Source organism: Notothenia rossii (assembly GCF_949606895.1).
Source record: "Notothenia rossii genome assembly, chromosome: 10".
NCBI classification, from domain to species: domain Eukaryota; kingdom Metazoa; phylum Chordata; class Actinopteri; order Perciformes; family Nototheniidae; genus Notothenia; species Notothenia rossii.
The window spans coordinates 27,366,770-27,510,948 of NC_136908.1; the positions used below are offsets into that span (position 1 = coordinate 27,366,770).

General features: G+C 40.5%; 2 protein-coding genes across 5 annotated transcripts; both read left to right on the forward strand.

The window, feature by feature from the left end:
* The first annotated feature begins 41,020 nt into the window (after positions 1–41,020).
* On the forward strand, positions 41,021–44,867 carry rbm43 (RNA binding motif protein 43). Of its 4 annotated transcripts, none has more exons than XM_079653550.1 (3): positions 41,024–41,089; positions 42,613–42,704; positions 42,784–44,867. In XM_079653550.1, exon 3 carries the CDS (start codon positions 42,784–42,786, stop codon positions 43,945–43,947), a length of 1,164 nt encoding a protein of 387 aa, XP_079509676.1. In that variant the 5' UTR covers positions 41,024–41,089; positions 42,613–42,704; the 3' UTR covers positions 43,948–44,867. The 4 variants fall into 4 exon arrangements, with proteins under 4 accessions (XP_079509674.1, XP_079509676.1, XP_079509677.1 ...); XM_079653551.1 differs by lacking the exon at positions 41,024–41,089 and adding an exon at positions 41,097–42,227; XM_079653548.1 differs by having other exon boundaries at positions 41,021–41,089; positions 42,613–44,867.
* Positions 44,868–45,330: 463 nt separating this feature from the next.
* myo1g (myosin IG) lies at positions 45,331–116,365 on the forward strand. Its single transcript, XM_079656007.1, is given in 26 exon segments — positions 45,331–45,349; positions 48,564–48,660; positions 50,556–50,764; positions 61,951–62,044; positions 62,254–62,419; positions 65,945–65,998; positions 66,110–66,205; positions 67,221–67,337; positions 67,518–67,724; positions 68,503–68,648; positions 68,998–69,112; positions 69,373–69,543; positions 70,092–70,162; positions 76,221–76,295; positions 76,440–76,572; positions 80,929–81,095; positions 81,531–81,636; positions 81,642–81,737; positions 82,848–82,991; positions 82,993–83,073; positions 85,046–85,151; positions 85,154–85,188; positions 89,842–89,946; positions 90,544–90,657; positions 92,004–92,161; positions 115,793–116,365. Coding segments are annotated over 26 exon segments (3,036 nt in total). The 5' UTR covers positions 45,331–45,339; the 3' UTR covers positions 115,956–116,365.
* The last annotated feature ends 27,814 nt before the right edge of the window (positions 116,366–144,179 follow it).

The following is a 144,179-nucleotide window of genomic DNA, read 5'->3' on the forward strand; positions in this document are numbered from 1 at the left end:
TACCCCCAGAGACACAGCTGTCCCATGTAACCAAGAGATATGTAAACTACAGATTAATAATGATGTAACGTGAAGCGTCTGCACAACAAACAGCTGTGGAAAAAGAGAACGGCTGATTACTTTTTTAAGTCATTGGCGGGTCATAGGGCTGTGAGGTTATGTGGTGAATCTGGAAAGTCTGTATCGGAACTATTTCCTTCCTCCAAGTGGTTAGGCAATATCTTTTGACTCATCATTCCGGTTCACATTTTAATAAATAACTCATGTTAAGTTTGATGGCATGCATACTCAGCTCTGCGTTTTCCATTAACTCCGCTGACTGGAGCCGGACAGCAGAAGCCGCTGGCTCAGTGAAGAAATGTTGCTGCTGAGCTCAGGAACATTCAGATACTGTCACTGAGGAGCTTATAACTCTGAGAAACTGCTCTGTCCAAGACCTTACCATATGTGCAAAAAACTTAACTTGCTGATGCTATGAACAGCACGAGATTTCCGTCATTGAATTATGTAAAAATGTCACCTACAACAGTTATACTTATGTAAGAAAATAGTTTAAATAATAGTTAAAATAGGTATACTTTTGTAAGATATTTTTTATATAATCGGAATTGGAAATAAAAACAAAATCAGCTATAATTTAACTCTTCTTTTCATTTTTATTATTAACCCCATTAAAATGATGTATTATTATTATTTTTTAATTATTATTTCCTTTTTATTAGTATTGACATTTATATATATTTACCATATCTGTTCTGCTCACATATCCTTACCGCACCGGACTATTGCTTGACTCCCGTTATTTGTTAATTTACAAAGTCGCACCCAAACTCCGAATGACCTGAAATGTTGCACACATATCCAGGTGGACCTGCTCTACAAATAATCCTCTTGGAACCCTAAGCTCCGCCTACATTTAAAAAAATTATAATTTACATAAACAGTTAAATATTCACTTAAATTTCAATTTTCAGTTTTTCAACATCAAACTTCATATACAGCATCAGTTGAGAGTCAGACACATTACCAAAGAAAATGAGCATGTTAGGACGATAAATATTAACGCCGTCAATCAAGAAATGCTCATAACTCATCAACAATGTATCCAAACATCACAGATTTTGGTAAATAGGTTCAGTCTGTCTTGGGGAATCGGCACACCAAAGCATTTTCATTTTGAACTATAGGGGGCGCCAAAAACACCGCCAATTTATAACTCAAGAGCGGATGGACTAATCTCTTTTTTTTTTTACACATACACTCGGGGTGAATACGAACTCAGATTTAAAGTGTCGCAATAAATTCAGAATGTGGGCGTGGCCTATACATTTTTTTAAAATTGCGATAGCATAAAATGAGCTTCGACGCAAAACTTGGGACACACGTCAGAGCCCACGACCTTTTCAAGAATGTAAAAAAACCAACTAATTTTTCAAAAAAACTGCTCACTAGCGCCCCCTATTGTGTGGTAGTCACATATAGTTTCACAGAACTTCACGTATTTTGGCAAAAACATTCCTCATGGAGTTACGGACATATTTGTAAATAGATTCCATTAGCCCCGCCCCCCAGGAAGTCGGCCATTTTGAAGAATGTGTGTTTTTCATGCATTTCAAGCACATTCTTGCAAACTACTCCTAGGGGAATGATCGGAAAAAATCCAATCCAGGACAAGTTCAGCCCCTATCCAATATGATGCCAAATTGAGAAGAACATTTTTGATAGCTCAATCGTGGAGGTCTTAAGCTAACAGCGAATACACCATTTTTGACGATTTACATGTCGCAAATGACTCCAAACTACTCCAAATTACTCAAATATTGTTTTTCCGATATTCACGAAACACTGTATACACATTACTATTATGATTGCACACATATTTAAAATTGCCTTCCATTAGCCCCGCCCCCCAGGAAGTCGGCCATTTTGAAAAATTTGCGTTTTCATGTTTTTTAAGCACATTCTTGCCAACTCCTCCTAGGGGAATGATCGGAAAAAATTCCAATTCAGGACAAGTTCAGCCTCTATCCAATATGATACTTAATTGCGGAGCACATTTTTGAAAAATCACTCGTGGAGGTCGTAAGCTAAAAGCGAATACACCCTTTTTGACGATTTACATGTCGCAAATTGCTCCAAACTGCTCGCATATAGTTTTTCCGATATTCACGAAACCCCTGTATACACATTGCTATAACATTTGAACTTTAACATTGCGCAGCTCGTTAAGGCAGAGTGCGTGATGTCAGAGTTAGAGTGGAGGACAGTTTGAAATTTGTCTACATATATTTTTTTAAAACTGCCATAATTCCCAAACCCTACATTCCTGAGACATAATTTTTCATGACGAGCGTAGGAAAACATCCCGTAGCTTGAAAAATGACAAATAATTAAGCAAAAAATAATGAAACAAAGTGCCTCTTGAGGGCATCAAGTGACAAAAACGTTCAACATTCCTCCATTAAACCCCATTGTAATTTCAGGCAGATATTTCCTCACGGCAGCAGGCGCACACCTTTAGTTAAACTGCCAAAAAGGCCACATTATTAACACGAAACTACACAAAAATTACACTTCAGATACTCATCTTCCTTGACATGCTTCACGTTTTGAAATTTCACAGATATCTGTTACGGTTCTTCCACAAAACGTTCACATGTAAGAGGTTTATCTCTCATTCAGAACAATGAAGCCTTTGATCTCTACAGAGCTCGTTAGCTCAACTATAAGCACCTGTGTAATGGAACACGATGATGTCATTACTCCAACTGACATGCTCAGAGCAGCAGACTTCAGATAGCAGTGTGCTAACAGTCCAGCCGTGAAGACATCTACAGGACAGTTTTGAGATTTCTTCAAATGCCGTTGCCAAGGCAACACAATGCTCGCCTTGAAACACGGTTTTCTCATAACTTCAGTGAAAATACTCATAACAGCCTAGAACTTCACAGGTTTGGTAAGGATGCAGCCATCAACGCATCTAAGCGTAGTATGGGGTGTCATCAAATGCCGTTGCCATGGCGACGGACCACTCGCCATGAAACACGATGTGGCTGTAAATCCAATCGACACGGTCCAATCGTGCCCCAATCTTCACTTGTATATCACCGGTCCATGCCTCAATAGCTCTACGCCAAATCTGAGAGCTCACCATAAGCCGTTTCCATGGAAACGCATCACTCGCCATAAAACATGATGTCGTTATAACTCCTATGAAAATGTTTAAAAAGTGCTCAAACTTCACATGTGTACTAACAGTCCAGCCATGAAGACATCTACGGGACAGTTTTGAGATTTCTTCAAATGCTGTTGCCATGGCAACACAATGCTCGCCTTGAAAAACGGTTTTCAAAAAACTTTAGTGAAAATACTCCAAACAGCCCAAAACTTCACAGGTTTGGTAACGATGCAGCTATCAACGCATCTAAGCGTATTAAGGGGTGTCGTCAAATGTCGTTGCCATGGCGACAGATCATTCGACATCAAGTTAGTTCACAAGTTTGCAGTTCAAATATTCTGCGGCTTTTCCAAGCCTTTTTACTTTCTTTTCTTCTCTCATCACACATTCAAGCCCCCACTGTTCATGTATCATTTTAATCTAAATTCTTCACTTTCTTCTTACACATTACATTTCAGCATAGCAGTTTAGCATCACATTTTCAGCATAAAGTATTCCCACTAGCAATTTATTCAGAAATTGCATTCTCTAGTTTATATTAATACTGTTAATACATATTTATTATTATTTGACTTTGACTCTTATTACCTTATATATTCCATGTGTAATATCTGTGTTTCTTCTTGTTCTGTTGCTACCAAGACACGTGAATTACCTTACAGGGATAAATAAAGGCCTATCCTATCTCAATATGATTTTTTTATTTATTTTATTTTTTACTTGAGGCAAAACATTTGGAAATATTGGGTTTAAGGCATACAATAAGGCATGTTTCTTTCTCCCTTGTTTTATACATATATAACATAACAGGGCGGCTTTTGCTCAGTGGGATAGTACGCTGATCGTCTAAAAAAAGTTATTTGATGAAACAGACTGATGCTGTAATCATGGGAACATTAATCGGGACTGTCTCCTGATTACTTTTTGTTCTTCAGTTTACCCCTCAGTCTTCTGTTAAGTCACCCCTCATCTGCCAAACAGCACTGACGTCACTCGGCTTGATTGCCGCTCTTTCTCTTACATAAAGCACAAAATCCTCAGAAAACAAAAGCCCCCAAGCTTTATTCGGTGGAGTGGATGCAGTCTGGCCTGAGGAGTCACAGTCAATGAATGAGAAGGCTCTTACTTCTGTGTAACCCCCAGTGTCTCCTTTACATCTCTGCGTCTGCTCCTTCTTTCCATCCCGTCATGGCTGCAGAGGAAGGATCAGAAGGATAAGAAGCAATTTTTTTTCCTCTAAACCCAACTACCCCGCTCTGTAACTGGGTTAATGCTGCTGCAGCTCCACTGCAGGAACAGTACAAAGTCAAACAGCTGATAAAAGAGAGCGAGCAGCACATCACAAAATCTGATCTCAGAACAGCAAGTTGTCCTCTACAGCAGTATGTGACATTAAAGAACATAATGCCTTTGAGAAGTCCATTATTTGAATAGCTGAACGACAGAAAATTAACAGATTTGAAAATCTTTTAATCGTTATTTATTTAGTAAAAATTCCAACTTCTCAAATGTGAATAATTTATATTTTTTTCCATCTTTTATAGCTTGGGATGCTTTGCAGTCTGTAACCTGACTGTTAAACAAGAAATCTCTGTCCGTATGTGTGTGTGTACTTGTTTGCCTAACTTGTGAACTGTTAATCTGATCTACTTCAAACTTTCCTCGTGTATTGCTAGGGACCCAAGGGAGTGCTTTATCGAAAATTGTGAAATTTGGAGAGAATACATTTATGTGTTATCCCTTTCCTGTAGTGTTTTATAAGGTTAAGGTTATTCAAAATGTTCTGAAAGCCTTTTTCTGCCTGAACGCCTTCATTGGACTCCTTTGTTTACTTCTGTGACATAGTGAGATCACTAGGTAACACTCACGCTACTATTGGCTAGCACTCCAACACATAGTACACGTCACAGTAGAGGCACAACATACTAATATGAAACTTGAAAATTAGCTATATATGGCCCCTTTAATAATATCAGCCCTAGACATGGTGCATGAATCTATGTTACGAACTTGGAAACACAAGGTATAGGACTCAAATGCACGTCCCGGGAGACAGAGGTAGAGTATGAGAAAAATACTTTATTCCAAAATAGGTTTACATAAAAGGATCGACACTCTTGACGAGGTGAAAAAAGGTTAAAAAGGCACAAAAGGAAATCACTCACTAAGTGAGGAACAAAACTTACAAAATAACTCAGGAGGATGAATCAGGCTTGAGACATGAAAAGTAATCGCTGGTACGCAGACTACTGGCATGGAGACAGGACAAGAGGAACTGACACAAGACAAGGGAAGGCTGGGGAATTTAAACAAGAGGTGGAAACAATCAGGGGCGGGGCTGAAGCTGATGAGAGCAGGCAGACATACACAGGGATAGGGAGTCAAGGGACCTGGAATGAAACACAAAAGGTGAGTACCAAAATAAAACAGGGAGTGGGAGACAAGAAAAAAAATGACAAAACAAAAACATGACGGGACACAACAATCTAAATGTAAACCATTTGTGTTTTCCCACCCACTGGTGAGATGTTCATCAGCTCACATAGTGTAAGAACATTTGCAGTCAAACTGGCCCCTATGGCATCCTGAACTTGATGAAACCACTCAAAACTTTTAGGCAAATGTCCACATTTGTTTGTTTTCAAAAAATGTGGGGATTATCAAAGTTGATTTAGTAAAAAAAACTGATCTGATCTGTAGCACCACCGAGGTTACAACCAGCACTGGTTGGTCAGACCAAAAATATATTTTTGAAGACAAGGCATGCTATGGCAGCTGGTCGAGACCATTTTTCACTCAGTTTCAAAGATGAAAGAGAATTCACATTTATCAACTGTACAGTAAGTTAATAAAAGTCACAACCTTTCCAAAATATAACTCCGGTCAGATGGTGTCCTGGAATGGTCTGTTCCTCCCAGAGCACATCAACCATGACGATGCTGGGCTGGTGATCCAGCCACATGAGGCCAGGAGGTGTGAGCAGCGCCTGTCATTCACCATCAGTCTGAAGACCCGTGAGACCCGTGAGATGTTATTCACTTCCTCCGGACAAATAAGTTCTGAACATTTCCTAATATTCTCTGATGTGTGACGGTGACACATCTGGGCAGTTTGGCGTGACAGCATACAATGGTTTCAATCATGCTCCCAATTTACCCATGACGTTAAAAGATAAACTTGCTTAAAATCATTTTACTCTGCTTTAAAACCTATGACTCTTCGTAAACTATGGTTACGATTTATAGCATTTGGAAGCAGTTATTATAGCAACAAATGATGACGTTTTAATTGGCCATGCAAGCAGATCATCGACTGTTGTCCTCAAACTGCTGTCTAACAATCTCAAATTAGAAATGTTTTCCTACAAATATCTTTTATATATCTGATAATGAATATGGATTGGATTGGATTAATATGAGTGGTCAGATCAGGTGACAGGTTAGGTGTCAATAGTTTCCCCTCTCTTTGGCAGCCATATTTTTTGCCGTAGGAGGCTGGAATTTGGCATGGAGATCAACTCTGCGAGTGTATATGTTCATGCCAATTGGCCAAAAGGGGTTGTGACAGTGGATGTGGCCTATAACAAGTGCATTACTTCTGAACCCTTTGTCATAGACTTGTGAGATATCTTTACACTCATCAGAGAGTGTTTGAGAGGTTGTTTGTATAAATGCATGAGCATAAATATTCCTAGCCATTGGAAATGTGCACTCGTTAGTAGATTGTGTGATCTATGTATGCAGACTAGTTAGTGTTGTTTTTTTAATCTGCTATTGCTTGACACTATAGAGAGGTGCAGTGACGCGTCCTAAAACCCGGAAGTAAGCTGCGCATGGGTTCCCTCAACAAAAAAGCAATGGGATTTCTCCGTAGGATTTTGGAAAATATCTCATGAGCCTTAAGGGCATCACCTTAAGGGCTATAATGTATGAGGCCCTCAAGCAACTGCTCCATTATCTGTATCAAATGCACACATTGATGCCACCAAATTACACAATACAATAGAAAGTACTACAAATAAATTGGAATTAATTTACATCTTAAATTATTAACGTACACACAACATTTTTTTACAAATATCCATCCTTCAAATAGCAATTTTGAATCAAAATTGCTCTGCACACTTGCCAAAGAACATTTGTGTGGAAATCTCAGTTCATTTCTAGAGCTGTGAGATTATGGCCAAAAGTATGCTGTACATTTCACTGTAAACGATTGAATCATCACCAAGGGGCAGAGACACACGTTCACTAAGCCGAAAAACCATATCCGGTCACAGAGATCTGCTATTTTAAAGTAAAGTCAACACATATTGACCCTAAATATAGTCTATATTAAGAACGAAAAAAGTTTTAACATAGAGTTTTTTGTATATGACAAATTTGCGAGGGTGATAACTTCAAAGCATCGTCCTATGTGCCGGGGTTTGGCCCCGGACAGCCCCGGACCAATTTAACCCCTGGTTGTGGGCCCCAAAACAACGTTTGTTTAAGGTCCCATGTCATGCTTTTCCGGTTATTACCCGTTCCCTTGTGTGTTATGAAGGTTTTTATGCATGTAAACGGTCTGCAGAGTCAAAAACCCTCAAAGTACACCCTGTAGCGAGCAAAACTCTAACACAGAAAATACCTGTCTATGCTGCCCCATAACGCCTCGTTGGAGATTTCTCTTTTTCCATTTTTTTCTTCCTGGGTACAGTGACGTGCCCATACACAAATGGACCAATCCGCGGAGCCGTTACGTTACACACACTCTTTTCTCAGCTGCAGCTCTGCCGATTTCTCCTCCCTGACACGGCGGTACGCGGCGAGGCTGTGAGTCTGTGTCTGAGCACACACACAAACTCCCAGCCAGGCTTCGGGTGTGTGTGTGTGTGCTCGGGCTGGTTTCGGGCTGGGATTGCTGTGTCTCGCTGTCTCGCAGACCGTCACTGGGCTCACAGGGAGGGGGGGGCAGGAGCTCCAACAAGCCGTTTAGGACAGAGAGTGAATACACATACTTTACAGAGATGCTGTATGAGAAACCAATGTGAGTTTGGAAAATTGAACAATATAAATCTATTCTAGTAGACCTCAACAATGGAATTATGATCAGTAGAAATGGCCATGACATGGAATCTTTAACATCAAAACATTATAAATATTGTGACCCTTTTGTTAAGTTCAATGACAGGAGTTTCTGATACAGCTTGGAGTGGCAACTAACATTACATAGTGTTTCCTGTTTGTAATAATTAGTAAAGCATGTTGAAGTGTTTGTATACTAACTGCTTACACAGTATGATAATATGTTTTGTAGTACCGATATGGGACACAGATCATCTGTTTGATAATTATGTTGTTGTTGTTTATGCTAAATGGCACTGTGGAAACTAAGAAAAGAAGACATTAAACCATGGTGGCTTTTGTTTTTTAGCCGGCAGTGTCATGGTGGACCCAGAAACAGAGTGAGAGGCCGTGATAGGTAGGGAAGACTTGGCTACAGGGATTTACTGATAAGAGTTAAGAACATGCAAATGTTATAAAAGAGGGAACATCATCCTAAGGCAACTGAAGCTATGTCATTGTGTGTCAGATACAATCTCACGTCTCTGCTACACAACCAAACCCTGTTTCTACTGAGATCACACATCAGCAAACAGCATGCCAGTGTAAGGAATTAGGCAATTTAAGAAGCAGAACTTTAATCAAGCAATACCATGGTGTAAAAATACTGTAAATAAAAGCACTTATTAGCAAGAAAATTCACTTACCAATACTTGTTTTTAATAATGGCCCGTTTCGGCTAATGTTTTTGGCTAAGAATAATTTGTGCATAATGTGTTTATCATTTTAATGTTGGAAAAGAGCAAAAAAGGGAAATTAAAATGACGTAGAAGTATTTCATAGTTGTACTCAAGCATTTTTCTTTGAAGATTGAAGATTCAACTTATTGTCATTACATAGTAGAGGTAGGTACTATGTAACAAAACGGTTTCTCTGCATTTGACCCATCCTAGTAGGAGCAGTGGGCTGCCATTATGTACGGCGGCCAGGGAGCAGTGTAGGGAACGGTGCCTTGCTGAGGGACACCTTGGTAGCACTTCTTTCCGGGACTTGAACTGGTGACCTTCCAGTTGCCAAGCCAAGTCCCTATGGACTTCGCCACCACCGCCTGTTACTGACATTTTATTGACATTTTAGCACTGCAGAAAATATATACGACACTAATTTTCAATATAAATTCATCTTCGGTTGGACATTCTACTGCAAATCAGTTGCAGAAAGGTAATAGGCGTTTTTTTTTAGTTCATGCAAATGGTTTAATCTTGTTCAACGCCATGCTCCTCTGTCTCTTTGTGGCCCAGCCAGAGCAGATTTGACACACTCCAGATGTAGAGTATCAAAGATCCCACGTGTTGCAGAATTATTTGATCAAATGTTCTTGTGGTTTCATTGTCCAGAGAGTCACTCTGGACAAGGACTGCTTAGCATCACACTGTCTCCTCTCGGCTGCTCATGTTCCTTCTTATGTAACACAGTAATTGGATCATCTGTGTACTGTAGGATATCACAAGCCAAAAAGTTCTGACATGATTTTGACTGCTAAGTGCCTGCCAACTGTTGGGTCATCTTTCCGTAACGGCTGTCCCCTATTGATGTACGCCTGATTATTCTGTGCTGTGCATAAACAACTGATACAACCACGCAGTTAGTTTATGTCGGGAATTTGCCAGGTTACAGGAAAGGTTAATTTAAAGAAGAGCTGTTGACCTGACACGGATCGTTTAACAGTAGACAGTACTGGATAGGAACAATTGTGATTTTGTGTGATTATATAAATAAAACTGACAGTACTAAAATCAAAACTTTGTGGGAAAATGTATCGGTGAAACTTTGCAGTACACTGTAAGAAACGTACCGTGAAATTCACAGTATTTAACTGGCAGCAATTGACAAGTTACTTCTGCCAGTTAAATACTGATTATCTACAGCACATTGTTGGTTACTGTGATTATCTACAGAACATTGTTGGTTACTGTGATTATCTACAGTACATTGTTGGTTACTGTGATTATCTACAGAACATTGATGGTTAGTGTGAATATCTACAGAACATTGTTGGTTACTGTGAATCAGGGTTTCCACTAGGATTTTTTGTTGCCGGTCAAATGTCCGGAAAGAATTTATTTTACCGGACAAATTTGAAACTTACCGTTCATGTTTCAATAATAATAATAATAATTGTGTAGCAGAGTTTCCGTTAGCAGGTAATTACCGGACTATGACCGAATATGCTGATGTTTAAAACTCAGTTAATGGGAGTCATTTTTATATTGGTTCAGTTTATAATCGTAACAGATCGAAAGTTCAGATTCATTTTCCAGTAAATTATGCGCTTCCACAAAAAACAAACAACATAATTATTACATTCAAACAAAAATACTTATAGGAGCCTAGATAAAGTACATTATTCAGAAGTTTACATAAACTTTGGATAATAACACGCAGGGCCGTCCCTGGCCAACATGAGGCTCTGTTTCTCGAGCGTCGTCGTCGTCGTCGACGGGGGGGGGGGGTCGGATAGTGGAAACCGTGCCGCGCCACACTAATTGCGCCGCATAAGCGCATTTTCGGCTCAGTTGAGGCACCCTCCTCAAGATGAGGCCCCCTCCGCAAGGTGAGGCCCCACACAGTCTGCATGATCGGCCTGTAGGGAGGGACGGCCCTGATAACACGGGAGAAACGGATCCTCTCTTTCCCTCTCTCCCTCCCTCTCTCCTGACAGCCCGTCAGTTTCTCATGCAGCTCGCTAAACAGTGGGCGGGGCTTCAGGTGATCATGCAGAGCTGCGTGTCTCCGTCAGACTCAGCAGCTGATCTCTGCTCTCTCTCGCTCATGTCCGGTTATACTTCACTCGCGTTTATGTCCATATCGATCAGATCCAGCTCTCCTGATCGGCCTTTTTATAGAGAGCACCGATCAAACTATTAAGAGTGAATATCGGCCGATAATGATCAGCGGCCAATTGATCGGAGCATCCCTAATTATTACCAGACATTTTGACTGGCAGGTTTTGAATTTAGCGGTTTTTAATAAATTTTACCAGCTAAAAACTGGTAATTACTGGCTAACAGAAACCCTACTGTGATTGTCTACAGTACATTGTTGGTTACTGTGAATATCTACAGTACATTGTTGGTTACTGTGATTATCTACAATACATTGTTGGTTACTGTGAATATATACAATACATTGTTGGTTACTGTGAATATCTACAGTACATTGTTGGTTACTGTGAATATCTACAGTACATTGTTGGTTACTGTGATTATCTACAGTACATTGATGGTTACTGTGAATATCATCAGTACATTGTTGGTTACTGTGAATATATAGAGTACATTGTTGGTTACTGTGAATATCTACAGTACATTGTTGGTTACTGTGAATATCTACAGTACATTGATGGTTACTGTGATTATCTACAGTACATTGTTGGTTACTGTGATTATCTACAGTACATTGATGGTTACTGTGAATATCTACAGTACATTGTTGGTTACTGTGATTTTATACAGTACATTGATGGTTACTGTGATTATTTACAGTACATTGATGGTTACTGTGATCTTCTACAGTACATTGTTGGTTACTGTGAATATCTACAGTACATTGTTGGTTACTGTGAATATATAGAGTACATTGTTGGTTACTGTGAATATCTACAGTACATTGTTGGTTACTGTGAATATATACAGTACATTGATGGTTACTGTGATTATCTACAGTACATTGTTGGTTACTGTGAATATCTACAGTACATTGTTGGTTACTGTGATTTTATACAGTTGGGACGTTACTACTGATATTTTTAAAGTAACTCCAGAGGTACTGTAATTTTTGGTTGGAAACACGGTATTATACTCTAAAATATACAGTAATTTACTGTGCACAAACACTGTAAATAACTGTGGATTTCACAGCCATTTTTTACAATGTACAGACCAATCTAAAATCACCAACATTCAAGTTTTTAGTTTTTAAATTTCAATATTTCAGAGTTTAAAAAGTATGATATGGACAATAGCATTATTTACTATACAAAGATTGTATAGACCCTAACCCCTTACCCTCACAATCTTGATACAATCTTTTATTTGATTGTTTTACCGTTCATCATTATACATAATCAAATACATTATTTGAAGTGTTTTTTTTCGCTTAATAAAACATTTATCTTAATGTTTTTTTAACAACACATGCTTCAAACTCTGAGGGTTAAGATAGAATATTTAAAATCCGAGGCAGGTAAAGCCACTTTAAACAACACACTGAGGCCTGAAATATAGAAGTTAGAAACTTTGGGATTGACCTTCAGATTGTTTCCAAAACGGGGTGAAATCCTGTGGATCATGTGGATCATGTGGAGATTCATTTACAAAGTCAAAGGTGAAGAGGAATAAAAGTGGCTTTGTGCAAAGACAAGAGTTCGAGAGGTTAATCGTATACAAACAGTATTATGCAACGGCTTCACGTTTCATCCTTCACAACGTTCGGAAGGAACTGAGTCATATGAGCCTGTAGGAAAGACTATTGGGATAAAAACATTTTTTTTATTGATCATTCGGACACCTTGTCGCAAAGAACCTTCTCTTTTCTCTGAGGAATGCCCTTGTTTTTAAACTGTGATGCTGCTGCAACTCCCTCTGCTTCCCAAGACAATCACTCTTCTGAACAATGCCAAGTGTGTCTTCCCCGTGCTGTTTGTTTGACCACTGAAGGAGGAATCTTCCACTTCGTGCCTTCCCCGGAGAGAGCAGCTTTCTTCTTCTCTTGTTTCATAGACACAGGTGGAAGTAGGTCACTGCAGTTCGTGTGAAGGTGTTTTTATCAGGAAAATATTGATGCATCTGCAAGAGGATGTTAATCTGCACTCAGTTGGTTTGTTTTCTCGTGCAGCGCTTTATTGTGTAATGACTATTGCAAGTTGTTTTGTTTAGACCAATGTGCTGCTTGATTTAGCTGAGTGCTAATTCATGTCATTGCCTCCCGGTTCTCACGTGAAAGCACAGTTTTGCATAATCACAGAGACAATGCTCCTGTCAATAGTCCTAACCCAAACATCATTTGTTTCTGTGACCTCAAAACATTGTACGCCAATGCCATGCTGCGATTGACAAAAGCTGTGCTTAATTTAACCGCACATTCCTCCTCCCTCACATTTACAGTGATCACAGTCAATATCATTTAAAAATAGCACGAGTTTGACGCAGGAGGCGACAACCAAGTCAATCACCAGGGCTCGCCCCGCTGGCTGTGATGATGCAGTGTGGGTGAAAGTAGTGAGCATGTTGTTTCTGCTGTTAAAGTCCACCCTGTATGCACAAAAATAACTGGTTACTACATGCATTCCCACTATCTGTTATTCGACGCGCAAAGTTCTTTATTATTCCGCCGGGTTATTTTGCGCCTCTTCTTCTCCCACATTCCAGATCGCAGAAACTCCGTTCAAACATCAAAACGTTCAGCTCGGTCGGGAATTGATGGCTATTACTTTTCTCATTCATAACTTTCATAATTCCAGAGATACATCCCATAATTCATCAAATGTTTAACATTGAAGTCAATGGAGAAACTCTTCAGACTTGAAAAATCTTCATGCGACTTCAACTGCTAACTGTTCCTTCATACTTTCACTCAGAAACCTCACTCCAACTTTAAGATGTTACACATCTTTCTGAAATTATTCATGTTAAACAACTTTTAAATCTGATTCATACTTTTAGAGATATTAAACATTGTTCGGACCTTGGTAAAGAGGCCTTCTTCAGATTTTAACATTAGTGTGTATTGAGCAGCTCGTTAAGGCTAGAGTGTGTGATCTCAAAGCTAGAGTGGAGGACAGCTTGAAATTCACCTTCATTTTTTTTTTAAAACTGCCATAATTCCCAGACCCTACACAAAAAATAATTGAACAAAATGCCTCTTGAGGGCATGAAGTGACAACAACTTTCAACATGTCTCCATTAAAGCCAATTGTAAATTCAAGCTGATCTTTACTCACAGCAGCAGCCGCACACCTAGTGCTTTGTTAATCTGCCAAAAAGGCCACATTATCAGAATACCTTTATTAGTGACACAGAGGGGAAATTTGCAGCGAAAGAAAAACATTGTACTTGTTATTAACCCGAAAGTACACAAAAAGCACACTTCAGATGCTCAACTTCCTTCAGATGCTTCATGCGTTGAAATTTCACTGATATCTGTTACGGTTCTTCAACAAAACGTTCACATGTAAGAGATTTATCTCTCATTCAGAACAATGCAAATGCTCTCCTTTCACTGATTACTGCACATCGCCATGGAAACCTTTGATCTCCGGACACGTCGTTAGCTCAAATATAAACACCTGTGTCATTGAACACGATGATGTCATAACTCCAACTGACATGCTCAGAGCAGCAGACTTCAGATAATGGTTAATGGTCCAGCCTTCAACATGTCTATGTGCCATTAGTGAGTTTTCCTCAAAAGCTGTTGCCATCCCTCACTATGAAACACAGTTTTCTTACAACTCGAAATGGCCCCAAACTTCACAGGTTTGGAAACGATGCAGCCATCAAAAGCCTATTATGGGGTGTCATCAAATGCCGTTGCCATGGCGACAGATCATTCGCCATCAAGTTAGTTCAAAAGTTTGCAGCTCAAATATTCTGCTGCTTTTCCAAGCCTTTTTACTTTATTTTCTTCTCTCATCACACATTCAAGCCCCCAGTGTTCATGTATCATTTCAATCTAAATTCTTCACTTTCTTCTTAAACATTACATTTCAGCATAGCAATTCAGCGTCAGCTTTTCAGCATAAAGTATTCCCACTAGCAATTTTTCAGGAATTGCATTCTCTAGTTAAGAGGAATGTTGTAAAAGTGAATCACACCAGAATCACGCTACAGGCCTCAATCCTCTTAAACATTGCTCAGTCATTCTAAGTTTAACTGCAGGTCTGACCTCAATGACTCCATAATAATCTTTCTGCAGCTGGAACTAGACCTACGCACATTCTGCACAGACAAAGACTAAAGAGGTGATATAGAATGTCATGTTTGTAAGTGTAGAACACTTTTCCACACAAGCAGAACATCATCCCTTGAAAATGATACTCCAACAGGCCACTGTTTTGATATCAGCCTCACGTTGAACTATACAAGGGTTTTAAGTTACTCCTATGCAAAAATCTACAATGGCTTCACATTAAAAGCATTAAAGGCAAAACAGGCTGGCTTTTATTGTGAAGCAGTCACAGGAAATGCAATGTGTTTATCTCTGAGGTTTTCTCTGACTGTGTTTCCTTATTAAAAATGCTCCCTCAAATCAAGTCAGCACCACAATGTCATTGTATGTTGACAGCAGTATGTGACAACTAAAACTATTTGTGGCATGTGCGGTGACATTTGCTTGGCTGCGCTGTAAACAGAAACACTGTTTGCTACTCTTTCCTATTTCTGATAAACCAGCTGCTGAATCTTAATGATCATAACTTTTAAAAATTAATACATTTTACATCACTTTACCTTAATATTATGGAGTTAACTTTGATTGTACAATGTCACTGCTGTAACACTATATGCGTTTATGTTCCCTATAGGCCTCACTTTCTACGGCTGAATAGCTTTGTTGAAGGAAGCTAGCAAAGAAGGCAAAGAGGAAGAATGATAAAGAACATTATTTCTACTAAGCTAGCTTACTGAAGTATAAAAGTTAGCACTGGGCTTCAGTCTGCAATGTTCAAAACAACAGATAAAGCCAGAAATCTAGGTGTAGTCATGGACTCTGACCTGAGTTTCAACAGTCACATTGAAACAGTTACTAAATCAGTCTACTATCACCTAAAGAATATTTCTAGGATTAAAAGACTAACGTCACAGCAGGATTTGGAAAAACGCGTCCATGCTTTTATCTTCAGTAGACTCGACTACTGCAATGGTGTCTTTACAGGTCTCACTAAAAAATCTATTCGAAAGCTGCAGCTAATTCAGAATGCCGCTGCTCGAGTCCTCACTAACACTAAGAAAGTGGATCACATCGCTCCAGTTCTGAAGTCTTTACTCTGGCTTCCTGTGTGTCAAAGAATATATTTCAAAAATACTGCTGCTGGTTTATAAAGCACTGAATGGTTTAGGCCCAAAATGCATTTCTGACCTCCTGCTAAAGGATGAACCATCCAGATCTCTCCGGTCTTCAGGGACTGGTCAGCTTTCTGTCCCCAGAGTCAGAACTAAACATGGTAAAGCAGCGGTCAGTTATTATGCTCCAAATATCTGGAACAAACTCCCAGAAACCTGCAGGTTCGCTGCAACTCTGACTACTTTTAAATCCAGGCTGAAGACTTTTCTTTTTGCCGCTGCTTTTAATTTACATATTCATATCTTAAACTGCACTGTAACTTTTATTATCTTTGCTTTTTATCTTTGGTTTTAAATGAGTGTTTCTAGATATAATTTTATAATATGTTTCTTAATGCTCTTAATGTCTTTCATTTTTGTAAAGCATTTTGAATTGCCTTGTGTTGAAAGGTGCTATATAAATAAACTTGCCTTGCCTTGCCTTACTACTGTAAGTAACAACCCTGTCTACTTATTAACACAACTGAATGTTTTAATCTGCCTTTAAAAAAGCATAGAGATGTTAGTTTGTAGTTGTTTCTTGCTTTGGACAGTAGGCCTACAGTACTGTTAGCCAGGCTGCTAACAGTAAGTTGCTAACCATATACAGTATGTACACGTATCTTCTTGTTTATATGAAAAATAACAGACACAAAAATACGTTAGCGCAGTTCGCATTGCGCAGTTTGTTTGGAAACTGTGTCCTGTGTTGTTGGTCGGTCGGATAAAACAGAAAAGATGTCACGTTCTTAGTTTTTGTGTTTAGTTTCCTGTTTTTTTCCTGTTTTTATTTTGACATTTATTTGCTCCTGGTTTCTTCCTTCCTATCTTTAGTTTCCCACGTGTGTCTGATTGTCTCCTTGTGTTCACCTGCTGCCCCTGTGTTTACCCTCTCCTCCCCATATGTGTCTTGTCTTGTGATTTCCCTTGTGTGTATTTAGTCTTGTCTTCCCTTGTGCTCCTTGTTGGGTCGTTGCCGTTCCCATGGTTGTTCTAGTCGTTTTTATTGGTGATCCTACCCTGACAGAAAGAGATCATACAGCACCATTTTGAAGAGTTACGGGTCGAAGATGTTGTGTTTAGGTTTTAACATTTGAGTTTGCAACAAGGTGTTAAAGAGCATAGATGGGAATAAACAAGTTCTGAAGTTATGTGACTCGTAAAAAACCTCCAAACAACATGAACTCAGCTGATATAACCATTATTAACTCTTGTCTGGACTGAATACCAACTTTTCAAAGTTAGCGTCTTCCTGGTGTCCCTCCATGACCCTGAACATAGCTTTTCTAATTCAGCCATGTTGGATAGTGGAGATCCAAGTGCTTTTTCTTGTAGCTCAGTAGAAGGCAACTGGTTCATTTAACCAGATCAGAGATCAGAGGAGGCAGCTCTGATGCTCCACAGCATTTGAAGTGAGCTGAAGACTCAGTTTGGGATTAAAATAAATGTGTGCATCTTTTACAGGTACTTTGAAAATCACTGCTGCACCACTGCTGCTTCTTATACAACAGGCAGGAGTGTGTTTATGTAAAAGAGGAAGATGAGAGGCTCGTGTCCCATATCCACGGAGACTCCAAACATAGCTAAACTTCCACAGGCAACAAATTATCCAGGGATGTGAACCGTGTGAAATATCACAGCCCGGGCAGAGTCGCTAAAGGCAATGCACCAAAGCAAACTTCAAAGTGTCAACATATGAAATCACTGCTCAGTATGTGTGTACATGTGAAATATTTACTGGGACACTAATAGCTGGAAAAATTAGAGCAGATTCATGTCTGCCGGGAATTATGAATATTTTAGTGTGAGGCAGAGCTTTTATTTCCAGCCAACCTTTACAGATACATTTGAAAGAATAATAAAAATGACATTTATAGTTTATAACACATGCATATTGTATTCTGAAACTGAATGGTGATGAATTTAAGCTCTTTGCAGCACAGAAAAAAGAGCCACCCTGTATAGCTTGACTTTGAAAGCAGGGCTCTTTGAGGAGAGACTTCAGGGCCCGGGTGTGTTTTTAACAATGAGGGCCACCCCCGGCGAGTATTTTTATGTCCCAACCGTTCCCTGCGGGGACATGAAAGTGAGCCGAGCGCTCCCAGCAGCACTGTGGGTGATTTGGACTTCATCTCCTGCAGATACGCTCTTCACTTGGCCCTGACTCAAGTGTGTCTGGCTAATAATAGCAGCTCGCCCAGGAAGGCTTCACATATCGGCTGTTATGTGCATTAGTTACCAAAAAGTTCATTAAGAGACAATAACCTGTTTTTGTTTTTTAATCTGCGCTCTCTGCTTTTTTTATGATGTAATGTGCAGAAGGTCACAAGGCTTAGTCCCAATTTTTGGGTGGGAGATGAATAACTTTGTATCTGTAAGATGTAAATTGTGTGTTTTAATGCTGGAGTCAGTCAATTCATGATTTGTTAAGCAATAGACACATTCTTGATAATGGATTTGCTGGCTCCAACTTCTCGAATGTAAAGGTTTTTTGTTTTTTTGCTGATATATTTTATTGAACATTAAGTTAATTTCATCTTGCAATGATATTACATTTAAAATGTTACTCTAAATGCCATTTAAAATCATCACTTTCGGGCTCTACGACATTATGATGGGTATGATGATACGATACGATACAATATACTTTATTGTCCCCGTAAGAAAATGTGTTCTGGACTCCCTCCTGCAGTTCCGTATACATGTACATATACACACATAATAAACATTCAAATACATACACATATCATCATCACTCATACACCGTTTGCACAAACACAATACATAGACGCACATACTGATAATGGCGACCTATTGCACAACCCTTATGGCCACATTTAAAAGTAAAGTACATAACATGTGAGTGTTAAGAAGCTTTTCAATACTTAAACATGGATTAAGTGACATCATAGCAGTTCTGTGAGGCTCTACTTCACCACAGCAGTGCTTTGAGCTAAATGCTAACATCAGCATTATAGCATCCTCACAATGACAAAGCTAACATGTCAATAATGAGCAGGTATAATGGTTACCATGTTTAACATCTGATAAGACCTTTGACTTCAAAACAAAATTATCAAAATAATGCTTGCGCTAGACAAAAGGTCGATAAGAATGATTAAACAGCATTTCATGGCAACTCATTCAAATCAATAGTAGCTCAAATAATTCATTCTGAAACAAAGTGGTGGACCGACCTACTTTGCCATCCATCCAAAATCAGAAACTACCATTAGTTTTAATATCATTTGTAAAGGAATTAGTACTAACTGAGAAAACCTGGTTCCATCTGGAGTCATGAGTAGTTTCTAAAGTAAGTATGGAGTGTGTTTTCCATTTACACTTTAGCTCATTCTTTAAGATAATCTTGAGCCAACTAGAACAAATCAAACATTAGAATTATCTTACATTTACAGTTAACAAATGAATAAAACTGAGTATGAGTTTTTGTTGTAGCTAGAAGAGGATGTTGGTGTTGAGGGACAAAGGGGGGTTCATATGGGGCTAACAGAGGGATTCTGTTGGATCCGGGATAAAGATAATAGACTTGAAGACAGATCCCTGCAGTAATCACTGAGCCCGTGGTGTGGAAACCTACCAACAGGTCAGAGTTTATGATGCTCTCATTGATCCTCTGCTGTCAGCTGATCTGTCTGCGGTGGAAATTTCCACTGTGTTTCCATAGAGCAGTTTGTTGCTTGTTTAATTAGTGGCATGGGGTCAAACACTTAATATCACATGAAACACATAATCAAATGTACCTCATCAGGCCATTTTTCTACCACTATCCTAAATGTAATGCTTTCAATTAGGGCAATCAGGACTTAGATTTGGATAATAAACTGTGAATTAGTTCTGGCATGACCTGAAAACATTAGATTGTAATAGTGTGTTCAGTAGTGATATTTTCTCATAAACTCCCCGAAAGCATCAATAATGCAGCTAAAAATCCATATTTTTTCATTAAAATGTGTGTTTGTGTTGGTAGGCTGTTAGCCGTGATAGTACAGCAAGTCACAACATGGCTGCTAACCTCGGCATGGCCTCAGACTGCTTTTGCCCCTTTAACTCTCAGGCTAACAGGATTGAGTCCCTGACGTGACGAAGGGAGGAGGAAGAGTTCTCAGACGGTTACAGTTGAGGTTAGAGTTAGAGATCGCAATTACATTAAATTAAGTTACATTGTGGGCAAACAAATGACTACCATTCTGCTCTTTAACCACAGAGAATGATCTTCCCTTCCTGAAAATGTCACAACTTCAACAATTTGTTGCACCCAGTCTGAAGCATTGAGAAGTTAAATGGGCAGTTATTTGACTCTTTACAATCTGATAGTCAAGAGACCACAAACCTTTATTAGTGGTTGTGAAAAGAAAATGTGATACAAGGAGTTATTGATGGAGAGGGAGGGTCGGGGGTCATGTGTTATGATTAACGAAGTGAATGCATCATTAACTGGCTACTTCTGAATAAATAGGCACAGGACACACTGGGAAGCTTTTATGGACCGTTGCCAATTATATAGAAATACAAAATGTAAGAAGAAAAGGTGTTTGTGCTTCTGAACATTATACAAGAAATGTACCAACATTCATACTCTCTTCTCTCATGTTACATCACAAGACTTCCCTAAAAGGTTTCTTTTGACACTCAAGCAGATTTTGTCAGTTATTTGTTCGAAAGACACATTCTAGTCCTTTGTGTATGCTTTAACAGCAATAAAAAGGACGGAAATAATTCTAGGTATGTTCTTATTTTTCTGAGAGAGCATTATATGTTGAACTTTTATATTAAAATATTGTCAATAATAGAATAATGCAATGGAGTGGGCTGAAAGTGTATGTGGTCTGGTTGATGGAGTAAGGCAGAGCAGGCCTGTGGACATTTCTTGTAATTATTTAGAGACTGCATTATCGTGGCAACTAAACAGTGGTGCAGGATAAAGTCCTAAACCCAAAAATGTGTTAGCATTTTACCATGCAATTCTGCGTTCCCTCATCTCAAAGTTGAAGGTTATGTTGTGCTTAGGTTTCCAAAATAAGGTCTGTGCATACATACACAAGATTATGAGTCTTTAATGTTTTGTTCTATGAGAGAAAATAGGCCAGTAATATGTGAACATCCGAAGCGTTTACGTGTCATCAAAACAGCGGTTACTTACAAGTGGCTAAATAAGGCTACTACACGTCATCACGCCAATCATTAGCCGCCTTTAGCTTAGCGGTGGTTTTAGGAAGTCTTCTGATTGTGTTTGTTTAAAGCCTAACAAATGCATTTACGCTTAAACTATTCTAAAAAGGGAGATAATATGCTGAGATTATTCTTCTGAACAAAACGTGTAAGTATCATATATGCGCCACAGATCTTATTTTTTACAATAATCCAAAATCTGATTGAAAATCCCACTGCTCTTTGAGGCCTTGCGATGCTAACTTCTCTGTCAGCCAACAAAAATACTGCACCTCTCCGTTTTTTTGCAACATCCAGTTTTTGGCAACAGATGAAACTAGCCACAACCAATTATAGCCACTGGATAACCACGCGAGTAGTCACTTTGATAACAATTGCAAAAGGACATGATCTTTGCGGTGTCACTCTCTGGTGACCATGCACAGTAACCAGCAGTATCTCCAGGCACTCATTTACAGTAAGAAGGATTCATTTTTTTGTGAGGGTGCCAAACTGAGTAATATCATCTCGTAAAGTCACTGAAAAAATCCACCCTCCTTCCGCCCACAACAGTCCCTAAAACGTGAACAAGGATTAAATCCATCAGAGGAATAAACATTATGTTGCCATTAGCCACTGCTAATTGATTTCCTGAGTGGAGCCCCTGTGCAGATCAGAGAAATGTCCCAGCAGAGGGCCTTTGAACCGGGATAGCTTTACTTCTGACACTATGGTTTGAAGAACACCCACAGAAACAAAGCAACAATTAGGAGCAAATCAGCATGTTCTGTCCCGGCCTCCTCCCTCTAACCTGGCCTGCTGTCAAGCTGCTGGTGCTCTGCCCCCCGCCTCCGTCTGCCTCCTCACATCCACATCACAATTACCGTCGGTCTGATGGAGTCATAATCACTGCAGCGATCAAATCAGGCTTCAGATCTGCTGCTGTGTTCCAGGCTGCTGATGAGGGCATGGGATCAGAAGAGTGTTTCATCTCCCTCCTCCTCCCTCTGCTGCACCGTCACCCCGGATACAGGGGAGAAACACCACTCAGGTTCAAGCAGCGTCGAGCTGCATGCTAACATGCAGGGTGGCAGTTTTCAGTGCTGCAATGAGTAAAAAATGTTTTTTTTATTTTTTTTTATTAAATTAAAAATAAATGTATATACAGTATGTAAAAAAAAAAGACCACAATACAGAAATACTCAAAAAGAAGTAAGTAAGTAACTAAGCAAGTTTGTAAGTAAGTAGAGAATTGCATTCAAAATGTAACTTTGTTTTTTCAGATAATTTATTATGATGAGTATTTTAGAATTTGTTGATTTAGTTGTTTTCAAATTGGATTTGACCCTTTTATATTATTTAATGTAACATTTTTAAAATGTATTTTTTGTCTTTTTAATGTATTTTTTTGTGCTAATAGTTCTTCTTGTGTTTTTGACTGTTATATATGTGAATATGCAAAAGAAGCATGTCATAATTTGTTGCTATCTTTTTGTTGCCATAATTGGCTGGTGCATTACCATGTAAACAGTGCTTAAATGCTACAAGTGGTATTTATCTTTTCTGCAATTTTGGGTAGTTAAATCCATAAGGAAACATCCTATTTTATAAACTAATCATATATTTTGTTGGACAAATCTTGTGTGGAAAAGATCAGAAGACAAAAGCATAAGTAGTGCAAAATGCAATATTTGCACCTGCAACAAACTTAATAAACAACTGAGTAGGTATGTGGTATAAACAATATATTTGATGTCATATTTAACATGATTTAATGTGATGTCAAGAAGCCCTGAGGTAAGTTTCACATCAATTTGATCCAGTACAAAGATCTGTGTGAGTGTTTTTCCATCAGCTGAGATGCCGCTTTATTTGGAAATTTCTGGAAAGTATCCATCACTGAAACAAAACCCATCAAATATGATTGGTCCTGCAGTTGTCTAAAAGTGGAAAAACACAAACATGATAACATGTGTCGCTGGTGTTTTTATTGGTTAACATTTGCAATAAAATGTGTCAACAGAACAATCCTCAGAGGAAGAAAGCTGTTGCGAAATATGTTTGAATAGCCTACAATATAAGTTCTGTTGCTGATCATAAAAATGCTCTTATCGCTAATGCCACTGCTTTACCTTGTGAAATGTGTTCTTGCTTTGAAAGCATAAGAACAAAACATTTGATCCACTTGTGCTGTAAACACTCGGTGAGCAACACTTTTCCAGGCAATGTAGGTTGTGTAATCTAAACACAGCGTGAGTAATGTTGCTGTTTTTTAGTTATCATGAGTGACTGCTAGAGAGGACACTTGGTGCATGTTGCTACTTATGATGTGGACGTCCCTGAGAGAAACAGTGAGTTAGAGTTTTGGCAGAGTCATGAATCCGGGAAGCTGAGTCATGTGATGAAGCTTTCAGAGAAGGATCTGGACTCCCTAAATAAACTGGATGTAATCCTGCCATGGAGCCACGGTGTGTGAAGAGACATGGAAGGGTGGTCAGGGCTGTGGAAGATGACAGGTGGGGTCGATGTCCTGCAGCATTTAGATGCTGACTCAGTGTCCACGCTCGGAAAATCATGTACTGGAAAACTTGTTAGTGTATGATCCAACTTCTTTATTAACTGTACACTGTGTTCAAAGCTCCATACTGTATGTCCTCTATGTATGATTTAGAATGGAAGATCACCGTATCAGGACAATTGTTATCTTAGACTTTTATATCCGCACTTTTCCCGCTTGCTTTTGCAGCTGCTGCACAGCGTTTCCCTAAGGATAAATACAGTTTGGTCTTCTCCTTTCTCATTTTAAGTTTCACATGTAAAAGTACCTGATATATTATTATACTATTTTAGATTACATTATGTTATATTATAATATATATATTATGTTATTATAATATATTGTTATTATGTTATATGTTATATACTGTAGCCTTTCTAAGAACTTTTCAGTTTTTGATAGTTTGTAAATAACCAGACTCCTGCAAAACATCATATATCAGATGTTTTTTATATAATAAGTAACTAGAAACTTTACAGTAGGAGTCAGATAGATGTAGTGGAGTAAAAGGGTTTAATGCTGCCTCTGAGATGTGGTGAAGTAGAAAGTATCGAAACATGGACATTTTGAAGTGAATTGTACCAACAGTAAGTGCAGTGGGGGAGAGTGGGGTACGATGAAACAATGTTTGCTTATGTGGTCCTCTAGGGAAGGACAAATGAGATAGAAGTCAAATGACAACAACATTAACTTCAGGATGTCTTCTGTCAATCAAAATGTAAATAATGCATCTATAAGAAAGGGCCATGAATATATGACTTTTTTTCACGACATATGCTAATCTTTAGCTACATGATTCACAAGGTTCTATACATTGCAAAATAACCGATATGTTTGATACATATTTGTAGACAAGTATACATTTCCTATGATGACATAACAGTAATTATACCTGACATGTCGAATATGTACTTTGAAAAGCCAAACATGGCTTATTATGAAAAAAACACATTTGAAACGTTACCATTTGCTTCTCTCCATCACAGCCAACAAACAATGATGGGTGCTTCCTGGATTTATAATCACATGACGACAAATGTGCACAGTCCTCTAGAGCAGGGGTGTCAAACGTACGGCCCGCGGGCCGGATCAGGCCCGTGAACAAGTTTAATCCGGCCCGCGAGATGATTTTGGAAAGTATAAAAAATAAAAAGAGCTGCAATTTTTCAATGAAAGAAACTGCTGTTCTAAATGTGTCCACTGGGTGTCGCAATAGCAATTATGTGAAGCGAGCAAACTATGTATAACGGGGCTGAGGAAGTAATCCTGTGTTTACAGTCTATCGTGCTTGGCTTCCTCACTCCCCAAAATGTCGCTATCAAAAAAGAGAAAAGTGGACACAGAGTGCAGAGTTTTCCAAGAAAAATGGTCATCCTCCTATTTATTCACGGAAGTGAATGGGAAACCCGTGTGTTTGGTTTGTTCGCAGCACGTTTCAGTGCTGAAAGAATATAACCTTCGTCGCCACTATGAGACTCAACATGCCGACAAATATGATAACTTGAAAGGAAAACAGAGAAGCGAAAAGGTGAAGGAATTGCTGGCGGGTCTGAAAAAACAGCAGTCTGTGTTTACTCATAGCCGAGAAATCGGCGATGCTGCAGTGAAAGCCAGCTACCTTATTGCTAATGAAATTGCAGTGGCTTCAAAACCATTTAGCGAGGGTGAATTTGTGAAGACATGCATGCTGACAGCTGCAGAGATTGTGTGCCCTGAAAAGCGTCAAGCTTTTGAAAATATCAGCCTGACAAGAAACACAGTTGCACACAGGATTTCTGATCTTTCGGAGGATTTGGACAGCCAATTGAAGCGCAAAGTTAAGTCGTTTATTGCGTTTTCAGTTGCAATTGATGAAAGCACGGACATTACAGATGTTGCGCAACTGGCCATATTCATCCGCGGAGTTGATGATACTTTGACCGTAACCGAGGAGTTTGTGGAGTTGGTGCCGATGACGGATACCACGACAGCGGCTGATATTTTCAACACACTCGAGGGTGCCCTGGACAGAGTCGGAGTGGACTGGTCACGCGCTGTCAGCGTGGCTACAGACGGTGCGCCTTCAATGATCGGGAAAAAAGCAGGTGTTGTGACGAAATTCAGGGAAAAAGTGCAGACTGCAAATGGAGGACGTGATTTTTGGACTTTTCACTGTATTTTGCACCAGGAGGCATTGTGTTGCAAGTCATTAAAGATGGATAACGTCATGAAGGTGGCCGTCCAAACTGTTAATTTCATCCGATCAAGAGGCTTGAATCACCGTCAGTTTGACAACCTTCTCAGAGATAAAGACCACAACTACGGCCTGCCTTACCACACCGAGGTAAGATGGTTAAGCCGAGGCATTGTGCTGAGGCGTTTCTTTGATTTACGAGAGGAAATTGAACAATTCATGAAACAAAAAGGCAGACCAGTGTTAGAATTTAAGTCCAAAGAATGGATGCAGGATCTTGCGTTCATGGTGGATGTTACAGAGCACTTGAATAACTTGAACACAATGCTGCAGGGGCGCAACAAAGTTGTAACGCAGTATTATGACAGCGTATTGTGCGTTCAAGTTGAAGCTGTCATTGTGGGAGACGCAGCTCGCGGGAGGTGATGCAGCGCACTTTCCTTGTCTGAAAAATGTGTGCGATACCCAACATGTCGCAGACATGAAGCGGTTCAAAGATAAACTAATAGGACTATTGCGGGAGTTTGAGCAACGCTTTCAGATTTTTGGTGAACTGGAGAAAGACTTCAAAGTTTTCTGCTCGCCATTCACCGCGAATGCCTCTGATCTGCCCGTCAACATTCAACTTGAAATAATAGACTTGCAGTGTGACTCAGATTTGAAGGGGACATTTGCTGCAGCTGGCTTAGACACATTTTATCAGTATCTTTTGCCAGGTTACCCCAACTTGACAGCCCTTGCTGCAAAAGTGTTGTGCCTGTTTGGAACCACGTATATTTGTGAGCAAGTTTTCTCTGTAATGAGCATCAATAAAACAAAGCTGCGCTCAAGGCTCACGCACAAGCACTTAAATGACATCCTGAAATTGGCTGCCACTCAGGCTTTGACCCCTGATATTGATGCACTTGTGAAAGCTAAAAGATGCCAGGTTTCAGGAGCAAAAACAACAGTGGGTAACCCAACTTAAAATGCTGCATAAGACACTGCACCCTGATATAGTTATCTAAAAAATGATTGTCTTCTGTGCAGATTGAAAGAAAGTGAACAGTGTGTGATTTACTGTAATAATGACAGTAACTTCAGTTCATAAGTTAGGTTTGTTGAAATTGTTCATGCATTGCACAGCTTTTATTTATCAATAAGTAATGTAGCCTACAAGGCAGGAAGTAAGTAACTCAACCCTCTTGAAAAGTTTCTACCTCAATTTGTCTCAATCATTTGGTGAGTTAGTACAGGATTAATATGTTAAAATGACAAATTAGTTATTTGAGAAGAGTTTTTGTATTTTGTTCATTCCCAGTATATGACTTAATGTTGTTGTATGGCTTTTTGTTGATACGCCAAGTCTAAATGTGCTTGTACTGTTATTGCACTAAAGTTCACAAAACTTAAACAAAGAAAACAATCTGAAGTTGTCGTCATTTTTTTGTTATTATGCTATGATTTTACCGCTCCGGCCCACTTGGGAATAGATTTTCCTCCATGTGGCCCCTGAGCTAAAATGAGTTTGACACCCCTGCTCTAGAGATAAAGGGTCAACTTGGCTCATCTTACCCCACTCTCCCCGACTGCACCTGTGTTGGAAGAAGTGTGTCTAGATGTTTTGACTTAAAATCAAATGCAGGAACACAGTTTAAAAGACCATTCCGGCAATGAAACTTTACTTTATTATAAGTACAAATGTAATAGAATCAAAACAAACTGAACGTTTTCATGCTCACAGTGCACAAAGCTCCATTTGATATACTTCTTTATTATATTTAGAGAGGCATTCATGTGTTAATTGATGTTGAAGAAAAAGTTATGCTTATTTTTGAATACTTTATACACAGTACTGCTGGAGCTTGAACCACAATAATAATCACTTTTCACAGTTTATTAGTCGAAGTATAAAGTAGCATACATTGGAAGTACTTCAGTTACACTCATGAACAATGGACAGAACTGAAAATGATAAGAGGACCATAAGGACATTCCCTTCCTTTTCCTCCACCTCACGGGAATGAAGTATTTCTCCTGATTTGGGTGAGCAGGGATCAGGTGGAAGGGATTATGTGCTCATTAAACCCCTCAAGTATGATCAAACCTCAATTATCCTCAAACTGCAAAGTGAAAGCCTCTCAGACGGCAGCGTGCTTCCATAAAGAGGCCTTGTGGAGCTGCTCTGTGTTTCTGCCAGACTGAACCGTGGCTCCTCAGCACTCTGAGACAGAAGGGGCCCTGTCATTGAGCGTTACAGTCACAACAGAGCTTACACTTTGTTACATCAGTAGACAATGTTACAATGTGTTTTTGATTGGTTATGGGAACAGTAAAGCTTTTCTCAACAGATACCGGAACATATCCGCCTCATGAATTGATTAAAAACCCCAGATGAATACATGAGCTAAACAAAATACACTCAAATGTAGTGTACTGTATATTTGGTGGTTATATCATTTTATCAGGTGATTTATCAAGCACAAAGGTCAAATATGTTCAGGTTTTAGCTTTTTCAAATTGAGGATTTCATGCTTTTGTCTGTTTCTTTTGATGTACTTTTAATATATCTGCAATAATTGGTCAAAAACATCACAACGCTCACTTTTCCTGTTTTAAAGTAAACCATGATTTCACTACTTAAGACTGTAACACCACTGTTCTGAAATAAAACCGTACAGTGTTACAGTATTACTGCTGTTAATGTTTGACTTTATTATTTGCCCCTTTTGTTTGTTTGTTTGTTTGTTTGTTCACCATGTAAAGCGGCCTTGGGTCCCTTGAAAGGCACTATACAAATGTAATCTATTATTATTGTTATTATTATTATTATTATTACTGACTGCTATTTCCTCAACTTTTATATGTTAATTGACCTTATCATCCTGATACTATTTTGTTCCCCTCATGTGTACTTTCTTAAATGAATGTTTAGGAAGCCCTATTATGCTTTGGGTTGATCCTTTCCTGTATTGTGTTGTATAGCTGTGTGTGTAAGTGATCTGAATATGTAACACTCCCCCTTCTAATTGCTACCACAACACATTTTACATGATAGGCTAAGGGGCAGGACATCTCTTAGTGGTTGACCAATCACAACAGAGCTAACCAGCTAACCAATCAGAGCAGACATGGGCTCTGGTTTCAGACAGAGAGTGAAAAGAGGTGCTGCAGCACAGGCAGTATGAGAAAAATAAAGAGCTTTTTGAATAGAGCATGGAGACATGTCACAGCAGAGACACTACATACAAGTATGAACCTGACAATGTGCATAATATGTCCCTTTAACATAAAGTTGCCACGTTATTTTAAAAGTTAGTCCTCATATGTTGTTTTGCCTTGTATCTGCTCTGTCCCCTTTGGTGTAACATTGAGCATTTCCCCGCTGTGGGTCAAAAACACAGGATTCCTGATTCCAGAGACCTTTTGTTCCACACTGCATCTTCATTGTGCAGCAGTTCAACACATGGAGGATATAAACCCACTTAACAGATGGATTAAAGATCAATGACTGACGTTGAGAAGGCTCTCAGGATGGATTTGTTGTGTTGACTCTCAGCTGCAGGTGACTCTCAGAGCATCAACTTGATAAATCAGAGAGCGGTGACGACATTAGACGCAGCGGTGTATCTGCTGGCTGCATGCCTGCAGGCAGATTACGGATCAGGTTTGTTGATGTGGAGCGACGTCTGTCATCCTCTGACGTCTCACACAAGATTGATTCAGCAGTTTAACCTCTCTGTTGTCGTTACTAGCTTCATTCCAAGTCCAACACACTGTCGATAGCCACACGATAACGAAAAATATAGACCTATTGATTAGTAATGGTGTTAATCATGATATCATTTCATATCAGAAACAATATTTGCTTGTATTACAAAGTCTGTAATACCATTTTGAATCAAATAAATGTATTGGCCTGCGATATAACACAATATCATAAGCCTATTTTACACAATCCGTTACATATACTCACAAAAAGCAATGTATATACTGTACGTATGACTATTTCATTACTGGGTTCTTCAATACATTTAAATAAATAACAATCTATAAAAATAGATCTCCTCTTAACATAAGGGCTTTCTTCAAAAATAAGGGCGTATATTGAAAATGATGATTTGCATAGTTTTTTTATACTTTGCATCCATACATGGGATTGTTGATCATTGAATCGATTCATACAACCCTATTGATTAGTGCAGCTTTAATATTGTTGGTCTCAAAATGTTTCAATCGAAGTACTGATTTCAATGAAACACATTCTTTAAAGGCATCATAATTGCAACCCCAACCCCTTGTCTTGATCTCTAAGACCCATCATATTCTCCTCATAAGTCAGAGAACATGACCTAACCGGCCTGCGTAGTAGCTACCGCTCTGCCTTATTATAACAACTGAGATGAGTGTAAATACATCTTTGGATAAGCATTTTGGTCAGTGAGCTATTGTAAGATCATACCCAGAGGCTGACATGTGATTATCTGATCTGGATCTAACAAGTCTGGTAAATTATTTCAAGCTTGGCCTGATCTGTTGTTTCTCAGGCAGAGATTCTGCTATAATTAATCCAAGAGACATGGTGTAAATAGGATTATTCATAGAGATCAAACTGTGATAAATATAATATTGTTTAGTGGAGCGGTCGGAGGCAGTGCGTATAAGACAATGTGATATTTTCTTATTTCTAACTTCAACAAAGCTCAACTCTTTGAAGGCACCACTTTTTGTTTATATGAAATACACAAACTTTCTTTAAAAGCTCAGAGTCTCAGTCATGCAGAAACAAGAGGAGTGGCAGAAACAGATCATTTTTGTGTCCAAACACAGATTCAGATTGGGAGTTTTCTTTATCAGTATGTAGAGCCAGTCAGCTGGGCGAGTGGTCAGCATCAATGCGGGCTAACAAAGCTGAAATTCATCCGGGCGTCTGCTGATGGATCAGGCACAGAACACCCTGCTCCTCTATGAGGTTTATTGTTGTACGGTAATGCAGTCTGAGTCACTGACCACAAGCATCCTCCTGAGCTGCCCCCCCCACCCCAGCCTGAGCACTGGGCAAGCCCTCCTTCACAGAGATGGTCTGAGGTTGCTTCGAAGCCTATTCAAATCACTTTTTTAGACACAATGTCAAGAGTTTCATTCTTCTATGATGTGATGATTCCATAAAAAATGGTTGTAATGTTTTCAGTCGTCATGGGTAAATGTTTAAGCTATGGCATCATACGCATAACATAGGAAACTTCCATTCTCCATCTTATTTTGAACTAAAGGTGCACATTTGTTTTCTATTGATAAATATTGTGAAATGATCAGCAAGAGGAAGCCCTTTTTGTAGCCCTTTTTTGTTAAATAAAGATCCCCAAATTGCATGAAACTCGTTGGATTGTCACATATATTTTTATCATAAACTCACATGATTTCTTAGTTTTTTATTTTATTACTTCACATGTTATCTTCTTGTTTTGTTATTTTTGATTGGTCTGTTTCGTATGCCCTTTATTTTCTCCTCTTCCTCATCAAAGCTTAATTCTGCTTTAGGCTTTAACATGTTTTTTAAGTTAAGAAAATTGCTTAATTTAGTGGAAATTAAAAAAAGAGTTTAATTTGAAGAAAGGGCTCTAGAATGAAAGCCTGTCATAATAAAATGCATGATTTCATGCTTTAATGGCCGTGGAATCAATTGGGTTTTGTGTGGGTTTCAATGGAGACAACGTTATCTTTAAAGGTATTCTGGCTTCAGTTTATTGTCGCCTATTTATAGGCGGAGTTCTGACAACAATTGCTTCACACTCTTGGCAGAAAAAAGGATGGATCTAAATCTTAAAAAGACAACATTTCCCTACTGAAATCAAAGAAATGTAGACTATTTCAGGTTTAAACCATGGATGTTTAACACCCTACCGCAATATTTGGTACTATACTGCTCCCTGCTGGCTGGGATACACCTTGTATGGAGCTTATTATACATCCATGGAGAAGGAGAAGGAAACCCCGTGCCAAAATTTAAGGACGTCACATCCGGCACTGTATGTTTCAGTCTACTTCACGGCATGCCTGGGTCGAGTAAGGTACGCTTATTCTATCTGCTTCCATCTAACTTAAATGACAAAGTATGTAACGTTTCTGACTTCTTAAAATTGAATTTGAATATTTAAACTGTAATAGAAAGGTGGTTTTGTTGAGGAATGTTGTTTTTAAACTGTTTAAGTCAGTTAAGCGCGTGCGATGTCCTTTTGCTAACTGCATCACATTCTTGTTACTTTTTATAACACGTTTTTCATGTTTTTAATTTTCTGTGTTCACAGAATGAAGGCGTGGGTGACTGTCCAACTTAAATATGCTAAGGTAAAACGTCGTTTACTTTTGTTTTACACTTAAGAGGCAGTCATTTATCTACCAGCCCATGTGAACGCATTGAAGTGCGGTGTTCAGACCGGAAACGACAAGCATTTTAAAGAGACTTCTGTATTGCCTTGTGAACACTGCAGACCTTCCAGCGAGGCTCAGCCTGCAGTGGCTCTGATCTTTCCTATAGTGTCTGCTAGAGAGATGAGAGGCCGTTTGAGGCCCTGCTGTGACTCCTTACAGCAGGGTTATAGGTAAACCTCAAACAAACTACACTGCCACTTTTCGTTAAAGTAGATATTATTACTATAAGATTAAACCTAACCTTATTCTGTTTCCTGATTCCCACTGGGGCAAGAGGTATTCTGGTTGTATTCTTGAAAGTAGCAATATTTAACCTCAAAATTCTGTTCTTAAGTAAAAGTTAAAAAGTATTTTCTTCTAAATGAACAAAATTAAAGTAAAAGCACTGATTAAGTGAAATGTATGTCGGAATTATATTGGATAGTAACGGGAAATACCTTGAAGCTATAGGAGACCATGTGCTATGAAGAGATGATGGTGCAATGAACCATCTGATTATCATGTTCTGCTTGAACTTGCTCACGTAGGCAAAGACTTTAAGTGCACATAAAGCTTGATGTAACCTTATAGGGAAATGTTGTATAAAAAACACAGTACTTAATATGACTTTCTTTTACAGAACTAGAGATGAAGCCAGGCTCTGCCCTGCTCAGACCTTCTGACTGACCTCTGCTGCTCCAGCATGAGCTGAACACTAAGGTCAGTGTTTTCAAAGTAAAGCCAACATATGACCGTAGCCCAGTCCCTATCTTTAAACGTTGCTCGGGTGCAGACCTTCCAGCGAGGCTCAGCCTGCAGTGGCTCTGATCTTTCCTATAGTGTCTGCTAGAGAGATGAGAGGCCGTTTGAGGCCCTGCTGTGACTCCTTACAGCAGGGTTATAGGTAAACCTCCAACAAATCCCCAACAAAGAGGGATTTGTTCTTAAAAGTGAGTTTTTGTTACTAAGGAGTTTCATCCTGCCCATATTCTGTATATTGTTTTCTAATGTTGGTGAACCATAAAGGAATACTATTTCTACAAATGGTAGATCGTGTGCCATGAAGGGATTAGGGTCCAGGCTAAATATTATATCGGTACATTTCACTGCTTATTGGTTTATTATTTTAAAGTCGGACATCATGATGTTGAATTTGCTTTCCCCCCCCACGTTTGACACATCTGTTCAGTAAAAACCATGGCTTAATTGAATAATCGTTTAAAAGGAAAAATGATCGCTCACTATTGGGATATTCAATTAATCATTAAAGTAATTTTTCAAGCAGAATGCTGCTTAACTGGCTTTTTTTCACAAAACTGTGTCTCAGGGCTTCCTAAAATGTAATAAACTATGAATGTGTCCAGGGTGTCCGCGGGGTCTTAAAAAGTATTATAAGTTGATAAATCAATTTAGCCAAAATTAAGGTTATTTAAAAGTATTAAACGGCATTTTCAAGGAAGTAAGAAGGTCCACAGCAACGACAAAATGAAACGCCCTTTAATTTACTGAAACGACATGTCGGGAAACCCCCTCAAGGCGGCCTCATGCATAGTGCTCCGTAAAATGCTGCTTTGGGTAGACCGGCATACGCAACGCTCTGGGGGTCCAAAGGCTCCGTGTGTAAGCCCTATATGATCATTTTGTGATAAGGATTAAATAGCCCCGCCTCCCTCTCCCCACGTCTCCTGCTGCTGCTGGGCTGTCAGAAGAGGGGGAGGAAAAGAGAGGCAGTCACCGTTTATTAAATATTATTATATAGACTCGAATTTGTTTTAAAGCTCAATAAATAACGAAAGAAGACCTCTGACCGGCACTTTTCTAATTTTGTACGGAAGATTTAAACTTCAGTAACGGACATGTTGACCGGCGGACATTTTTTTAACGGAAACTCTGCCGCACGGTCCCCTCGTCCCTTGGAAGAGGCGGAGAGGTGGGTGTTTTTCATCTTCGCTGCTTTTGGTGTATTTTGTGGTGGCAGCAGCGCCACTTACAGGCCTGGCATATGTACTACAGCGTTTCCAGCGGTCTAGTGTGAACGCACACATTAAAATGAATGCGTGTGAAAATTTTACCGTATGCGTCCTCGTGGGGGCCGGGGTCTAAGCCAAACTATATCCGGTCACAGAGATCTGCTATTTTAAAGTAAAGTCAACAGATATCAACCCTAAATATAGTCTATATTAAGAACGAGAAAAGTCTTAACATATATATCGTTTTTTGGAAACATATGACAAATGTGTGAGGGTGATGACATCAGAGCATCGTCCTATGTGCCGGGCCAATTTAACCCCTGGGTATTTGTGAGGGAGCTACTATATGGCATTAGCCCGCTGAAGCTCCCCAAAGTTTAATATATTTCATAGTTCAAAGTTTTGTCAAGTGTTTTGTTTATTGGTCAAATACTGGTTTCTAATGGTTTCTGAGGAGTTTTACTGGAAAGAAAGAGTCTACAGAAGCAAAAAAGCAGCATACTGCATTAAACCTGACCTTCACAGAGAGGTTGAAGTTCATGTGGAGAGGAGGCTTCAGTAGTCTGTCTGCACTCTGTTTAGTTGTGCTATCTTACAATCAATATAGTAAATGTGAGGTAAAGTGTGTCGCCAATGTAACCCGTTAGAACTCGAAGTTGCGATGAGGTCTTAAAATGTATGGAAAGGGTCTTAAAAAAGGTCTTAAAAGGTATTAAATTTGACTTCACGATACCTGCATAAAAACCCTGGTGTCACTCGCTTAACGGGAAGAAACTCAGCTAACTGACCATATGAACAATTTTTACCGAAACAAAACACAAGTCTCACAAGAAGCGTCTAAGTGAGCCCTGAGCGAAAAAATGCTAACGCACTTGGCATAGAACTCTAGGTATAAATCGATCGATATACTTATCGGATCTGCACAAACGAGCTGAGCTAGCAAACTGAGATTCCACAGATACGATGCATATAAGTATCATCACTGAACGATCAAAACTCGCGACAGGGGAAGCAAACCCAGACAACACGCGACGTAGATTTAGGTAGCAAAAAACTGAGATATGCTCACCTTGTGCTGTTATTCTGATCATACGTTGTGTTCAATAACATTAAAACAAGAAACGCGGCTGAAGGTTAATCCATAGGTTAATCCAATGTGTCTGTCACTTTGAAAAAATTACTGATAATCCATAATTCAATTTTTCATATTAGCTGCCAATGGTAGCTTCCAGAGTGTATGACGGCTTCCTGTTTTGGGTATTATGGCTACGCGTCACTCTCACTCCTTATTTGGTAACGTGTATGTGGAACTTCCCCTCGATTCTATTGGCTCTAACGGTTAAAAAGAGATGTCAATCAGCAAAGTCGACCAAGGGGGGCCAGAGATAGTTCAAATGACCACAGAAGTGTTTTTTTTGCTAAAGCTCAAATTTCACTTGTTTTGCATCAATCTTGATACAGGGTACTTATTATGTGTTATAGTTTGGATCCCTAAGGCTTTTAGTCTCCGATCCCATCATTCGAGGGTAGTTTTCACTGCAAGTCATTTTTTTTTTTTTTTGGACGGACACTATAATTAACATGTTTTTACTATGTTCAATCTGAATTGACTTTAAAAAAAAAAAAAAAAATCAATATTGATTCTGACTCTTCTACATCCAACTGACAGGTTTATTATTGCTTTGAGGAAAATATATTAATTTAACCCCTTTCTAGAAGTGAAGTTATGGTCATTTGTTCTGGGAATGCCATTTTCGAGCCTGAGACCTGAAAAACAGGCTCGGGGCTTCACAGGTTAAATGACTTCCTCTTCATTTAGACCAGGGGTTCCCAAACTTTTTCAGCATGAGACCCAAAACAGAAATGTTGTGGCCCTAAGGGACCCAAGCTCAAAAAATGTCATGATTTTCCATAATATCTACAGTTATAAACAAAGAATGCAACACACCATGAATTTAAAATGTAAATGAAAATGTTTATTTAATTATAAAAGGGCATCACAGCAATTAGGTTTCTCACCATAACAACCTTCCCTTTGAGCTTGTCCAGAAAAAAATAGGGATCAAAGCAGAAAGACGAAACATGGGACGTGGAGTCAAGTATATACAGTACACATTTCAATTATACAATTATCAAAAGTGCAATATTAAGTTTGTCGCTAGCTCAAAAACTATGTACACACCATTTTAAACTATTTTAAATGAACAAAGAACAAACATGTTGTAAACAGAAAGGGACAAAACACTAACTGAAGTGCAGTACAGTACATCACAGGTGAAACCAAATTTAAATTATCAGAAGTGCCACATTAAGTTTGTCACGAGATCAAAAACTATGTACACACATTTTAAACAATTTTAAATGAACAGAGCTGTTTTAAAACACTCTGAGACAAAGAAACTCCAACACTTGGCAACTGATTAACTTTTTTTTGTGGAGGCTGACTTGATAGGATGCCCTCAGTGCCCCTCTGTTCCCTTTGAATGCCTGAAAATAACAGAAGATATTATCATTAACATTGCTGGGTTATTGGGTGATTTTTTTATACCAGCCGGCGTACGCTGTATACCCAATGTGGACCTGGCAACCGCATTTATGGCGCATTACATGTTACTTGTTAGACGCTTTTATCCAAAGCGACTACATACTCAATACTGTGGGGAATCCCCACAGAGGGATTTTGACAGGATTGTTGCACAAAAGACCCAAGCGCGCACAGAATGAATCTGAGGGCAGACATTTCACGAGCGCACAGAAACATCCTGAGTGCGAGGAGAAGGTTTTAAGCTGGAACACAGGAAACCTGTAAGCGTAGCAATATATCTGAGTGCAAGCGTACAGTTTGAGCAGAAGCAGAGCAAATCTAAGCGCAAGCAGGCACTATTTGAGTGTGAGGACAGGGTTTGAGGGAAAGAAATACATATTCTGAACGTGAAATCAATAAAGTATGCTCTCAAATTTAAAGACCACGCTCTTGAATAAAGATAGGGAATAACCCCCATATGTATTCCTATGTGCATCATCACACTGCAGCAGTCACGTCCGTGCGGCTGATACTTTCTCTCGCTTTCCTTCTCATACTGCCTGTCACTTTCCCTCTAATCTTCCTGTGGTTATTGTTTTGAAACACTGCTCTGTGCCGCTGCAGAATGTAGTAGACTCCACTACAGCTGGCGGTCCGCTCCGGGGCTCAGTCTGCATTTCATCTAACTTTGCATTAACAAAACAATTTCACAACAGACCCTGACAAACTCACAAAAACACAAAACAAATGATTCAAATTAGTGACTTACTTTTCTGCCGTCAAAACACTGCTTCTTGAAAGACTCTTCTTTGCGGATGAAAAAATCCTTCGATTTGTCCCGATGCAGAGGACGTTTTGTTTGGAGATGCCGGTCCAATTTATTAATTTTCAAGCTTTCATTACTGAGCACCTCTCCACATAAAACACAATGAGGCCGCTCCTCTCCATTTCTAACAGCTTTTGTGAAGCCAATGTTTAAAAACTCCTCTTTGTATCGTCTTTTTGCCATCATGTACGATCGGGATTAATAAACAGACAGCGCGAAAATTTTCGCGGGGGACGCGTCAGAGCTGATACAAATACAATCTTTTATTTTTAGTTTATCTGTATTTAGAAAATTAAATCATTCAATATACAATGCTATATTGCATAATTTCATTTTCAAAATAAAATACAAAAATTATAAAAATGCAGCCATTAGCTCTGACGCTGTGTGTGTGTGTGTGTAGCAATGCATTTAACTGGCGACCCAATCAAAACGGGTCCGCGATCCTGAGTTTGGGAAAGGCTGATTTAGACTGACAAAAGCCATTGAAGGACACCAACTGGGACTTGGAAAAATTAGGAGAGACATTTGACTATTTTCTGAATTTGTATAGATCAAATAATTTATCCTTTGAGAAATTAATCAGCAGATGAATTGATGACAAAAACTTTCAATTTTTACAGCCCTTTTGACAACCAGCAAATACTGCTTTATTCTGTCAAATCAATCTACAGATGTGTGTATGATCTGTTTAAAACTACCTTACATTAGCTGTTGTCATCCCTTCATTCGAGTTGTATTGCCTTTTTTTTGTTTTGTTTATATATTAAACATAAATACACAGTACTGTAGTTAAATGTTGTTGTGGTGTTTCTTTTACAGAACTAGAGATGAAGCCAGGCTCTGCCCTGCTCAGACCTCCTGACTGACCTCTGCTGCTCCAGCATGAGCTGAACACTAAGGTCAGTGTAAAGCCAACACATGACCGTAGCCCAGTCCCTATCTTTTAACATTGCTCGCGTGCAGACCTTCCAGCGAGGCTCAGCCTGCAGTGGCTCTGATCTTTCCTATAGTGTCTGCTAGAGAGATGAGAGGCCGTTTGAGGCCCTGCTGTGACTCCTTACAGCAGGGTTATAGGTAAACCTCCAACAAACTGCAGAGGGATTTGTTCTTAAAAGTGAGTTATTGTTACTATTAGTTTAAACCTAGCCTAAATCTGTGTAATGTTATCTTATGAATGCACATGGTAAAGGGGAACACCTTGAACCAATAGTGGACCATGTGCCATGAAGGGATGATGATGCAGGCAAAATACTCACTGCTCATCGGTTATGTTTAGAACTTATTAATTAGCAAGGCAAAAATAAATAAAACACAGCAGAGAAATTCTTTATTGTGACGTGCAGATAAATACATGCTGCCTCTTGTTTTTTAGTTCATCATTTCTTATTGCATGTCTGCTTGCCTATTCATTTAATAGGTTACTTACTTATGTTTGCCTTCATCTGCACTCTCCCTTTGCCTCTGTTAGGCTGCACGTTTCCCCATGGTGGGACCAATGAACCATTTGATTATCATGTTCTGCTTGAACTTGCTCACGTAGGCAAAGACTTTAAGTGCACATAAAGCTTGATGTAACCTTATAGGGAAATGTTGTATAAAAAACACAGTACTTAATATGACTTTCTTTTACAGAACTAGAGATGAAGCCAGGCTCTGCCCTGCTCAGACCTTCTGACTGACCTCTGCTGCTCCAGCATGAGCTGAACACTAAGGTCAGTGTTTTCAAAGTAAAGCCAACATATGACCGTAGCCCAGTCCCTATCTTTAAACGTTGCTCGGGTGCAGACCTTCCAGCGAGGCTCAGCCTGCAGTGGCTCTGATCTTTCCTATAGTGTCTGCTAGAGAGATGAGAGGCCGTTTGAGGCCCTGCTGTGACTCCTTACAGCAGGGTTATAGGTAAACCTCCAACATGTCACCTCAGGTTTAGAGATGGACCACATGTGTACTGATCCAAGTGTTGTTAATTGGCCTTTAACCGATTCTGAGGCCTGCAGTGAATAAGTCTCATGTCAAAGACCTGAGCTAGGCGACACTGGAATTCAAACCTTGATAAAATGCCTTAAATATATATTTTTTCTACATCAGAAGGAGAAATGTACACAACATTGAGGGTATACATTTTAGCTTTATATTAAAAGATGAATGTAACAAGGCTATAACATGAACAATGTTTCTCCTTTTGTAGCAGAGAACAGCAGCATGACAGCTATATACATTAAAAATTTAAATGGCATGTTTCATCACAATATTACATTTTCGATTCTTTAGACAATACCAATTTAGCTAATTGCACAAAGTGCCATTTTATGACAATGTAGGGCCTCCATTACCATATGGTTATTTATTCAAATCGGTGTGATGACAGCTTTCAATGTTCTTGCATAACAAATAATTAATTGAAATGTATTTTCCTGCAGATTTCCCCGAGGGTTGGAGAAACCGTTCATCTGCAGAAGAAAATAAATGGTCACATTTTTACATCTGCAGAATATTTCTTTGGTTTTCTTGTTTTCCACAGTGTTGAAATAAACTTTCTAAACTAATGACCTGTGTTTGTCAGTTGGAGAAATCCTGAAACTGTAAAAAGTGAAAATGCTTTTGGTTTCTAAAACTGTTGGTTCAAAATACTGGAAAATAACTACTTTCTAAATATTTCTACTTGTGAATACCCCACACATAATGGCATTACATTTGATCTTTGAAAGCCTGAATTTAATATCCTAGTTCTCTTCCCAAAATGGCTTTACATAATGTGTTAAGTATACTCTGTAACGCTGTCAATATCCATGTGGTGTTAATATTCCATCGTGTGAATAGTTGGTTTCATTTAGTTTTCACTGGTAACAAATGACTTCTGCTGCAAATTGATTGCATTACCTCTCTTGCCTTTAAAGTTCTTTGCTTAATAATAGTTACTGATATTTTCAGATTGAGACAGTTGGACAGATACTTTGACAGTAACTATTGTATTTACTTTACAATAGAAATATCCATAAACTTGTATTTACTTAACCTGCCTAGAAAAAAAAGTCGAGAAGGAAATGTATTTTACTGTCAAAATCATGAACTGTAAATCTGAACCGGAAGTGACGACATTGCTTTCGATTTCATCGCACTGGTGTCAAGTCATGGAGATAACAGGAGTGAGTTTTAAAGTAAGTGATATATCTATCAAAGCCTTTTTAGTGTTAAGCCATTTATTTAGCCTGCTTTGCTGTATGTTTGCCTGTACTGGAAATATTACAGAGTGAAGTGAAACACAGTTTTGGGGATGTTACTACGGTTCAATATACACGTTATTAAAGTTCGTATAAAATTCGTGCATTTTATCTGTAGCGGCTTGGCTCTGTTTTCAATCTGAATTAACTCAAGTTTCGTAAAGTTGCAGGAGCCCAAGAGACCCGATTTACCTGAAACGGAATTACTTTCACTTTCCATGAAACGGACTTTAAATGTCATGTTGCCTTGATGAAATATTAATATTTACCCTTAAGTTAGACAAATTATTAAGACTAAAAAACGTTTACTTTAGCTATCATAGTGTGAGGATGGAGAAAAGGGGAAGCACGATTGAGTATTGCAGTCTACATACTCAACTAATGTTTCTGCTTTCTACAGAATACATTTTGAAAATAATTATGAAAAGTATTATAATATAAATAACACTTTAAACAATAACATAAATAACCAAAAAAGAAACATCCAGGGTTGAATAAAATGTATATCTATTCTCCAGAGGAATCATTTATTTCTCTTTTTTCAGTTGGACAAAAAACAATATCAATAAGGAAATAGTGACAACTAGAGTGTAATTTATTACGATTTTACTTGTATGTTGTGGTTGATGCTTTTCTGCCTTTCAACCTAAACTAAAGCCATAATTTCTTCTTTTCATTCTTATTAACCACTTTGTGGCCTTTATCGCCATCTGCTGGCCATCTTTAGGAGCTGCAATAATAAGTTCATGGTGGAACATGATGTTACATGTGGCCCTAAGTTATTTCCAGTGTCATATTTCAGTAGTGGTGATCCGTCAGGGCCTTCAAGGTATTCAGAGAATACCCTGGAACACTCAGATAAAATCGATTTAATTATATAAATAAAATGTAAATAAAATTAATAAATGAGAATCGTATCTGTGTTGTTGATCTGTAATAATACAGTGTTATGTTGATTTGTTTGTCTTGTCTTTCTCGGTCCATGCACTACGCATCTGAGTGGTTTTGTGTTAGAAAGAAAAAGCAACCAATCAGATCTTGTTCTGGGTCTCTGGGTAGAATATCATCAACCAAGGTATTCCACATCCTTGATAGAATGCCCTGGCCGTTGCACTGAATGAGAGGATACGTTTGGATTGAAAGTTTTGCTGGGGATGTGTGTGTGTGTCTACAGATAGTCCAGTTGTGATGGGCACGGTTTGCTACTGTATTTCTGAAGCAGTTCAGTGCATTTTTTTATTATATAATTATAATTCCTATGGAATATTTAGTTCTACCTGTCAGTCTCTTGACATATATACTGTATTCTTAAGCTAATAATAGTAGTGTTATGGTCATTTTTGTTTTTCAATACATTATACACAACATAAAAAAATAGCTATATATACATATTAGAATGCTGGTTGAGGTCAGTCATTCTTTAAACCGATAATAATAATTCAAAAAATTATTTTTCACAGTTGCTGCTCCAGTCCTGCCTAAATGCTCCCATGTATTGGAGGTGAATTGGCAACAATATCATCTAACAGTCAAATCCTCTGAACATCCTCAGGTAACCGAACATTGATTACACATTATCCATGTTGTGTCAGCTCAGATTCAAAATTGCCTTTTTTTCCACCCTCTCTCAGATGGATTTACCAGTGGAGGCAACAGTACATTTGAACCTTTTCCCCAATGAGGCGGAGGTGATAGAACTACTCCAGTCACATGGCTTTAGTTTGACGTATCTGAGTCAAGACCAGGTGCGTGTGAAGGGGTCGTTTCTGAAACTCAAAGCTGTGAAGGCCTCTCTGGAGCAGATTGTTGAATCAGACAGTAAGACGGACATTGTTCCGGTCCCAAAAGCCTCCTATGCTTCCTCTGGAGCCATTTCTAAACACTACCCCCGAAACAGCTCACCGTCCAATGCTAACAGAAGCCGAGACAAGCCTCCGCACTCTTCTCCATCTTCACCCTCCTCCTCCTCGCCTCCGTCATCTCCAAACAAACATCCAAGCTCACCATACAAAGCGTCTCCTTCTTCAGAACCAGATCAGCGCGGCTCATTCAGTCCTCGAAGTGAGTCATTTATCGTCGATGAAGATGTGTTTAGGTACGCAGATCGGCTCAGGAAAAGAGACATTGATGGCATCGTGGAATGCCATGATGTCAGAATGGTGGTGGTAAAAGTAGGCGATAGCGCCAGCATCACTCTACATGGGAAGAGCGCGAGAACAGCGGTCGGTAAACTACAGAGCCTCCTGGATGATCTCAACCAATCGCTGCGCACACAGGAAGTCCTTCTGAAGGACATGGATCAAGAAGGCAGGGTGCTTTTAGAGAAGATCAAGAAAGACAGAAACATTTACAACTCAGTGCTCGTATGTCCCATGGGTGTCAAACTTCGCCTGATTGGACCGTCCCGTGAGAGCCACGATTTAAAGCACATACTCTTACGGAGGCAGAGGGAGCAGTCACGACATACAGAGAGGACGTCGGTCACAATAGAGAATAGGAGGAGCAGCTCTCTGCCACCGGTCAGTCACAAGAACGCCAGATATAGGGGGGGCGTCGGCACGTCATATCCTTACGCAGATGAGGCAGGTTACTCTCCTTCAAGGTACCAAGACGAGGAGCTGGGAGCTGCTGGTTGCTTTGGTGGAGCTTCAATGGATAGAAGACGCCCTGACTCCAGAAGATACGCCCTGAAAGAAAGGGTGCAAAAGGAGGAAGAGAAAAGTCCAAAATCACCTAAGAAAGCCTGGAACAGTTTAAAGAGAAAGTTTACATCTTTAAGGAAAAAGAAAAAATAAGGAGTGAAGTTTTGTGAATGAGGTAGAAAGACCATGCTACCTTATCGTACATTATTTTGACACTATTATGTGTCTTGAAAGCTGTTATTTGTCTTATGGAGTCTGCAGGTGCACTAAATGAGAACTGGATTTGTATGGGGATTCTTGAGGCCAATAGCATTGAGTACATATTTGTACCGCTGAGTTTACTTTCACAATAGAGATTGATTATAAGGCTATTGTAGCATAGCGCCATCTGCTGGTTTGTTCAGTTTCCGAGGTTCAATATCACGAGACTGACGTGTATTGATGCTGTCTCCTTTTATTGGTAGTGATACATTATAGCCTTGAAAATGAAATGATTTTCTAAAATTAGTATTTTTTAATCAGCATTGTTTCAGTTCAGTTTCCCAAAGCATATCATTTTTATTGACATTTTCACAGTTAATTTTCATTTTACTTTCAGTTTTATGATCACTGTTGTACACAGATACTCCAATATACCGGATTGTGATAAACAAAAAATAACCGTTAATATAAGACATGCAAATATGGGTTGGGATCTGTTGTCCTTTTAATTACCTCTTTAAAAGGATTGTTGTTGAAGTGTAACATTTAAATCAATAAGTCAGATTGATAAATATCATGCAATATACTGATTTAGACTCTGACACTATTATTATTAGATTTTTTAAAATACATTACATTCAAATAATCGATCAATATTGTATCTTCAAACTCTCCTGCACTGAAAACAGCTATTTAACTGACAGCTCTCGCACCATTTTGTTTAATTATTGCTTTTCTCTTGCACTATACATGTTTTTATTAAACAGAAGGGCTAAAATATAATGTATGTAAACAGGAAAACTGAAGAATCTATATGGGTTTTCAAAACACTGCCATGAAGAATAAAGTGTTTTCAGATTTTGATAATGAGATTTATGTGTTTTTGCAATGTTTTTTGATTATTTTTTCAGCCGTAAGGTAAACATATTTTAATGAATTGATGTGAAAGGGGAGTAGACCAAAGAAGAACAGATTCAGGGGCGGATAAACAACACATTGTTTACTTTTGTTAACATTGCACCATACAGCATTTGCCTCACCGGAGTGTTTGGGTTACAGTTTGCATTTTAAGCTCTTGTCACTGCCTTTCTGTTGTTGTTTCGGGAACACCTGAAGGCACCATCTATCTTCTAGATGGAGACAGAAACAGGCGTGAGAGGAAGTGAAACAGTGTCAGACTCTGGACTGAAGTCACACTGAGAGAGGAAGTTCCTCTGGCTGATGAGGATGTAACTGGGTGTTTAGAGGAAGGGTAACTGGAGATTTGACGGGATATTGTACCCTTTAAACAATGTTAAACTCACTTTAGAGTTACCAAAAAAGAACAGGCTTTCAAGATATCAGATGCTCTACGGTAGGTAGATATTTTAAATTATGTCTGAATGTTTCAGTTTGATGGTCTCTAGGACCCTTTAATGGTCTGGTCATATTTTCTAATGAATGCTGTTATGCATTAAAGAGTCCATTAAAACAGGGCTGCACCCGTGACAACAATTGTGAGTAATAACAAAACACAGATCAGACTGATACAAAAATGGCGCTCTGAAATTCCCCTGTGTGGTCTGTTGCCATGGTATCTGAAAGTACAGTACTGCTTTCCATCATAACAGCGTGAAACCAGGACTTCCTATTTGGAGGGTTTGCCTAACAATTAAAGGTTTAGTTTACAAAATGACTCCAAATATTTAGCGTCAAAGTTCAGTCTTGACTTGAAATTGTGGATGGATTGACATGCATATCATGGATGTCCTTATTGGATTGTGTTTGTTTAACAATCATGGAGATAGATCGTTTGACGTTCTAGCATCAAAGTACATTTTTAGTAGCTTTATATAAACTCAAAGTCTACAGAGTTTTCAACTGTGCCTGCTGTAAGCCTTGGTCAAATCTGGAGAGTGACATTGGGATTGCCCAGCAATACAAACCTTCAAGGGGCCCCATTTTGAGGTTCATATCAGTATGTAGTGTCTCTACTGGGACATGTCTCCATGCTCTAATGTTAAAACAGCAAATTGTTCTCATACTGCCTGTGCTGCAGCACCTCTTTTCACCCTCTATCTGAAACCAGAGCCCAGTCTGCTCTGATTGGTTAGCTGGCCGGCTCTGTTGTAATATAATACATGATACAAATATGTACCTTTAGTGGAAGCTCCCCAAAAAAAGGACGAAACCATTTAATTTCCAGACAGTGGTTCATGCTGCCGACTGCTTTCATAGGGACAAGTAATCAAGTTGAAAGTGTTGGTGTACAATTATTATTTATTCTGTGTTCCTTTGAGTGCCACAAATGATATTCAGTTAACTTTTCCTGATTTTAATGGAAGGAAAACCTGCACAAAGAAAATTCAAAATGGCTTAATACAATAAGAAGTAATTAATTAATAATTAAGAAGATATTTTTTTTAGACAAACCAAGCCTTGATATTTAAACTGAAAGGAGCGCCATAAACATGAAGGGTGATCATCTAACAGTGAGAGATTCTGACAGTGCCGTTTCGTAGCTTTAAAAAAAGAAGGTTATACCAATAGCTGCTCATCCTTAGCCCTCACAAACAGACACAACAGTCATAACAAGTGTGGCTAATGATGTCACAACCCTTCTGAGTCACGAGCTGAGTCATCCTGTGTTTGGAAATCTAAACACACTGCGTTCTTCAACACAAGTTCCAGAACGGCCAGCAGCTGACTAGAAGGGACACAAAGTGAAATTGACCTTAACACAATGCTGATAGGTATACGGTTTACAGGGGAAATCATAAATCAGTTTACTGATTTGAATAATGCTTTTCAGTTTAGTTCTAACATTCCCTTTATATACTGAACACCTCTTACTGATGCAGAGAAAACATGGTTTCTAGAGCACATGGTGCCAGGAAAGAAATGAGCTTGATGGTTGTAACAGAAAAAACGTTTTTAGCATTTGTTTTCATCACCTTAGCAACCAAGAAAGATAGGCAATTGAGATCATAATTAGTCCAAAAAGGAGGACATGATAGAAAATGCCACATAAAGGACCAATTTGTACTGGAACTATTGGCAGAAATGAAATGTAACTATGTTTTTATGAGTGTATAATCACCTGAGACTAAGAGTAGGTTGTGTTTTTATTATGGTGTAACGTCTTGTTTCTACAGTAGCTTAGAGTGGGAACTATCTGGCTTTAGAGAGGGCCTGTTTTGCTTTACCTGAACTGTATGTTGACATTACATTTAGTTGAGCAGTTTATCCAAAGCAACACACTTGAGTTACTGCACATTATGCTAAGGATGGCCTCTGAGCTAGGCGAAGGTCCTGGAAGACAACATGGCGTCACCACTGTTTTCACTCAGCCTCTTGTGCTCATGTCTTGTAAATTGAGGGGTAAGCAGAGAGGTGCTGTCCCTTTAAACCCTTGTTAATGCTATGTTTATTTTAAAGTGTGTGAGTACCAGTGAACCTAATATATATTTAAGGCTGAACACCTGTGTCCTTGTTTACCTTTTTCCTTTAATTGCTGGCCTCTGAACTGCAAGAGAGCCCTCATGCACTTGACAATTTTCCAGCTCGGCAGCGAAATTGCCAGTGTGCCCTGCGATTCGGGACAGTGCAACAGGGCCAACACATGAACAGTGTTCCTTACATGGAAATAAAGGTCCAGTATACCTTGAAAAGTTCTTGAAAGTGTTCTTGATTTAGAGGAAAAGGTTTTGAAATATAATTTTAGATATCAACTCTCTGTATCACTCAGCATTTCCGTACACTCTCTGTATTATATCACACACACTTAGATCTACATTTACAAGTCATGACAAGACCTTTTGGCTCCGGCAAAAAATGGATTTTCCAAATGCACTGAAAAAACTGAAATATTGACTTTAATTAAATGTATTATGTCATCAGATTTCACATAACTGTATTAGGTTAGTTCTAAGCAAAATGATTTAAGTTTACATAAAACGTAATACCTAATACAGTCATGTTACATTTGTTGACATAATACATCTATTTAAAGTCAATGTTTCAGTTTTCAGCGTGCATGGAGTTGGGAACCTCTTATTTGAGGGAAGTCCCTATGGGACACGTTGCACTGCCAATGCAAAGTTAAAAAAGGAAATGCCACGATCCTTCCCAGCAGATAAAGGCCCTTTTCTAACCCCAAATGTGGCAAGTTAACTGCACTTGTTTGGCAGCGTGACAGATGTGGGTTCTGGGAAGAGAAGACACACGAAAAAAAACTTTAGAGTTTCGAAATGTTTTGTGGCAGGAAGAGAGACATAGATGAGGAGGATGCAGAAGTGGTGTGAGTTCTTAAAGATAGCCTCCTGCTATTTATACAGATGTAAGTGAGGCGAGGGTTGATTGACGGGTGACGTGCTGTAGCTTGTAGACCACAGCTCTCAAATAAGCACACCCTCAAATCTACCATCGAGCTCACCACGCCCTCAGTACACACACACATGCACAAACTCCACACTACCGGCCCCAGAAGGCAACCATACTTCTCTTTCTTCTCCCTAGAAGCGGCTTTCTGTTCCTCTCAGTCCTGTACGTCTTTTTGTTTTCTAAGTGTGTTTGTTGAACGAGGACAGGGATGGCGGAGCTGGAGGGCCTGGAGTTTGGGAAGTCAGACTTTGTGCTGCTGGATGAGGTCACCATGGAGCAGTTCATGGAGAATCTGAAGCTGAGGTAAGATATAGTGTTAGACAGGAGGAAGGGAGGGGAAGCAGCTGGTTGTCAGAGATGCAAAGGGTAACGCTTCATTCATTCCTCACAAGGAAAATGGCTTGTTTCTTTGGTATTTCTGATCAAATATGTGTAAAGAAATATAGATTTAGGTGTATTTTGTTAAGTCTCTGATCTCTTAAACTTAAGAAATATGTCACAGAAGGAGTTAATTAACAGGTTGACGTTATCATTATGAATGTTGTTTTTACAAGAGGACATAAAGATGACATATAAGGGTAAAAAGGCAATGAGTCATTTCTACATTTCCCGCTCACCCAGGGTTCAGATATGAACTTGTAGTGCATGTGATCATCACCACAGTGGCTGTCATCCGAAACACATGAAGCACATGGCAGTAATGGAACATTACCAACTAAATAAAACAGCTAGTGTAAGCAAACTTGTTGAAGTTAATGTAACTTTGATTTCATTTCGTGACTCTTTCTTGGTGTGAAGCTTTGAGGATTTGACACTGTTCCAGACAGTGTCCATTCTCGCTTCCTCTGTGTCTTTCGCATCGTTGGCTTGATGTCCTCAGTTAAAACTGTGAAAGTTCACAAATGTCATCTGAAATCAGCACAGGCAGACAGCCACCAACATGTCAAACAAGATCAAATAAGCTCTAGATTTAGAAAAACTCTTTACTCTCTAACTTAACATGTTACATGTTGTGACTGAGGCTTGACGTGTGTTCCATGTTTGGTTGGCACATAATGTCTGTAGAGTTTCATCACACAAAGCTTGATCAGACCTGTTAGGTAACAGAGGCAGGTGCTTAGGTTTGTGCTGATGTGTGCCTAATTGAATGAACTGCTCTACCTTTTCATACATCTGAGATCAGGTGTTTGGATTCCTGTTTTTGCATTTGCACTGTTTTCCTTTACTTGCAAACATGTTTTAGGGCCAACCCAGAATCTAGCATTTGGATTTGTGATTTTGGTCAAATTATGTTTCCTAATTTTTAATTCTGAGAAACAGAAACCACATGGATGATCCAGTAAACAGATGACTAGCACACTGGTAGTTTCTTCCAAAATTCAGAATAAGAAGGCAATATTTCTGCCTTGTTCTGACATGATCCATTCTGACATTACCCAGTTTTGATCTAAATGTAAAAATGTTAACATCAGAGTACCGCTAATCTGGTTTTAGAAACATCTACAAAAAAGGTTTCTACTTTGAACCTAGTGACACGTCAATTTTACCTCTTGCAGCTCACCATTAGGTTACTCAAGGCTGTGACGCCCTTGAGCCCACAAGTTTCATTTCCTGCTCTCAGTGAACACACACTTGGGTTACTTCCTCTCAGGATGTTACGTATGACATGAAGGTGTACCATCTCTCATGGAACTTTCGACTTGAGGGTTTCTCATGGGTTGTCTGAAAATGTAACGGGTCTAAATGGCTTTTTGCCGCCTTAAACGGAGGACTGAAAATGTATCATATGCATAGATGATGCATTTACACACAATTCTATTGTTTATGTATCTAGTATATCTATTTCATTGTTTATATTTATATTTGATGCATTTTTTTTATCTTTAAAACACTTTTAAAATATGTATATAAAAATATGATGATTACAGCAAATAACGCTGAGGGACAACACTATTGTGTATATTTTTTTTGGTTTGGGATTTTAGGATACATTTATATACATCTTTTGATTTGGTTATTTAACCTTGCTTTAGTTTGACACTCATTTTCTTTTATCATTATTATTGTTTTGTGTATTTGAGTGATAAAGATTGAAATTACCTGACATGAACTACTGTAAGCAAGAAATATAATGTAATACCTGTACGAGTAGTGTGAAGTATGCTATTGACAATTTTGTGTTTTCTTTTGTGGAACAGGTTTGAGAAGGGCCGCATCTACACCTACATTGGAGAAGTAGTCGTGTCCGTTAACCCGTACAGACAGATGGACATTTACGGCAAAGACACCATCGATGCGTACCGGGGCCGGGAGCTGTATGAAAACCCTCCTCACCTGTACGCAGTGTCTGATGCCGCCTACAAGGCCATGAAGAGACGGGCCAAAGACACCTGCATCGTCATTTCAGGTTTGTCTCTTTCACACTCTGAAACTTCACATTAAGCCACAAGCCTAGAAAGTTTGAACTCAAAGTGTATAGTCTGATATTTTTGAATGTTGTAGTCCTTTGTTGTTAGTGCTATTGTATTATTTATTTGAACCAGCCGTGTGAAATTAACGGCATAGACGACCGCAGCTGTTCGTGATTACGAGACGTTATAGCCGACGGCAGCTGCTGGTGATTGGGGTGGGTGAGAAGGAGAAAGAAGCCCCGAGCAACATAGTTTGTTGACCTGAGAGAATATGTGTTTGTATTTGATACTTTTTTGTGCAAGTAAAAAACAAACTATCCTGAGACGTATTTTTTCCGAGCCAAGCTTATTTGCTATCTGTGAGCAGAATTTTGGATTACTGGAACTACATTTGTCAAAAAACTACGCTCTGGAGAAGCCGAGCTATGAAGGAGGGATTCCAGTGACGGCGTCGCATGAAAGGTGAAGATAAAGACTGCTCTTCCACGCACGGAGATCGGCACATTAAGTGGGACATCCGAGGAACAAAGACGGTGAAGTGGCCTGTTTTTATGTTAATGTTTGAAGACGGATGGGAGATCGCTACTCTCCGACAGAAGATGCAGTCTGAATGGATCAGCTGATTCCAACTACCAGCTGATTACCTTTTTCTTTTCATTTGTAAAAGACATTTAACTAAGTTGTTCTTTAAGGAAGACAGTGCAAAAAAGACATTTTCTATAAAAACGAAGCGTTTATTTTTGGACACCTTTTAGTTGAGTTTAAGCACTGTAGTAAGTTTAATTTGAAAGAGCCATGGAAGAACTAACCGAGAGGAGCCACAAGAGGGAGCCAAAGCCCACGGAAAAGGCCAAAGAGGAGAGGCTCCACAGGCTAAATGGATTAAGGAAAGCGAAGGTGGGCCAGCTCACCAAGAAGGTTAATGAGCTGAAACGTCTTAAAGAAAATGATAGCAATGTGGATAAAGTGGAAGAAGAAATTCTGAATGACTTTGCTAAATTATATGGAGAGCTTAATGACATTAACAAGGAGTACGTAACTCTCTTACCTGAAGAGGAGGCGTCTGAAGACCAGCAACACTGGTTTAATCCCAAGTCAGCAAACATTGAACAGTTTGTACGCATAACTGAAAAATGGATTAAAGGAGTACGCGAAGGCACAAAAGAGGACTGTGAAGAGGAAGCCTGCTCGTCTGAAGTAGATGATATCAGGCCTGAAGACAGCGCCTCCAGAGCCAGTAACCATACAGTGGCTTCGTCTACCGTTTCTTCTGCGCGCAGGAGGGCAGAGGCTGAAAAGGCAATAGGCTACTGCTAGCTCGAGCAGCATCCTTAGAGAAGAAGCAGGCTCTTGAGGAAGAAGAAGCCTCTCTAATACAGCAGCAAGCAAAGCAGCTCCAGCAGCTCAAAGAGAACAATTAGAGTTGGAGGCAGCTGTAGCTGAATGTGATGCAAAGTTAAAGGTGCTTGACGGGTATGAAGACCAGCAGGATGGTATGAGCAGCTACCTCAAACGCAGCCAACGTCATGGCAAGTCAGAGACATCTGGCACCGGATTCAGAACTGCTTAAAAACCAGCTAAATATGGTGAGAAACTTGCCTCAGCACACCTACTAAAAGGAACTGTCAAACCACGCCCAACAGAGTCAAGCATGTGGATGGACACGCAGGATGGAGCTTCTGATGCAGCACACGGACCGGGCCCCAGGAAAGGTCACCGGAGAGGAGAGGGACAGCTATGATGTGATGCAGCGTCAAAGCCAGATTACAGAGATGCTGGTAAGGCAGCACAACCTGTCTTATCTTCCTAAAAGAGACTTGCCTGTGTTCAAGGGAGACCCGCTCACCTACAAGTCCTTTTTTATAAGAGCCTTCAACCATGTCATCGACAGCAAGGCAGAGAGCAGCAGCGATAAATTTTACTACTTGGAACAGTTCACCGGAGGGGAACCTCAAGAGCTTGTCCGCAGTTGTGAGCACATGGCGCCAGAGAGAGGCTACAAAGAAGCCAGGGCTCTACTCCAGAAACATTGTGGTGATGAACTTAAAATGGCTACCGCCTATATGGATAAAGCTCTAAAGTGGCCACAGATCAGATCTGAAGACGGAAAAGCTCTGATTACCTATGCCCTTTTCCTGATTACGTGCCATAATGCCATGGAGGACATAGAGTACATGGACGAAATGGAAAAACCCAACTAACATTAGAGTCGTCGCCTCAAAGCTCCCATACAAAGTGAAAGAAAGATGGAAGAGTGCTGCTTTCGAGGTTCAAGAGAAAAAGGGACGAAGAGCAAGGTTTACAGACCTAGTGACCTATATATACAGACAATCACAAATGGCTAACGACCCCCTCTTTGGAAGCATGCATGATACCAGGACAACTACGGAGGGAAAAGTCAAAGCTACGGCCACAGACTCTAAAGCTTGGAAGTCAGGCTGGCAAAGGGAAAGCCGTTTTGCCACAGCTGTCGCTCCAATGAGTGAAGAGAAAACACCGCCCTCAAACTTAAAGTACAGCCCCTCAGCCGCAAAGCCTGTCAATGCTTTTCAAAAACCCTGTTTGTTCTGCCATAGAGACCACACACTCGATTCCTGCAGAATCATCAAAGAGCAACAACCGAAAGACAGGATTGAGTTTCTGAAAGCTAAAGGCCTCTGTTTTGGATGTCTTACACAGGGACACCTTAGCAGAAACTGCAAAAAATGGATGACCTGTCAAGTCTGCTCCCTAAGACACCCAGGAATTTTGCATGTTGAGAAGGACAGTGCTACATTTAGAAAGCCAGATGAGAACATCTCAAATGGTCCCGTGTCACTGACGCAGGAAACATGTGGATACACTGGGGCCGGAGAATGTGTACTGGCTATAGTACCGGTAAAAGTAAAGTCCAGTAAAAGTGAGAAGGTTGTGGAGACTTATGCCTTCATGGACCCAGGAAGTACGGCGACTTTCTGCACTGAATCACTGAAGACACAGCTGAACGTTCGAGGCAAGAGAACTACGATCCTACTCCGAACTATGGTTCAGGAGAAGCCAGCCCAAAGTTGTATCTTGTCGGACCTGGAAGTGTGTGGACTTGAAGAAAGGAAGTACATTGAACTCCCTAAGGTCTTTACATGTAAAGATATACCGGTCAAGAAAGGAAACATCCCCCTGCAGGAAGACCTAAAGAAGTGGCCATATCTGAAGGAGGTGAAAATCCCAAAGATAAAAGGAGAAGTCACCATGCTTATAGGAACCAATACCCCTAAAGCTTTGGAGCTATGGCAGGTGATAAACAGCATCGGAGACGGGCCCTATGCAGTTAAGACTGGCCTTGGATGGGTAGTGAATGGGCCGAAGAAGACAGATGATGGCAGCAAGGCAGCGGATGGAGTTGTGAGCCACATTACAGCCAACCACATCTCCATAGCTACCATAGAGGAACTGTTGATCAAGCAATATAACGCAGACTTCTCAGAACTCAGCTGTGAAGACAAAGAAGAGATGTCCCAGGAGGATCATCAGTTCATGCGGTCAGCGGTAAAATCTGCAGAGTTAAGGGATGGGCACTACTGCATTGGCTTACCACTGCGAAACGAGACAGCTAAAATGCCAGACAACCGCTGCATGGCAGAGCAACGTGCCACAAGTCTCCAAAGAAAGCTCGGACCTGTACAAAGATTACAAGGAATTCATGACGGGTATAATTGGAAAAGGCTACGCTGTCAAAATTCCCATAGAACAGTTAAGCCGAGAAGATGGACGTGTGTGGTACATACCTCATCACGGTCTCTACCACCCAAAGAAAAACAAGATAGGAGTAGTGTTCGACTGCACCTCCACATATCAAGGAACCTCACTTAACGATCAGCTGCTACAAGGACCTGACCTCACAAACTCCCTTGTTGGTGTGCTTCTGAGGTTCAGAGAAGAGCCTATTGCTTTGATGGCTGACATTCAGGCGATGTTCTACCAGGTCAAAGTCCCAGACCAAGATGCTGATCTTCTGCGTTTCCTATGGTGGCAGGATGGTGATCTGAATAAACCGATGGAAGACTACCGAATGACAGTGCACCTGTTCGGAGCTACATCGTCTTCCAGCTGTGTATCATATGCACTAAAAAGAACAGCACAAGATGGAGGAGGCAAAACAACACCCGAGGTGGTGGAAACGTTTCTCAGAAACTTTTATGTGGATGACTGTTTTAAAGTCTGTGGATTCAGAAGATCATGCTGTTGCTTCGGCCAGGGACCTCAGACATCTGTGCCAGTGGAGGCTTCAGGCTGACAAAGTGGGTCAGCAACAGTAGGGCCGTCCTGTCGTCCATCCCTAAAAAAGACAGAACAACGGAAGTCAAAGATCTTGACCTGAACCATAAGCAGCTTCCTATGGAAAGAGCCCTTGGTACTCAGTGGTGCACTGAATCAGACACCTTCAGGTTCAAAGTGCAACCACAGGCCAAACCAGCTACAAGACGAGAAATCCTGTCCATCGTTAGCTCCATCTACGACCCCCTCGGGTTCCTGGCCCCATTGGTACTGCCAGCGAAGCTCCTTCTGAGAGACCTTTGCAGGGAAAAGAGAGGTTTGGATGAGAAGATAGACAGTGGGCAGGCCCAGAAATGGATGAAGTGGCTGGCCGACCTTGAGCGGCTGTCATTTTTTATGTGCAGAGATGAGTCAAACCGGCAGGGTTTGAACCCCTGAAGATGGCACAGCTCCACCACTTTTCCGATGCCAGCATGGATGCGTATGGAACAGCTACCTACATCGTGCAAACAACCAAGGCAAAATAAAGGTTTCCTTGCCGATCGGAAAGTCCAGAGTCGCTCCACTGAAACACATCACCATCCTGAGAATGGAGTTGACAGCAGCAGTCGTCGCTGTCCAGGTCGACAAGATGCTAAGAAGAGAGCGGAGTAACTTGACGTCACAGCAGGCATAACAACAGCCGATGTTTCTCGTGAGGGTTTTCCCCGGGAAACAAACACAATACACACAAACGCAAATATACACAAACACACACACACGTCAGAATGAGAATATGTTTCACATGTGACTTATTCAAATTGCGAGTGATTGAGTGAAGAAAAAGTTTGAGTGGCGCTCGGAAAAGGAAATTGTTGAGGGAAAAGGAGTTTCGAGACAAGCAGCTGTTACAAAAAATGCCGACGCTTACAGGTTATTTTAAACCTGTAGGCCAGGATGAGGAGGAAGGACAGATGAGTTCTGTACCAAGCGGTAGCGGTGCCGGCCTCGGAGACAAGTAGGCCGTCTGGTTCTGATAGCGATGGAGTAGCGGGAGAGGAAAAACAGACAGGAGGGACATTATCTGTTGGAGGAGATGGAGAGGACGACGAGGACTTGCTACGTGGAGGGGAGCCAACGGCAACCGGACAAATACATGAGGGAGGCCCGATACGTCACTCATATGGAGGAGAGGACCAGGCGCGTGTAGAGCAGAGTGGAGAAGTGCGATCACAGAGCCTGCCGAGGCTATAAATGACTTTGATTTGTTGTTTAAATAGGGGGCCTACAAAAACCATCAGCCCCAGGGCCTGATGGCAGGTTAAGGCGGGCTTGACTGCGTAATGTAGGAGCCATATGTTAAAGTGTATAGTCTGATATTTTTGAATGTTGTAGTCCTTTGTTGTTAGTGCTATTGTATTATTTATTTGAACCAGCCGTGTGAAATTAACGGCATAGACGACCGCAGCTGTTCGTGATTACGAGACGTTATAGCCGACGGCAGCTGCTGGTGATTGGGGTGGGTGAAAAGGAGAAAGAAGCCCCGAGCAACATAGTTTGTTGACCTGAGAGAATATGTGTTTGTATTTGATACTTTTTTGTGCAAGTAAAAAACAAACTATCCTGAGACGTATTTTGTCCGAGCCAAGCTTATTTGCTATCTGTGAGCCGAATTTTGGATTACTGGAACTACATTTGTCAAAAAACTACGCTCTGGAGAAGCCGAGCTATGAAGGAGGGATTCCAGTGACGGCGTCTCATGAAAGGTGAAGATAAAGACTGCTCTTCCACGCACGGAGATCGGCACATTAAGTGGGACATCCGAGGAACAAAGACGGTGAAGTGGCCTGTTATGTTAATGTTTGAAGACGGATGGGAGATCGCTACTCTCCGACAGAAGATGCAGTCTGAATGGATCAGCTGATTCCAACTACCAGCTTCCATAGTTTTTTGACCTGAGAGAATATGTGTTTGTATTTGATACTTTTTTGTGTGAGTAAAAAACAAACTATCCTGAGACGTATTTTGTCCGAGTCAAGTTTATTTGCTATCTGTGAGCCGAATTTTGGATTACTGGAACTACACTTCACACACTTGCAACCCAGCCAACCAAGTCTTCATTTTCTTATCTGTGCAATGAGTCCATGTGGCGTTATGTTTATATCAGATGCATTATTTACCAGCACATAACACTGATATTTTTTACTACTTCACATATCCCTTGCTGATTAGAAGTAAAAAATAAAACTGCCATGTGAATGAAAAATGGAAAGGCCCTGCGTTAATAGCAAGGTTTGGCCTGTGTGTGGAGCCAGATGAAAAACTGTCGCTAAATCAGAAGTTCATTCTCTGTGGCTTATGTATCTCAGCTTGCTGGATTCTGTTATACATCGTCAGACTTGGTTAGCCAATTGGCAATACATTTTATCGGCTAGTCAAAACGGTTTCACATTTAAAGTATCAGAATATATTGAAAAATATCTTGAAATGTCTTGTTTTGTCTGTCAAAAACTCAAGGATATTACAGAAATTATTTACATTTTTTTTTAAAGCTGATTTGCTTAAAAATATTACTCACACCTCCAAATCTCCATATCTGAGGATCTAAGGCTTGCTAAATTATGAAATCTTACTTTAAACTTAAATAAATTATTTGTATGATAATCTTAAATTGTATCAATGTTTTTGCGGTATGTATGTATTTTAATGTTTATAATATCATTAATAATCTTTTTTTTTTTTTGTATTATTTTGAAAAACATTGAAATTGCACATCTTGTTAAATTCTTATAAGTTAATACAAAAAGAAAAACAAGACAATGTTGGGCTATGTTTTGTAAGCACATAGTTAGCATTAGCTGAGGTTGACAGCTATCTTGTAGAAGGGATGTGCTAGCTTAGAAGAAAAGTTGGGTGTGTGGGCCAAAGTTATTCCGTGTCATCATGATTTGGTAAGCGTGAAATATTGTAACATTACAAAACAAGTTTGCTTTTTTAGTTGTTGACATATTTCAGTCTTGAACCAAGTGTAGGATTTAAAACTACGACGCCAGTGTGGCTGTAAGGATATTTCTGTGATATCCACAGCAGCCATGTTAGGTATTGAATATGTGATCGTGATGGAGATATTAACAGGGCCGGTCCTAGACATTTTGGTGCCCTAGGCAAGATTAGGATTTGGTGCCCCCCCCCCCTCTCCAAGCAATACACAATAGAATATATAAAGAATAAATGAAAAATCTCTACAAAAGACCAATACACTACAAAAACTGAAACGTATTGACATGTTGGTTATATACATAAAGAAGGTTTCAATGTTTTAATTGGGGGGTGGACGTCACACCCTATAGGGGGGTCCGGGGGTATGCCCCCCCAGAAATATTTGTTTTAACATTTTAAAGTAAAATGCTTCAATCTGGTGCACTTGGAGCACACAATTACTAGAGACCTGATCTAGGGGGTACAACTCTAAACACCCATGAAAAAGATCGGTTTACATTTTAATAATCAAATAAGTATGTGAACATAACCAATAACCTACCACAGCCAATAACAAATAAATGTAAGCATTTTTATTTTTGTTGTTCATTCACATCTTATTTTGCCAGTTAACATTGATTTATTCATGAATTTTTTTAATATCTCCAGTTTTAAACGATATGTTTGGTTTACTGTCTTAAGGTATGCATTGGAATGATTTCAAACCTGTTTTTATTTATCCTAATAATTATAAAGGTGTGCCTTGGAAATATTTGTTTACATAAATTGCAGAGGTGGGGACTCGAGTCAAGTCATGTGACTCGAGTCCCCACCTCTGCAATTTATGTAAACAGACCTTTATATATACAGTCTATGAGTCAGACTCAGTCGCATATTTTTTGTCTTGAGACTTGCTTGACTAAGATTGATAAAAGACTTGACTTGACTTTGACTTGGTATTCATGACTTGAGACTTGACTTAAGCTTGAGATAGATGACTTGAAAGGACTTGACTGTTTAAAATTAAATATTTGCGTTTGTTTTTGTAGTGAAATGGCCACAGTTAACATGGCTACAGCTAGCTTTACTCCAAAAATAGTGAAGTTTGGATTCAAGGATTATTTTGTCGATGACGGTAATAAGAAGAGAACAGCGGTATGCAGGATCTGCAGCATAAAGATCAGTGACACGACCACCACAACATCCAACTTCATTCGTCACAAAAAACCACAGAGAAAGGTGCGTGCATGTGTTGTGTTAGCTAGAAAGCTAACGTTAAGTTTAAGCTACGTTAGACTTGGGGCGTTTCTCAATCGCGAGGATGCTTGCTTGGTAGCACATGTCTTCCGAGTCACTTACTGCAGAAGCTAAGCAAGAATCCTTCCTGGCATTTGGAAAACGAAGAGTGGAACAGGCTAGCAAGTGTGCAGGTGTGCTTCATATGAGAGGCCCCGCCTTACATTTTCCACCACAGATTTGAGGAAATTGGTCCGTGCGCAAAGCATTGTGGGGATTTTAAGGACGCGAAGTCTACCCATGTGCAGCCTCGAAATTACCCCCAAACCAAGGACACGGCCTCGGTGGAATTCCAAGTATGCTGGAGATTGGAACAGTCCTTCGGCGGCACTCGATGACGTAGCATCTTTGAAATATTGGCTTGGAAGCCAGTTTCCTCGAGATTGAGAAACGGCCTTGGTTTCAAATCGATTAAGCATTGCAAAGAGAAGACAAAATGGAGAGAGAGAGAGAGTCCATTTTCATAACCACTGTCTTTTAACTGATTTAAATGTTGAAACTGGGGTTATTCATCAGAATTTCGTATGACTTGACTTGACTTGCTTGACCTGAGCAATGACTTTACTTGCTTGACTCTCACGACAGTGACTTGGGACTTGCTTGATACTTGTAGGTCAAGACTTGAGACTTGCTCATGACTTGCACATGTACATACTTGCCAACCCTCCCGATTTTTGCGGGAGACTCCCGATTTCATTGCCCTCTCCCAGTTTCCTCCCGGGGTCATATTTCTCCCGCATTTCTCCCGATTTCTGACAAAATCAGATTTACTCACGACTGTTTCCACTCGGACTTGCCAACAGCTACACCATTGTTTGGTTTCTGTGGTAGCGCGTCTCTTTAGTAACACGCGCAAATGAAACTCTGAGAGGGTGAGGAAGACAGTCACAGAAAACTGAACAAGAATCGACAACTCAAACCTCTGCTCACTGAGCTGTAGTTATCATCAGCCTCAATTCAACAACAATCCGCGGTACCGATGCGCGCCCTCTCTCTCTCTCTCTTGCTCGCTCGCACTTTGGCTGTGAGCTGCGGGTGCCAGATAAGTCAACATCCCCCACTTTCATCACTTACCCCCAGTTTCCACTGGGTCCGTCTGCGCCGCGCTGCGCCGCGGTTTTGGTCTAGCGCCATAACCCAACGGACGCGTCCCAGAAGCGTTTCAGAAGCGTAGCGTTGTGTGTGCAGGCTCGCAGTTTTGTTATTGATTCGGGTTTAATTCGGGTATTAATTAACTTTAAAACATTAATATGTAGTTGTTACCTTCCACTCCACAAACTGCAGCGACTAAAAACCAGGCCTTGTCCTTTCTGATGTTGTCCTTGTAGTAAGCATTGGTTACATCATATAAAATAGTGTGTTTTTCCACTTCCATGATGAAAACCTTGTCGTCCATTGTGCGTATCGTAGTGGAGGTGTTGTGATGAAGGAGGGGGGTCTGCTAAATTAGTATATGTGGGGGATGGGCCTTGCCCGGATGCTCACCTTTCCACTCCCTGCGAGGGGGGGCTGCCTGCCCGACCTTACGTTACGGCTGCGCCGCGGCAAAAATAGGATTCATCCTAATTTTAGAGAAGCGCTGCGCCGAGCCGCTTCTGGAACGCTTCTGGAACGCTTCTGGAACGCTTCTGGGACGCATCTGAGCCGTAACGCGGTGCGTGTGGTGGAATAGCACCCATTGACTAGAGTGGCCGCGATCCCTACGACCGCCGCGGCGCAGCCGTAACGTGGCGCAGCCGTAACGTGGCGCAGCGCGGCGCAGACGGACCCGGTGGAAACTGGGGGTTACAGCGCTCATCGTACAGGGCAAATGAAAAGGGTAACCGGGGTGAAAAGGGTGTTACCTTGACTTAATTATGAATGTTGTTACATCAAGTCTGAAAATTAGGATGAGCCAAACAGTCAAAAATGTTTTTTTCCCTCCCAGAACTACCAGCGCAGCGCCTCCCCAGATCTGGCGCCCCAAGGCGGTCGCCTATGCCAAAGACCGGCCCTGGATATTAGCATGATATTTCTTAGCTATCTATTTAGCCCTTGGGGCATTTGTAGATCCTGGGCCTTTTTGACACTTAAATAAGGTTAATTTTACAAGTATTGGTACAGTAATCATATTAAATTAGCTCAATATTGGACCGCACCTGTCAGAGTCACACCCTACTGTGTGAAATGGTTTATGGCTAATATTTCTCTGGCTCCTTATCGTTAATATTGAGGATACAACATTTAACGCTAAAATTGTTTTGTTTGTTTGAGTTTTTTTTCCAATTGTGCCCCAAATACTATTACACTATGCCAGAAACAATAAGAAAATTCTAATCATTTAAACGGTTTACATAGCAACATCAACATGTTCTTAATCTTGATCAAAGCACAATTCTGACCATGGATAGTGCTGCTTGTAAATGTTCACCATTACTTGTTATGTACTATAATTATACACTAAAATAAATGTACATCAAGGTGCAAAAACGCATCCTTATTCATTTTGCATTTTAAGCAAAAAACCTCGGGAATATGTCATGTTAATATGGTCCAGGTAATCACAGTTCACATAAGACCTTCACTTCTTCATACAATCAATACAAAGACTGAATAGACATTGCTTGAATGGTATTATATTATGCAGCTATAGTACAGATCTGTTCAACAGTCTTGTTTAATGTGTTTGTTTCAGGTGAAAGTGGGGCAGGAAAAACAGAAGCGAGTAAATACATCATGCAGTACATCGCAGCCATCACAAACCCAAACCAGAGGGTGGAGGTTGAGAGGTGAGCAGAGATGTGAACCTTTATCTATGAGGGGAGGACTCATTAAGGTAGTGCAGTAAATGGAATTGAGATCCAGATGCAATACACACAAATAATTGAATCATGAGTATATCACATTACCATAAATTGTTTTGCTTTTTCTGACTCAATTTCACTTCTCTGATTTCTCACATGTCTCCGTCATCGGTCACCACCATGTGATGCATCAGTGTGAAGAATGTGCTGCTCAAATCAAACTGTGTGCTGGAGGCCTTTGGGAACGCCAAGACAAATCGCAACGACAACTCCAGCCGCTTCGGCAAGTACATGGACATCAACTTCAACTTCAACGGAGACCCCACCGGAGGAAACATCAACAACTACCTGCTGGAGAAGGTGAGGGGTAGGGGTGGCAGGATGATGGAGGGGCTCTGAGTAAAGACAGGTGACCTTCACGAGCCAAATAAACACAAAAAAACTAGTTATGAGTACTTTTGACAAGAATACTTCTGAAGGAATGTAAAGAAAAGTTGTGCTCATTCATTTTTTCACATGAAACTTTTCAGAGGTGATGTCAAAGAGCTGTGAGGGAACATCCATGAATAGATGTATCTGTGAAGCCGATGTGCTGCTGCTGTCTGACACTCAGAGCTGGTGCAATTGACGGTGCCGTGATTAATTTTCAGAAGGCAGGAATGATCACGCTGCATATACACTGGCAGAAGACAATAGTTAGACTGTGTTGACTTAACTTGTAATCGGTTTGGTTTTGATTGTCTTGAAGAAAAAATAATTATACTTAAATCCCTCTTGGGAAATTAGCTGGACTTGATTTTGTTGCCTGGTTGATTTGTCCAATTTCTTTGAAAAAATTGTTACTTTTTAAGGGCGTTCAAAGTGGAGATTGGATATATTTTCACCTGTCTAAAACACCATTACTAAAGAACTACCCACAATGTTTATTTACAAAAACAAGAAATATTGTCTCAACTGAAGGGATATATTCATCCTTAGTACATGTTGGATATCTCTTTAATAACAACTATTTCTCGTAGTTGTTGACCTAATATACTTGTTTGGCCAGAAAATGTAGTCCAACCATTAATTCATTTAAATTATATTTTTGAATGCCAAATGTACGGCTGAAACTTAAATGAAGAAGATTTCACGTATGTTCGCAATTCAAATCGACTTTCATGTGTCTACAAGGAAGTGATGGTTTTAATAAACACTTTTTTAGGTCAAAGCCCTTAAAATCAAAGCAAAAAACCTTTCTTTTTAGATGTACAATTTGTCAGCAAAATTCAGTGGACAAACCATCCGGGGATAAATATCTCTGGGAAACATGAAAGTGACAATTGGTCACAAGACATCTTGCCCTTTCAGAGACGCACTTATATATTTTTTCTTTTAGATAAGACTTAAAACTTGCTTTACTTGCTTTAGAGGCTCTGTTATTCTTCTGTCAAAAATTCCGACATGTTATTGCTCTCCTCTCAGAGAAATGCTGCTCACTTGTAATATTTATCCAAAAGAAGAGGAGATCAAAGCACATTAGATAAAAAATAGAAGCAAGGACAGACAAAGCAGATACAAAAAACAACACTTAACTTAAAAAAATCAATAATTCGGGAGATATTAAAGAAACTTCCTATCTGAATCCTTTCAATAAGAAGAGTCTTATAAGATTGTTCCTGATATGCTACTACAGAAGTCTGATTTACTTAATTTGTTCTTATCTTTGGTGAGGAAATTCAACCTCGCTTAACAACTTGTATGTCTGCCTAGTAGCAACACACACTACTTTTCTCATTACATCGAGCTAAAGAACTTTGCAGTTTGAATAAAATAGGTATACTTAAATATTTATTAGATCAAAAAAAAAATTAACGAGAAGAGTTAGCACATCCATTAGGAGTTAGAGTTAGAAGTGTTGCTGTAGAGAAATCCCAAAATGTTTTGGGGGGAAAAAAGTATGACAATGTTCACGCAGGAAATAAACAAAAAGAAAGTGGGCTACAGTCTCCTCCGTGTCAGGCATCTAGCCGTGATGCTATCAAAAAGAAAATAAGTACATTGACAAATGACAGGAGGAAGGTCAAATTCAATTCAATTCAATTCAATTCAAAACCTTTATTTATTCAGGTGAAAACCCATTGAGATCATTGACCTCTTTTTCAATGGTGACCTGCTGCAAGTAGGTTCCAACATGAATACAAACATGACAGAAAAACAAAGAGGACATCATATGGCATATTTACATTCACTACAGTTTGTATAGCTAGTAGCATTTACAGATACAAACAGTTTCCGATTGGATAGCATCTAACCTTGCTTTAAAAACATGTAATGGAACCAAACTGCTCAACTTCCATTCCTTTTGCAAACTGTTCCAAATTAGCGGAGCTGCGCATCTAAAAGCTGTATTCCCTAAGACAGTCCTAGCAGTTGGCACATTTAATACAACTACAGCATTCGATCTCAGGCAGTAGCCATTTACAATACGCCGTGAGATCAGGGAGCAGATGTAGGATGGAAGTTTCCCTAACATGGCTTTGTAAATAAAAATATACCAGTGATTGAGCCGCCGTGCAGTTAGTGAAAGCAAACCTACCCTTGCATACAGGGTACAATGATGGGTTAATGCTTTACAGTTTGTCACAAATCTCAGTGCACTGTGATAGGCGGCATCTAACTTGATCAGGTAATTGGCCGGTGCATTCATATAAAACAGATCACCATAGTCCAGCACAGGTAAAAAGGTCACAGTGACTAGCCTTTTCCTGGCCTCAAGTGAGAAACAGGACTTGTTCCTGTAGAAGAAACCTAGCCTAACCCTCAGTTTTTTTAGCAGGTTATTGACATGCAGTTTAAAAGAGAGACAGTCATCAAGCCAGATACCAAGGTATTTGTAACAGGTTACCACTTCAAGTTTTTTCCCTTGCGTAGTTACAATATCTAAAACAGGCTCTGGTGTCTTTTTAGCTTTTGAAAAGAGCATTACCTTGGTTTTATCCACATTTAAAAGAAGCTTTAGTTCAGAGAGCTGAGTCTGAATAATGTTAAAAACAGCCTGTAATTTATCAACCGCCTCCTGAATGGAGGGACCTGCACAGTACATCACGGTATCATCCGCATAAAAATGTAAAGTAGCTTCATCCACATTATCACCTAAGCTGTTGATATATATGGAGAATAAAAGTGGACCTAAAACAGAACCTTGAGGAACACCATTAGAAATGTTTAACCACTCAGAAGACAGCCCATCAAAATGAACACATTGGGGCCTTTCAGAGAGGGAGTTCACAAACCACCCCACTGCATGGCTGGATATGCCAATACTGAGTAGCCTCTGCTTTAAGATGTGATGATCAACGGTGTCAAACGCTTTGGAAAGGTCAATAAATAGAGCTGCACAACTCTGCTTATTATCTAAAATACTAGTAATGTCATTCACCACTTTCATTGTCGCAGTGATGGTGCTATGTTTCTTTCTGAAGCCTGACTGATGTTTAGACAGGATATCATTTTTACATAAAAACTCCTTTACTTGCTCACTCACTAGTCGTTCGAGTACTTTAGCCAGAACTGACAATTTAGAGATTGGCCTATAGTTATTTAAAATAGTTGCCTCCCCTCCTTTCAGTAAAGGCAAGACATAAGCAGACTTCCATACTTTTGGAATTGTATTTGTGCTGAGGAAGAGGTTCAAAAGGTTCAAAGTTCCTATCTCCCGTTGGAACATTGACTAGAACTGTTCATGTTTAACTTCTTCTTTCCTACCCCTAGACTATTACCATGATAACGGAAAAGAGATGCAAGTTAAGAAGCTTCTGTAATGCGGCCCCTGGAGCCCATCAGTGTTAATATGTCTGAGTATGGATGTCTGCTTTACCACCATAATGTGTTCTCCTCTTCAAGTCCAGGGTGGTCCAGCAGCAAGACGGGGAGAGGAACTTCCACTCCTTCTACCAGGTAACCTTTATGCTGCTGCAAACATGCACTGATGATACTCCATATTAATACCTGAATTGCATTATTTTATGTATTGAATTGGATATGAACTTTGATGTGTTTTCATGATAGTTACTGCGCGGAGGCTCAGATGAGATGCTGGGGTCATTTCATCTACAGAAAGATCCAGCTCTCTATACGTATACCAAAGAGGGAGCTGCTACTGCCGTGAGTTTATCACCTTAACATTAGAGATGCACCATACACCAGCACTTCCTTTTAATGTAAAGTCAACTCTAAAAGTTTTAATACAACTGATATTGTGATGGATCCAAGCCAGTGGAAGAACAAACCACTGTTATAATAATGTTTATTAAGACTGCCACTTAGTCATTTTATGATGCAATGTCCCTCTTTCTGTGTGTATGTTGTACTGTGTATGGTGAGTGTTATTTTGTCTTATTTGCCAATGCCAAAGACACATTTCCATTATATGTAAATTTAAAGGACAATCCAATATTCTGATTCTGAATACTATCATCCTGGCAAATATTATTTATTTCTCAGGACTTTAATTACAATTAAATACTATTTATTTCATGGAAAACTGAAATGTAATTGTAAAACATTGAATTTTGTTTTCTCCAAAACAGCACCTTGGCTTGCAGGTGTCATACATTGCAAGTTGTATTTCTTCTTCACTTATGTGAACGATATCGATGATACGGGTTTCTTTTTATTGTGCTAACTTAGCAACTTGCTGTCCTTTTACCCAGTCTTAGCTGCCGAATGAGAAATCCTTGATTCTATTAGAATTTCAGGCCACTTGTTATAAACTTGACTTCCACTCCTCCAAAAGCCTCCTTGCTCCTTAGCTCTCTGAGTTGCATTTAAGGGATTTGAAGATCCTTCAGGATGGCGGAGGCAAGAATTCCCCAGGTCATGGGAGGGAAGACGAAGCATAAGTTAGCATAATACAATTAACCCATGTTGTGTGTTGCTGTGACGTTACTGCCTTTGACGTTGTGTAATAGATTAAACCATATGGTGGCCCAACTGGCAATACATTTGAAGAACAGCAGTTAAGTTAATATTAAACAAACTCAGTTAACTCACACACATTTGAAGAATAAATACATTATTGTACTCTCTGTGGCGCAAATAGCCAAAACCCAGATTGTCCCTTTTGAACTTCAGCTGAATACTATTGACTGTATAATAAACCTATACTTTCCTTCTACAGACCTCCAACAATGACCGCTCGAGCCACAAAGCAGTGATGAGTGCTCTGGAAGTGATTGGCTTCTCACAAGAGGAGATTACTTCCATTTATCAGGTCCTGGCTGCCATACTCTTTTTGGTAAGTTTGAACATGGATTGATAAAATCAATGAAAGTTAATGCAGATATTCTAGGATTGAAGTAATATGAAAATACAGAAATAATTTTCCTTACCAATGTATATGTCTTAGTTGTTGCTACCATGAGGTCAGTATATAAGATTCTGGATCTATCATGAGCTGTAATGGTGTGTTCTTCAGGGTAATGTGCAGTTTGAGAGCGATGGAGAGAGCGTCCAGATCGTGGGACTGGAAGCTGTTAACCACATCTCTGAGCTGATAGCCTCAGACGTGGACAGCGTCTGTAAAGGCCTGCTGTTCCGCACCGTGGCCACCGGGGGGGGCGAGGTCATCGAGAAGGGACACACGGAGCAGGACGCCTGCTTCGGATGTAGCGCTTTCGCCAAGGTGCGTATATAATGCCCTGTGTGTCAATTTACAGTGAATCAGCAAACAGTTTTGCATCACTTCATGTCACCATCGCTAAGCTCATAGTGGCTAATGTTGCCCGTGATGACTTTTAGTCGTCTTGTTTAGCCACTTGTTAGCAATCGCCGTTTTTAAGCCATTGATTTTAAGATGAAGGAGCCCAGAATTGCAAAAATGTTGACTCATTAGGCATATATTTCTGTACCACACTACACAGATAGATTCAATGTGGGGTAGGTACATTTGAGAAACCGGCTCGAGATACACTTTTTGTTATATTCCGTGGAATGCTCTTAACACTCCGATAGCAATGAATATCTGAAGTGCTTTGACAAAAAATCCATAATAAAAATGTAATCTATGGAAGCCGTAGTACTGTAAAAAGCACGACCCATCATTTTAGCCGGCCCGGCTAAAATAACTGGATGGCCTACCTGCCTGTCAGCCCTTCCATCTGTGCACAAACTTATCTCGTGCCCTCATTAGTCATGTGCGCGTGCGTGTGTGTTGGAGGAGGGGCTCTGTAAGGAAGTGGCAGATTTTTTCCGGCTGTGTATTTTCAAATTCTAGCGCTCTCGAGCTGGTTTCTCCAAAATTACCTACCCCACCTTTAAACGTTTTAAAGCTTCTCCGGGACAGGAAAATGTATATTAACATCATCACTGTGTCAAGATTTCCTTTTATTTAATTTTCAAAGTTGTCAAATTATTTAAATCTCCGGCTCTGTTAAACCCTCTCTTATTTCCCCGCTCTATAGGCTTTATATGAGAGACTCTTCGGCTGGATTGTAAACCGTATCAACAGCGTCATTGAAGTGAAAGACTACAACCCAGTGCTTCATGGGAAAAACACAGTCATTGGCGTGCTGGATATCTACGGCTTTGAGATCTTTGACAACAACAGGTTGGTGTTGTCTTGTAATATGAAAGAATGGGTATACTGAAAAAGACAACCAACAAGCACAGATTTGAAAAACAAGTGCAGTATTCTACCAGTGCAGTCAGATGAATACACGTAATGTGATTTATTGAAACAAGAAAAAAGGGGATGTTGAGTTAAAAAAGGATATCTGGATGCTAGAAAAGTGACACATTTCTGAAAATAAGTAGAAAAACACATATTTGATATATGGCTTTGGGGATTAATATTGTGATGTCAGGAGTGTTTGTAGAGTTGTTGTTGTTGTTGTTGTTGTTGTTGTTGTTGTTGTTGATGCCGTTGCTCATGTTTCTGTTCCTCTGTTGCTGGACAGTTTTGAACAGTTCTGCATCAACTACTGCAACGAGAAGCTGCAGCAGCTCTTCATCGAGCTGATCCTCAGACAGGAGCAGGGAGAATACCAGAGAGAGGGCATCACCTGGCAACATGTGAGAAACACACACACACACACACACACACACACACACACACACACACACACACACACACACACACACACACACACACACACACACACACACACACACACACACACACACACACACACACACACACACACACACACACACACACACACACCTCACCTTACAGCACTTACAGCCTAAGTGAGCCAGCATCCACTTGACCAAACCTAGATTATTCATAAGTTTCATGAAGAATTTCCCTCTTGCTTACTGCTCATTCACAGATTGATTACTTCAACAACCAGATCATTGTGGATCTGGTGGAGCAGCCCCACAAAGGCATCATCTCCATTCTGGACGAAGCGTGCCTCACTGTTGGTAAAGTCACCGATACGGTCTGCCTGGAGAGCATGGACACCAAGCTGGCCCAGCACCCCCACTACACCTCCCGCAAGGTGAGACACATCACAACACCATCAGGCCGGATATATCTCTGCATCTCGTATCGATATTCAGAAGAGCTTTTTAGAAAGACATTCTCTACCTACATTATTAGATGCATGAGACTGAAATGTTGGGATTTCTAAAAAGAGTGGTTGTAACTTTACTTAGCGGGAAGTTGAGATATATTGATGACATATCCTCCTTAGACTCAAATGGAGGAAATCAAGAGGCTTTGAAGATAGATGTGCCAAAGAGAAACATTGAAGTCGTATTTCAGTATTTTTTCTCCATGAATGAATGTGTGCTTTCGTTTAATTTGTATGTTAAAGTTAACAGAGAAAAAACAACCAGTATTTAAATGTACTATAATGCAGCTGCAATTTTGCGTTGCAGTCAGTAGAGAGCAGAGTTTCTTTATTTCTTTGCATTACGAGAGATCATAACAAGTTATTCCAACAGCAGGGGCACTAAAGCTGTAATTCCCTCCTCTGAAAGCTGTACACTGTGAATGTTTGTAATATTGTATATATTATTTACAGTGTCCCCTTCTCATTTCCAGCTCAGCCCTACTGACAAAACCATGGACTTCCAGAAACAGTTCCGTATTCGCCACTATGCAGGAGATGTCACGTGAGTCTCTCACATGTTCACATTGGTCTGCTTCGGCCTCGGGCCAGTCTGTGGCTGGAAGAATGACAGGGTGTTTTTCAGAGTTCATAAGTATAAGCTAAACAATCCTATTAGAGGTCAGTTTGAGACACTGGCAGCTGTGAGGGAATTCATAGGGTCATTCCAGTGGAGGTGTTAGCGCTAGACTGAAAGTGACAGCTTTACTGATCAGAAGTTATTGTAAATTCCCATATTAACAACAAATATAGAGCTCCTCAGTGAGGTTCATGACATGAAAATCCCTTTTTTTATTCTGAATTGTGGGTTATGATTATTAGCCATCATTTCAAAACAGGGCTGGATGATATGGAGAAAATCAATATCACGATATGTTTGATGAAAACCTCACTATCATTATCAAGGACAATATTGTTGTGTTGACTATTTGTGCTTTAAAAAAATAAATAATCATCTGTAATTTGGATATAATCAGGGGCGGCGGGTAATGTAGGCTTGGGAAGGCTGAGCCTTCCCAAATATTTGTGTCACTGCATCCTGGTAAAATAAAAATATAATGTATAATGTTTGTGTCTTTGACATTAGCGCTGCTATGCAGCCACCTGTGCCATGTAGGCCTACCACGAAGCCAGTTCAACATATCCTGGATATGTTTGAGTTATCTAAACTAACCCTAACAAACGAGATCTAGCTAAGCGGTCATACGACGCTGGTTATCAAGTCGGTAAATCAAGCCAGGGTTTCTCTCTGCAGCTGAGAGCGCGTTCACGTGAAAGGGGCGGGGTTAGCAACATTTGACCAATCACAAACAGGGACAAGAGTACTGACAGCGCAGCGTCATACTTCATTAATGAAAAGTAAACTAATATTAGACAAATATGAACTTTAAACATCCATGATTTACACATATAATCCAGGATACAAGCCACATAGTTGCACCTGCAAGGTGAATATAGAACAACTGGTTAAAAAATAAATAAACTACAGAGTGTTTGAATGCGTAGAACAGTTTTATGATATCACTCCCCCATCTAAGACACGAGTGGATCTGACTTTAATTACATTTGAGTTGAGTGTTTCGTCAACCCAATGTGTTGCTTAAAATAATACTTCTGCATACAGTATGTTACACTGTAAGTGTTGCACGGCCAGATATGGCTCGAGAAGCTGACTCGGATAAGGAAATATATGATCTGATTGAATGTGATATGAATGATAAGTGCAACACGTCGGCGTCTTCTCTGCATACGGCAGTTTAAACTGTATTTCCTTTATCCTGTAATATGACTTGATAGATTTAAACTCCGCACACTGAGCTCTGATTAGTCAGCAGGCGGTGCTTTCACTGAGTTGATCTCTTTTCTATAGACGACGGAGGCGGGCAGCGTCAGGTAAAAAAAATTGATTTTGCCTTCGCCGCCTATGAATATAATGATAATGGAACAGCTAGAAAATGTTGGTTAATTCACAGAAGTGCATCATTTGAATGAAAAGCAGCCTATAAAACCTAGAAAAATACACTTCTTATGTCATGTTAGGGTATAATGATACTAAAAACCTAAGCAGTATCCAGTCCTATCACAATATCCATATAATATCAATATATTGCCCAGCCCTACGATGAGAGAGGGAAACGATGGTTCATGCTCCGGTTGAAGCCACAAGTTTTTATGGAATCAACTTTGTTTAAGAAAAATAGTCTTGTAAGTTTGCCTTATACCTTAAAGGCCAACGTTATGACTTATCAGTATAAGTTTAGGATGTCATCCGGTTGTACACGTGTTTATTTAAGGCATTATATGTACTGTACAATCCACCCATGTAAAAACAAATTTAAAAACAGTTCACCCGCATATTCAGTGCATCCACTGACCTGCACAGCCAGCACACGGATACAAATGTATTGATGATCAACACACATGGCATTTTAGAGGCGTGATGCTGTCATGAAAGAAACAACTGTGGTTAACACAAGCTGAAGAGATTTTCATAAATGACATCAGTAAATACCCCAATGGTGAATGTCCAAAGCTTCTGTGTGTCATAGAAACAGCGGTGGCAAAATGCGACTACTACCCTCGTCCTGAAGTCAATTGTTTTTTTTAAAGAGCTTTTGGTTAGATATGGTTAAGTTTAGGACACTTTGAGTTTTAGGTGTTTAAAAAATGGTAGTTGCTAAGAAGTGGCTAATGAGACTACTGAACATCGTCACACTGGATGCCTTTAGCATAGCAGTTGTGATGTGCGACTTTGATGTAGTTCCTTTATAGCCTAAGCTTTTTACTTCTGGTGATTGTACCAAAAATGGCGTTAATATGTGGAGATGATCCTTGCTCTGCTAACATCCAGGGCTACAATAATACGTTATCACTGCACCACTCTATTGCAGCTTTGATTTGTAACATTTCTTATTTTATGACTCATTCTTTGTTTTCATTATTCCCTTTATTCTATGGCTGGTGACACTTTGACGGATTTCCTACGTCTTCTGACACATCTTCTTGTTAAAAGAAGATCTGATCCAAGCTATGATGCAAATGTCAGATCGAATGACCATGATAATTTGCTGATATTCCCAACCACACCAGAAGCATGTGTCAGATTAGACATACAAATTCTAATTTCAAGCATTTTAATTTATAAAGATCCTTTCTGTGAATATCTTTGCCTTTGTGAGATTTGGTAGGGGATTTGAAAAAAGACAGAGCCACTTCAACAGAATTCATGGGCTTGATTATATCTTGAAAGAAATGAATTTCGTACATGCATTTAAAGGCTTTGAGACGGCTTTGGCTCTGAGAGATGTAGCTGCTGCAGTAATCAAGGAGTAGGGTTTGTGACTCGGGGAAATCCAGGCTAACACCACATCGTACACACAAAACACAGAGCAACTTCATCCAAGCTCAAAACGACTTTCACAGGCAATTACTGCACTGTGATTGTCCTCCATAACTGCCCTCCCCTTGTCAAAGTTCAGTAGTATTCAGACCCTTTGCATGTAGGTATATGTATATTAAAATGTCGGAAAACGACTGGATCTATGTTATACATTGCAGTGCTTACATTATACCAAAAAGAGAAATCTGTGTGTTTTATTTAGTAGCTTGTAATTTCTCTCCCCTTTGAACATGTGTTTGTCATCATACATTTAGTTTTTCTATCCAGCTTCAAGCCCCTTTTTTCCCCAATACACCTCCTTTTTTTCTATTTTAGACCTTTCTACCTTGAACATTAGCTACTCGATCACTCAAACAGCTTGGGAGAAAATCTGATTTGATATTTTGGTGTAGAGGTTTGAATCACCTTGTTTTGAAGGAAAGTAGACCTCTGCAGATAATTACGCTTCCAGTACAAAACCCCCTGAATGATGAACAAAAAATCTTTACAAGTGGAATCTGACTGCAATGATGGTTAGGTTGGGAAGTGGTGTAATGTAGCAAAGTACTTTGACTCAAGAACTGTACTTAAATACAAATTGTATTTGTACCTGAGTCTTTTCATGCTACTTTCGACCTCTACTTCACTACAACTCAAAGGAAAGTATTGTACTTCAGTACATTTATCTCACAGCTTACATTTGTTTTTACAAACCAAACAATCCACGATTAGTTATTAGGTCATAATGATCAACACATCACCAGATACAGCCAGTACATCCCATTTTAACACTAATGCACAAATAATACACATCTAATAAAGTCATAATATAACAGTAACAGGGGTCATTTTTTTATTGAGTACTTTTTCTTTTAAGACAAAAATCCCGATTGTACTTATATTATCCGATATAAATTACCACATATTTTCATAGTTTTCAATAAGTACTTTTACTGAAGTGAAGCATCTGGATACTCCACCACTGTTTTGGGTCATTAACCCCTTATAATGCATCATATTTTAAAAGCTCCTCATGTGTTTCTATTTAAAGTATATACGTAAGAATGCTTAAACCTTGATTCAGTGATGTTTATTTAATGTTTTAGAAAACACATAAGTACAGCACAGTACTAGCAGTGGTTACGCTGCGTCAAAGTGTGTCAGACCTGCAGTGTGCTGACAGATGGCGGCTCCCGTCCCCCTGCCTCACGTCTCGCCACGTACGTCGCTTCCTGGTGGCTCCGGCCCCCCGTCATCCCCTGTCTCATGCCCCCGCATCCGAGTCCACTCTGGTTAAATAAACGCTCATCCTTCAGGCCCCACCCTCCACTCTCACAACACCACTATCCCCAGCTTTGACCTACTTCGCTCCCTCCTCCTTCCCTTCTCCACTTTCTTCCCTCCTGCCTCTGTACTGCAACCCTCACCTGACTCTCTTTGTCGTCCACCTTTTAAATCCCTGCAGTATTCCAACCTGCACATGCAGCACTTTCATCAGCCATACGATATATATCATATTCCCTCACTGCACAACTTTATATACCGAGAAATCTCACATCTTTGTTGCCTGGATCTCTCTGTGACTATGTGAACAATCATGTTCTAATCTCTCTATTTTAGATTAGGATCATTTAAGTATTCTATTTGGAAAGCATCGCTTTTTCAGTTAAGACAGAAGGATCTGTCTATAATATAAAGGTTTTATGAGCGCTCTTTGGACATGTATACTGTGCAGTAAGAGTATACAGTATGTCTTATGAGGTTTCCCTGCAGTTTGCAACACACTATTGCCTGTTTACGTTAATCCAATCACACATGGGTGCATGTGTGCCGGAATATCAGAGGAATATTCATTTGTATTAACCATGTGTACAGCTTATAGGAATGTATTCCCAGAAAAAGGGATATTGCATGCATGTGTCAGCTCTCTTTACCCTTGTACACCACAGTCCTCTCCTTCCAACAGCCCTTGACCTTCATACATTAATATACTTTCCTCTAAATCATGCTCCTGTCTCTGGAGAGCAGCTGCATTCATCTGTCCTCTCCCGTCCCGTCCCGTCCTCTCCTGTCCTGTCCTTGTAAATGTGCACTGTGGCTTGTTTTTCTGTTGTTCTGACTTCTTTCTCTCCTCCTTTCACACTCTGTCTCTCTGCGGCAAGCTTCCCGGGATTTGGTCAGGTGGTGTGGCCGCCCGTGAACCCAGGGAACACATCTGTTACAGCCAGGACCTCGCTTCTCTGCCTCCAGATGTGAGAGTCTAGGACACAGTCACAGTCAGGGCCATTCAGGACACAAATAACATGATGTGTGTCTGTTTCTTTAGAGGGAGGGATGCTGAGACAAACAAGTGTGTGGATCAGTGTGAACTACTGTAATCAGTACAGTACCGTACTCAAGTACAGTTTACCTGGGGCTGAGCAGTGAAGACTGTGGAAGAGCAAAAAGATTGCAATTCATCAAAAGGCATTACATTTGGCTTCTAACAATCCTGTACTTATTCTTAATTCTAACAGGAAGCTTTTTGAACATCAAAGCATGGAGACATGTCACAGGAGAGACACTACATACTGATATGAACCTGAAAATGAAGAAAATAGGGCCCCTTTTTAAAAATAAAGTCCCCCCCAAAAAATACATTTGTGTAGCAGAACTTGTTTTCTTCGTTTCCTTCTTCATCATCCACACTGTAAGTTGTTGTTACATTGTGAGCAACTGATGAGAGGGTACAAGTTTATTTGAGGCAACACTTCAGCAGCCTTTTATCCCTGAGACTGGACGGCTTATATAACTGTTACAGTGCGCCAGTGACCCCCTGCTGATGCCTCACTAAAACCAACTGAGCAGTTAAAAGAAAAGACACACAGATTAGTTCGTAGTTAGTTTTTTCCTCTAAAACGTGAGCCGTGGGGGAACATTTGACCGTGTTCCTAATTTGTAAATCGTCTAAGTGGCACGAGTGTTGCTATAATCCTCCAGCCTGAGGACGTTGAATCATTTGTAGCAGAGAGTGGAGTACTGAATATGACCCTTTAATGACTGTTGCTTAAACTTGGCTGGTTTCTGTCTGATATGCTTTCAAATGTAACATCTTATTCTGACCTCTTCACTTCAAGTGCGTTTTCAGTGATGCTCCCCTCTTCCTTTTTTTAACTCTCACATTCTCCCCCTATATCTATTACAGATATTCCGTCGAGGGCTTTTTGGACAAAAACAAGGACCTGCTTTTCCAAGATTTCAAGCGTCTCATGTACAACAGGTGCCAAACATCACGATGCTCTTGACAGTTCAGTTAACTGGGTTCAGTGTATCACTTGCCATCACTACTCTGCTACAAAGTTAATGACGTCCTATCTTCTTTTTTGCCCCATTGTTTTTGCTCCCCTTTCTCTGTCTGTCGTAGTGCCAACCCAGTCATGAAGGAGATGTGGCCAGATGGTCAGCTGAGCATCACAGAGGTCACAAAGCGACCTCTGACCGCAGCCACACTCTTCAAGAACTCCATTGTGGCCTTGGTGGATAAACTGGGCTGCAAGGTCAGTGATTTCAGCTTAAGATTGACTTTCTGTTCCCTTCCGTTTCACCCTCAAGGGAAGCTGTGGTTGGCATTTGCCGTATTTAGACTGATTGAAGATACCTAATTCTGACAAGTTTAAAGTAGAGCCAAGTATCTCTATAAAGACAGCAGTAATTATGGAATCTGTGAAGTTGAGAAAAAAGCTTTAAAGTTTTCAGGCTGGCAGGGAAACTGTGCTTCAGATAACATTTGTAATGCCACGATGTTGTGCCCATGAGACTAATTTATTTTGTATATGGCCTACATAATAAATATCTAATATCATAATATATTTTAAAAAATGAATCTGCTTTGTTTAAACTATTTACAGTCTATAGTTTTTGGAATTTAGGAATTAAATCAATCTCTTTTAATCAATGACTCTTGTCTGATTATGTTTATTGAAATCCAATTAATACAAAAACATTTTTAATACATTTAAATGAAAGTATTGCGAGGCTAGTTAGCTTGGCAACCATTTGTTCTCGGTCCACTCATGCCTGATTTACTACTGCAAAATGTATTTATGTAAATGAACTACCAAGATTAAAATTAATAATTTGAAGATACAGACAACTAACTAACTAACTAACTAATAGTTGTAGCTTTAGCTATGACTGTCTCACCAGCTAGCTAACATTTGATGAAGTTAATCAACTTTAGCAGAAGTTTTCGTATTTTTTTTGTCTTTCATGACTGCTTCATAAAGTTCTGTGGATTCATAAATTCAAAATTGTTTTACATTGTTGTATTTGAGCTAAGAAAAAATGGTTTTCTAACTTTAAGCTAACCACAGCTATTTCATCAGCTAGCTAACATTTGATATAGTTGTCATGTTGAGTTGTTTATTAGGCTACACACCAGAGGTGGGGGACTCGAGTCACATGACTTGACTCGAGTCAGACTCGAGTCGCATATTTTTGGACTTGAGACTTGCTTGACCTCGACTTGGTATTTATGACTTGATACTTGACTTGACTTGAGACAGATGACTCGAAAGGACTTTTTAAAATAAAATATTTGCATTTGTTTTTGTATTGTACAAAGAAAGGGCAATGAAAACAAATATATACTGTATCTCGTTCGCACAAGAAAGTTACCAGAGCGCCAAGTAGGATGTGGAGCACACAGGAGACAAGTGTTTCATTGCAGACTGTAATGTTTATGTTGGGAAATGGCAGTCCATACATTATTTTAGATATATTTTGAACTCGGACCATCATTCACTTCATGAAATGTATAATAATGTATATAACCCAATTTGTGTTCTTTGAAATTGAAAAGGATATTGCATTGTGTGTGTTACTTTCGTTGCAGTTGTATATGTCTTAAGTGTAATTTGGCTTGGCTTCCTATTTTTTATGGACATGCTTTTATTTAACGTAATGGAGATTAATGGAGTAACGGAGATTAATGGAGAAAAAGTAATATCTACATATAAATACGGAGAAAGTAAACGATAACGTTTATGGTTAAGTGTTAGCACCCCCCAAAGAGGCACAAGCTCTTACGTTAATATTGGAGATTTCAATAAATCCAAAACAAAAAACAAAGACAAAAAAAAACTAATATCCGAATAATGAAATTGAAACCCGAATAGTACTCCAACGAACGAATATTCGGATATTCGGGTACAGCCCTACGGCATTTGTTTTCAAATGACCATGAACAGTAATTTACACACACCTGGCCAACTCCATATGTATATGTGGGTGTTCCCGAATTAAATAAATGTGTTTAATCTTAATGTCACACTGTCTGCACACACACACACACACACACAAACACACACACACACACACACACACACACACACACACACACACACACACACACACACACACACACACACACACACACACACACACACACACACACACACACACACACACATATCATGCGCCCTGGTACATACACTATTCTGTTGTATTGGCTTTGATGCAACATTTATTTGTGCACAGACACAGTTAGGAAAACAATGAGACAGTGTCTTAGGAGAAGCACTTTAGGCAGACCATGGAGGAATGCTGTGACCTTGCTGAAGGGGAGCCAGGGCAGGAGGCTTAACATGTTGATGTAACATATTTGTGTTGTACTCCTGTTATCACTTTAGCCCCTTTAGAACTTATAGGGTTATCATTTCAGCGCCCCACTCTCCATTGCTGTTTATGTTGAAAATAAAACTAAACTTTTCATAACCACAATATTTTAACTGATTTAAATGCAGAAACTGGGGTTATTCATCAGAATTTCGTATGACTTGACTTGTGACTTGCTTGACCTGCGCAATGACTTGACTTGACTTGCTTGACTCTCACCATAGTGACTTGGGACTTGCTTGAGACTTGTAGGTTAAGACTTGAGACGTGCTCATGACTTGCACATCTAAGATACTCCCACCTCTGCTACACACCCAGTTACTGTGGTTTGACTTATTTTCCAGCTTTGTTTTGTAGCAACTACACATTTTGTTGTTTGACCTGGTGAAAAAATGTGGTAGTTGGCTGAGTAGTGGAAACATGTGTAAGACCCAAAATTGCAGTTATTCGATAGGCCACTTAAGGCTTGCTCCAAAATGGAGATAATGTCTATAAACCCCCATGGTAAAAGGCCCAACTTTACAGCGGAAAAAAACTTTTCTGGTGATGACCAGAAGCTGCATTTTGAGCTCCTTGAGTCACAACGCCTCTTCAGAAACCAATTGGTGACTTCACGGAGACTTTGCCAAATTGTATACATTCTATGGGTAAAACAGAGCTTCAAAAGTCAGAACCAAATCTCAGACAATTTCATTCTTGATATCTTATCTTGATATGTGGAGTTTTTCGTGTTGAGCGTAGATCTCCTCCCAAGTTTACACTGCTGTCATCTTCAGGAAGATGCTCTGCACCAGTTTCCCTGTTCTGCTCTCTAAAGCCTGTGTGAGTCACATGCTATTCTGAGGCTGCCAATGTGCGATGTCTCTTCTGGGAGGACGGCCTGTCACTGTGAATGACAAAAAATAAAGCGAGAGGCAGTATGCAGCCGTCCAGCAGGAACATGTATACAGAGCAGCGTGCTGTTTTTGGTGTCAGGGAGTAACAGTTTTTGTAGGGCGCTTGTCCTCATCCTGTCAGGCTGCCTGTGGAGTTGACATGTTGGTGAGGGGGAGGTGGTGCTGCTTCACAAAATGTGCTGCTCACCTCACCTGGCCTCATCTCCCTGACTGAAGTCTGACATTTCCTGCTGTTATTTTGGGGCGGCCTGCTGTCAGGATGCTGTAACGTCTGGTCTCGGTGGGGGCCGTGGCAGAGGTCAAATGGAAACTCCCCTGGCAACCTTCAGGCCACGATGAAAGAGCGGATGTTTTCCTCATCTGCCAAACAGAAGCACCTGTGCCCATTTTGCCCACCCCATCTGCTCCCATTAACTGAGTCCTCTTCTCTATCTCTGCCAAAACAAGTTGAAACTGGGGGCACCGAGGCGCATGCATCTTTGTCATGATGAACGTTAGTGCCGGGGAGCAGAAAGTGGTCACTTTATCCCAACTTCTTCATCTTTCATCGACCTTGACACACAGTCCCTTTCCCTAAAAGATCCCTGACAAGGTGCAGGCGTCCGGCGGTTACCCCACACTGAAGGCTCTATCGTTTTCAAGGTTTATATTGGCAGTTAGATGTGCTGTTAATCAGTAGATGTGCTGGATGTGTTATGAGGCTCAGCTGCTCACTGTAGCCTCTGTAGAAATATTCTGCGAGTCTGATTAAGGTCAGTGAACTCAGCTTTACAGTTTTGCAACTCGGCTGTGGCTCTGTGCTAGTCAGTGTAGTTTATTTATTCGCACAGTGATTAACCTAGCAGTGATACAAAAATGATAAAAACAATCAACAAGTTTGTGCAGGCGATAAAACAAGAGTGTTAGAAAAAAGTGTTTTAATGATTTTATTGTAAAGGATCATTTTCAAAGAATCAAAACATGGCATTGCCATCCATTTTCCATATTTACAGACTGATGTAAAAGACACAAGAATTAAAAAATAATAATACAAATTAAACGAAAATAAATATAATAAAATATGAATATATATTTTGAATAAATGAATAAATAAATACATAGACAAACAAATTAAATAAAATAACAACCAAACGGATTGCTTTAAAATACAGGGAATTTGACTGCGGTATTACAGTATATCTTTCTGTACATTTTTGCTCAAGCTAGTTGCAGTAATGTGATGCTGGTAAGTTTTACAGTAAATAAAACAAGCAGTTTATCGTGCTCTCCTCAGTGCTGCAGCAAAACAACATGGGATCAAAGCTGAGGATTGACCTCCATCTCTTCTGTCTTGTCCTCCAGGAGCCCTACTACGTGCGGTGCATCAAGCCCAACGAGATGAAGTCTCAGGTACTGTTTGACGACGCTCGCTGCCAGCACCAGGTGGCCTACCTGGGCCTGATGGAGAATGTGATGGTGCGCAGAGCGGGCTTCGCCTACAGGCAGCATTACGCTCGCGTCCTGCAGCGGTCAGTGATGCTCTTTTACTCCATAAAGATAGTCCTGTGCTTTCTGGTTACTACAGCAGCTCAGTGTAACACCAGGGATGGTACATGTACAAACTATCCAGTACTCCTTGTTACTATGATGGAATTTTACTTCGTAAAAGTGTTTTGTACCGCATGCATATTGTCAATTTGGTCTTTGTGAGTAATTGTATCAAACCTTGCAAATCTCCATACCAGAAATTGTAAAACTGTTTCTAACAGCTTAGAAGCTCTACCCCTGGATGATACATACATGTATATTAACAGGTGAGCCTTTAACTTAAACAACTAAGAAGACTTTTACAGATACATTAAAAACCTTTCAGTTACAGTAACAATAGTTCTACTTTCATATTTATAGAACAACACTGTGGTCATCGTACTGTAAGCCCTAATTGTCCTCTTTCTTCTTTTCAGGTATAAAATGACGTGCGAGTACACCTGGCCGAACCACCTGATGGCGTCGGACAGAGAGGCGGTGGAGGCCATCATCACCCAGCACGGTTTCCAGGACGACGTGGCGTACGACACACCAAGCTGTTTGTGCGCTCGCCTCGCTCTCTCTACACTCTGGAGCAGGAGAGAGCCGCCCTCATCCCCATCCTGGTGCTTTTCCTGCAGAAGGTCGGCCATATTAGTTTTGTATACATTTTATATTATATTTAGATTTTATTTCATACATTTCATATTTATTCATTTTATTTATAGATACAGCAAATATACTACTATATTAATTGTATATTTTCCAAAAAGAAGTAGGAAAAACTTCTATCAATTTTTCTTGTATTTGATCAAACTAAAAACAAACCCACTATGCAGGCTAATTTAGATGCTTTATTTGTGACTGATAGCTCACCACTTGGTAAATGACAATAAAACAAGATTTTATTTATTATTTTTCATTATTTTCATTTCCCTTTTATAATGATACCATACATTTGAACCTTTCTTCCCACTTCCATTCCATTTGGAATTAGTAATTTAAAGCTGCTACTTTAAATGCCTTACATTTCATTTTCTCGCTATACTTTATCCATAAATGTACTTATTTGACTATAAAAGACCGATATTATGCATTAGTTCTCCTCTTTTCCTATCCTTGAAAATACAAATTCATTATAAATGATGCTTACTATCTCTTTGATATAAGATTTTTATTTGAGAAATAATCGTTTTTTTCCTCTGTACATGACCTGAAATGCTATGAGGTCAGTCCAATTATTTTTGTATGTTCGCATCAGCGATGCTTTTAGTATATTCTTCCTCAGCCTCAAAACAATTTGTAATGTCATATCTCTACATTATGCATTCATTAGAATGAATGAATCTGACATTCCTATTATTGACAGAGAGCACCACTGTAAAGTCACAAGCAGCTCATCATGTGACCGAGTTTATCATCCATAGCGTTTCTTCTTTACTTTCAAACGCACTTCTCTGTCTCTCAAAGCCTCATCAATATGTGGCTTCTGGTTATGCTTGACTGAAATTCAGCTCCAATTTAAATTTCCTGATGCAATAATTATGATAATTAATGAGATCCAGACATTATAGTCAATTAGTTCACTTGCTCAATGAAACTCCCACTCCTTTCTCTTTCACATGACCTACTTGGATGTCTTTTCAGAGAAGTGTGGCTCTATAACTGGAGCAAGAGCTCAGTGGGACTCTCTCGTCCCTCCTCTCCTGATTCTGTCATTAACACGTCCCTCTTTTTTTTCTAAAACTCTAAAGGTGTGGCGAGGGGCTCTGGCTCGCAGGAGGTGCCGGCGAATGAGGGCTATCTACGCCATCATGGGCTGCTTTAAGCGCTACAAGGTGAAAGCCCACTTCTGGGAGGTGGAGAGGAGGTTCACCAATGTGCGCACCATGTCCGACTTACGGGAGGAGCGTGGAGTGGGCCAACCCCGCCGCAGCGCTGTCCCAGTTCCACAACAACACCGTCATGCTGCACCGCAGGTCAGATCACACTCAATACAGCTCACACAGCATCTCAATCAGGAGGGACTTCATTTAAGAGTGACAATTAATGTATAGACATGTTGCACATTAGAATCAAGTGTGAGAGTCTTTGGAGATTAGAGTCCGTCGCTAATAATGAACTAATTATTACGGGGTATAGAAGCCTTGCGACAGGACGGAGTCTAGACACCGCCGGTGGATGAAAAGATGAAGAAAAACCCTGAAAACACTTTTTATCATCTAGTGCAGTGGTTCCCAAACTTTTTCTGTCAGGCCCCCCCTTTGGAGAAAAAAAAAAGTCGGGCCCCCCAACACAAATAGTTAGGCTCAGTGGCGGCGCCAGAGATTTATTTTGGGGGTGCTGTGGGTAGCTTGAAGTTTCATAGAGGGTGCTCAAACATTTAGGGTTTCCCATTAATGTACCGGCGCTACAGTGGAATTTTCTACTGCAACACTCCCCACACGCACATACACAGTGTACCCGCGACTGTTACAATGAAGGCTCGATAATCAGCTCACGGCATATAGGTGTAAGCAGGGGTAAAGTGCTATTTTTATAGGTGGTGTGTGGACCTCACATAGGGGGGTCCGGGGGGATGCTCACCCGGGAAGATTTGTTTTTAAATATTGAAGTTAAATGCATCAATCTGGTGCACTTTGAGAGCAAAATGAAGAGATCTATGGATACATCTCTCAACACCCATATGAAACAGAACTGTTAGCAGATTTACTTTTTCTTTATGGATATTTTAGAAATCACCCTTTTAAACTTTATTCTTTTTTTACTGTCATATAGTATTTCATACCTGTTTTTCATTTATTCTCATGTTTTTTTATAACTATAATGACCATATAAACGTGAGCCTCGTTTGCCTTTGAGACCAACTGAGATAACACTGAGAGAGTCCTTTAGTTCACTGAGCTTCTCAGTCTGACAGGAGAGGACTCTCCTCCACTTTGTTGTTGAAAAAACTCCTTATATCCGTTAGCGTAGCTCGCTAGCACCAGAAGCTAACAACAACGATCTCTGGTTACGGTGCTCTCTCTCTCTCTCTTGCTCGCGCACGAACACAAAATGGCTCGTTCCACACACACACACACACACACACACACACAGAGCCGAGCTTTAATGAAACCACAGAGACCCAGACGTCATAGTGATCACCACTGAGGTACTGGTAGGCAGAACCCAAGAGGTACTGGTAGGCAGGTTTTGTTACTTTTGGACAGAGTCAGGCTAACTGTTTCCTTCCGCCTTATAGCTTCATGTTGACCAAAGAGACCAAGAGTGCCATACATTTTCTCATCTACTTGTAAAACAATCATTTAACCAGGGCAGAACTTCATCATTATTTTTGCTTACCTATTCATCTGCTGATTATTTTCAAGATGAATAATTTGGTCAATGAAATTGAAAGTTCCAAGGTAATGTCTTGACATTTCTTATTTTCTCAATCCAAAACCTAAATATTTCCACTTTTATATGATAAATACTGAAAACCTTTTTTTGTGCCATATTTGTGTGGAAATGACTTTAACTATTAATCGGCTATCATTTCTATACTGATTTCGCATGTTAGTTATTTTAGTTATTTGATTCTGTCCAAACAGCTTCTGTAGCCTACTCATATCTACACAGTTTATACTCATAAATACTGTTCATACTGTATTTTGTATATCTATATACTTATATTATACTATACTTAACACTGTAGTTTACTGTTTCTTTTGCACATTTTGGTTGGATGCTAATTGCCTTTGGTTGTGTCAGTAATTGTACTCTGTGCAATGACAATAACGTTGAATTTAAACCAAAGTTGGCCTAGTCTTCTAATGGTTGCAGAATAACTTGAATGAGTAACACAGTCTAATCTTGAAGCTTTTCCTCCTACTGTATGGTCCTCAGTTGCACCTTTGATGTTTATTCCACCCAGCTGACCCTCTGTGTTGTTGCCACCCCATGTTGTCAGGTGTGGGCGAGGCAGATCGTGAAGAACATCCCCCCGTCTGACATGCTGGAGGTCCGGGCCAAAGTGGCAGCTCTGACTGCACTAAGCGGAGAGAGGAAGGACTGGGGGTCAGCAGAGCCTGGGAGAGGGACTACCTGGCCAACGTAAGGAACACACATGATCAGTCAGGGTACTCTTAAGGTCAATGGTCTGCAACACATCATGTTAAAACAGCTCATGAAGTCCCTGATTACTCTTTATTTACATACGGAATCATTCTAGTTAAGCAACCTCTGAAAGACATGTGTTCTTATTTTAGATATATAATTGTATTTAATCAACTAATTCAATACTAACAAACTATTTATACAGACAAGGTCAAGAAAAACAAAGTACATTGAAGAGAAATAGCCATCCTGTGAGTTATCCAATCACAACGCATCACCCTGGTGAGTGACCTCAAGTATCACAGGGAAACAACTACAAACCTCATGATAAACAAGCTCTACAACATATACAAAATGATTTCAAGTATGAAGGTAGAAATCAAATAAAGTCACCTACAGTGGAAGAAAAACAACATACAACAAATGAAAAGAAAACATTATTTTCATAGAAGTACATAGTTATTTTATTTGATGTGTTGCCGTATCAAAAATATTTATAGAAGATCATAGACTGCAACAGTTACTTTTACATTTAACTAACAGTTAAACTACAGTTTTCCAATGTTGTCCTCTTTGTTTCAGCTCATAATACAGATATTGTAACATAAGAAGAAGTAATACAACAGCTGTGTAGATAACTTAAATCCACTTTAAAACAATGTAAACAAATGTTAAGAAACATTAAGTACAACGATGTGGTGCTTTCATTGAATCCCATGAGTGGAGCCTCTCCAGGCGTCATCATGTGAGCTAAGAAAGGGTCGGGGGTTATAATCTCATCATTATACCACCACATATGTCACATGACCATAGCGTCATACTGAAGTCATTTGATGGCACGTGAGCAAATTTCTAATTGATAAAGAAGGCCGTGGATATCATTACATCTCCAGAAATAGATTTAAAAAGTGAATCTTAGTGGCTTACATCACACAAAGCAGTCAGAATCAGGTTTATTGCAAGAATATACAGATGCAGTGTTTCCCACAGATCTGAAATATCTCTTGTGCCCTATTCAAATGTTCATCCTTTCGACACCTTCGTGGCAAAAATGTACACGCCCCAAAAAACTGCAATTAAATCATAATATATCAATATATATTTTTTTTTCATGAATCACTTAAAGTGGACCTATCATGCTATATTTGAATATTATAAAACGGACAAGTCAAATAAAGCAATCTGATTGGTTCTTAGCCGTGATATACTGAGCGTATACCATGGGTAGAATTGTAAGTTACTTTTCACAACAAGTCAGTATCCCTCCGCGTCTGAGAAAAACAGTATAGCGTTGGGCTGAAAAGCAAACTACCTGCAGTTTGCTTTTCATACTGGAACAAGAAAGCAGCGGAGAAGTAACGGGGCAAAAGCCCTCCTTTTTGACGCAGCGGTCCAGACATAGACATCAAACGGCAAAACATATTCAGTGTGCAGTTCCTTTGGCATTAGGGCAGGGATATCTAGATACTTTTGAAGGTTTAACATAATGAATTGTGCTACTTTTAAAGCAAGCAACTATGCTTTCAAATCTGTAATCAAAGAGGTCCGTAAAAACGCTATGGACCAATCAGATTGCTTGATTTGACTTGTCAGTTTTATAAATATATTTACATTTCTTCCGTTACGAAACAAACTTACAAAGCATAAGACGGAAACATTTAAGATTAACTTCGACCTCCGGGGTGGTCTTACTATAGTATTGAGGAGTGATTGAGCAGAAAAAAAAGCACCTAAACTACGACATGCACAGCTACGTGAAGAGCAGGTAGACCAACTGGAAAAGTACCACCATTCAAAAGCTTTCTGATGCAGGTCTTGAAACAAAGCAGAGAAATTATGACCGTTAGTGGCCACAGGTGCGAAAGCTCTCTCCAGAGCTACTGGAAGCCCAATCTCGGGGAAAGTCTCGAGAAAGTGGAGCAATATCCTCGCCACGCCCCTTAGCTGTGATATAATGAGCATATACCACGGCCTGTCGTGAGCTATTGCTTAAATATGTTGTAGGGCCATACCTATATAAAACATGTCTGCAAATTTTTTTTCAAAATACCAAACAGATCATGCATTTTAGCCATGCCTCATTTCACTCTATTTGCTCTTTTCCAGCCCTGTCTTCACAATGGCTGATTCTGTGGCAAATGAGCTGCAGCTGACCACGCCCCCCTGCAAAGGAGGGGGGCGAGGCACGAGCCTCATCTTACCATGCTGTTATCATGCTGTTACCATGCCACGCAACCTCTCATTCCCCTGATAGGTGGAGAGTTGCCCATATAGGCGCAGCACCCCGTTTCTGACGTCAGAAAGTTCAAATCTGGATCAGTCTGTATCAGATCCGTTGCAGCCCCGTTTTTAGAGATTTGGGTATGGAGGAAAGAGAGAGGGTTGTGTTTTCTGACACTTGGTGAGTTCCCTGACACACCGGGGACACATATTCATGTATAAAAGACGTACAAAAGTGCATTTTGCATGATAGGTCCCCTTTAAACAACTTCTGCTCACAACTACCAAACATTCAATCATTTTCAGGATGTTAACCCTTTAAATGCCTGTTTAATTATTTGCATTATTTATTTCAAAAACACACAAAACCTCAATTATTTCCATATAATAATTAGTAGGGGGGTGGGGATTTGGTGGTTATTTAGAGTCTTGGATATGTCAAAGATTAACAAAAAAGTTGATTTGATTGCATTATTATTTTTTACGTAGTGTCAGATACTATCTCTGGACACCTTCGTGGCCAAAAATGCCTCATTGACTTCCATTCAAACCACATTTGTTGATCTCACTGCCATTGCAGTATAAAACCATGCATTTTGTAATGTCAGCATTTCATTTAGAAGAAAAGTAGTGATATTGGAACATTGCAAAAGATATTTACAAGAAATATACAAAAATACAAGAAAGTACAATAAGAATATGAGTTTCTGAAAATTAACTATGCACACAACGTTATAATTTAAGTGGAATATCTTTGCAGTCTTTGCAATCCATGGTTTAACTACTAATTGAAATGGAGAATTTGTTTTGCTTTGGTTGGACAAAAAGATAGAACAATTATAAATACACTGCAAAAAGTAAGTTCTAGTTTAATATGCTATTTTTAAAAAGATTGTACTCTAATATCTATTCCACAGAAGTATGATTGTGTGTTTTCTCAGAGTTTTCTAACCTCATTTATTATGAAGCAACACAACAACATGCTCATTACTTTTATGATAACAACTGGGAAAATCCATTGGATTGAGTTCATCACAGTAAATAAGACTTGAATGAGCAGCAGTGTACTGAATCACAGAAAACCATCTGTGTTAATGTATACGGTGCATGTGACGACGAGCCTCGCAGCGTCACTAAAGGAGCATGGTGTGAACACAGCCCTCCTTTAACCAATCCCACGGTCAGATCATTTAACGGCTAATCTGAGATGTTTGGTGGCCAGAGGCTGGAGAGACGCCTTCAGGGAGTCACTCCCGAGTCAGTTTGTCTGACAGCCCGTGACTCCCAGCCTCCTTCAGGGCTCCGGCTTCACCACATTGTTGTTCATTCCACAAAGACCTATAGAGGAGTGCATGTAATCCAGCATGCAGTCGGCCTGGATCGTGACCTGTGTGCGGCTGCTGCTGCTGCTGCTGCTGCTTTAGATTACATGCTGAGAGCAGACAGGAGGGGAAGTCAGACAAATTAGGGTATTGTCATGTATTCTCAGAAACCCTCCACCAAAAGACCAAAAGTCAACAAGTTTGTTTCATTTTATTATTTATTTATGTACATATTCCCTATCATGTCTATTTTAAGTCCCATTTATTGTTTTTATAGTGTCTTGTTGTTTTTATATTGTCTTGTTGTTTTTATATTGTCTTGTTGTTGCGTGTTGGCACCTTGAGTTTATTGTAATTTCGTTGTACCTGTACAATGACAAAATTAAAGATCTATCGATCTATCTATTATTCCAAGCTCATTTTAGAAGTTGTGGGTGAAAAATACATCACCATAGTTCTTTTTGAAATATTATGGCTATATGAGCAGTTATTGTCACTTTAAAAAACCTAATGTTCCAGAAAAGCACAGACGTTTGAGCAGCCTCTTCCCTTATCATTGTTTTGTATAGCATTGGTAGACACATCATTTATTGTATGAAGCAATTAGGCAGGAGAGAGAAAACTGAGAGAAGAGGCTGACTCTCCTACACAACGATGATCCAGACCCAAACACGAAAGGATCTTACCCAAACTGTGTCTTAAATCTGGAGGCACAATAAAGTATCATTGTAGTCAGTAGCATTAAGAGTCCCTTCACTGGTACTTAAGGACGTAGGCCAAAGAACCTCCAATACTTTAGCTGAATAGTACTAGTTCCTTGGTATAATTGGTCACAGGAAGTGGAGACATTATTGTGACGAAGGGAGACCATGACACGCTTTGAGACCAGCAGCCCCTGACTCTAATTCTCCTCATGGAGTTGAGCTCCAGCATCAACTGCCCTGCTGTCTGCTAACAGCAGCCCGAGGCCACCAGCTTTGATCTGCTGCTTAGCGCATTAAAGCCATAAAAGAGGCTGAGAGGGGTCACGCAGTGTTAACGACACGAGACACATTCCTGCTGTAGCTAGTGGCTTCTGTTAATAACACAATGTTTTTCAATCCTGCAGGTGCGAGACTGCCCTCAGACCAGTGCCACCTTCATCAGAGTTTCCAAGGAGCTGAAGAACAGAGACGAGTACAACCAGCTCCTCTTCTCTGGCTTCTGTCGGAAGGTACAGAACGTGGGGAAAAGAAAACGCTGAAATGAAAATGTTCTCACTTGCCATGTTCTCCGTTTTCCACCCACTCACTCCCCTTCTTCTCTTTTGTGCCGCTCGAGAGCTCATGTCCTAGCGTTGCATGCAACCCTCTCAGACAGGAGTATAAAGACATGAGATTTTTAAATATAATCAGAGGGTTAATCAGGAGCTATAATTCACTCCTACAATTTTCTTTTAAAAGTGTTTCGACTCAACTTAATGGAGTCGGATGAGGCCTTGCTTCTTATTTCACCTCATGATGAACTCTTATCAAGTCTCTGTGGATAGTAAAGGCCATATTTCCCTTATCAGGGATGGTAGAGAAACTCTAAAAGCTTTAGACAAAGTATATTTGACGATATGAAGGCTTTGATAGAGGAAAATAAAACAACCACCAACAATGACAAGCCCCAAGAGCCTTTGTCTTTTATCTGCATTTGTTTTGTTTGGTGTGTGTCGCTCGTTTGTTGCTCCACAAGGAAAACCAACACGTGTTTGAAGTGACAGTAAAAAGATCCTACAAGTTGCAAAAGTAAATAAAAACCTCTTCTGTCATTTTCCGTCTCTCAGGTGAATAGATTCAACAAAAGCACGGACCGAGGACTGCTCATCACAGACAAGTGTGTGTACAAATTAGAGCCCAAGAAACAGTTCAAGGTTCTGAAGAGGCTTCCCTTAGACAATGTGAGTACTCACATGCACGATCTCCCACATCCATGCACCTGAACCTACTTAAAGGGGCCCTATTATATTATATGTCCTGCCCCTATCACATAAGCGCGAATGTTACGTAGGGATGTCATTATGTCACAGAAGTAAACAAAGGATTCAAATGGAGGCTTTCAGGCAGGGGGGAGGAGAGAAATATTCAGAACTGCAGCATTCATTCACAAAAATATTACTCCCGTAAATTCAAACTAACAACGTTAAATTACATTTGTAAATAGATTTTTGGCAGATATTTCAATTCCAGATTTAGGCCTAGCAGCGGTGGGGGGAGAAGGAGTTGCTCATCGAGTTAGGCGTTAACATTCTTTGTTAAATACGTTTACTATAAATACAAGTGTAATTCACATGTTATTTGCTCAACAAATGTCGTATTGTGGGTTGTTTTTATAGATGTATCACTGGTACTACTGCACCATGTATGTATCAAAGACAAACTTTATGAATTCCCTAGGAGAATTTCAGTTTGCACTCAGTTGGTAAAGAGTTGATAAACTCATATGCAAAAACCTGTACACACTACAACCTAAATACACACATACACACATTCTCATGCAATTTGGGGGTTGGGTGCTCTCCCCAGCTATCCAGCTATACTCAGTTATTATTTATTATATATTTTCCATTTGAACTGGTGACTATCAAGCAGTGACCATCAAGTACCCAAGCCAAGCCCCTAAGGACTCAGCTACTGCCTGACCCTTCTCAAACATTTTGCTGTCACAATCATCGACAGGCGGTTGATATGAAACAGTAGTCAGATGGAACAGATCTGTTCTCTACTGTATGTACAATGTATACTCAATAAAGGTTAAAGATCAACAACACCTACACAATGAGTCAGCAGCACAGCTGGACATCCAGCAGTGGTTTCAGAGAGAGCTCACTGCGTGCTAGAGGGTTAAAAAGCATCAGTATGCAGCAGCAGCAGCGAGCAGCTAAAGATAGCTGATGACATTAAGCTCTGCTGCTCACAGTGAACCATACGACTGTTTCCAGGTCAGAAGCAGAGGCTAGAGAAGAAGCTGCTCTGCCCTCACTGTGTCACCAGACTCTCTGTACAGAGGCATTAAGGTTAACACATCCAAACATATGATAAAGTAAACATTACATTTGAACAGAAAAAATTGAACTGCCATAACACTATTTGTTACATCGGAAATCTGAAACAGCACAGAAATGACCCATTACCATAATCTGCATGAAGACTGGGGGATGTTAAACATTGATCCCCTTTCAGCTGTACTTCGACTTCTCTTCAGAGTCTTTGTTGTGTCCTCATCTGTCTCTGTGTCTCTCCACAGTTGACAGGATTGAGTGTGACCAGCGGGGCTGACCAGATGGTGGCGCTGCACACGACCTCCCAGGATGACGTCCTGCTGTGTCTGCAGCGAGGGGAGCTGTGCTCCAACCAGGACCGAGTGGGGGAGCTGGTGGGAGCGCTGGTGGATCATTTCACACGGTCAGTTCATAGTTTACGTGATAATAGTGATGAGATACCAATTTAAATTGCCCCAAATGTAACACAACTTTAAAAAACAGTCATAGTAGTTATATTGACATTTGTGCATGCTCTAAGACAAATACATTTTATGATTTTCACCCACTCATTGGTAGGGATGGGTATCGTTAAGGTTTTAACGGTACTACTACTTTTATCGATACCGCTTATCGGTCCGGTCTTTCAACAGTACTCTTATCGGTTCTTTTGTAGAAAAAAAAAGGTAAACTATCTAAAAAAATTGTGAACAAAACTAACATTGCTTTATTTAAATAAAATAAATAATATTTCACATCAAAGGAAACAACAATGTTTTAACAAATCATATTAAATAATGTGATGACAGAACTGTAAACAGAATAGCTGAAACTTTAACAAAATAAATAACTCAGTTACCTCTAATCATTAGCCCATGTTTGTATAATGTAGTTAACTCCGTGTGTTGCTGCTAGCATACATAACACCTGACGTGGAAAAGTTACTAGTGGATGGGGGGACTACAGAGGTACTAGAAAGACAGTTGGACCCGGTGCATTTCTCCGTCTGAATGTGGTGCACTTTTGCTAAATGTTTAGACAAATTGCTCGTGTTACCGCCCTTACATGCTAAACTCTTACTGCGCTTTTGGTAACAAGCATTGTCCACATCGAACAGGTAAAGTTTAACCACACCTCGGAGCGCGTTCTCTCAAGCAGGCGGGGGAGAGAGATCGAAAATACTAAAAATAATCATAGAAGCATTTTGCAGTCTTTTTGAGTATTAGAAACGGAGTTGGCGACAGTAAAACTGCAATATAATGTTTGTGTAGCAATAATACACATGACATATATTTTTTAGATGTCTCCAGTACCGATAAAAACACCGTCGGAGTTTAACGGTACCACGGTCTTTAATAATTCAGCCCCGGGGCCGTTTAATACCGGGGCTCGGTACCCATTCCTACTCATTGGGTAAGATTTGAGCTGTTTGATTGAAATTAAAAAGGAATGAAAAACAACAGAAAATTGCAATCACCCTCTTTGATGTCAAAAAGAAACATTAGATCAAACTTAAAAATATAACTACTACTCCAGTTGTGAATTAATAAACAATTTCAGACTTTAACCACACATATGCATCCGCGTAACTAGCTAGAATTTGGTTCACGATAAAAATCTTCAAAAAAATAAACAATGGTTCTGACTGTAAAAAGCTGACTGATCTGACAATCCATGATCCGCTCTTTTACGGTGATTCACTCTTTTCTTATTGTTTTGGCTAAGAGCCCCCTAGTGGCAGAAAATGACACAGAGAACACATAAATATTCCTCTGAAAACATTGTACATTTCTTTCACTTTTCATAATTTGTAGATATCTACAGGTTATACTACAGTAGTTGCCAGGCTGTCTCGATAGCTTATTAGGGTCAGCTTAGCAAGTTTTTGAAACACTTCATACACAAATATGTTGTTGCTCTTTATGATCACTTGTTCTCTAATATTGGATAGCTTTTCATCAAACACTACAGCAGCAGATTTACCTATTACAAATCTTTGAACAGAGTGGACAAATGAAGTGATTGTTGGAAGAGATGACACGCAGCCTGTCAGGGTCTCAGTGTCACACGAATAACCAGCACAGCATCCGACTAAGCGCTTTCTGGTTGAACCGAGTCCATTAATGCAGAATAAGAATTCCGCAAATCAAACTCTTGGCATTCATCACTGTCATAGTTGTCGGTGTCCGCGCCCAGCTCTGAATAACTGCTGTGAAATGAATCCGTCACGCTGACATTTATCACATTCATCATTCAGATCCTGAGTTGTCATCACTGTTAATAAACCTGACTCACATCCATCTCTGCCAGACTTCATCTGAATGGCACAAGTCTTCACACTGAGCAGCCTGTTTTGGTTGTAGTGTGTGTGTGTTTTTGTGTATTAGTTTGTGTGTGTTGTTGTGAGTGGGACAGCAGCCAGTCTGGAGTGATTGGTCAAGTATCAATCCACCAAATATTGCCAGGACAACGGGTGACGTAAATATATAAAACAAATTGTAACAAACCCAAAGTGTGGCTCAAGCTCATCTGGTGAAAATGATGTTTGATATGACGTAAATCCATAAAACATTGTATACATCTTCAATCTTTAAACTCATTACTTTTGAGGTTATTATTTTTTTTAAAATGGGGCCTCAAAAAAGTCCACTTACTTCTGAAGCCTCTTAAGTTTGATACATAATAGCCTTGGTAACATGACAACAGATGAAACTTAAGTGTCTGTTTTTTTTGTTTATTTGGATCTCTTCTAGCTCAAGGCCTGCCTCCCATGGGTCCATATTCAAATCAATATGTATAAGCAAACACATGGTTATAAATACTTAAACACACTCAATTATACATAACCCTTCACAGCTACGTTTTGCACTTCGTATATTTACACACATACATTTGTACCTGCTGTAACATATATACAATCTATGGCTGTAACGCACACTGCAAGAATATACAAATATTTAACTGTTTATTTGTATTATTTAATCATGAAAATGTGATTAAAGTTTGAAGTTGTTTGAAATGTAAACACACAAGTTGAATTGATAATAGAAGGTCTCTAGCTTACAGTTATTTGTATTGTAGTAACATTATACATTTTCATAAAACAAATGTACTGAATTAAATATACATGTTTATTATTGATGGATTCAAAGATTATTTTCTAGATTCATTGTTGTGTGTATAAACTGTCCGAAAAGAGTCAAACACAATTTAGAAAATGATTGACAGATGATAAACAACTGCAGGTATAGCAGCAGAACTCAGTTGCCAGTTTATTAGCTACACAGCAAGCCCACAGGAAGTGCGCCAGATTCTGAGGAAAATATTAGTTGTGGCCAAACGGCGGTACTACACTTCCGTATGGGTCGCTGGGCCCGGAAACACTTTTTCCCATTGACTTACATTGGGAAAGAGTGGTTTGTAAATCGTTGGATAATTTTTTCAAAGAACAAGACCCCGCCTCTCACGCTGTATCCAGTTCTTATTATACATCCATGGTACACAGTCCTGAAATCTATCCTACATTCATATTCATTTTTAATTGGCTGACAAAAAAGTAATGCACACAGCTGGGGCCTGAGGGTTTGTTGAGGTTCAGGGACTATCTCTGTTGGCACCTTTTGCCTTTTCATAATTGTAAGTGTTTGGTCAGTCAATTTGAAATAACTATGTTAGCTAGCTAGCTTACAACAGATCTGGAATACCGTCGTCATGTAATCCCATTGTAAAAATAAGCCAAAGAACTGTATATTTTTGACGAATTGTATTGACATTTGGCCAACTTTATAATCCCAGAACGTCAACAAGCACTATGATTCCAGCAGTGTGCATCACTTTTCTAGTATGCCTGTTTCCGGTTTGTTTTGACACTGTTTTGTATTTGCAGCGTTTCTTTATGCAGCGCTTTTAGTAAACACTGCTAATTGTCACGATTCTCATGTCATGTCACGTCTCTATGTCTAGGTTTGGGTTTTTTGCTGTTCTCCCTGTCATGTTTTCCTCTTGGTTTATTGTCTGGTCCTTTTCCCTGTGTTTTTCCTCCTGTGGCCCTTGTGTTTCTCCTCCCCTGCTAGGCTGTTTCTCGTCTTGTGATTACCCCTCCCTGTATATAGTCTTGTCCAGTGGCGGCTGGTGGAAATTATTTTAGGTGGGGCTATTGTAATGGTGAATAAACCACACGGGGAACATTTTGAGAAATTACCCCTGTAAATTAAATTGGCAGAACTATTTCATCGTTGCTGTTGTATGATTGGTGTTTAGCTACGGTATTTAGCGTCTACAGCACCTCCGCTTTTAGGGTTGACGTGGACCCAAACGTCGCCCGGAGGTCCCCCGGTGTTGTTGCGGGAGCTGCTGCACTAGCTAGGTTACTAGCTGGGTGTTCTCCAATAAGGGGCCGGGGGAAACAAAGTTAGTGATTACTGGTTCCATGTTGATTTAATTCAATACAAATTGTTGGGGGGAGCTGAGAGGCTATTACCGTACTGGTTATTTTGCAGCCCGGACATTTCCCCCAAAACACATTTAGACGCTATCGCAACACAGAAGTACCTTTCAAATCCGATAATTTTTAAGACCTTCTAAATCATATTTAAGACCTTTCTTATTTTTAGGGCCTTACATTCAGATGATCAAATGTAAGACTTTTTAAGACAATTTAAAATAAAAAATAAATATGAAAAAAAATATATGTATATTATTATTATTATTTAAAAAAAAATATTTAAATTTGTAATGTGGGAAGAGATGGGGCGGCGCCCGTAGCGCCCCTATGGGCTGTTATCCCTGTCATGTTTTCCTCTTGGTTTATTGTCTGGTCCTTTTCCCTGTGTTTTTCCTCCTGTCTTTAGTTTCCCTGGTTTGTCTAGTTGTCTGATTGTGTTCACCTGTGGCCCTTGTGTTTCTCCTCCCCTGCCCGGCTGTTTCTCGTCTTGTGATTACCCCTCCCTGTATATAGTCTTGTCTCTTCCTGTGTTCAGTATTGGTTCGCCTTTTGTTTGTGACCTAGTTCACCGTGGAGTGTTTGGTTTGTCCATGTTTGATATTAGCCCATGTTTGATATTAGCCCTTGAAATAAAGGAATTATCAGTGTTATCTGCGTTTGGGTCCTACCTGCTTCGCTCCTCTTATCACTAATGTTTTGTCAAGTTGGAAAAGGTTTTTTAAATGCTGAGTACAGTATGTGTTGTCAAGTTGGTGAAGATGTTTCTTCATTTGCACGTATTTTGGCACATTTCTGTTACTATATTTATATCGTTTTTGAAAGTGCAGCGCGTTTCTCCTAATGGAAATGTCTTTGGCTGTTGTAGCGTGTTTGCTCTGTATAAATGCATATAAATGTTTCGTACAATCAATGAATTGCTATTTTCAAATATATCTAGGCTAAAATGACAATACACACTTCATGTTTTCTTTGAATACATGACCTTAGTTCAAAAACCAGCACTCTGTATCTGTCGAGAAACAGTTTTTTTAATTGTATATATTATGAAACATGCATTACACCCATGTTACGTTCCCCAGGCTACAGAAACCATTTAAGGGTTAAAAACATCCCTTAATATATCAGTGGAAATCTCTACAAAGAAAGAAAAGTTTAGCCTTATTCTCAGTCAAGAGCCAGTTTGATATTTTTGAAGCGATGGCTGGTGTTACGTAGAGATAACACATGAATGATCTGTCACCAGAGAGACGTTTGTCTAATGTTCCGTCACTTGTTTTGTTTCTGGCCGGGCAGACGGGGTTTTATCTTCCCACGTTAATGAGTCTCTCCTTGTGTATGTTTAGCTAGCTGATCCCAGATCCCTGGTGAGGCTTTTGTGGGTTTTACGAGTCTCAGACTTTTGGTTGTTTTTTGGGGGGGGGAGGTTTATCTGCTGAATCACCGGGGTCCCTGCAGCAGCTGCACGGCTCTGGTCGGGGTGCGGCAGCCTCACAGAGGAAAGTCCACCATCAGGAGTCCGTTTCAGCCCCCCGCCTGTCTTTGTGCTACTATCTGCGGTGAAAGGGCGGGGGGGTCGCGACCTCTGCTCACTAGACAAAGTCAGGGGCGAGCTGTGGAAGTGTGTGAGCATGTGCTCGGGGGGGGGGGAGAGGAGGAGCAGGAGGATGACAACACACTCCTTGTGCTTCTGTCCGGAAATGAGACTTTGAGAGTCACGCGCACGTCATCTTTAGTTTATGAGGTCTGGAGTTTGATCAGGGAGGGAACAGTCAATGGAGAGATTGTGTTTTGAAGTAAAACACAAGAGCGAGGATCAGAGTGTTTGATGGCACAAAGAGTTGTACAAAAATGGGTCAGGGAGGCACACTAGGTGAAATGTGACTTCAAAGCTCCTCCGAGTTGTCGGAGAAGATGAGCTGCCTGGTTTTCTGTCAGCCGTCTGCTGTTCCCTCGGCGGAGCTTGTTCCTCCTCAATCTCTTCCTGTACCATCAGCCCCTCTCTCCCCTGCCTTCTCTTCCTGTCACCTGGGTCGGAGCTGTCGGCATGAATGCTGCGTGTGTGTCGGTATGTGTGTGTTTACTGTGTGTCTGCTTGGAGGGGGGTGGACTCGTGGACCATCTGCTGGGACAGCTGGGGGAGTATGAGAGGGCTGAAAGCAGGATTTAGGGTATGATCTGTCCTGGCCTTAAGAGATTGGGGAGGATTCTTACTTAAAAGGCAATTTGGGGATTTCATTATCTTATTGAAACCAACCAGAGACAGAACATAATAGACGTTTTTGGATCAGCTTTGATTTTGTACAAATATCGCAACACTTATTTTCTGCCATTTTTAAAGACACGCTTCAATAAAAAATGCATGTAAAATGTTGTACCCATAATACAAACACAAGTTTGTATCTCTTATTCCTTCTCAAATTAAGTAAAAAAGTTAAAAATGTCCTATTTATAAGTTTCAACAAATTCCAATATGTAAAAAACCCTCTTTCTTCTCCCTGTAAAACATGTGTTAATGAATCATGCTGCTTTTGAGTGTATATACTGTACATCACATGATCCAACCACATGTAAGTTGAAATGACCAGCTCACACTTCAAACTGCTCTTCATTAGCTCTGAGGCAAAACAGCTTCCCCCCTCCTCCTGCTTTTCATTTGTTTTCATTACCTCTCATCTCTTCAAAGTTCTCTCTTCCTCTCCGGCTTTTATACATCAGCACTTTCAGTTATGAATATGGAAAGACCTGGGACGGTGTTGCATTAATAGCAATCTTCTGGGTCACCCCCTCCCTTCTTGAGAAAGATCAAAGAAAATGAGGAGGGGGAAGAAAAACCTGATTTTATTAACCTCAGAAGCATATGTGAGCTCTTGTGATGTGGTATTCTGACACACAGTGACCTGTTACTGATGTCCAGGGACTTGTTGACTGTCTGATCTCACTGTACGTCCACAGTTTGCCGGTTAGTGAAGGCCATCTCTTTTATAAGTGCACTTCTTGAGGTTGTGAAAAGCGTCATCCGAAGCCTGAAATAGCCTCCTCTGTTACTGCCTCCCCTCTTCTCTCCCTCAGCTGCTGTCCTCAATGTGATCCAGCAACAGGAGAGGCTGAGCTCTCCTCGGTCAGCTCGTCCTCTCTCGCTCATTTCCTGTCCCTCGTTTTGTCTTTTGAATGTTTTCTTCCACTCCCAGCTTCTGATGTGGTCTTAGTGGTGCTTTCATACATGGCCCACGAGCAGGGCTCATGCAGTGCTGATCATATGAAGAGCGGTGCAGAGTATTTAAGTGCATTTATATACTTCAAAAGTACACATTTGATGTATTTTACTTCTCATGCGACTTACAACTCAGACGATTTGATTTGATAGAGAATCAAATCAAATCAGGTTTTATTTATATAGCACATTTTAAAAACTATTTTTGGTCGAGCCAAAGTGCTGTACAGTTCATGCAAATAAAAACCACATTACTACAATCGCAAACAGAACACAATAAATTACAACATCAGATATAAAAATCAAACACAGGGAAATGTCATGAGTCGTGCTCCGCTCTGACTAGAGTACAGCCTTGTGAAGGGATTTGGTCTGGGAGACGCTCTCTGTGAAGCTGTCATTTGGAAGTGCGAGACCTTCATCCCGGGCCTTTCCAAGCCCACCAAGACATGGGAAGAGGTCCTGCGAGGGGATACTCTCAGAAAGAGAGGCTTTCTCTGACCCACAGAGTTGAATCCCCAGGCTAGACTGCATGGATCCCAACCAATGAGAAGTGAACAAGTATTTTATGTTCATCATTAAACTGTGGGGGTTGATAGGAAACACTCAAAATAACTATTGATCGATGGATTGACAGAAAAGGAATTGGCAATTTCATGGTTCCATCTTCACAAATGTAATGAAGATTTGCTGCTTTCGTTAATTTTAGGTTTGTAATAAAGGTTGGACAAAACTAAATATATCAGCAGATGAATCTATAATGAAAATAATCATCAGTTGTAGTACACTGGAGATCTACTTATATAATATGTAATATTATAGAGCAGGTTTTGCTGCGTTGTGTATTTAAAATATTTTTAAGTACAATTTCCTGATTGTACTTGCATGTTATTATTTAGCTGAGATGTAAATACAGGACTCATACTTGTAACAGGGTTTTTTCACAGTGTGGTACTGTATGAGTACTTTCTCTTAAGTAATAGCTCTGAGAACTTCCTCCACCATTGAGAGTAACTATGGCAACAGCTTTTAACACAGGTGCACGTAAACGGAGGATATTAACACTGACCCACTTCCTCCTCACTCCTCATACAGCTGCCAGCTCATGTGCTTCAGTGGTTCAGCCTCATAGTCCTGCCTCAAACTGTTCATTAATGCACGTGTGAATAATTCAGATATGTTTTATCCTCGCACCATGACATATATGCATAATAAAGTTCATCAGCTATAAGTAGAGCTGACACCAATTTAGTTCCAGTGTATTCCTCGTCTGTCTTTCATGTTGTGGCCAAATGCTCGCTTTAAGATGAGACGATTTACATTTTTCATGCAAATATGAATGAGATTCAATTATAACGTTACATAGTCAGGTCTGACATATTTGAGATTATATGTTTTCTTTTAAAGAATTAGTTCAACTAAAATAAAATGTATCAAAATGTAATGAAAATGTGTTAAATTTGCACCACAGGATTCTGAATAATTAAGTTAATATTAGCACATAAGAGATCAAGATAATGCCGTGATAACTACAGAATACTGGTTTGATGAGAAATCCCAACCTTCTGCCGACGTAATCTTTAAGTTTTTTCCAGTTAACTTTCCTCTCTCTTTTTCTCTAGATTGTAGATAAGTGTCCTTCGCTCTGAATTCAGCCACAATCTTTCAGGGTCATTCTTGACAACATTACCTCAAGGTCTAACTCTGTGGACATGATTCTCCTCAGAGGCCAGCAAACCAAATATAAGCACTATTTTGGATTTGTGGTTTAGTGACACTGGAACTTCCCAGCCTTATTTGCATAATTTGTTATAGTTTAACATAAATCCAAATGCTGATAGATGAGGAGGCTTGGGAAGTAGAAGAAGCATTGTAGCAGTGTGCTTGTCAATATAGTAGCAAATGTTTGTTTGGAGCGCTGTGAAGGACCAGGCTACGCCAAAATCAGGAATGCAGGTTGAGGTGGAAAAAATAAGGGTTTTATTTACCCAATACATGTACAGTTTAAGATGGATAACCAAATCAATTAGGATTAAACAAAAAGGTGTATTATTAATGATATAACCAGACACAATCTAGCATTAAGGGATTAAGAAAACGTCACAAAAATGGGTGACATTCTATGTGCTCTTCTTCCCAAAAGCAACTAATTTAACCCCCCTTCATCTCCACACTGCAGGAATCTATAGGCGCTTTCACACCGGAGTACTTTTCCCAGGATTAGTTCCGATAGTTCCTGGGATTTTGCGTTCACACCAAAAAGATCTGGAACTAGAACTTTTTTTCAGGAACCTTTTCCCCCCTTTTTAGTCCCTGCTAGAGAGCAGGTACTTTCCTTGGGAGGAAAAGGTTCACATTTCTGATTGGCTGGGCGGATTGCAAACCACACCCCGTAAAAGTTTTGTGAAGCCGCCATTTTATTTGCTCGCATTAGCATTATTAGCATTAGCCCAGCGCACCAACGGAGAGAGACTAACTTATGGCAACACAAAAAAAAACATGGGAGCGGTGGAAATGAAGAAGGTGTCGGCACTTCTGGCGATTATCTAGGAAGGCTTCAGTAGAAGCTGTTGGGAGTCTTCCCAGCAGCTTCTACTAGTCCCCAACTCCGGGGAGTCCCCAACTCCGGGGACTTCCGGTCGGGGACTTCAGGTGGCAGTATAGCTTCATTTGCGTAATCCTCCCTCAGGGACTGATTCCGGTGTGAACGCGATCTACTAGATCAGGGGTTCCCAAAGTGTGAGGCGCGCCTCCCCTGGGAGGCGCCAGAGAGCTTCAAGGGAGGTGCAGCCGCCAGAAAAAAATAAAGAGAAACAGTGAAATCTAGCTAGTTAAATTCAGCTAAATGTATGCGAGCGGCAAAATATGGATAGATTTGTAGTGAAGTTACCTAAAGTGAGAGAGGAGACAGCGTCTGTCAGAAAACGGAGGAAGTATGAGAATGATTATTTGAAGCTAGGATTTTCATGGACCGGTCCTGATGACACCACTGCCACAGTGTGTTATCTGCAACGAGGTGCTAGCTAATGACAGCATGAGACCATGTAGACTCCGGCGTCATATTGAGGCGAAACACCCATGTTTGGTGACCAAGCCACAGGAGTTTTTTGACCGGAAGCTCAAGGAATTGCAGTCACAGAAAAATGTAATTGACACATTTAGCACTGTGAATACAAAGGCAACCGAAGCATCATACCGAGTGGCGTTACAGATAGCTAAGGTAGGTAAACCTCACAACATTGGTGAAACGTTACTCCTCCCTGCTGCTAAAGATATGGTTTCGGTAATGATGGGAGAAGCTGCTACTGCCAAGCTAAATGCGATCCCAATGTCTGACAATACCATCCCCCGCCGCATCTCAGACATAGCATCTGATGTGAAGGAACAGGTGCTGGACGGTATTCGTGAAAGCCCTTTTTTAGGTAGCGAAAACAGAGCATTTTATGACATTTTCTCTTACTGGACCTCTTTGAAATGCAATTGAATACCCCTGCATTATAGCAAAAACAACAATAATAATAATAATAGCAATAATAATTGGGAGGGGGGGCACGGCTGTGATTATGTTCTCTGAAGGGAGGCTCACCTTCCCACACTTTGGGAACCCCTGTACTATATAGTTCCGGGACTAAGTTCCGGGAACTATTCCTGGTAAAAGTACTTGGTGTGAAAGCGCCTTATAGCACTACTGGCCAGTCCATTGTTGCGTGCAGGGGGAAGAGGCTCTAAAAAGGGGTGGCTTAAATGGAGTGGCCTCTTTAAACACCCCTCAGGGTTTGAGAGGAATGTCGTAGTCCAATTAGCTGACACATCTATAAAGGCAGGTGATTTTCATCAGCTCAGCCTCTTGCCAGGAGCAAGGTGAGCTGCAAGACAGTGACAATAGGATTACACACAACACAATTAACAATAGATATTTTAAACAAGATTGCGTGCACTCAATCTAGAAAAAATAAAGCTGTTTCAAATAAATGTGTCTGTGTATGTCTGATGTAAGACAAAAAGCATAACCTTTAGCATGTGTATTTGTTTTTGAGGCTTGTAGCCCTCACAAGTGCCAATACTACAGTTTTTGTAACAGTTGTTGAGTGTGTTATAGTCCCATGACCCATATTGTATAATGTCCAACATATCTATCTAAATCTAGACAGTCCATATAAACTTTTTCCATTCTTTCTTCATATACCAACAGAAAGTACTGCATTACCGCTCCCTCTGGATGTGCTGTTAACAGTATAAGTGACGTACAAAAGTCCCATTCAGACAGGATTATTAATATAGAGGGAAGAGGGCAGTAAATTAATAAAAGTCGTCCTTCATGATGGCATTTTGGCCGTTGGCATATGCCAAGAGCTGTGCGGGAAAACCATGTGACCTTCATTACAGTACAATGCTTAGTATTGTATTTAATAATATCTTCTAGTAATTATCAAGCTGTAGTTTTATACTCAACACAGGCAATTCAATTCTAGTTTAAGGGCCATTTTGTAGGATTTAGAGGTAATTATTGGAAGAAATGTTATATATAAGTAATTACTATGTCTTTTGTTAATGTATAAAAACCTGAAACTTAGACTGTTTGTTTGTGTTGACTCAGCATGAGCCTGCCATGTATTTACAGTAGCGAATATTTCCTAAACCAAAGTCTAACTAACTAGGGCTTTTCATGTTTTGACGTTACTTGAAGGCCAGACTAGGTTCTCTACAGCAGGGGTTTTCAAAGTGTGGGTAGGTGAGCCTCCCCTCAGAGAACATAAGAACAGCCGCGCCCCCCCTCCCAATTATTATTGCTGTTATTATTATTATTATTATTGTTGTTGTTGCTATAATGCAGGGGTATTCAATTGCATTTCAAAGAGGTCCAGTAAGAGAACATCTAATTAAATGCTCTGTTTTCGCTGTCTACCTTCCGCCATTTGAAATTACTCCGACTGTTTCTCTCCTCTTGTCGTGTCTCTGTGTGTGTTTGAATCTATCGTGCTGACTGCACCGATTTGATTGGCTGAGTAGCGTCACCTCCTTAAAACATTAAACAATAACTTTTTTAAACCTTTTTATTTTTAGGTTTTAAACATATTGTATAAAACTCCCCCACTACTTGGACTATTCCTTGCACCCCTCTAGAATAAGCCCGAATGGTCTCAACCATATTGCATCAGTAACGTGCACTTGTTATTATAACAAGATCGCAAGGACGCTAGTAGCGATCGGAAAATTGAGTGCTGTTCAGTTTGTGTGTTGTGGAACATGCGTGTCCGTGCATGAAAATATACCACACACCCAATTACAATTGCATGTTCAATTCACTACCCTGGAAGTTAATACAGTTGTTAAAGTTGGAACAGCCTGTGGACAGCCGTTGTTCCTTGCATGTCAGACGCCGACACCTTCTTACAGAGGACAGGCACATCTAGCTGCAGCACGACCCGTATATTTCCGCACGCCGTGTTCTCAAAACATATTTTTTTTTTACATTTTCAACATGGTGGATAAATCCTTATATGCTCCCGGTAACACACTGAACGTCAGCTTTGCCTCCTTATTACACTCACCCCTCCTTTAGTGGGAACAATGAGTCTGCGTCTTTGATGCACAGAGGAATAAACGCAGATAATCCTCTGGCTGCAGCCTTGACCGGTACCTGCTTTTGATCAAAGTCAATGCGAAAAACCTGCACTCACACAGGTAGGTGGAGGTGAAGGGAATGAGCACTTTTACAGCCTTTTTGGCAAGGTGGGGGAACTCGGTCTCCACAGACAGCCACAAGTGGGCAAGTGTCACTTTACTCGTCTTTTTCTTGTTCTTTTGTGTCTTACGCTGCGCCTCCCCTGAAGCTCTCTGGCGCCTCCCAGGGGAGGCGCGCCTCACACTTTGAAAACCGCTGCTCTACAGGCTTGTTAAGGGAGGGGGGTTCAGTCAATCTGCTACTTCCCTGCTAAAGCTGCTAAATCTAAACTAAGGGATATCATTTTGCTTTAGAGTTTTTGGAAGGTGGAATTTGTTTGGTAGAGCAATAATTAGTTAAACTAATTCTTAATAAAACATATTTTATAAGTAAGGCTAGCAGTTTCCCCCTGTTTTCTAGTCTTTATGCTAAGCTAAAACGCTGCTGACTGCCTTATATTAAAAGGACAGGAATAAAAGACACCTTCTCATCTAATGATCACATAAAACAAATCAATAATAATTTTTAAAAAAAGGAATTTAAAGGTCCCATGTCATGCTTTTCTGGTTATTACCCCATGTGTGTTATGAAGGTTTTTCTGCATGTAAACGGTCTGCAAAGTCAAAAACCCTCAAAGTACACCCTGTAACGAGTAAAACTCTAACACAGAAAAGACCTGTCTATGCTGCCCCAGAATGCCTCGTTGGAGATTTCTCTTTTTCCATTTGTTTCTTCCGGGAACCGCATGACGCCAAAATGGACCAATCCGTGGAGCTCCTCACACACCAGGATCCCTTGTCACTATCAAACGCAGTGGGGGGACCTTTAACGTACATTGCTGGTAATAGACGAGTTGGGAGAAATGCTCTCTGCAGACCCATGCTCACAGCGTTATAAACCTGTTTCTTACTCAATATCAAGCCACACTTATTGTTTTTACTTCGGCGGTGAGTGTTTGTGTGCTCAGGATGAGTTTCGCGCTGTCTCGCTGTATCGCCGACCCGGAAACCACACCAGTAAGCCAGCTCACTGAGCAGCGAGCCTCTCAACGTCCAGACCAATCAGAGCACAATGGGCCCACAGGGAGGGGGGGGGGGAGCTCCAACAAGCCGTTTAGGACAGATATCTCATTCACAACAACGCAACTCCGGTTCAAGCTCCGTGCTAGAGCTTTTCAGGTTCAGAACTAGTTCTTCGGTTTAGCTCCGGCTCTTTTCACACTGCCCAGAGTCCGACTGGTGCTGCGTCATCGTTTGCGTCATGACGTAACCGTTTGCGCGCCTGCTTCATAAAGCCAAAGCGCGCGGAAACCCCTCACAGCTGACACCGACAACAACAACAATGGCCGATTGTGCTCCAGCTTCCTCTGTACCTCTTCGGAAGACCAGATTCCCAGTAGGTAGCTGTTCTCTTCAGTGGACCACTGCTGCTTGTTAAGTTTCTCCATCGTTGTGTACAAACTGGATAAAACACGGGCTTTTTGTTGTTGTTCAGGAGTTGATCCCGCCCCTGTCCCTGCCCCCGCTTCGACGTAAGCGTGACGTATGCGGTGCTTTTGCTCTGGCCGGACAATTTTTTGTTGCTTGAAACGAACCGGATTCCGCAGCTAAGAGGCTGCTCCGCTGCGGTGTGAACAGGAAAACCCGGTGCTTTTCAAGCACCAGCTCCAAACCGGCCCTGAAACACTGTTGGTGTGAATGAGGTAAGAGAGTGAATACACATACTTTACAGAGATGCTGTATGAGAAACCAATGTGAGTTTGGAAAATTGCACAATATACATTTATGTTAGTAGACCTCAACAATGGAATTATGATCAGTAGAAATGGCCATGACATGGGACCTTTAATATAGACCTAGCTGCCTGGCAACCATCTCTGAGGCAACAGCAGAATCTGAAGCCATGGCAGCGTGGGCCGGGGCTTCTCCATTTCTTGGAGGGGCCGACCATCACTGGGTCCGCTTTGGCGTCACAACGTTCATCATCTATTAAAATGAACATCACCGTCATCAGAAGCAGTGGGCCCATCTCTACCAGCTGCCCCCTGCGTCTTTAGCCTCCTCAGGGGGCATTAATGGGGGGGGGGAAATGCGTCATAATGTAACAACAGCAGAGCCAACACATGAACGGTGATTTCGAGCAGATATGCTTTAGGAAGCAATGCAGGGGTCTTAAATGCGAATTGAATCAGAAATGTGTGTCATGTTCTTTATTGGCACTGGCTTTTTCCTCAGTTCTGATTAATTCTCAACACCATTGATTCATTTCTGAGATAAAAACAAGTCAGTTTAACAGTGAGGGAGCTCGCAGTGGGAGAGCCTCTCCTCTCCTCAAATCAATTATAGGGGAAGACGATTGATTGCTATCTGACGTGTTTATGCAGCAGGAGATCTGAACATGTTAGTGATGGTTCCTGAACATCTGTCCAAACATCAGCCTGGCAACATGTGCCTTTTTGAGATCATATTATATTTACTGATGAATTGCTGTCTGCTTGAAACTGTTAAGAATGAAAATGTCTCTGAGGAATCCGCTTGTCGTGCTGGATTTAAAGCATGTGTGCGTATATTGCATCCACTAAGAGGCCTTTTTATGCGTGTGCTGTTTGAGGTCACCGGCCGCCCAGGAGGCTTTGAGACGCTCAAACAGAAAGTCCCCTGGATTTAACAACCGCGGCACCAGTCGGAATGTCTTCATACAAATATGCTCCGCCACAGCCCAGAGTCTTTGATGTGCGGGGAATGAGCTCATGGGGAAAATATGATGTAAAGTATTCACTGACTCTGAGTTACAGCACTCATCCCATCATACCGTTAAATCCTTCCTCTATACAGTATGATATCATGTCCGCCTGGACCTTCTTGTGAAATCCGTTTCATGTGCATCAACATAAAGAATTAATGCTCATGGGTGTTTTTAGCTCAGCCATGGTTAAACACAACATGCTGGTTGTCATGTTGATTAGCATATTAAATTGTTTTTTAAATAGAAAAACATCATCCAATCTGTTATGAACCCATTTTGTGTATAAATCAGATAGTGTGAGTTCAAATGACTGAACGGAATTTTGAAGGTTCAAATCAATCTCTCAACAGATTGAGGTTTATGAGACTTGACTGGTATTGAATTATTTTTTTAAATACATACATTTCTATGACCCGTGTTACTTTTGATATTCTGTAGACTTTGTAGTTAATTTAATGACTGAATTCTTAAGCCATTCTGAATTTGGATGGGATGTTTCTTTCTAAAACCTGCACTCTACTGGGGCTTTAATTATCTAGAGCACGTACACATATTTTTCAACCCCCCGTCCTCATTATAGTACAGCCACAATTACCTCCTGTTGGTCAGCTCACTTACTGATCCTACTGTTCTTCAAATGCACTTCAAAGTGTGTCTTTGTATCTTTATATCTTTCACAGAGCTGTGCTTATTGTTTCTGAGTTCACCTCACTCACTCAGCGCACGTTGTGAAACCTGAACAAAGAGAGAAAGATTTTGCTAACCTGATAGATTGCTCTTTAACATGAACTCGTGAAATGAAGCAGTGGATCATCACATTGTCATGTTGTGTTATTGCTGCTCTACCTGGGTTAAGCCGAGCGGATTTGATGTGCAATGAGCTTCATGAAATAACAATTTAGCAGATACTTGTCCCTATCTTACTGTAAGTTATTAATGTCAACATTTAGCAAGAGAAATATAAAGGTCCGGTTTGTATGTTATTAAATCATTATATAAGTATAAAACTGCCAATACTTTTACCCGCCAATATTGCGTTTGCGTTCGATGTACTCCAGGAAGTACCAGCCAAGAGATAGTCTAGCACAAAACCAACTGTTCAACAAGATGTTTTAACATAACACTTTTTTACAAGTTTAACATAACTTTACTTGAGTATTTCCATTTCATGCTACTTCATACTTGTACTCCACTACATTTTGGAAGCAAACATTGTACTTTACACTGCACTACATGTAATGTATACCTGAAATCAAGATGAGTTACTTTTTACTTTTGCAGGTTAATATTGTCAATGCTAAAATAAATCAACTGATAAATTACAATGTACTATTATGGATTTGCCATCTGTAAAATGTACAAAATGTTCAAAAAGACAATATGACAATTCAAAGACATCGGACAGACTCGTCAAAGCAGTGGAAGGAGGGACAGGGGGGGTAACAGTGTCAAATTATTACAGGCCAGTGTTTAAATGTAACACTTAGTTTGACAACTCCACAGTGGCAAAGCCCCGGGGGTGGATGAGATCCGCCCAGAAATGCTGAAGGCTCTGGGTGTTGAGGGACTGTCATGGTTGACACGTCTCATCAACGTTGCCTGGAAGTCGGAAACAGTACCGAAGGAGTGGCAGACCGGGGTGGTGGTTCCCCTTTTCAAAAAGGGGGATCAGAGGGTGTGTGCCATTTACAGAGGCATCACACTACTCAGCCTCCCCGGGAAAGTTTACTCTAATGGCGCGTTTCCACTGCAGGCCTCGCTCGGCCTCGCACGGTTTGGTTAGGCCTTATTAGGCCCGGCTCACTTTAATGCTGCGCTTCCATTACAGTTTAGGAGCTGGGGCAGTAACAAAAGTAACGCAGTGTAGGCGGAGCCGTGACATCGTCTTCAATGAGCACCCGTGAGCACCCCAGAAAAAACAACATCAGCCGTTAGCTGTTTGCACTCATGCTCCTCATATCTGTTCAGAAACTAGACAAAAGTTAAAGTACAAACCACTGACTGTCTGTGTCATGGCGAATACAGTCGCTGGTTTATTTAAGTCTGTATAGGCCGTTGTGAGTGTGGACGGTCGGAGCATATAGCCTATATTGCGTTAGCTTAGCCGATCTCCATTTAGACAACAAATCAAATCAGGTTTTATTTATATAGCACATTTTTAAACGATTTTTGGTCGAGTCAAAGTGCTGTACATATAATAAAAATACCCTACAGTAAAGACACTTTACAGCAAATACAACAGCACAGTTTGTGCAGAATATCAGTATGAGAAAACGGCATCCTCTGTCCTTAGACCCTCACATCGTACAATGAAAAACCTCCGGAGAAAAACCCACAGTTTAAAGGGGAAAATGGGAGAAAAACTCAAGGAGAGCAACAGAGGAGGGATCCCTCTCCCAGGACGGACAGACGTGCAATAGATGCCGTGTGTAAATCGAAGAGATAATACATTTTACAGCGTAGGTAGACCAAATGTTTGGAAATGCATGTGTCTATAATAAGAAGATCACGCATTTTAAAATTGTTTGACTGCCGTCTGTCTGCAGACTTGTCAAAGCATTAATTCATGGTTTTTACTAACCGGTATCAGTATGTTGTTACTTCGGCATCATTTTGAAACGTGTATTACAATTAAATCATGGTCAAATATGTGCATCTTGTTGTAGTTGTAGCCCCCTTGATAGCGATTCTCTCTCTAGTTTAGCAAACTCAGCCCCGTTTTTTTGGCCTCGATAGAACCACGATTTAGTCGGGCCAGAAAAAAGGTGAAAAAGTAGCCCCGGGCCAAAACTAGGCCAAGTGGAAGCGCAACCAAAAACGGGCCCCGCACGGTTCGGCACGCTTAAAGCGAGCTACCCGCTGCAGTGGAAACGCGCCATAAGATACTCGAAAGGAGGGTCAGGCCGATTGTCGGACCTCAGATTGAGGAGGAACAATGCGGATTCCGTCCTGGTCGTGGAACGACGGATCAGCTTTTTACTCTCGCTAGGATCCTGGAGGGGGCCTGGGAGTACGCTTATCCGGTCTACATGTGTTTTTTAGACTTGGAGAAGGCGTATGACCGAGTTCCCAGGGAATTACTGTGGGAGGTGCTGCGGGAGTATGGGGTGAGGGGGTCTCTACTCAGGGCCATCCAATCTCTGTACTCCCAAAGCGAGAGCTGTGTCCGGGTCCTCGGCAGTAAGTCGGACCCATTTCCGGTGAGGGTTGGCCTCCGCCAGGGCTACGCTTTGTAACCAATCCTGTTTGTATCATCGATCTCATTTACAACGGAGACCTGCATCATTTAGTTCCACATGAAACATAAAAACAACATACAAACAAACAACAGAGGATATCATATTTACATATTCAACATTTACAAATACCCAGAGTGTCAGAAAGCATTTCATTTAGACGTGCCTTAAATACATTCAGAGAAATAAAAATGCTCAATTTCAATTTGCCTGTAGACTGTTCCAAGCAAGTGGAGCTGCGCACATAAAAGCTGTCTTACCAAAGACAGTCCTTACTCTTGGCACATCTAACAAGACTATATCCTGCGATTGCAGACAATGGCTGCTTGCAACTTTCTGCTTTATCAATGAACAGATATAATACGGGAGTTTGCCCAACATAGCTTTATAGATAAAAGTGTACCAGTGACTGAGCCTCCGTACAGTGAGTGATGGTAATCCTGCCTTGGTATACAGTGTACAGTGATGAGTAAGTGCTTTACAATTTGTGACAAATCTCAGAGCACTATGATACGCAGCATCTAGTTTGCTCAGGTAGTTGGCAGGTGCATTCACATAAATCAGATCACCATAGTCCAGCACAGGTAAAAAGGTCACAGTGACTAGCCTTTTCCCGGCCTCAAGCGAGAAACAGGACTTATTCCTGAAAAAGAAACCTAGCCTAACCCTCAGTTTTTTAAGCAGGTTATTGACATGAAGTTTAAAAGAGAGGCAGTCATCAAGCCAGATACCAAGGTATTTGTAACAGGCAACAACTTCAAGTTTTGTTCCTTGCGTAGATACGATATCTAAAACATGCTCTTGTGTCTTTTTAGCTTTTGAAAAGAGCATTATCTTGGTTTTATCCACATTTAAAAGAAGCTTTAGCTCAGAGAGCTGAGTCTGAATAATGTTAAAAACAGCCTGTAATGTAACAACCGCCTCCTTAATGGAGGGACCTGCACAGTACATCACGGTATCGTCCGCATAGAAATGTAAAGTAGCTTCATCTACATTTTCACCTAAACTGTTCATATATATGGAGAATAAAAGTGGACCTAAAACAGAACCTTGAGGAACACCATTAGCAATGTTTAACCACTCAGAAGACAGCCCATCAAAGTGAACACATTGGGACCTTTCAGAGAGGTAGTTCACAAACCACCCCACTGCATGGCTGGATATGCCAATACTGAGTAGCCTCTGTTTTAAAACGCGATGATCAACGGTGTCAAACGCTTTGGAAAGGTCAATAAACAGAGCTGTACAACTCTGTTTATTATCTAGCATACTAGTAATATCATTTACCACTTTCATTGTTGCAGTGATGGTGCTATGTTTCTTCCTGAAGCCTGACTGATGTTTAGACAGGATATCATTTATACATAAAAACTCCTTTACTTGTTCACTCACAAGTCGTTCGAGCACCTTAGCCAGAACTGACAATTTAGAGATTGGCCTATAGTTATTTAAAATAGTTGCCTCCCCTCCTTTCAGTAGAGGCAGGACATAAGCAGACTTCCATACTTTAGGAATTGTATTTGTGCTGAGGGAGAGGTTAAAAAGAGAAGTAAGAGGTGGAGCAATAAAATCTGCAGCTATCTTTAAAAAGAAAGGTTCTACGTTGTCCGGGCCAGCCGGTTTCCTAGTATCTAACTTGGATAAAGCTTCATGGACAATACCAACAGTTAAAGGAGTAAAACTGAAAGGGTTTTCCAGACAACAAGAACTACATTCTCTCTGATTATGTCAATAATCTGCTTTCATGCTAGTCATGTGTCTTAAGTATGCAAATACCAAATGCACAGTAGGAAGTGAGTAGAGACAGATGTAGTCATGCTTTAGCAGCAAATGTGATGCATTCTGCCCCAAACACATGTCTGACCGCATTTGTCAAACAGACGCACCAGGCTTGAGTCACTGTCATTTGCGCAAGTGCCTACAGGGTGCGCCTCCATCCTTATTTCATATGCATTCAAGGGAGTTTTCACAAATAACAACCCTGTTGAGCCTTTAGTGACGGAGGCTGTTAGTAAGAATGCAAATGTTTGAATCCTCTTGACCAGACATCAGAGGGAATTGACCCTGCCAGCTCTCGATCTGTGTAATGTCCTTATTAGCCCATGAGTGACTAGAAACGCTCATTGTTGAAGAATCCCTGGCGAGCAAGTTGGCCAGTTGATGATGTTGGCAGCTTGCATGAAACATGGAGAAAACAAACATCGGAGGTTGATGAAGAAGGAACTTCTCAAGAGACACCATTGTTCGGTGTTCTGTCATTGAGGGCAGACACAGCGATAATCAACAGAAAAATTCAAGGATCGTCCAAGTTGCCACCTAGCTACGTGACTGCGGTGCAATCTGCGTCATGCCTAAAGCAAACAGAGTATTTCCAGAAAGGCATAGGAAATCTCCTGTTCTATGCTAACTTTGTGAGAAGGAAACCCAGAACAAAGCCAGGACCTAACTATCAATCAAGTGGATTAGCTCTGTGCCATGTGAAGCCTAGCATAGCACAAAGGGAAGGTTTGTTTATCTCCATAAAAAATGAAAAAGCTCTTTTATTAACACAAAGAAGATACAGTACATTGTCTGAGTACTTTTCCTTTTAACAATATTAAACAGGCTTCAAGACACTCACACACTTTTAATATGGATTGATACAAAAATGATGTAACAAATAAACCTTATCATAAGATGATATATACAATACAGTACAGATTATACTCCTGCGTTTCACAAGCTGAAGCAGTATTAATATGCAGTTTTTTACCGAGCAGTGTTCAGTATACATGTTGTTGAGCTCTCCATTCTCATATTTGTTTCAATCTGATGATCTTACCTGGTGTGTATCTACTGTATTAAACCACATTGCCAACCCTTTTACATAACAGCTAATACATTATGCAATCTGCATAAATTAACTTATCAAAAGTGGGACTCCATTTGATTTTCAGCCAGCATTTTGAAGAGGTGCAGTAAGTCTGGGGAGAATTGGACCCTCCAAACGCTATGAGTTCGTTCTTGCCAAAGAAGGCCGACAGTTGCCAAGGTGGCCTACATACAGTACATGAGCCAGCTCTGCTTATCAACATTCAAAGGTCTCCAATAATAGCTGCTTGGTTCTGCATCTGCTTTTAAAGGCCTCAAGATGGGTTCAAACCAAGTGCGTCCACCAACAGAAAAACAATCGGTATTTGTTTACGGGAGAATTGGGTATATCAGCCATTTGTTCTCCTGGGCCCCGGCTGTGACGTAGGTGGATCCGGGGTAAGGCTCTTTGAAACACACTGCAGAGTGTGTATGTGTCCAGATTGTGTTTGAGGGGTCGCTGCGGCGGAGGATCCCCGAGGGACCAGAGGAAGCAGCGACTTCACAGCAGATCATCTTCAGCTGACTGTGCAGCACCCGGCCTGTCGAGCAAGCAGAGTCACACTTCCTTATCCCAGCTGTCAGCAGAGGGGTGGGGGGGGGGGGGGTTGACACCAAAGCACCTGCACTCTGTATGCGACTGTGCTCTGTGGAAACCATCACATGCACAAGTGACGCAATGCTTTATTGAGGATGTAATGGGCTTTAGAGATGTTTTAATCGACAAATATCCTCAAATGTCTTTATTTTGACAAATTATAATACAGCAGGTCGTCATGAGGAACCGTTTCAGAGTTTACGATGGTTCAAGGCATGCAAACACACCTGTCATTTAAACTGATCTTTTGAACCTGGATACCACGGATACTCAATATGACGATGATACAGTAGATGACGCGAAACGACGCCACAATGACTTTTCCTAATCACTTTTACTCGACAACAATGGGAAAAGTAATTAGGTCAATGGTAAAGGAGAAGAACTCATTCGGACTTCATGACTATGAAAAGACGACTGGGAAAATCCCACTGCATTAGTTCTTTTTTATAAACTTTTTTTTAAATGCATTGAAAAAGGCTAAAAGAGATAGGATAGAAAGCATTGAAGCTCCTTTCCTTAGCTTATTGAGAATTAAACATCAGCTTAAGAAATCCAGTCATAAGTCTTTTACTAACCACTTTTCCTTAACCTCAATGGAAAATGTCATTAGGTTAAGGAAATATAAGAATTCATAAAGCCAAGAGAATTCCAATGCACTCACATTAACCTACAGAGAATGTGTTTTTTTTCTGCATCTTAGAATGTGTTTGTTGTCACCCATTAGACGTTTCTACATAGTGGTCTATGGGGATTCACTCACTTTTGGAGCCATCCACAAGGAGATCTGCTGTCTAAACATATCTTCATATAAAAGTATAAAACACTGTTTGATCAGTTAATTTTTGAAGATGGGGAATGTTTTGAAAAATGTACTAAAGATTTATGAATTTCCTGAAAAATGCACTAATGATGATTTAAATAACTGATTTTGGTGCTTGTCCGTAACATGTCTTCATTTAATAGTAGGAAACATCGTTTTTCTGTCCTTATTTCTTGGTGGTCTAAATGTTAAATGTACTTATATATCAAAAAAAATTCACAGCAAAAGTGTAAACCAGGTCAGTATGTTAAAGTACTGCAATCCATATTATCCATCAGTGCATTAAGCTCATTGACATACATAAGATTTCTGAGCAATATCTCAAATACGCACATGAAAGGGGTCCTGTGGTTAGTTTGGGATTAGATGGGATTAAGGTGAGAGGAATTGAAAAGCATTTATGGAGAAAACACAGTTTAGATGATAAGGAAATAGGCTCATCAAGTATAATAATACAAGTTTGTCTTTGTTTTTCTCTTTCAGTTTAAGAAATGTCCCATTTCCAGTGAAGGTTTGTCCCTTGGCTGTGCAGCTTCACATGCGGGGAAAACCAAAGAGCGTCAGCGTGGAAAGCAAACCGGGACAGAACAACGCAGATTTCAAGAAGAGTCGAGATGGTTTCATCCTGCTCGTCCCTGCTAACTAACAATTCTGCCAGAAGAACCTGACCTCAGGAAGTGGACGCTCTGCATTTGAGGAACTGGTCCACCCACACGCTCTTTAGATTGTTTAAATATTTGTCCAAAGTATAAACAGCTGAGTCTGCTTTCTTAACTATAAAGCTGCAGGAGGGCAATGTTCAGCAGACAATAACAGAAGTGTTGAATAGAGAAATTAGGAGATTATTATGTTGTAAAAACTGCAAAGTTGCCTTACACATGTAGGATACTGTTTGCTTTTATGTTACAAGATATTTGAAGATGAAACAAAAACATAAATTAGAGCACTCTTTTAATGACAAATTGTACATCACAATGCATACAAACAACCAAGAGAAGAATTCCAGATATATTTTTGTACATTTGAGTGGAACTTTAATAAAATGAATACTCTATTGTACCCTGTCTCATTAAAAAAGGCAGGCTGAGACAATTATTCCATGTCAGAAGTAATGAGAAGGAGAATGAAAAAGTATTATTCTAAATTGACTCAAGCGAGCTCTCTGTTTGTTAATTTCTCCCTAAAGCTTTGCCACAAGAATATACAACATGCTAGAGAACTCTATTATACAGTGATTACAATAATGTTCTCATAAGTGCTTTGAGGCTTTAAAAGACAATCTAAGCAATAAAAACAAATGTGGAGCCTCTCGTGTTATACAATACAGAGGATTTCCTGTTTAAATACTGTACATGTACAGTCTCAGGTGACGTTCTGGGGTTTGTATAAAACAGCAGCAGAGAGAACCAGGCTCAGTGACGCAGGAGCTGTTTCCTCTCTGGTCCCTTTGGTGTCCTCTGGATCAGATCAGCTGGGTGATAAACGCACACATTTACAGGATTTCTGAGGACTCAAGTTCTGAATGGCAAAATGTTCAAATAAGTTCAATGCAGTCAAACAAAATGAATGTCAATGATTTTTAAAATGTTACCCTAATTGCCCACATTCTGAGATATCGCTCTGCGATAAAGGAGGTGGGTAACATTTTAGTTGACATTGAGAAATGATGTTTATACAAGAGTCACAACCCACCTCTGCTTGAGTACAAACCCAATTACAAATGTTTCCTTGTGTAAAATGTGCAGGCTATTATTGTCGTGGCCTTGTCTTTCCATCAAGCCACTAGACGCCTTAAACAGACAGTTCTAACTTGTTTTCTTTCCTTTAAATTACTTACAGTTTGAAGAGTTGCTTGGCCTCCGATGGTTTAGATCAGTGGTTCTCAACTGGTCAGGCCTCGGGACCCACTTTTTCCTTAGTCAATAAATCGCGACCCGAAATGTTGAACCACTCAAATATATTCAACAAAAAATCGTGCAGTAAAATATACTCTTTTCAGCATACATTATTAATTAAACTGAAGTACAGTGCATATATCCCTTATATCCCTTCACAGAACTAAAGTATGCTTTTAAATAAGGTATAATGAGATGATGGAATCAAAGCTGAACTGTATAACATAACAAGGCCAACATGCTGAAAACCCAACCCCAGAAGGGGGGTCTGGGGGGATTGTCCCCCAGGAGATTTTTTGAAATACTAACATATAAACTACCCATTCTGGTACACTCTGAGAAGAAAATAAATAAATCTATTGCTACCCGACATATTAATAGTATTTTATGCCATTGTTTGTTTTTCACTTTGTTCTGACAGCTTGCTGCTCCACTCAGAGAGAAGAGCAAAGAGGAGATAGTCTGTGTGAATTACTTTAAATTGTGGGTAAGGGTAGATAGCCCCCATTGTTCTATGACCTGTCAATCATGAAACTGGGGGTCATATTTAATTATGTGTTCATTTTTATCTGAAGTTGTACACATGGATGTACGTATAAAGAATAGTTCTACCGCAAAGTTATTCTCCGTGGGGACTTCCGGCAACAATCTTGATTCTGATCAAAGGCCAGAAGACTCGGAAAAACATCAGCAAAGATATTTTATTGAGAAGATGATCACTACGTGACAGAAGTTTTCAAAACCGTTCATGGTCTCCGGTACTTCCAGTCCAACGCCTACTCCTGCATGCACGGCGTTAGAAAATCGGGCCTTCGAAATAAAAGTTTGACTTACTCCCCCCCCCCCAAAAATAAATAAATAAGGAAATGTTTTTTGTTCTATTTTTTTTTCTTCACTCACACATCTGCGACCCACTTTTGGGTCGCAACCCACCAGTTGAGAACCACTGGTTTAGATGATGTTGCGATGTGTTTGATCACAATAAAATAACAAACCTTTGCACATGCAACAAAGAAAATAGGCCTTTACAATGTTCAAAAGAAATAAGCAAAACTCAAATAAAATAATAAACAACTTACTGTAGGTATTCTTTCTTTCTTAATAATGCTTATATAACTTCATTACTTAAAGGGTACTACGATTTGTATGTGTACGTGTAGTGTCCCTGGGCAAGACAGTTCACCCCAAATTGCTCCTTTAGGGATTGTCCACAGTACTGAATGTATGTAAGTCGCTTTGGATAAAAGCGTCTAACAAATGACATTGACATGTAATGTAATGTAGTAGGCTACGTGTACGGTTAAAAACTGTTCCTCGACGGCGTGTCTCCAACAGGTTGCCCATCACTGTGGCTTTAGCGCAGGCGCTGTGGGAATTGTAATCCTTTATATAGTGTATTGACTACAGACGTCACAATTAGGTGGCCTTTCTTATAAATCAAAATACTGGCTCTAACAAATATTATTGTGAGAAACTAAGCTAGTGTTAGCTGGATTGATATTTGACAGCTAGCTTGGAGAGCAATTGTGATCGCTAATGTTAGCTAACATATAGGCAAACACTGTTGTTTATTGGTTATTTAGTCCTCTTCCTGTACAGTAAATACTTGCTAAACAGTTTAGCATTTAGCATAAGGTGACCAGATTTTCAAAATTAAAACCGGGGACATTTTGAGTTTTGCGGTCAATATATCATTAACATATCCAATTATCTTCACTGTTAAAGACAAAACGGGGACAATTCTGGTTCAATGTAATTCGAACATTTTAACTGTTGGATACAAACAGAAGGACGATAGCCCATAGGCCTATATGAGATTTCAAGACTATTTTATTTTGAAACTCTTCATCAGAGTTTCCCGATTTTCTCTGATTGACTAGATGGGGTCTCCTGCTATCACCCTAAATAAGTATTTAATTGACTTTGAATGACTCTTTGATTATGGACAGTTTCCAATAAATAATAATCAAAATATAGATGGACAATAGATCTAATTTGAGATTTTAAACAGCATACATTTTATATTGTGCTTCAGAAAGTAATGTTATTTTAGGAGTGTTGTGAGATGGTGTCAACATCAATTGAAATTAGTGAATTGAAATTAGTCACCCAGTGGAAATGTCAGATATCTTAATAACTGTATACTTACATTTTACATTCACTCAGTTATAATGTGGTAGTTATACGTAGTTTGTTTTAAATTATTATTGATCACATTATAGAGTAAATATTTCTTGATTTAAGCTCCAGTATATAGGAATATGTTTGGTGTGTTTTTTAGGTATATTTGTTATTGACCGAGTAAACGCTTTTATTTTGAAGACAGTTTTTACAGGCCTCTACCGTAATGCATAGGATATTCGCGCACCGCAATACAACTTGCGGGCTGGCTTGACTGTTTTTTCCGAACTGGGGGCTGGCTTGACCACAGTCTGTTTACCCAGTGTTTCCTGACATAAAACGTTTTATTTCACCTTGCTATGTGCTTTTAACGTATATTAAAAAACGGGGACATTTCCGGGGACAGTTTCAACCGGGGACATGCCAATACAAACGGGGACTGTCCCCGGAAAACGGGGACGTCTGGTCACCCTAATTTAGCATCTATCCCATAGCGCCTAGTTTCAACTTTCCATAGTGGCCAGTGTTCGACAGAAGGTAAATAGTCTCTAATAAAAGGAGAACTCCTGTTATGATCTTTGTGTTTCCTGTTTTATTTTGTAAGATCCTTGTCTTAATGTCTGGTTTTACTTCCTGTCTTTGTGTTTCCCCGCCTTTTGTGATTTTTTGCCCCGCTCTGACCCACCTGTGTGTAATCAACCTAATCACCTGCTGCTCTTCACCTGCCATCTTTTAGTCCTGTCTGTAATGTGCCTGTCTATCCCAGGGTTTCTCTGTTTTTGTATTATTTTATTTAACTCCATCAACTTAGCTTTTAACTTAGCAGAACCATATGTAATATTTTTATATCATCACTTACTTTAACCCACAGTACAATTTGAGTGCTAACAATAGCTTTCAGGCTTGCTATGCTAGTAGCACCTGTTGGGAAAAATCAGGACTCAGAGAGACACGAGGAGAGCTGGAGCTTTGATGGCAAACACTGACGGTTTATTTGGAGCTTCACAAGACATGTCACGGTCTGACCACACGGTTGAGATGCCACCATCAATTCTGAAGACCCCTCCTGTAGCTCCAGGTTTGAACTATAGTTCAGAGTGTAATAATCAACATTCTTCAATAGATAGACTAAACAGCTGAGGACACTGAATCATCTTTGTTGTCTCTTATGGCTCGGGGTCATCTACCCCAAGAAGGATGTGTTCCAGGTGTCCCACAACAATAACTATCTCTGACAGAGAGCTGCCCGGTCATAAACTGGTGTCATCAACAATATGCTAGGGCAGCCCTTCCTTATGGGAGATAACGGCTGCTCAAGGTTGGTCAGCTGCGTCAGAGGGCGAAGGAGGACATGCAGGGCAAACTATTCCCCAACACCGTTTGCCGACAGGCAAGGCAGGGGCTTGGGGCCCTTTACCAGAAGGGGGCCCCAAAAGAAGGTTGATTATAAAGGTCCACAGCAACGACAACATGTCATGTCCAGAGTGTATTGGGGCGCCACTGGTAGCAGCTAATGTAGCATAAGGCCAGGACGACGAGAGGACTACGGCAAGGGCGCCGGAAGCGGCAGCAGATGCCGCGGAAAACTGTACAAATCCCGTTTCAATAATTCCCCTCTACTCTAAAGTCGCATCTAAAACGCGATCTGATCTAGCTTTGCATATTTTGTTATTTTTGATTGTTATATTCAATCTCACTAGCTACAGGCATGTTTGAATCTTGTAAAGGGAAGATGACAGCTCTCACTCGCCACTCTACTATTCCTCAGCGCCGCTCCCCCTCCCTCCCACTGAAATAATGAATGTAAGGTGTATAGTAATCATAGGTAACACCGCAGGGTCCGTTAAAGTTTGTTTTTATCTGATTTCAAATAAGCAAAGTCTTGGCTTTCAGAATATTAAACTTCTTTCGGCAAATTCAAATGATAAATAGACCTACAACTTTGAAGCTTGCAACGGCATAATTGCAAGCGGAGAACGGAGTAATTTAACGTAACAGCAGGCAACAGCCGGTGTTTCTCGTGAGTGTTTTCCCGGGAAACAAACACAATACACACAAACGCAAAAAACTGTACAAATCCCGTTTCAATAATTCCCCTCTACTCTAAAGTCGCATCTAAAACACGATCTGATCTAGCTGTGTATATTTTGTTATTTCTTATTGTTATATATATATTCAATCTCATTAGCTACACGCATTTTTAAGCTTGCAAAGGGAAGACCACAGCTCGCCTCTCACTGGCCACCCTGCTCTTCCGCAGCGCCGCTCCCCCTCCCTACCGCTGAAATTATGAATGTAAGGCATATAGTAATCATAGCAGTGGCGAGCCGTGACTTTTATACCTAGGCCCTCTGAAATAAACAAAGTCTTGGCTTTCAGAATATTAAACTTGTTTCGGCAAATTCAGATGATAATTACAGGTTTGAAGCTTGTAACGGCGTAACAAGCGGAGAACGGAGTAACTTAACGTCACAACAGGCATAACAACAGCCGGTGTTTCCCGTGAGTGCAGTAATCCAAACGAAAATATCTTCCCTAGGTCGTATTTTGATCATTTGCTCCGCTAATAATCAATCAGATCGATGGATTCCAGAGAAGAGGAAACTTTAAAGGCCTTTTTCTCAAAATGATGACCCTGTAACAGTCATTATATAATGTGACATATTTTGCTTAATATTTGGAGTAGCCTACAAAAACAATCCTGATATCATTAGAAAGCTAGGAATCAAAATGTGTCTTCGGGTCAATGCGACTGATTTCGATGGGGCAGGTCACTTTGCATTAGCCTAGGTAAAATAAAGCAGGTAGACATAACAGGAAGAATATGTACATTTTAACCCAATCAAATAGGACATTGTCACACCATTCACCATTCAAATGTATCCATGTAAATTACAACCAATAAAAAAGCTTAGATTTGTTTATTTGTTACATTGTTTACTTTATTTGTTACGTTGTTCTGTGTATGTCAGCCGTTAACCTAGATAGAAAGAATATACACTTGCAAACATGTCAGAAGAACCAGCGCAGAAGAGAACTAAATACAGTCAAACTTAAATGTAACAACTGGAAGGTCACATCCCTGACATCCACATCTCCGGAGCGTGGACCTTCTTCAATCATAGAAACAGCGAAGCCAGATGAACCCAAAAGCAGCGGCTCTGCGGCCGCAGAAACTGTCAAAACCGCCGCCGCCCCCACCGCTGCCGTTGAACCGAAACAGGCTGGTTCCGACTGCATGGAGGTTTGTTGTCGGGACATTGAGGCGGGTAAAGCTGTACAGCTAACTGTCGAAAAAAAGGAGACCGCTAGTAGATTATTTGGGCAAAGAGAAGGTAGCCTACTTCAACGCAGAATGGTACAAAAACAGAGAGTGGTTAATTCTTTGCAAAACCACTAAACGATAGTGATAAATTGCGATGTTAACAACCTCATGATAACCTCTTTTTTTTTTTTTACTTAGGATCATACCTGTTTTTAGTCTAGAAAAAGGTAAATGTGTGCATTTTATTATAAAGTTGTGTATATTTACAGACTGTTGCAAAAACTAAGAAGCTTATAAACATCAGGTTTAAAACTAAAAGAGCTTTACAAAACAATTAAAGATGTTTGGAGTTTTATTTGAGTTATTCATTTACATTTTTTGTCAAAGAGATGCTGATTTGAAACCATTGTTATGGCATTTCCTGTTTCTGCCGTAGAGAGGGGAGGCCGTCCCAAAGCTTGCCGCTGTATTTACTCCCTCCATCTGACAGGAGGGAGCCTCATGTGTCACTCCACGGAGTTCACTCCGTCACGGAGGGGGAGTGTGTAAGGGGTAAGGTGTAGGGCGTGGTTTGGGATTGGGCCATACACACACACTTTTTTTGGCCCCCCCCACTTCTAAATTGAATCCGGCGCGCCTGGACTACAGAGGTCAGGTCAGCTAATTTCTTCCTCATTATGAATTCACATGCTCCTCAGATAATCCCAACTCTCCAGTTTGGAAGTCGTTCTCCGACGTATGTTCACAGGCTTTGGTTATAATGTGGAAACAACATGAATACTACAAAGAAGGTGCATTGTATTTCCTAGTGCACTCCCTAAAACTAGACAAATATTGCTTTACATGATTTATCACATGGGTTTATGCTAAAATATACATTTAAATAAACTAATCCAGGGCATTCTACATGGACAGAAACTAACAATCAACCTACCATAATCCAAATTATATGTGAGCGAAATATTTTTGCGCGATACATGAATAATTGCCATTTCCTTTCTCTTTCCTTGTTGATGCTCTGATTTAATGTGAATATATATAGGCCTAATATATTTCCCAGTTGAGAACTTGTTTTAACAATTATTCCGAAACCACATTGATGCGGCATTTCCACACATTATTTGTCCTTGTCTTCTTCCTGGCGCCTACATTACCCACGGGAATTCATCATTTCACATTACTTCTGAATCCACAAAAGCTTTATACAAATGTGTTCTCCTCTGCAATGCAGTATAGACCTGTCAACACACTTTAAGGTTTAAATTCATAGAGAATCTATGATAACATCCACTATTCTAACTGCAGCTTTTAGTATACTTAACTGCCAGTGACATGTTTTTTTCTCCAATGTTGGATATTTCAGATTGGATATAAAGTCTTTGTATCTCATTTAAAAATTCAGTCTGAGAGCTTAATTATGTCGTCTGCTGCCAGTTTTCTTTATTTCTTTCCACAGCGCCCTAGTGAGACTTGTGTATGCTTATTTTGAATGTGTATAATTTGCATAATGTGAAAACAGAATGTACTTCGAGTATCTTTATAACTTTCACCACTAAACCTCTTGTTGTTAATTTAACTCTGAGACACGGTGCTGTGTTTTAAATACATTCACACCTTTTAGTGTCAATTCAACACTTCAGAGCTGCCGTGCACCTCTTCAATCAACACTCTGAAACCTAAAATAACTAACTGCAAAAATTAATGTGCACAGTGTTATTGCAGCGTGATCTGTGCAAATTCACCTCTGCTTTGTTTGCTGTGGTCTGGTTTTCTCACTGCCTTTTAAGATGATAACAAGTCTGTGTGAACCATGTTTGAAGCACAAGGATTCACTCCATTTCTCCGTGTGAGCGTCACCAGATTGGTGCCAGAGAGCAGCACTTACCAGCTACTTACAAAGCCGCCCTGTCAGATGCTTTGTAACCAATTCACACATTTCATCCTCTAAACTCTTGTATTCTCACATGTCTGCAATGTGACCGCAATCGCCCCCCCCCCAGGTGACATCCACGTGTGAACGGTCTGGAGGAAGTCAAAATGACGGCTGTCAGGGGGTCAGATCCTGTATGAAAGGTGAAATGTTTCCAAGAAGAAAACCGAACTGTTGGATTTTTTAACTGAGTACTTTTAGGCCCCGTCAACACGGAGACGATATCAGTTGTATCCGCTATCGTTCTTTATCGTATAGACGGTTCGTCCACATGAAGCCGAAACGGAGCCGCGGCTTCGGAGCCTGAAAACGATACACTTTGAAAATGGCTCCCAAAGTAGGTAAGTCTGGAGACGAAACGCTTGCGGCTCCGTGTGTACGCCCTATACGATCATTTCCTGAATCGATGACGCCATAGCCCCGCCTCTCCCCACCTCTCCTGCTCACCCCCGTGTCATTGATGATGCGTTTCGCCAACAACAACAATAATGGCGGATCACAGGGTTGCGTTCGTGCTCCAGACGCTACTGACCATGACACAGATTTTAATGCAAAATCTACAGCTCCTCTACCACAACCATCAGCAACAATAATAATATAATATAATAATAATAATAATAATAATAATCGGTCTTATTTGCTGCTTTTGGTGTATTTTGTGGCTGAAGTACAGCGCCACTTACAGGCCTGGCATATGTACTACAGCGTCTCCAGCGTTGAGTGGTTTTGTGTGGACGGAAGACTTTTTTGAAATCGACTTCGATTCAAAATCCGTTTCGTCTCCGTTTCGTCTCCGTGTGGCTTTGAGGCAGTTATCGCCAAAAAGTTGTCTTCAATCGCATTTATTGGAAATGTCAATACTGTGGAACTGAATAGAAAATAATTTGGGCGCCTGACTATCTGTTAACTTTTAAAGTGTAGTTCCGAGGCTATATCTGAAATAGTGAGTTAGTCTTTTTGTAGTTCTGTTAAGGGCTAATTACCATTTAAATAATTACGATACCAGTAGGCCTACACATACCAGTACCCTTAAAATCATACCAATAACTAATTGTTTCTATTGTCATTCAATACCCATCCTGTAATTGTAAGCAATAACTTTTGTCAGATGAAACCCCTCCCCATCCAAATTATTTTTACACAAACACATTCTCATATAATTATTATATGTATTTAAACTGTGCTCAAATTCAAACAAAGCTTGTGATAGTGTGGCTGTGAGCTACACCCTCAAAAGGTTTTAAAAACAGGTATCGTTTGACTAGAGAAGTTTCAATTTTCTTTTTTTAATAGAGTGCAGCAGGATGGAGACAAATCCACAGGTTATGTTGGGAAAATCATTTCAGCAAAGCAGCACAGCAGAAAACAGATGTCCACAAAGGGAAACAAGTCATTTGATGGGTTTAGGACTACTTCCTGCTTCGCTCTATATCGTCCAAATGGAACTCTGAGTAGGGACAAGTTAATGAGAGACTACATTTGGTCACAGTCCTGGATTGTTTTGGATGTGTCACTGGCACCGTCATTGAAGTGCAGTTAGATCTAAGCGCCTGTTAAAGTATATGCAATATATACCAATACAAATTATCTGTAAATGAAAAATGATCTTAACTTCAAGACTTTACCCACAATGCTTTGTGCCTTCAGGTTCTCCTAACTAGGCGACCTATAAATCAGCAGCTGTGCACATTTTTTCTCGAGCATTTTGTTGTGCTCAGTTATTTTGAGAGTCATTAGACGAGTAAAGTGAAAGTAAACCTCCTGGAGGAATAACTGTCCTCCGCCCCTTTTGCTCTTGTGTCCTGTGTTGATAGCAAATTCTGTTTGGTGGCAAATCAAAGTTAAATGTGAATCTAATCTAGGGCTTCTGATTGGGTCAGAAAGCAGTCAGAACTCTGAAAGCTAACCAGCTGCAGAGGGAACTCGTGCTCAATCAAATGACTGCTGCTCCATGATAGACTGGACGCCACCAGATTAATGCACATACGCTGAAGTATTGATTTAAATGTAATCCTTTAATCATTGATGTAAAAGCTGGTTTATACATCAATTGTGACATCAATGCAGCTCATAGCCTATCCTCTCCATCAGTGAATATTTCACACACATTCCTTATCATCAGATCAAACGAGGACATTTGGATTCACCAAAGCAGAATATTTTCATCCATTATGTATTTTTATATGCTGTGATAGGTTTAGTTTGATGGCAGCGTCTCCATTTTCACAGGCACAACAATTATTCTCCCAATTGTTTCCTTGTCACATCCCCAGCCGCTTCACGCTGCCAGGCTTTTTCCTCCACACATTTTTTCCCTATCATTTTCTTCTCTGACAGCTCCAATCACAAGCTTTCCTCGCTGTGAAAAGCTCTTGTGAACAGACTGGCGGATATAAATATTGCAATCAGTCGAGTAGCTACAATGTATGCAAATCATTTATTTTCACGCAGCTTTTGTTTTGGATTATGATGAAGTTTCTTGGTTACTTCTAATCTAATTTATCGGGACTGGCAATTGTTGATGCAATCTCTTAAAGCGGTGTGCAATTCCATTAGAAAAGGACTGGCACCTGGTCTGTCTCTCTTTAGAGATTAGCTGCCCTGCAGCGAGGATTTGGTAATGAGTTGGAGAGGATTTAGCAGTGGGAATATAATATGTGTCCCGGAGCTGCTGTGTTGTTTTTCCCTCTAAATCCTCTCAGGGCATGCACTGGTTTGGAGAGCGCTGCAGGTTTTCAGCATCCCTACGTCATCGGGGCGAGTGGAGGTCACATGCAGGGGATTACAGTTACATCAGGGGGGAGATTGTTTTTTACTGTGTCTTACTCGGAATCAACATGCCATCAGCCTGAATGCTTACCGATCAGAACATATTTGAGAAACCGCAGCGATCAAACCTAGACTTTTATTGATATGAAATGTAAAAACACTTTTAAGCATGTAAACTGCTCCATACTTAAAATGGTGTTGTAAGATGGGTTCACTCCACTCATGTCTAAAAGTGCTTTTTTCACAATGGCGTCAGTACAGCCGTATATGTTATACGCTAACTAACCAAACTGTACCTACAACTGTTGTTATTTAGGTGCACTTGTGAAAACTGCGCCATGATGCCTACCGAAGTGGAAAACGTCTGTTGCAAAGAAATTAGAAAGGTAGCCTGGCTGACAGTTACAACATTACGTAGCCAGCAAGCTGAAAACACCAACAGTAGCACACAACATTATATGCCCAAGATATACACCATTGGGACTAACGCGTTACTTTGTAACGCATTACTGTAACGCAACTACTTTTGTGGTAACTAATGTCGTTACTAGGTACCTATTCCCATTAAATAACGCCGTTATAATTGCTGTGATTTAAATGGGTGCGTTACTGCGTTACATTATGTGATGGAACTGAACCGAATCTCCCTGCGGATGTAACTTACAGGCGAATACAGCGATGTCCTCTCACAGCACCATGGAAAAGTGAAAGTAACCAGAGAGGAGTGATGATTGGTTAACGCGGGGTAACATTTCAGGGTAAGCCAATCAGAGACAGAGTTGGGCGGGTCTTGCCTTATGGGGAAAATACACACACACGAACACTTGCTAATGCTAACACACACACACACACACACACTGCAACGCTCACCACCAGCACACACACACACACACAATGGCAGATGCAAGTATCAGCGAGAGCAGCAGCGCATTTGCAACTTGGAAATATAACCACTATTTTCAATTTGTGGGGATAAAGGACGCAAACAATATTACGGTAAAATGTAAACTGTGTGCAGGACAGAAAGCATTGTCCACTTCGAAAAACAGCAATGCCAATCTCCTGAAGCACCTAAGTAATGTACATGGGGCTATAAAACTACTCGCCAAAGACCCCACCGTCTCAACGACCGGCAGTGACCCAGATGGAGCAACACCATCTAAACAGCCAAAAAACGATTTTTTTAAATCGCCACATGTCACCCAGAGTCAACTAAACAGATTGATTGCCATGTATGTTGTTGAGGACAAGCTTCCCATCGCAACGGTCGAGTCTGTTGCATGCCTTCAGAGAACTAGTCAGCAAAAAACAACACAAAAACTTGTATTTTTATTGTTATTATTTTTAAAGTAAAGTAAAGTAACTTGTTAGTTACTTTTATAATTTAGCAACTTATAAAGTAACTAGTTACTTTTTGAGAGCAGTAACTATAACTATTACTAGTTACTTTTTAAAAGTAACTTGCCCAACACCCCACACCCTGCAGAACCTCCATAACATGTACAGATTCAATTATAGACCTTTGAGGCTTAGATCGGAACAAGAGTAAGTTATTTTTACCTGTAATAAACTACTACTGTGTTTGATGAAAAATCAAATCATGGTTTGATATGAATGATATGTTATAGGAGCAAATAATTCAGGGAAGAAAGGCTACTAAGTATTTCCATCAAACTTTATTTATTTAGAGATGTACAAAATGAACATGTGTAAATATTAGGGCTGTCAGTCAATTAAAATATTTAATCGCGATTAATCGCATGATTGTCCATAGTTAATTGCGATTAATCGCAAATTAATCGCACATTTTTTATCTGTTCTAAATGTACCCTAGAGGAATATTTTTCAAGTTTTTAATACTCTTATTGTGGTGTCTCGTCAATTGTGTTAGTTGTGTTTGTTTTATGTCTGTCATTTCATGTTTAGTACTATTGGTATAGTATTTATGTCATTTATGTATTTATTTCATTCCAAGTCTAGTCAGGTTTCTATGTAGAGTCAGGTTTTCATGTTACTTCATGTCTTGTCTGTCTATTTTATGTCTGTCATCTCTAGTCAAGTCCCCATGTTTCATGTCATGTCTCGTTTTCCCATTTCCTTTTTTATTTTGTACTTACCTCTTGTCTTTCTTTTCAGACCTTGTTACTTCCTCACTTTGGGTGTTTTCCCGCCATCGTCAGCGTCTGCCCCGCCCCTGATTGTTTCCCCCTGTTCCCAATTCCCTCATGTTTAAATAGTCCTTGTCTCCCTTTGTCTTGTGCCAGTTTGTCTTGTTTCAGTGTGCTTCATATGTCCAGAGATCCAGCGGATACCAGAGAGGAGAGTACCAGAGAGGAGAGTTTTGTTTGTTTGATATCAAGAGTTTTGTTTTGTCCTCGAAAGAGTGATTTTTTGTTAATACTTTGTTTTATTTTTCTAACTAAAATATGAGTCGTTGCATTTGAGTCCAGTATTTTTGTACCCCTATCTAACAGAACGAACTGGCCAACATGGACTCAGCCGACTCAGATAGATTTAAAGCGGATGTCGAAGAACAGAGAGCAGAGCTTGCTCACCATGCTGCACAGCTGTTCTCCATTAACAGAGGAGTTGGTTAGCTCACTGATCGCCAAGCAGAATTCCAGGAGGCTGTAATTAATCAAGTTAATCACCTGGCGGTTCAAGTGCACAGAGCTCTTGCTCAACTCGAAGCTGGATTATCTACACGGTCTCCTACTATGCCGAGCCCATCCGTTGCTTCCACTGGTTCTGCTGCTGCTGCTGCAGACCACATTCCCCCTTCTGGAACGTCGCTTCGCCTTGCATCCCCAGGGAAGTTTTCCGGGGACTCTGGGGACTGTCGCCCCTTTCTGGTACAGTGTGAACTGCATTTCGCCCATAACCCCTCTGCCTTTATTTCAGACCAAGCTAGAGTAGCTTTTATGCTGTCCCATTTAACCGGGCGAGCTACCGCCTGGTCTACAGCCGAATGGTCCTTTAATTCTCCAGTCATTGAACATGTTCTCAGAGACTCTAAGGCGTGTTTTTGATCACTCTTCACCAGCCAGAGAGGCCAGCCGAGTGTTAATGCAGATTAAACAGGGACCCAGAAGAGTGGCAGATTATGCGATACAATTTCGCACTTTAGCAGCAGATAGCGGGTGTAACACCCCAGCCCTTATTGATGCCTTTATGAATGGCCTAAAGGATTCAATTAAGGACCAATTAGCACCCCTGGAGCTACCAACAGATCTTGACTCAATCATTGCTATAACCCGTATTGATATTAGACTTAATGAAAGGAACAGTGAAAGGTTAAGAACCAGCGTGCGCCCACCTGCCCCACAACTTCCATGGGTAACCAATACACCCCTGACAACATCATCCGAGGAACCAATGCAGCTGGGCAGAGCCAGGATCACAGCAGAGGAACGACAGCGCCATTTTCGTGAAGGATGCTGCTTCTACTGTGGACAACATGGCCATGCTGCATCCTCCTGCCCGTTAAAAGGACATGCTCATCGGCGCGCTGGTGAGCCAATTTTCCGCAGCTGACTTTCCTCCACGATCATTGACCGAGGTAAAATTGCAGTTACGTGACCACACCATGACTCAGGGGGTACTAGTGGATTCAGGGGCTGATGAAAGTCTGATGGACTGGGGTCTTGCTAAAAGACTGGGCATTACAACGGTTCCTTTGACTTCCCCTGTAGATGCCAGTGCCTTAGATGGCAAGCTGTTATTCAGAGTAACCCATATAACTGAACCCGTTCAAGTAACTATAGATGACATTCACACAGAAAAATTAAGATTCCACTTATTTGACTCTGCACTTCACCCTATAGTTTTGGGACTTCCATGGCTCCTCAGGCACAATCCGAATATTGACTGGCGGTCGGGAAACATTAAGAACTGGGCTCCTGATTGTAAAGTTACCTGCTTAGCCTCCCCTGGGAACTCCAGACAGTCTGTTAATCAGACAGACAAACCCAAAAGAGTTACCACTGACATCAAGTCAGAGTACGCTGACCTGTCTAGAGTGCCTACATGTTATCTGGACTTAAAAGAGGTTTTTGACGAGACTAAGGCTACATCGCTACCACCTCATCGACCTTATGACTGCCCTATTGACCTTTTGCCTGGAGCTCCGATCCCTAGAGGTCGGCTTTACTCCATCTCTGCACCAGAAAGAGGGGCCATGAAGACGTATATTGACTCTTCCCTTAAGTCTGGACTCATTAGACCGTCGTCATCACCTGCGGCTGCAGGCTTTTTCTTTGTGGGCAAGAAAGATGGTTCTCTCCGTCCATGCATAGACTATAGTCCACTTAATGGAATAACTGTTAAGAATAAATACCCCCTTCCACTAATGTCTTCAACATTTGAACTGTTGCAGGATGCCCAAGTATTCACCAAACTGGACCTCAAAAACACCTATCATCTCGTCAGAATTCGGGAGGGGGATGAGTGGAAGACAGGTTTCAACACTCCTAGTGGCCACTACGAATATATTGTGATGCCTTTTGGTTTATGCAATGCTCCAGGTGGCTTTCAGGGTATGATCAATGATGTGTTGAGGGACTTTCTCAATAAGTTTGTCTTCGTCTACCTTGATGACATCTTAATTTTCTCACCGGATGAGGAGACTCACATTCAACATGTCCGCCAAGTACTCCAGAAACTGTTGGAGAATCAACTGTACTGCAAAGCTGAGAAATGTGAGTTTCATGTCAAGACTGTCTCCTTCCTGGGTTATATCATCTCCGCAAACCATGTTCATATGGATCCAGTAAAGGTTAGTGCTGTGGAAAATTGGCCAACTCCCACAAACAGGAAACAGATCCAACCATTTTTAGGCTTTGCCAACTTCTACAGAAGGTTCATAAGAAACTTTAGCACCATTGCGGGGCCATTACATGCACTAACCTCTGCCCATGTTGTGTTTAAGTGGAACACTGAGGCGGAGAAAGCCTTTCAAAGACTCAAGACGCTGTTCACAACCGCTCCAATCCTCACAGTGCCTGACCCGCAGAGACAATTCATTGTGGAGGTGGATGCCTCGAACGAAGGCGTCGGAGCGGTGCTCTCCCAAAGGTCTGCTCAGGACAACAAGCTCCATCCTTGTGCGTTCTTGTCACGTAAGTTGACAGACGCAGAGAGGAACTACGATGTGGGGAACAAGGAACTTTTGGCAGTAAAGATAGCCTTAGAAGATTGGCGTCATTGGTTAGAGGGGGCGGAACAACCATTTCTAGTATGGACTGATCACAAGAACCTGGAATTCATTAGAAAAGACTAAACCCACGCCAGGCTAGATGGTCATTGTTCTTTAGTCGCTTTAACTTTACCTTGTCATACAGACCAGGCTCTCAAAATGTGAAACCAGATGCTTTGTCACGCATGTACGATCCTGAACCTGCTGCCAAAAAACCTGAAAGCATCCTTCCACTTCAGGCAGTTTCATGGCATATATAATCTGTGGTGAAGCAAGCACATGGTGAGAGCACGGCCCCTAGTGGTTGCCTGCAAAATAGGTTGTTTGTACCTGTTTCAGTTCGCTCACAGGTAATTCACTTGGCTCACACGTCTTTGCTCACCTGTCATCCGGGGGTAAGACGTACAATCTTTATGATAAAGCAACGTTTCTGGTGGCCGGCTATGGAGAAACAGGTGGCAGAGTATGTGGCAGCCTGCACCGTTTGTGCTAGAAACAAGACCGCAAACAAGCTCAGATGGGTCTGCTGCAGACTCTTCCTGTTCCACACCGTCCATGGTCACACCTCTCCATGGACTTTGTTACTGGATTACCCGTGTCCGAAGGAAACACCACCGTCCTGACGGTGGTGGACAGATTCAGTAAGATGGCACATTTCATTGCATTACCCAAGCTCCCCTCTGCCAAAGACATGGCAGAGGTCATGTTACGTGAAGTTTTCCGCATTCATGGTTTTCCCAGGGACATCGTATCGTATCGGACCGAGGCCCCCAGTTCATCTCAGGTTTTTGGAAGAAGTTCTGCCATCTCCTTGGTGCCACCATCAGCCTGTCTTCGGGATATGGCCAATGGCCAATCAGAGCGCATCAACCAGGAGCTGGAGACCTGTTTGCGGTGTCTCGTTTCCCAGAACCAGGCATCGTGGAGCAAGCACCTGGTGTGGATCGAGTATGCTCACAAAACACTGCCCACCGCCGCTACTAGACTTACTCCTTTCCAGTGTGTTTATGGTTACCAGCCACCCTTGTTGCCTGCCAATGAAGGTGAGGTCACGGTCCCGTCGGCAAACACCATGGTCCGTCGGTGCCGCCGGATCTGGGCAGGTGGTCGTCGTGCTCTCCTGTGCAGTGCCAGCCAGATGAAGAAGGTGGTGGATCGGCATCGCAGACCTGCTCCATCCTATAGGCCTGGACAAAGCGTTTGGCTGACTACCAAAGACTTACCCCTGCATGTTATGTCCAGAAAGCCAGCCCCAAGGTTTGTGGGCCCTTTCCAGGTTTCTAAGGTGATTGACCCAATGTCTGTGCGCTTACGTCTACCCAGGTCGCTCAAGGTCAATCCAACGTTTCATGTGGGCAAGGTCAAGCCTGTAAGAGAGTCCTCTGGTGCCCGCCTCTAAGCCCCCACCACCTCCCCGGATGGTTGATGGTGATCCTGTCTACAGTTTTAAGAAACTGCTTGGAGTCCATAACTGTGGTCGAGGGAAACAATTCCTTGTGGATTGGGATGGTTACGGTCCCGAAGAAAGACAATGGGTTCCTGCAAGTTTCATTGTAGATCGGAGTTTGATCACTGACTTCTATCAGGATCATCCAGGAGTGTCTGGGATTTCCGGAGCAGTCCCTAGAGGGGGGAGTACTGTGGTATCTCGTCAATTGCGTTAGTTGTGTTTGTTTTATGTCTGTAATTTCATGTTTAGTCAGGTACTTATGTAATTCTAAGTCTAGTCAGGTTTCTATCTAGAGTCATGTTTTCATGTTACTTCACGTCTTGTCTGTCTATTTTATGTCTGTAATCTCTAGTCAAGTCCCCCATGTTTCATGTCATGTCTCGTCTCCCTTTGTCTTGTGCCAGTTTGTCTTGTTTCAGTGTGCTTCATATGTCCAGAGACCCAGCGGATACCAGAGAGGCGAGTACCAGAGAGGAGAGTTTTGTTCGTTTGATATCAAGAGTTTTGTTTTGTCCTTGCAAGAGTGATTTTTTGTTAATACTTTGTTTTATTTTTCTCATTAAAATATGAGTCGTTGCATTTGAGTCCAGTATTTTTTTACCCCGTTCTAACACTTATCAACATATGAGTGGACAAATATGCTTTATGCTAATGTTTATTATCATTTGAACAATGACAAATAATCTCATGAATATTAAACACAACACCCTCTGAACATTACAAATATTCGCCTCAATTCAACCTGGAACCTCTCTCATACAAGTGTGTGTGTGTGCGTGTGTGTGTGCGCGTGTGCGTGTGCGTGTGTGTGTGTGTGTGTGTGTGTGTGTGTGTGTGTGTGTGTGTGTGTGTGTGTGTGTGTGTGTGTGTGTGTGTGTGTGTGTGTGTGTGTGTGTGTGTGTGTGTGTGTGTGTGTGTGTGTGTGTGTGTGTGTGTGTGTGTGTGTGCAAATCAAGGCATGCTCGAACGGGAGCTGCCTGGACGCTGAAATCATTTTGAGCACACTATCCGTGCTGAGTGTGCTGACTTTTCGTACAATGTCCCACTGTCTGGCTACCTGCATAAAGTCAAGTGCTCGGCGCAGTTGTCGGCGAAATGTCGCTCCTCTGTTTTCATTTAAACAGCTCCTTATATCCGTTAGCGCAGCTAGCTAGCACCAGATGCTAACAACAACAATACACGCAAGGTCTCTCTCTCGCTCGCGCCACACATACACACACCCTCCCGATGGCCAGTCGGTGCCTGCCGGTGAGCGTGGAAGTGTGGTCTGCCACAAGCGGGCGGCAGGAGCGGGGCTGTCAGCATCAGCTTGTAGATGGTATTTTAAACTCGATGCGCTCTGCAACTACGGGGCGGCCGAGGAAAAAAAATACAGATGCGTTAATCGCGTTAAAATAATTAGTGGCGTTATTAACGCGTTACCTTGACAGCCCTAGTAAATATACATACACTGTATATCATCCATTCCTCCCCTTATAGGCGTTTTCGGCATCTTGCCTATCGCAGCTTTGTAAATTGGTGCTGTGGCTTTTTAGGACGAGGCATCAGAGTGGTCATCCCGTCATGTGTTGTCCGCCGGATACGCCAGGAGTTTCCTGATCTGGCTGGACGAAATCAAATGCAAATCACAAAATATTATAGAAAATGTGTTGTTTTAGGTTCGTTAGCTTGCCAGCTAGATGAATATGCTAACCTACGTTTGCTAGTTGTTCAGTGTAATATTCCAACCTACTATGAACAACAGCTAGTGGTTCATATTAGGCTAGCAAGAACATGTTTACAAATGCAATCTTATACGGGTAGTCTGCTACTTTCGGTCATTCATTATAGCTGGCATAAAAACAATGTTTTCCCTAGCATGTCTAGCTCTTGGTAGCCTTTGTTAGAAATTAAAATCAATGTTTTGATGGTATAATGTAGCTTAAACATACCGTCAGTTTAAACCCTCTTTTATACTGAAAAACCAGAAATTCTTGTGCACAAGCAGTTAAGCTTTTATTCTGAAAATCCTTCATCTACGGTTAGCATGTAGCATGTGGCTAATATACGATTTCCTAAAGAGGTGAATTGAGAAGCGAAATGACTTGGTGTGGTGAAAACCGAAACCTACTGATTTAACACTACAACGATAGATGTCGAGATACTACCATGTTGAATATTAAATGAAAGTACAGTTTATTTGAATACATTATTGTTTACAGACGAGAGTAGCATGTGGCAACATCCGGAATGACCGGAAACCAAACGAGCCGAGAAGTATTGTTTAGAGTATTGATTACAGCGTTTAGAATGTGTTAAATGAAAAGTGATGAAAGAGAATATGAGGAGAAACGGCGTGTTAAGCATATATTGAATGTGAAAAGAACCTATCCTCTGTTTAAATGCAATAACGGACATTGGAGACGAGGTGAGCCGGCTGGCGGGGAGGAGCCAGCAGAGGATATATATAGCAGCGCCGGAGGAGAGATCCGCTGTCTTCTTCTTGCTCAGGAGAACCAGATCACAGCTGTTTTCTGCCGGAACAATATTCTGTCTGTAACACTACCGCGCCTTTTTTAATTAAAGTATCCCATTTGAATCTTTTCAGAGACTCCATTTAGTCTCATTTTAAAGCTTCTCTCCTGGACGCGAGAATAAAGAACACATTTAACAATTGGCGAGCTAGCCAGGATCTCGCAAAACCGGGAGAGACTACAGCAGGCTGCTTGCTGGACCCGCTGGCATCCGTTCAGCACACAGAGAGCTCAAATCAACTAGGTATGGAGAAACCTGTCATATCGAATTCTTCAATAGTTAATGTAGGACAATGTTAGTTCTGTGTGTTTGACGGCGGCCAGCGGATCCTGAAAATAGCTGTGCAATTTAAGTTAAAACAAGCCTAAATTGATAAATATTGGTAGCATACCACGTGGCGTTGCTTTGTTACAGGCAGGGTGAGTTCAATTTCTTTTTTTCTATTTAACCCTGCATGCTATTCGTTTGTCTGTTAGTACATGTCGGCTAGAGGCCAATCACTATATGTGTCTTTTGTGGCGTTTTACGTTTTACGTGAATGGTTTTAGGCCATTAAGCAGTCGGGACTGCTTGAGGCAAAGACACAGCCAAAGTTTGAAGCTAAGGTTATTGGAGTGAGTGTTTTGTGTAACAACAGCGTGAGGCTGTTTTAAAAAAGTCCTATTTCAAGGAAAAGGCCTGAGTAGTTTGAAGCTCTCAGTGGTTACACCATTCTGTTTTTCAAGACATTGCGTTGTGGATTACGGCAGGAAGTGCGACATTCGTGCGTTAGATAGACGATATTCTTCTAATTGTGTTTGCTTAGCGTCCTATTTGTCCCATAAATAGCGTGTTTAAACAGAAGAGATGACCATACTGGCTCTTAAAGTCAAAACATTTACGTACATGGGTAGAGGGCTATGACGTAAGGGTATGAGGCCCATTTAAACAGACTCTTAAAGTAAAAACATTTACGTACATGGGTAGAGGGCTATGACGTAAGGGTATGAGGCCCATTTAAACAGACTCTTAAAGTAAAAACATTTACGTACATGGGTAGAGGACTATGACGTAAGGGTATGAGGCCCATTTATCATTGTAAACTAAATGGAAATGTTATTTTAAACTACAGTGTTGTGTGTTGAATTTACTAGACAAAATATCACCTCACCAATTTCAACTCCAGGTGTTTTCTCAAATCCCTTTGTTCTTCAGGTCAAAGGTTGGAAAACCAGTTGCCATTTTGTCTTGACCTCATGTTCACGGTGAGCCACACGGCAGTCACCATTTCATGAAATGCTAATTTAAGTACTCTGTTTGCTTTAACACACTGAGGCTAGGCATTCCATCTTCTAAAGAACATCATACTTCTTGTTAGAGTTAGAACTATTGGAAGTACTTCTGCTGGTAAATGTGTATTGGCGGTTTTGTGAATATTCTTCTTTGCAAATGTGTTTTGGCGGTTATGTGCTCTGTTGTTTAACCATAGTGTAAATTCCTATTTTAAAGATATTTTTGAGGAAACTAACTTTCTCCTTGTTAAAAACGAGTCAGTTTTGAAACAGCTATTCCCTAGTGGATTAAGCTGGAATTTAAAATAGCGCACTCTGGTGGTAGTACAGAATTATTACCCAAATAGCGGAAACACCATAACATTGTGAATTTGAACCAAATTCATATTTCAAAGTCAAAACCATACACGGTACAACTTTATTTTAACATTTCATATTTTAATTTTGCATTTTTTTATATATTAATTAACTTTATTAATATTTTACCTTAAACTTAAAAAAAAAAAAAATCTATAAAAATAATAAAACCTTGAGCAAGAGAAAAAAAAAAAAAAAAAAAAAGTTAAAGTTCGGACGAACAGCAACGAAGGTGCTAGTCAGAAGATTAGTGCTTGATCTTTGATAAGTTCATAAATAATTAGAGAACATGTCACCAAAACAAACTAAGGTGAGACTAGACGCAGGGCCAGGCTCAACTGCAGATATCAAGGAAAGGGTAAAAATCAGATCCGATGCTTTAACAGTTTCAAGTAAAAGACAGAGGACATGGATCAAAGCCGGACAACCCTCTTGGTATGGACCTGTAAACATTGCTATGAACAGAGCTAAAAAAAAGAAAAGCTATGGTTGCAAGTCTGGTATTCCATCTGGAAGATGCCAGCCAAGGATTGACAAACAGCTTACATGTGGAAGAACTCGGCAGAATAATGAAAAAGGAACTCAACAGAGGAATGGAAGAGAGACGGAAGTCAGTTGAAGCCCATGATGACATTGTTGCAGATAGACAACGGAGAGAACAAGAAGAACGAAGAACCGGTGCATATACCTCCATGCCATTGATAGCGGCTGGAAGAGGAAGATTTCAATACAAATCATGGACTCACAGGGACATGGAAGCATTAGTGTCAAAGCTACCTCCACTCACGAAAGGAGGTCAGAAGTGGGTGAATGATCTGAAGAGATACACAGCCCAGGACCACCTGTGCTTGGGAGACATGAGGGCCCTGCTCGGACGGATTGAAAGACGACTTGAAGTGAGAGCAATAGATTCCGAGGCCAATTGCACAAATGACCCAGATGACACTCCATTCAACTACATCAGGTCGAATTATTGGGCTGCTATTTGTCACATCTACCCAACAACACGGAGTTTACATGCCCTCAACAGCCTGAGAAAAGAACCGGGGGAAGACATGTATGCCTTCCTGAAGAGATGTGAAGGAGTGTGGGAGGACTCCACTGGAGAACGACATGACGTTTCACCGTCTGTCGTAATGCTGTGGAAGAACGCGGTCATTAACGCCCTTCCCCAATCAGTGCAGGCAAGCCTGGGAGATGTGGTGGCATTAGACGCTATACCCATTGAAGAATGGAGACAACATCTCATTTACAATGATATGAAATACCAAGCAACCCAGAGATGTCAAAGACGTACAGAATTTCCAAACATGAACCAAATGCCGCAGACAGCCTGGTATCAACCACAACAATGAGGAAGCTTAGAGGACCAGACCATCAGGTGATGCATCTTCAGCACTAGAGTATTTGGAAATCCAGCTACATAGAGCCACATATGTCACCACAGGAGGGAGAGGTTGAATGTTATTTAAAAGATAGTGAGTAGAATATTGCATTTACACAGAGCATCCACAGATTAGAAGTAGCAGAGTAGAACATTTAGTAGACTATTTTTGTAATTATGAGAAGGAAAATACATTACGAGTGATGTTGTTCCCCCACACAGAAAACGATTGTGTCCACACAACTAGTGAGGTCAAGAAGACGGGCTTCCACCCAAAATATGCAAGGGGCGGTGATACACCTGACGTGAAGCTGTCCAGACCTGAAAACAGAAACTCAATTCTGCTGTGGTGAAGTCTGGCTACAAAGGGAGGTGTTCCAATAGGGTCGCTTGTCTCAAACCAGTGAAGAAGTCAACAAGAACCCAGCTGAACTAGAGAGTGACTGTTAGCGGGAGAACTGTGACGGAGCGACAGAGACTGGCCCAACATTTTCCAGCCAGTACATAGATAGACCCCGTCAGAAGACCGGGGCTGTGTTTAAAGGGGAACTTCATTTATTGTTAGCCAGAAGTGCAGTTTTTTAATCAAACAATTATTTGATTTATGGAGTCAGATTACATTTTTCTCATAAACACAATTTTATAATCGGTCTGAAGTATCTTTTTTAAGGCGTGAGCTGCAGATTAAATAACATAACACTGATTGAGAGCTTGGATGAAGAAGTTGTAGGGTTTTTACAACAGTTTCAAGAATCAGTCTTTATTTATTTATTCTTGAGTAACTTTACTGATTTGTGGTGTTGTGCGTGAGGCAATATCTCATTTGAGTGAGGGGCACCAGCCCTTCATGCAGGTCACTCTCTGAGAGAATAGTTCATATTTTCCCTCCAGTTTGGAGAAATATTATTTTATCATATGTTAGTTCAGCAGTGTCAACCAATCCTCTAATCCTAGAATTATTGAGACGCATTAGCGACACCAGGGGTATTGTTTTTCGCAGCAACGATGATGCATAATACCATGACAAAAGCCATTATTGAAACAAGTAAAGTATTAGAAGTGCTAATTGCTGATTTTTTTTATAGTGAATATGCATTTATACCATCAGAAAACCATAAATCATACGATATTTTTGTACCCCTTGTGGGTACACGGAGAAGTTATATTTATTTAATGCAACGTTATGGGTTTTACATGTCCTGTTCAGAATAGGGTAATCATTGCAATATTAATTGAGCATTTTATGCTCAAAGGAGGGAGTGTCATGATTATACAGATATGTTGATTTCAGTGACGTTGTAGTTAATAAATAATAACATGTAGTCAACAAGAGGTATGCCGAAGCTCGGGCCTTCTCCAAGGAGGGAGTGGTCCAGTTTGAGATATTAGACAAATAGAAGTGGATGAATATGTCAGAACTCTGAGTAATATTATGCAAGTTTTGTCTACACAGCAGGCTAGGAAAACTACAGAGACACCAGAAGAGACTCCTGGTCGGCCAGGTGAATGGGTGAGGGTGAAGGTTCACAAAAGACAGTGGGCTCATCCCCGGTGGACGGAAGCGTGAAAGGTTGTAACAAACTTCACACGCGCTCCGGTTTAAAGGTAAAGAAAAAGGAGCAAATTGACACCACCTCACACATTGTCACCCTTCACTGGCAACTTCCAGAACATTATTGGGAGTTAGGACTGATTTGGCAGAGCTGGAACAAAACAATAAATAGAAATAAGATAAAGATAGAAACAGCTCAAAAGACAAATTGTCTATAGATTTTTATAGATTGTACATTAATGTGAAAACCTATTTTTTGTTTTACATCTGTAAAAAGAGTCCAATTTGTTATGTTATTTTTGTACTCATTATTTAAATTCTGTAACGGACACAACCAGGGATAAAATAGAGATGATGACAAGAACAAAGCCAAACCAATTGTGGGGTCCCCTAGGGATAAGAGTCAGAATAGCATTGTTGATTGTGCTCATTACACTTGGCACCTTTCTGGTTGGAAGGGGAGTACAATATTATGTAAGACATGGATCCATTAGTTCACTCATAGAATGCCCACATCACTAACAAGACTCCAGCTGTGTTTCAGAGACTTTCACTTATCCCCAGAGCCAAAAGATCAGCTGAGCAACAAGAGGAGGAGTTAGAAATACTCGGTCCCAAACAAGAGGCGGTTATAATCAAGATGATTCACCCCCTATATGCAGTTCTTGTATCAAATGATGAGATGGGTTTAAGTGATTGGGATATGTAAGTGATGGGGATTTACAGATTAGGGGAATCTCTAAATACACTGGATCCATGTTTTAGTCTGTACCAGAAACACCCCCTGTTAAGCTATGAACAACCGATCGGTGACCTGAGCACAATTATTGAAAATGATTGTTAGACACAGGCTACTAACCCACAAGTACAGCTTTGTACGTACAAACTCTATGAACAAGATTCCCCAGCAGATAGTGGCGACATTGCAGATATGTCCAGTCACAAAAGTTACTACGGTTCTAAATAACAGTGAGATTTAAAGTGATGGAGAAAATATGGAGACGTTCCTTTATAGTGTGTGAAATATGTGGTGCTTGAAACATCTATGTATTTAAATGTATAGAAGAAAATGGTTTCCTGAAAGAGTTAATTGGAATACACATGTTACAGTGGGTGAAGGCAATGTTTAGGGATATGGTAAAATTATTAGTAGACATGAATTGTGTTTAGATGACATTTAACAACTAAGATGGATAGTAAGATTAGGAAAATAGAGTGGAAAAGGTTGGATTTATTTTACCTCAGTGTGTTAGAATTAACTATAGATAATGCGTCCCGAGATCTCTCTCTCTCTCTCTCTCCGCCTGTCAGAACGCTACGACCCCATCGTCCAAGCAGACAAAAGACCTCACCACGGAAGACTCCTCCTCCTCCATAGAACAGACAGAGAACCAGAGCTGAACCAACAACTCCAACGCTGCATCCAGAACTATCTCCACCTGAGGCACCAAGAACCAAAACCAGGTGACATAAAAAGGCACACTCTCATCGGTCCCCCACAGGACATGAAGTTCCAAGCTGAGCCACAAGATTTGGGCACAAGAGCAGAGTGTGGGACATGAGAGCGGAATACGCCCTCCATGCAACAAAGTAGAGACTGTAAAGGAGGAGATGAAAAGCAAAGCAGATGGGACACTGAAGAGAGTTACAGCGGAAGGATCCAAGAGCAGATGGACTGAGGAGAAGGTGGACGGAGGAGAGGAAAGAACGGAGGAGTTGGCATGGTCCGGCAGAATGTGAGGGGGTCGTGGCTTGACAACCAGAGGGGGAGAGAAGGAAAACGGGAGTGAGTGAGTTTACACATAAACACACTTATTCACCAACGAGAAATACGTAAAGAAAAAGATTTATTAGCCATGAATTAATCAATTGGTGAATTTATAAAGAAAAAAGAGGAAACTATTAAATAACCCTAAAAACACACTGAGGGTAGAACATATTATTCAATCTTTTCATCATATGAACAAATGATTCTTTAAGAGTTTTTTTATTCATGTGTGAATTTGGGGAAGATTGAACTTGTTACAGTATAGACCTACAGTTTAAAGGGATGGTTTTAGTAACCACTCTATAAAAGCAGACAAATCTTTATTTGTATGGAAAATGTTAAAGGTAGAGCTAGTACCAAGCCAAAGATGGTATTCCAATCTAGAGTATTGATTTCTCCATTGTAGCATGGTTATTACCTCAGGAGGGAAGATTAAGGTGGAAATAACATTTGTTTTTCGTCCAAGATGTAGAGTTTTAAAATGACACTGGGCAAAGAGCGAAAGCAAAGTTTAATTTTTTTTTAAACTAATGTAGTTGGGAGCAATACATGCAGGGCCTTGGAGCACTCATTGTGATGGTGCATATTTGTTACAACAAACATCGTTTAGGGAGAAGGGGTCGCTCAACCCACCCTGCAGATGTTTTAAATCTTACTTGCAGCTTCAGAGGGAGCGCACGGCACCAGAGTATGAGTTTTAAAAGACAAGCGCCACCAGCTCCTAAAGGTCATCCATTCACCAGATGACCTGACATTTAGAGATGTTATTTAAAGGAGAAACATATCTGCCATTAATGTAAATTCCTGAATTAAACTACAAACCATTAATGAAATGACTTCTGTTTTTAAAATCCTTGTTAAAGGAGGGAGTAATTATCACATGCTCGGGCACCCAAGGTTCCACACACTGTAAAAGGGGTTAGCATAGCTATTTAAGTAGAACAGAATTGAAAATAAATTGGTATAATGAGTTATTGATATTCCACAAGTTTTCACACCATTTCAGGGACTTTATCACTGCATTAGAACAGATCACCCAAAGGTACTGAGTAGGAACTTTTAAGTGATGAAACTCTACAACTGTTGTAACTGACCAAAATCTTCTCCCAGAAATGACTGTCTAGAATGCCGTACCCCAGAGTAGAACGTACAACGGCCCCTTCTAGAGAACATATTACTTTCATACCTTAAATGGTATGAAAGGAGGGAGGGTAAATTTCTCAGGAGGAGACAGTTACAAATGCTAGCAGAACAAGACGACCAACCCCCGTATACAGCTGTTGATGACAATGATGAGTTAGTTTAAATGATATGGATGTTCGGAGATGAGATTGATCAATGAATGTCCAGCTGATGTGATTCTTTAAATGATGAAATCATGTGAAGAAGTGAGCAAAATT

Bases quoted from the DNA above. Each gene is read 5' to 3' on its own strand.
- rbm43 (XM_079653548.1), top strand. From the start codon at position 42,733: ATGTTGTGTCAGCTCAGATTCAAAATTGCCTTTTTTTCCACCCTCTCT.